The 108,081-nt window shown below is 34.0% G+C and overlaps 9 protein-coding genes across 17 annotated transcripts; 5 read left to right on the top strand and 4 right to left on the bottom strand.

Annotated features, from left to right (window-relative positions):
- The first annotated feature begins 4,653 nt into the window (after nucleotides 1-4,653).
- On the top strand, nucleotides 4,654-6,619 carry LOC131008828 (zinc finger protein ZAT1-like). The gene has a single exon (XM_057935888.1). It carries the CDS (start codon nucleotides 5,341-5,343, stop codon nucleotides 6,475-6,477), a length of 1,137 nt encoding a protein of 378 aa, XP_057791871.1. The 5' UTR covers nucleotides 4,654-5,340; the 3' UTR covers nucleotides 6,478-6,619.
- A 9,731-nt stretch (nucleotides 6,620-16,350) lies between these two features.
- LOC131008827 (SNAP25 homologous protein SNAP33-like) lies at nucleotides 16,351-19,639 on the top strand. Its single transcript, XM_057935887.1, has 6 exons — nucleotides 16,351-16,624; nucleotides 17,366-17,947; nucleotides 18,511-18,604; nucleotides 18,732-18,865; nucleotides 19,147-19,244; nucleotides 19,364-19,639. The coding sequence occupies exons 2-6, from the start codon at nucleotides 17,456-17,458 to the stop codon at nucleotides 19,461-19,463; spliced, it is 918 nt and encodes a 305-aa protein (XP_057791870.1). The 5' UTR covers nucleotides 16,351-16,624; nucleotides 17,366-17,455; the 3' UTR covers nucleotides 19,464-19,639.
- A 5,903-nt stretch (nucleotides 19,640-25,542) lies between these two features.
- Nucleotides 25,543-34,672, top strand: LOC131008824 (uncharacterized). Of its 2 annotated transcripts, XM_057935881.1 has the most exons (9): nucleotides 25,697-25,952; nucleotides 26,113-26,207; nucleotides 26,797-28,095; nucleotides 28,539-30,299; nucleotides 30,436-31,497; nucleotides 31,831-31,935; nucleotides 32,015-32,104; nucleotides 33,750-33,860; nucleotides 33,943-34,672. In XM_057935881.1, exons 2-9 carry the CDS (start codon nucleotides 26,151-26,153, stop codon nucleotides 34,465-34,467), a joined length of 5,010 nt encoding a protein of 1,669 aa, XP_057791864.1. In that variant the 5' UTR covers nucleotides 25,697-25,952; nucleotides 26,113-26,150; the 3' UTR covers nucleotides 34,468-34,672. The 2 variants fall into 2 exon arrangements, with proteins under 2 accessions (XP_057791865.1, XP_057791864.1); XM_057935882.1 differs by having other exon boundaries at nucleotides 25,543-26,207.
- A 562-nt stretch (nucleotides 34,673-35,234) lies between these two features.
- LOC131008825 (uncharacterized) lies at nucleotides 35,235-48,508 on the bottom strand. 4 transcript variants are annotated; one of them, XM_057935886.1, is made up of 23 exons: nucleotides 48,089-48,105; nucleotides 47,327-47,423; nucleotides 47,064-47,229; nucleotides 45,995-46,127; nucleotides 45,134-45,309; nucleotides 44,217-44,290; nucleotides 44,049-44,084; nucleotides 43,870-43,960; nucleotides 43,184-43,243; nucleotides 42,608-42,791; nucleotides 41,993-42,186; nucleotides 41,233-41,334; nucleotides 40,780-40,890; nucleotides 39,751-39,816; nucleotides 39,534-39,632; nucleotides 38,515-38,766; nucleotides 37,799-38,107; nucleotides 37,465-37,652; nucleotides 37,291-37,393; nucleotides 37,059-37,204; nucleotides 36,621-36,700; nucleotides 36,207-36,373; nucleotides 35,235-35,933 (listed from the first exon to the last, which is right to left on the bottom strand). In XM_057935886.1, exons 3-23 carry the CDS (start codon nucleotides 47,085-47,087, stop codon nucleotides 35,742-35,744), a joined length of 2,787 nt encoding a protein of 928 aa, XP_057791869.1. In that variant the 5' UTR covers nucleotides 47,088-47,229; nucleotides 47,327-47,423; nucleotides 48,089-48,105; the 3' UTR covers nucleotides 35,235-35,741. The 4 variants fall into 4 exon arrangements, with proteins under 4 accessions (XP_057791869.1, XP_057791866.1, XP_057791867.1 ...); XM_057935883.1 differs by having other exon boundaries at nucleotides 47,064-47,423; nucleotides 48,089-48,508; XM_057935884.1 differs by having other exon boundaries at nucleotides 43,184-43,231; nucleotides 47,064-47,423; nucleotides 48,089-48,508.
- Nucleotides 48,509-60,426: 11,918 nt separating this feature from the next.
- Nucleotides 60,427-65,428, top strand: LOC131008823 (transcription factor PIF7-like). 2 transcript variants are annotated; one of them, XM_057935880.1, is made up of 6 exons: nucleotides 60,427-60,720; nucleotides 60,838-61,375; nucleotides 62,244-62,345; nucleotides 63,489-63,554; nucleotides 63,665-64,057; nucleotides 65,093-65,428. In XM_057935880.1, exons 1-6 carry the CDS (start codon nucleotides 60,704-60,706, stop codon nucleotides 65,210-65,212), a joined length of 1,236 nt encoding a protein of 411 aa, XP_057791863.1. In that variant the 5' UTR covers nucleotides 60,427-60,703; the 3' UTR covers nucleotides 65,213-65,428. The 2 variants fall into 2 exon arrangements, with proteins under 2 accessions (XP_057791863.1, XP_057791862.1); XM_057935879.1 differs by having other exon boundaries at nucleotides 60,440-60,720; nucleotides 65,090-65,428.
- A 1,926-nt stretch (nucleotides 65,429-67,354) lies between these two features.
- Nucleotides 67,355-68,326, bottom strand: LOC131008822 (uncharacterized). Its single transcript, XM_057935878.1, has 3 exons — nucleotides 68,182-68,326; nucleotides 67,926-68,088; nucleotides 67,355-67,861 (listed from the first exon to the last, which is right to left on the bottom strand). Exons 1-3 carry the CDS (start codon nucleotides 68,263-68,265, stop codon nucleotides 67,443-67,445), a joined length of 666 nt encoding a protein of 221 aa, XP_057791861.1. The 5' UTR covers nucleotides 68,266-68,326; the 3' UTR covers nucleotides 67,355-67,442.
- A 3,677-nt stretch (nucleotides 68,327-72,003) lies between these two features.
- Nucleotides 72,004-76,459, bottom strand: LOC131008821 (DNAJ protein JJJ1 homolog). 2 transcript variants are annotated; one of them, XM_057935877.1, is made up of 4 exons: nucleotides 75,840-76,459; nucleotides 73,204-74,430; nucleotides 72,655-72,713; nucleotides 72,004-72,575 (listed from the first exon to the last, which is right to left on the bottom strand). In XM_057935877.1, the coding sequence occupies exons 1-4, from the start codon at nucleotides 76,323-76,325 to the stop codon at nucleotides 72,518-72,520; spliced, it is 1,830 nt and encodes a 609-aa protein (XP_057791860.1). In that variant the 5' UTR covers nucleotides 76,326-76,459; the 3' UTR covers nucleotides 72,004-72,517. The 2 variants fall into 2 exon arrangements, with proteins under 2 accessions (XP_057791860.1, XP_057791858.1); XM_057935875.1 differs by lacking the exons at nucleotides 72,004-72,575; nucleotides 72,655-72,713 and adding an exon at nucleotides 72,748-72,982.
- On the top strand, nucleotides 72,506-82,020 carry LOC131008820 (pentatricopeptide repeat-containing protein At2g03880, mitochondrial-like). Of its 2 annotated transcripts, XM_057935874.1 has the most exons (3): nucleotides 72,506-72,646; nucleotides 78,648-81,641; nucleotides 81,716-82,020. In XM_057935874.1, exon 2 carries the CDS (start codon nucleotides 78,648-78,650, stop codon nucleotides 81,552-81,554), a length of 2,907 nt encoding a protein of 968 aa, XP_057791857.1. In that variant the 5' UTR covers nucleotides 72,506-72,646; the 3' UTR covers nucleotides 81,555-81,641; nucleotides 81,716-82,020. The 2 variants fall into 2 exon arrangements, with proteins under 2 accessions (XP_057791857.1, XP_057791856.1); XM_057935873.1 differs by lacking the exon at nucleotides 72,506-72,646 and having other exon boundaries at nucleotides 78,502-81,641.
- A 523-nt stretch (nucleotides 82,021-82,543) lies between these two features.
- On the bottom strand, nucleotides 82,544-101,389 carry LOC131008817 (UDP-glucose:glycoprotein glucosyltransferase). 2 transcript variants are annotated; one of them, XM_057935872.1, is made up of 38 exons: nucleotides 100,996-101,389; nucleotides 100,196-100,624; nucleotides 99,912-100,065; nucleotides 99,105-99,276; nucleotides 98,489-98,562; nucleotides 97,751-97,847; nucleotides 97,554-97,666; nucleotides 97,290-97,405; nucleotides 96,605-96,662; nucleotides 95,399-95,551; nucleotides 95,210-95,308; nucleotides 94,960-95,115; nucleotides 93,637-93,705; nucleotides 92,217-92,299; nucleotides 91,899-92,061; nucleotides 91,132-91,266; nucleotides 90,878-90,986; nucleotides 90,705-90,799; nucleotides 89,474-89,586; nucleotides 89,171-89,378; nucleotides 88,395-88,463; nucleotides 87,802-87,947; nucleotides 87,468-87,569; nucleotides 87,174-87,321; nucleotides 86,455-86,511; nucleotides 86,241-86,371; nucleotides 86,030-86,118; nucleotides 85,613-85,962; nucleotides 85,403-85,498; nucleotides 85,235-85,299; nucleotides 84,889-84,991; nucleotides 84,619-84,777; nucleotides 84,368-84,508; nucleotides 84,145-84,188; nucleotides 83,951-84,065; nucleotides 83,149-83,301; nucleotides 82,844-83,066; nucleotides 82,544-82,776 (listed from the first exon to the last, which is right to left on the bottom strand). In XM_057935872.1, exons 1-37 carry the CDS (start codon nucleotides 101,157-101,159, stop codon nucleotides 82,890-82,892), a joined length of 4,905 nt encoding a protein of 1,634 aa, XP_057791855.1. In that variant the 5' UTR covers nucleotides 101,160-101,389; the 3' UTR covers nucleotides 82,544-82,776; nucleotides 82,844-82,889. The 2 variants fall into 2 exon arrangements, with proteins under 2 accessions (XP_057791855.1, XP_057791854.1); XM_057935871.1 differs by having other exon boundaries at nucleotides 82,544-83,066.
- Nucleotides 101,390-108,081: the final 6,692 nt, after the last annotated feature.

The raw sequence follows: 108,081 nt of genomic DNA, 5'->3' as shown, positions 1-108,081 counted from the left end.
CAATTACAAGGTCACTTTAGTTTCCTCCTCATTTATTGTTATTCAATGCGAGAATATATCAAGATGGTTCAACTTTCTAATGCTAGATTTTTAGTTGCATGTCAAAATGTATTTTTTCTGCAGTGTTCGATGTTTTTAAAAAATAAACGAAAATTCAAGTCATTTATGGAAAGGGCTTCAAAGTTTGAGTCATACATAAACTACACTTAACCTTTAACAAAATGTAATGCGAAATTAGCGAAATTGAAGTAGAATACATACTTAAGTATTACTCCATGTGACTAAATTAGATAGGCCATTAGTAATATGCAGAAATGAAATGTAGTAGTATATATAATTGTAGGTTTGTTGGTGTTAGGGGTTAGGTCTTGGATGGTGTTGAATAGTTAGAAGAAATTGACCAATAAATGCCAAAGAAAGGCATCTTATCTTTTCAACTTAATAATGTCACTCACAAGGCGTGGGAGAAGACAAAGTGAGTGAGTGGCCAACCTTTCTTGGCAATGTGGTATTCTTGTCAATTTCACCATCAAAATACCTATACTCTTTGCTCACACACTTTGCCCATACAAAGTTTTTTAAGATGCTAAAAGAAAAAATGAGTTTGGAAACGTTAACCTTGTTAGTAAGAACTCATCCTAACCAATACATTAGACTTAATTACTTCACCCACTCGTGCGATGCACGGCGAAATTGAAATTAAATCTCATTTTAAATAAATAAATATAAATATTAAACAAAATAAAAACATAAATAAATGCGAAATGTGCTTAAAAATAAAATATCAATTAATCAATAAAATTATCCCGAATTTAAAAACGTAATTTTCAACTATGTATAAAATGTAATGATGATTATAGTTATTAAATAATTTTAACTTATTTAATAATAAAAATTAATATACACATTATTATTATAGAGTATTCCACATAATAAAAAAATAAATAAATATTTCATAAACATACATACATAAAAAAAGTTGTAAAATTTTAACAAAGAGAGAGAAAATAAAATATTTTAAATTTTTAATTACCTATTCGTTTATCATTTTTATACCATATTAAAAATCTTGTTACGAACTTAAACTTAAGATGCATATTGAATATTTCTTCATAAATCAAATTTGATGATATTTTTAAAAAATTAAAGTTATAATAAAAGAGAGAGAAAATAATAAAAAAATTACGGAGAGAAGAGAGAAAAAATGGAGGGAAAAAAATGAAGGGAGAAAACTCATCTTTTATATATTATATAGATATAGATATAGACTTCTCTAACTATATAGTCCCATATAGTCTAATTAACAATCACAATAGTATCTAAAAACGCACATAAAATAATACTAAACACAAATGATTAACCTTTATATTGTTTATGCTCTCAAATCTTAATCATATATAGCGTGAAATATCATATTGGTGTGTGAAATCAAATATGTAAGGACCTTTTAAAATATTTGTTAGATGAATCGACCAAACAATGTACTACTATCTGATGATCATACACACAAATTTGCCATTTGTGTATAAAGTGTTTTATTATTGTGGTTTAAATGGGTCATTGAGAATTATCTTTCACTAATTAGCTAAGTATTAGGTGTATTAATTAATTGTATAATTGATAATGCATACATATCTGTCTAGTTGTGGGGGCTTATCTCTCAAGTTAATTAGTCGTTCAAATAATGCCTTGGATTAATACTTAGGTCCAAGCTTAGAGGAATAGCATATTTATGTTGAATAGATGTCTATTTTTGGCCATCTTGTTCATCTCAATAAAATGACAGTTTCACCCTTGATGTGTTTTCTTGCCTAATATTTCATTCATGTATTAATACATTTTCTAATGCAGCCTAATATGTGGTCCTTCAAAGTGGGTGAAAGGTGCAAATTAATTAATTAAAACACATCGTTTGCTAATAATTTCTAAAGGCCAAAACTTTAAGCACCTTTAGTCATCGCTTCACCACGAGGACTATGAATATGCAATAATAGGAAATGCACTTGCTACTACTTTCACACACCATATCACACAATAAGCAAAACAACACTTTATATTGTTTCGCGTAACTATCTCAACTATCCCACCATAGCATCAACCATAATTATACATTTAATCAAGCATATTTATGATAATGTGAGAATAATATTTTTTTTACGTGAAAATAAAACACACACGCACAAACCCCTTAAAATCTATGAACCCAGACAAATTAATGTAATACGTGAACAATCACATTAGTTGAATGTGATTGATCATCTTGAATTCATAAAATTTAATTTTGGTGTTTGCGCATGTGTAATTCTGACTAGATATCAACCTTAATCAAGCATATCAATACTACTCTTTTAATCCAAGAAACAGCATTCGAGACACTATGAAGGAAATTACCAAACATGCTCTTTCTTTTTTTTACCTAATCACTTTCATCCCACTAAATCAAGTATCACTTCACAAACAAATCTCGAATGAAGAATCTTGCACTAGTTCTTTCTTACATCTCAAGATTGTTTGGGCCATCAAAAGATCAAATTGTGTTCCATACAATATCACACAATGTGCACCCACATGGCAAATTTTCTTTTAATGAGAAAAATAATTTAAATTATCCAAACCACAATATCATATGAATTGCCCCCCTAATTAACGACGTGCTAACCCATCCCCTAATTAAACCTCACTTCCAACTCTTAATCACTACAAAAGAACAAGAAGATGGCAACATTTGATGGACTTTATGTACAGCTAAATCATACAATGAATGCCGGCTAATAATGAGAGAGAGAGAGAGGCCGGCTTGCGTGTGAGCAAAGGCCTGCAGTTTGATCACACTTGAATTTTAGTATTTGCAGCTAAAATTACTACAAAGCATATTTCAGCTCGTGACAAAGTTGTTGAACAATAAACGTTGTCAACATAAACTTGCTTCCGAGTCGCTTTTACAACTAAAATATGCTCTACTTTGTTTCTTTATCGATTGTCCCTAGTTTTACCTAATTCATTTTGGGAGAAGAACACTATTTTTCATCTTTTTTACATTTAACATTTTAGCCACTTTAGGATATAGATCGAGTTTTTACCCAATTAAACTTAGATAAGATATATCCAACATGTGAAAATTAATAAGGCTAACAGTAAAAAAGTACTCATATCAAGATTCAAATTCATATCCGATGACATATTTATAATTTTAGTAGCTTTTGGTAATAATGTTTTCAATCTTGATTCGTCCGATGGCGTGATACAAGACTATTCTTTCCCTTTTTCGAAAAAATAAGTATTTCACCATTCACCAACATGTGAAATGAAATTGAGAACAAAGTGTGTGCTTAGATTTATATAAAGAGCGTATGAAATATAAAACTATTGACATTAAGCATGGGGATCCGAAAAAATGTACTCCCTCCGTCCCACTTGAAATGTCTTGTTTTCCTTTTTGGGCTGTCCCACTTGAAATGTCTTGTTTCCTTTTATGGAAAAAGTTATTCTCAAAAAGTAGGAATTTTGGGGTTCACATCATCTTTTTAACTCTACACCACACTATTTAATAATCTAATTAACATATTCCTAAATAAACGTGCCGAAAAAAAACAAGACATTTCAAGTGGGATGAATGGATTATAAAATAGCAGCTACCCGGTTGCAGTTTCATTTTTGACATTATTATTTTAGTTAAACCAGCATTTTATAGTCGTGGAATGCACAAAAAATAAAATTTTCATATTATATATATATATATATAATTAATATCAATTTAATTATCATATTTATAAATATAGTAAAAAAATATAATTTTAATTGAATATATTTGAGTCAAATATAGGAAAAACTTAAAAAAATAAAGAAAGAATCATAATAATGAATATCGATATTATGAAAAAGCAAAAGAATATGAAATTAAAATAATTTAAAAGAAAAAAATGAAAATGAAAATAAAAAAATAAAAAATAGATTTATTCAAAAAAGATGAGATGGGGGAGAGAATTTTCTTAAGTTTTAATCTTTAAACAAATACAACTTTACATTTTAAATATACTAATATTTACATAAAAGATATATATATTTAAAGCTCTTGTGGTGATCTTTAATTTGATATGCATATCAAATATTTTATAATTAGCTGAATTTCACAATTTTAGAATAGAAATAAAATGGAATAATAAGAAGATAAAGAAAAAGAAAATAAAAAGAAAAAAATATACAATTACAAATAAATCTTTAATTTACAATTTTGAAATTGATTTAAAATGAAAGTTGTCTTTTTTATATATTATAGATTATTATAGATATATTAGTGGTTTTACATATTAATCCCAAATTCGTAATAAGTACAAAATGGTTTATTTGATTTGCAAACATCTACAAGAATTTTCAGCACCCTCTATGTATAAATCATAAAAACAAACACAATTTGTATACCCCATAAATGCAAAGTACAATAGTATTAATGAATATATACATATATGGACCATGTTAATTATAAAAAAATACGACATTAGTAGAGTTGCTGAAGCAAAGAGCAGTTGACAACTTAAAAGGAGGGGCCCACCCCCATATACTGTGGATCTTTGATTTGATCACATTTTAACAACATTAAATAAATAAATAAATAAATAAATAAAAGTAAATACATAATCTAAAATTGAAGAGATTGGAAGAAGCAGAAGAAGAAGAAGTCCAAAAGAATAACCGCCGAAAACAAAGAGTGGAAATCCCATGTTTTCACTCGGCATTGTGGGCTTCCTTAATATCAAGACAAAGAAAAGAATTGTTATTTTAGGCTGTTAAATTAATTACTTCTCTAAATCTCAATTTCCAAACCGTTGGATCATTCCCTCCCGAGAGATCTGGGCCGTCCGATTAGGGTGGTGTGGGATTCTCAGTTGGAGTACATGTGCTGCTATCTTTCCTTTGCTTTATTTTGATGACCTCTTTTTCATCTTTGCTTTCTTGCATGGATTTCTCCTCCCACACATAGTATGAGTCACATACAAGAGTTTATTTTTCTTTCAATTTTATTTATTTCTTTAAAGTTTAATTTTCTTCCTTAGTGTTAGCTTGTTCATGGCCATCATTTGCAACAAAGTTTCTTGATATTTGATTCTTTCTTCAAGTTTCAACTACCCTACAGCTGCTACTACTTCTAGTAAGTGCAACAAGAAAGATAGATAGTTAGAGAGAGAAAGAGAGAGTGCTAGCTAACTCATCATCTTTCTCTACTCATCACATCTCCAAACATCAAAATTCTAGAGCTCATCAAAAAGATATCCTTCAATTACAACACAAGCTCAAGAACATTGAAAAAAACTCAAGTTCGAATTCTGTTTTTCAAGTCTCTCTATGATGGAGAAAGAGCACATCTGCAAGCTGTGCAACAAGAGCTTCCCCTGTGGGAGATCATTGGGAGGCCACATGAGGTCTCACCTGATCAACACTCCGACACCGGGTCATCCCGGCAACGACGAAAGCCCCCCGAAGAAGAAGAAGAATGACAAACCAAACCCAACTCCAAACAAGGCCTGCAAGGAATGTGGGAAGGCCTTCCAATCATGGAAGGCCCTGTTTGGCCACATGAAATGCCACTCTGCAAATCAAGATTCCGGCAAGCCGATCATCATGGACAGCCAATCGGACAACGAGGCGACTCCCCCGCCCAAGAGGAAGAGATCCGATAGGATCATCACAAGGTACAACAGCGCATCCATCATCACAAACTCTTCCTCCTCTCTAACCATAGCGACAACAACTGATGATAATGATGATGAAGAAGATTATGATCACAACAAGGATCACGGTGATGATGATGATGAGCACCGCGAGCAAGAGGAGGTCGCCCTGAGCTTGATCATCCTCTCTAGGGACAAAGGCTCATGGGAGCCTACCTCAAAAAGTATCGGTGTTCAGTGCTTGCAGAAGCTCAAGAAACCGAGAGTCGAGGCCAAGACGAGGAAGCTCGAGTCACTGAACACAGAGGGTGAGGTTGGATGCGATGATGAGGTGGAAGTGAACTCGCCCAAGAACGTGAACAAGAAGAGTTTTAGGAAGGAGAGAGAGGGATCAAGAGAGAGAAACAGCAGGAAATTCAGATGCTCAATGTGCAAGAAGGCGTTCCAGTCATACCAAGCTCTGGGAGGGCACAGGGCGAGCCACAAGAAGTTCAAAGGCTGCTGCGCTCCCCAAGAAACAGAGGATTCACAGAGCCAGCTGGGTGAGAATCTGATGATGATGATGAAGAAGAGCAAAGAGCACGAGTGCCCGATTTGCTTCAAAGTTTTCCCATCGGGCCAAGCTCTGGGCGGCCACAAGAGATCCCACTTGATCGTCGTGGATCAAGCCAAGAGCAGCTCTCCGCCTCTCAGCAGAGGCTTTCTTGATCTCAACTTGCCTGCTCCTGCTGAGGAGGAGGAAGAAGGATGTGATGACTTCATCAAGCCGTGGTGGATTGGTGCCGGCATCGGCCTACTCTCCACTTCATGATCGTGGAAATTCACACACAAGTGTACAGATTCATTCATTCTTTACAGCAAATCTGAATGCTTTTTTCTTAAGAAAAATATATGTAATAAATGGTTCTTGATTAGGCTAAGGCCATTGAAGTAAAACAAGTTTTTTTTAAGGACATTTTTGTTAACATTTAGTATAGACTATATTGTGACATTTGCTCATTGCTGCAGTTTGTGTATGGACATTGATCATTTGATGTTCGAACTTTTTCTTTGTGTGGAATTTGATGGGGGGAAATGGAGATAATTGCGTCTCAACTATGGGGAAATTATCAATAACATGGTAGGATTTGTGGGAATTTTTCTAGCACTAAATTTGGGATAGAATAGATAGTTCGATCTAGAGATTTAAGAGTGTCGATTGGGGAAGTAGACAAGACTTGCATTTTTGTGTTGTATCTATGTGCCAATGTACTTCATATAAGTCATATTACACTTTTGAAATTTCTGTGGAATTTGATGGGGAAAACAAGAATGGAGATAATTGTGCCTCAACTATGAGAAAAATGTCAATAACATTGTTGGTTTTTTGTGTGTTTCACATGGAATTCAATAGTTCGATCGAGAAAGTCAAGACTGTTGGTTTCGAAAGTCGACAAGACTGCAATTGACTGTTTTCAATGAAATGTGTTTTTACGCTTCACACCAATATTAACCTCTTCTAGTAGTACTAGTTTTGTCGTGATTTCTAATTTGAACTCGAGTAAGAATTTGAAGAATTGATTTTTGGGCAGTTAGTGTAGCTTAGATATTAAGAGAAATGGAGTGGTAAAATGAGCAACTTAGTCATGACTCACGAGTAGTTGGAGGCATTTTGTAATATAAAATAAAGTAGGTTTTATTAATGGAAATAAGGTGGTTGCTTAGCCACCTACCTTGCATTATGGGCTGTACTAATGAGAAAACGGACCAAAGTCAGGCTCATACACGGGGACACGTGAGTCCGTTAAGTACAATTCTAAATGTAATAATTACTTGGCGACTAAATCAAACGGGAGTCCTTGAAGATTCGATCTTCAGAAATCGGAGTTGCTAGGGTTGAAATGGAAGTTCCAAATAAACCTTAATCCCTACTCATCACTCTATACATATGTTGCCTATATATTCAAACTTACTAACAATCACTCGCATCCACTCACATAAGATCTCTCACTCCTGCATCCACCATTCACATGTTCCGTCTCCACGCTTTCTACTCTCTTAGATTTCAATCACTTAATTAGCCTAAACGACCATCACGGTACCCCTCGTTTTACAACACTCGATAGTTCTCGTTCCAATCAATCAGAACACCTCAAATTTGTAATCCATCACTTTATCACGAATTATTTTGATTTGGTGTGTTGGCTTTGTTTCTATTTAACTTTGTATCTCTCTCATGAGTTGCATACCTTGTGTGTTACTAAAAAAAATTACTTACCAAAAAAAATATGGTTTGATGGTTGATGGTTGATGGATGATGGTTCCCTTTAGTTAAAAAAACTAGAGGGCTGCAAAGAACTAAATGAATTATAAATATAGGTAACTTATAAGTCTAAATTAAGTACGATTTTTTGGATAAGTTAGGCAGACTTAATCCACACATTTGACTGAAATTCAACAGGTGTTATGTTTGCACATCACACTTGATTGATCTTTCCAACCCACATTCAAAGCTCTTGACAAAACAATAAACATAGAATATGAAGAGGAATTAATTACTAGATCCACTAATATTTTATACAAGTTAAAGATAAATAAACCGATTCATCATCAAAACCGTTTCCATCGTTAATTTGGATTTTTTTAGTGCTAAATCCCATAACTTAGCTCAATTTTTTTTCAAATAGAGTGTACTCATAACTCATAAGTTGTTGTGAATAATTCATGTGTGGTTTTCTTTCAAAAAGGATCTCGTGACTAGTGAGACATATAGGTTTAGTTTTATTATACTTTTTAATTGTAAAATTGTATTCATTAGAATTTTAGAAAAACTAGCATTTGCACACCGTGCAATACATGAAAAATATTTTTATATTCTATATTTATATAATATTGATATCAATTCAATTATCATATTTATAAATATAATAAAAATTAATTTTAATTAAATATATTTGAGTTGAATATTGAAAAAATAAATAAATTAAGAAAAACTCGCGATAATAAAAATTGATATTATAAAAGGACAAAAAAGATATAAGTTTAAAAAAATGAAAATAAAAATAAAAATAGAAAATAAATGAAAAATAGATTTATTCAAAAAAAGATGAGAGATGATAGAGAATATTTTAAAATTTTAATATTTAAATAAATATAACTTTACATTTTAAATCAAATATTTACATAAAATATATAAAATTAAAGCTTTTATAATTGATATGCAATTTATAACTGATATTTACATCAAATAGTTATAATTGATATTTACATAAAAAAAGATAGAGAAAAAAGAAAAAAAAAATACAATTTATAAATAAATCTTCAATTTTATTATAACTATAAAATTGCCACTCGATTTTAAAATTGATTTTCAATTTTCAATTGCTTTTTTAATAGTATAAAATAAAATATAAATGTTCTTTTGTTCTCTAAGTGGGCCTATTTGGACTTTCGGCTTTGTTGGAGCCCAACTTGGATACCTTTATCCATAACTTTTTTAAAATGATATTTTTCGACCCAGTTATATTTGAGCTAAATTACGCGCTAGTTAGCACCGTATTTTGTCTACATGGAATATAAAGTATTTTTCAGCCCCAAATTAATTTATCAAAAAATTTTATAGTAACAACTATGAATATCATATTTTGCAACTTATCTGGTGATTAGGCTGTTTTCGTGTAGTATTTGCGTAATTGGTGGCTAGCACCTTTAGAGTTTTGGTTATTATTTGTAATGGTTTATTATTCATAATCATGTTTTAATCTTCAAGAATTATTCCAATGAACATACACTTGCTAAATTGTCAAATAAATTTGAATCCGATTTTTTTTTTGTCAGAACATTTATATTTTGTGATTCTTAAACTCAATCAAATTATTTATTATTTTCCTTTTTTTTATAATTATTTGTTATTTTTCTTTAATATGTATGTATTGTTTAATGTGCTCGAGTTTATTAGATCTTTGTGGATTTTAGAGAAATTGTTGATCCTTCCTGGTATAATGGAAGTCTAGATTCTAGAAGCCGGCCACCTTTGACTTCCCTTCTCCCCTAATTTATGTTCTAAAATATCAACATAACCGTGTCTAGAACTCTTACATCTTTTGGCAAGTTTAACTAGTGTAATCTAGTAGTATATTATTGTATGAATCATGGATGTTGTATTAGAGGTATCTAATATATATTTTGTGCATACAAGTATGTCAAGAAATTTTAAAACTCAACTAATTTAAGAATGAGAGAGTCTTGTGTCAGATTGTTTAATGTCAGAATTCATTAAATTTGTCAGGACAGTTTTCAAATACCACCAAACACCAATAATATTATAATTATGTATGTTATTGAATGTGAGTTCAAACTCATATATGAGCATCGCTTGATGAATTTTGAATTATTAGACACAAAATTTTATGTTGGAAAAATATATATTCCCTCCATTTTTCAAGTGTCTAAATACTATAAGAATTGGAATGAAACTAATTTTGTCTCTAAATAAGTTCTAATTTTTACACTTTCATGGAAAAATGATGCACAGCTTCTCATTTTCCCCTTCTATATTAATGACATATTATTTATTTTTTCAATTTTCCATATAATAATTAAGGATAAAAAGAGGAAAATTACTCATGAACAATTTGCTAAATAAGAATTAGTGGAATGAAAGCCCCCTTGAGAAAAAGTGTTTTATGTTTAAATTCGTTAATACATTTTAGGTTGAGCATGTCAAATTCGATTTTTGAAAAATGGTTTATCTTTTATATATGAATTACATCATATTGAATTTGCTCAAGATTTTACCCACTACACACCTTGAAAAGTGACTGAATTTTCATTGTCTGAAAAAATAATAAATAAATTTCTCAAAAAGAAAAAGAAAATAAAAAATAAAAATTAAGAGTTTGAAACTATGTTTGTGGAGCTTCAAACAACAATTAGAGATTAAATTTTTGACTCAATATTCCATTAATAATACAATGTTATTAAATGTTAATATTAGCATACAATTACAATTATTTATACATTAACCTTTGCAGAGATCGTGTTAGGTAGTTCACCATCAGCTTGCAGCACCTCATGTAATTTGTCGATCTTGCTATTTTTTGAAAATATAAAAAGATCTAGAGTTATTGTTTTTAATTGACACATGTTGAGGGGCATTTGTGTAATTAACGGTCATAGACTTGCTGACTTATTGCACCCACGCGCTTAATGTCACAATTTTTATTTATTTACTTTTGAATCCTTCAACTTGTAATTATAGAAGGGTTAATAGCCGCTAAATCCTATAACTATTTTGGTATTCGCGTTTTGCATTTTTTTTAAAAAATCGGCCTCAGTATATCACAACTAATGAAGGCGTCTCGATTTGCATCCGGCGATGTTTTCCGGTAAAATTGAAGATGACTTGGCAGCCGGACTTATCTACGTGTCATAGAATTCCGATAGGCAAAACGACGTCGTTTTGCCTTACGTTTTATTTAAGTTGATTCATATCTAAACGTCGTCGTTTTTCTTCTTCTTAGAATTTACAACACTAAATCATATCACTAGGGTTTATTTGTGGATTGAATCTTCAAATTGAAATTAGGTGAAATGGCGAATTCATCGTCCTCCTCGCAATCGTCCCAAAAGATTGTTCGTAAACCCGGAAACACTAATAATCCCGAAGGTGAGTTGAGGTGCGACCATAATCTCCCCGTAGAGTATTTCACATCGAAGACCGAGTTGAACCCTTTTCGAAGGTTTTACTGCTGCCGATTTCATCATCGATGGGATGATTGTGGTGTTTGGCAGTGGATAGATCCGGAGCTCACTTCGCACTACAAGGCTTGTTTTCACAATATGCTGGTTCAAAGGAACAAAGCTCGTGAGCTTGTTGACTTAAATGGCATGAAGGCACAAGTTGAATCTTTGATGTTGGAAGCTTCTACGTTGAAGGAAGAACTTGCCCTTCAAATTGAATCTTTTAGAGATCTCCAGAAGGCGAATACTACAATGGAGGGGGTGATGACCCATTTGCAGTGGAAGAATAGGATTTTGTTGATTTTCATGGTGGTGTTGAGTCTGTGGGTTTTTTTTTGAAGTTGATTCCTGCATTATTAGGATTTATAGATGATATTAAGCATTGGGCTTTTTGTATCTCAAGTACTATGTAATCAGTTTTCTATGTTGCAATGAACAAATTTTCCTAGAACAAGTTTGTTATGATATTAAGAGTTGAAATGACCATCAAAAACATATCTTCTTCATATATCATCACCAAAATGCAGGTTTCAAACATCCATAAAACATGTCATAAAGATCATAACTGCAAATACTGTTCCACACCAAAATAAAGGTCATCATGTACCTAACATTACAAAACAAAGTTATGATCTTGCAAAGCCTAACTCTAAGTGTTGGCTGATTCTTGAGTGTTGCCAATTTCTTGCACAACTTCACTTCTTGCTTCATGACTAGCAGCCGTCTTTCCTGCACGACCACCTCTTCTTGGTGCTTTAAATTTGGCATAAGTACCTCCTCCAGCTGTGTAGACTCCACTTCTCAGTTGAGATCTTCTTGCTTCAGACACAGTAGGTACAACACTACTTGAAGTCCCTGTTGCTTCTCCAGTTGTTTCAAGCCTTGCTTCTCCAGTTGTTTCAGGCCTTGCTTTCTTTGGCCGACCCCTTTTCTTCTGAAATACAAAGCTATAACAGTAAGCAATGGTTCATTGATGGTGCAATAAAGTAGAATGCAGAGACTCTAACCTTTTCTGTACCAGTGCTTTGGTCATTGGATGGCAATGTTAGGTTTTGGCAATTCCTGATATTGTGGCCTTCTTGCTTGCATTTCCTACAGTGCATACCTACACCATGCTTACTGAGCCTCCCATCTTCCCTCTCTTCAGGTGCCCGGACCCTCTTTTTCTTAGGTCTCCCAGCCCTCTTGGTGAAAGTAGGAGGTACCACCTTCTCAGCCTCCACCTCAGGCCACATATTTGACCCTCTTATGGGATGCAAACCTTCCTCATATGCCAATAAATACCTCTCAACGGTGTAGTATTCATGCACATAGGAATTGACATCAAGATTCATGAAATGAATGACAGCCAACGCATGAAAACAAGGAATGCCAGCCAAGTTCCAAACCCTACATGTACAGCTTCTATCACCTAAACTCACAACAAACTTATCAGCCAAGTAATGGACCTCAAATTTATCTCCTAATGCAGGATATACCATGCATTGGCTACTAGCTTCCTTTCTTCTTTCTATTATATTCCTAATTGCTGGACAAATTCTATCCTCACACTGCCTCATCTTTTCATATTTCCCATGCTGTCTAACCATTAAAATTGTTCTAATCTCTTCAAGCATATGTATAATATGCTTACCTCTGGCTGCAAGGATGTATCCATTGAATGTCTCGCTGATGTTGTTGTCAATGGAGTCACTGCAAACTTGTGTTGATATGAATGCTTTGCAAAATCGATGGAAATCTCTTGCCATGAAGTCATCATATGCTTGCTGGTTCTCTTTCTTCAAGTCTTGTACAACCCTCTTGAAGTTAGCCTCATTTGTGCACCTAGCTGCCCTCCAAAATAGATTCTTGAGTGTAATCCCTTTATGTTGCTTCTTCCAGTTCATATATACGTGCCTCGCACAATTTCTGTGCTCAGCCCTCGGTGCAATGGAATGCACTGCATTCTCAAGTCCCTACAATATACAAAAAACTTCAGATTAGTATGAGCTTATGTTAACAGAAAAAGGAGTTGAAAGGGAGGCATTACCTTCTGTTGATCAGATACGAAGCTCCACCCCTCACCATCTCCAATTTCAAGGTCTTCACAGAGCATCTTGAAGAACCATCTCCAGCATGATTCATTCTCTTGTTCCACTACAGCCCATGCCACAGGAAACATTTGATTGTTTCCATCCTTTCCTGTGGCACAAAGTAAGATGCCACCCAGATAGGTCTTGAGGAAACACCCATCTAACCCAATGATAGGTCTACAACTCTTCCTGAAACCATCTATCAAAGATGAAAACCCAACATACAATCCTTTGAAAACATTACCCTCTTTCAGAATTAATTCAAACCTACCACGAGGATCTACCCTTTCAAGTTCAGCAAGATACATAGGAATTGTTCCATAATGTACCTCTATAGAGCCCCTCACCATCTCTTGGGCCTTCTTCTTGGCTTTATACAGCCTATCTCTATACACATCTGAGATAAATTCTTCATCTGAGATATAATCTAAGTCATCTAGACTAACCTCAGAGTCCACATTACCCTCAGTTTCTTCAATGAAGTCAGTATCATCACTATCCTCCTCCTCATTACCCTCTGCCCCCTCCTCATTACCCTCTGCCCCTGCCCCTGCCTCATTAGCCCCTGCCTCATTATCCACATCCCCTGCCCCTGCCTCATTAGCCCTTGCCCCTGCCTCATTATCCACAGCACCACCATCATTAGCACCTGCCCCCGCATCATCTCCCCTACCCAAGACATCAGCTTCTGTAAGTTGATCTAATGTCAAAGCCCCTTCCACATAAATTGCTATGACCCTCATTTTGTGATGCAACATATCTAACATTGCCATCACTTCCCTATCTCCATTTATGTCCATATAAACATCAGTTTCTGGGATTCTATAAGTTAGTCTACTCCATTTATGTATCCCTAAACACTTAATTTCATGCTCTAAGTCGAAATAGCCAAACCTATCTGAATCTAATGGCATTCTAATATTGAAGGTCCCTCCACAATATAGATACCTTCCATTCCGTTTTGTCACAAACCTACCACCCCAACTAATGTTAATGGCGAATTTGGTACTGCCAAAAAATAAAAGAAAAATATATTAAGAACTGACAAACAATAAACTAATGCTCTAACACTACCCAACACTTCGGAAATGATAAAAACACCACAAACCTATAATATATTACACTATACATACACAAGACCCTATGGAATAACACATGCACTGACAACACATATTAAAGAACACAAGAAATATTCAAAAAAGCAAGAAGACCTACCACCGAGGCGCCATTAAAAGCACCAACCCCTGCGAATGCGACAACTCTTGGAAGAAATGGTAGGGCCAAGAACAGTAGAAGTCAATGGATTGAAAGAGGGGGGACCAGACGAAGAAGCGGTGAAAGTGAAAGACTTTTCACCTCTGTTTAACCCTAATTATGGGATTAATTTTACCGCCACATGAAACGACGTCGTTTTGTGCAATAGGAAACGACGTCGTTTCACTACACGTCATTTAAAAAAAATAATAATTGCCATGTAGATGTTAATCAGCCTTGTCAACAAATAAAATGCCACGTAGATTAATTTATGTTGCCGGAAAACATCGCCGGATGCAAATCGAGACGCCTTCATTAGTTGTGATATACTGAGGCCGATTTTTTTAAAAAAATGCAAAACGCGAATACCAAAATAGTTATAGGATTTAGCGGCTATTAACCCATTATAGAATATATTATCTCCAAATTCATTTCTTTTATCTTATTGAGTTCTTATCCTCTCGCGATCGCAAACAATTAAATCAATAAAATAAATTCATATTTTTCTTAAAGATTAATGGCATGTTCCACAAACTTTGAACATATTCTAGTTTTAATTTTTAACAACAACTCATGCATATTTAAATTTTTAATTGTTTATAATTTTAATTACGAAAATAGTTGCCATATACGTGGCATTTTAAACTTACGTGGCTAATAACTAGATTATGTGACTAATAATGTTAAATGACGTTGTTTCATTATTAAAAACCAGAATATGTCCAAAATTCATGATTTTAAATGCCACTAACCATTTCCTTAATACGGCGCAAGTTGGTGCTATTTCATCTTTATAACTTTTAGATACAATAATTATTTTCACACTTGAACAAATTGTGTATTAACAAATTGCTAACAGCAATTAAAGGATGCCAAGTAAGTCATTAAAATAAGTCGCTTAGTTTTGTTAATGGCTATTTGGGCAACCGTATCCAACGAACCTAGTCAATGATGTAGCTGTTAATTAGGTTATGGTTTGGTTTGAATTATGAAAATACAATACACCAATCAATTTAATAAATGAAAATACAAAATTATACCGATGCACTTGAAATTATATATCAATGTCCATATACGAATTAGAGGCTATACATGTTTATTTATATTTACAATAGTATTTATATTTATTAAAATTTAATTCTACTTGATCATGTATTTTATATATTATAGTAATAGTAATATTTTCTTTTACATTTGTAGGACATTTAAGAATTAATAATTTAATTAGATTAATTCCTAATTCCTACGAGGAGAAGTTACTATTTGATCCTTTTCTTGTACATATTTTTTATGAGCTCTTTTTGTACATATTATTATATCAGTCGTTTAAATTAATAATTATATAATATGTATGTACTTAATAATTAAGATAGTGTTTGACATACTAAAAAATAAATGTCCAATCGTTAATCATATTATTTGAAAATAATTTATTAATTATTATGTAGTGAAATTGATTAATATATTTTGTCCGATATGATGATGGGTTTAATTTATTAAATATATTTTCGTAATACACAAAGCATAATAAATTAGGTGGCAAAACTGCAATTTTGTTGTAGTCGGTATACCTTTCGTTGAAAAATGCCAAAATGAAAGGACGTTAAAATAAATAGTGGGCAAGACATTAAATTAATACTTTCGAAATTAAAAAAAGAGCCATAACGAGTTTTGAATATTTCCACGAGCTGCAATTTCTTGACAGTTTCTTCCTCCTCTTACCGATTCCATTGACAAAGATTTTTCATGAATTCCTCTTACATATACGTTTCAATCATGCTAACCAACTAAATCCACTTCACATTTGATTTCTCAATTTTTCCCTCTCTAGATTGGTTGCCTTTCTCAGTAACCAGAGCCATTTCATACGATCTAACGCAAGATTATCCCACAATTTTTTTGGAATTTCAGGTAATCCTGCTGTAATTATTTCCTAATTTGCACATTTCTTGAATTGAATTTCTGTTTTTAAGTTCCAGTTTTGCAATTTTGTTTGTTGAACTGATTCTTTGTGGGCTTTGGCCAGTCAAAGTGTTAGACTTTTAGGACAAGAAAAGAGTTTTTGTAGAGAATATTGTATGGACTTCTAGATTTCTATTGGAAAATATCGTATGAACTTTTGACTCTGTTATTTAACTTTATGGATCAATTGTTTCTTCAATGGATTGCTTTTGACGACGAGCCATACTTTTGTTGCCTTAGGAATTTTGAGGTATCCGTGTTTTAATTTTGGGGGATAATTTTGCCTATTTGTTACATTTCTACACCTTTCTTTTTTGGGGATATTTTGAAATCTTTTGGCATCATTATTGGTGGATTAATTGTAGATGGAATAAAATGAGGTAGTTATTTTTGATACGTGAATATCTGCAAAGATCAGATGCAAGAACATATGACAGAGATATATTGTGAGATGGTATTGAATTTCTGTATATAGAAAAACACTGAAGGGAGTATCCTTGATGGTTCTTCAATTTATCTTTTTGCTGTTTGATCTCTCTCTCATCCCTTTTATATTGTTTGATATCAAGCTCTGTCGTAAGCTTTTGGACTGTGTTGCTTTTGGTTAACTTTTTCTTGTAGCTGTTCTTATCAATAGCAGGCATGCTCATATGGTTCCATACCATTTGTTTTTATTTTTTGTGCTTTCAGGTCCTTCTTTAAACTCTGAGAGACTACCTCATTGATCAAAACTTAGCCTCATTCGATCCAACAGTCTGTTGTTAGGATAAAAATATCAAAATGTTCGGTCACAAGAAGTCTCCCTTGCATAGGTTTTCAAGGCACAAGTCAGCTGACCCTTCTGACTTCCCTAATCATCAAACTAATCCATTTGAATCAAACGATGAGTTGAAATCGGTTAAAGATTCTGGAAGAACTTCATCAGAACCTGCTCTGGTGACACCAGATTTCAATTCAAACCCCTTTGATGATGATGGCAATGATGTTCGAGGAACCTCATCATCTCAGAGCTTTTTCAATTCCTCGGCAAGAAACAAATACAAGAACGATTTTCGTGACTCTGGGGGATTAGAGAGCCAGACTGTAGAGGAACTGGAAAATTATGCCGTTTATAAGGCTGAAGACACGACTAAAACCGTCAACAGTTGCCTTAAGATTGCAGAGGACATGCGAGAAGAAGCCACCAATACTTTGGTTATGCTGCATCAACAGGGAGAGCAAATTACCAGAACTCACACGGTTGCTGCCGACATAGAGTACGACCTTAGTAGGGTATGTTCTCCGCATTTTCAGCTCATATTCTGTTAATGCATCAACATTTTCGATTATACTATCTATAATCAGCAGAGGCTTGAGTTTTTCTGTTTTATGTATATGAAGGGATTACTATTATATTGATAACTCACGCAACATTCGTTGCTTTTTTCGAGATTTTTAGTGTTCATGAGAGCATGGATATCTGATAGTGCCTCTAATCTTGAATTACTCTTTATGTTCTCTCATCTGCTGGCGTAGTTGCTGCTGCTGAATAGGCTTAAACCTTTAAAAATCTATTCCGTAATACCATGATCTGCTAAAGTTGATCTCAAAATATTTTCCTGCTCGATTTTGGTTGCAAGATTTCATTTCCTTTTCCTTTATACTGGAAATGAAGTGGTTTCACAAACTTATGCCTCAAATTAATTTTTCCTTTGACAGATAAAGTTGTAAAAAAAGTTCTTTCTGTTTTTTTTCCTTATTTGCAAATCATTATGTTGTTCAGTGCAGATGATGTGCTGCATCTAAATTTCTTCATATCTAATGTTTCAAATTATTATTTTATGATTAATATTCAGGGGGAGAAGCTTTTGGGAAGTCTTGGGGGCATGTTTTCTAAGACATGGAAGCCGAAGAAGAATCGTGCAATAAAAGGCCCTTCAACCACTAGAGGTACTTGGTCAATTTTCACCCTCCAAGGCTCACCTTTAGCTTTAAATAAGTCTCTGGCACATGACAGGCGTTTTACCCTTGCAATTTTTACCGGATTTAGGGCTTAATACTTCCATGGTTTCTCTAGGTGATCCAGTACAAAGAAAAGGTAACCACTTGGAACAGAGGGAAAGACTTGGTTTGTCTTCGGCCTCAAAGGAAAGATCATCAAATGCACGTAAACCACTATCCGATCCCACTGATGCCTTGCAGAAAGTTGAGGTATGCAATATTTTGAGTCTACTGTTGTATGTCTAGAAATAAAAAGGCTGAAACTGAAATATATATACAGTCATGCGCTTTAATGTTAAGGTTTACAACTTCATTTTCTTGCTTGTTGCTGCTAAGGTTACTATCGCTGAAATCAACACATGGTCTCGTCTCAATAGTTTAAGCCTACTTATCCATTATATAATTGAAACTTCTCCCTTAGTTTATCCATTCCGCTGCATGGTCGTGTTCATGTACGCACAACTTATTACAATTAAACGGAACTATGGCAGGTTGAAAAGGGGAAACAAGACGACGCCCTTGTAGATCTAAGTAACATCTTGGGGGAGCTAAAGAATATGGCTATTGACATGGGATCAGAGATTGAAGGGTCAGTCTCTTCCTCCTTATCTCAACAATCCCGCATTATTTCCCATATTTGTTCAACGCGACGAAGATGCTTTTGATCCACTGATCGATTACTTTGTTTCTTCTTTTTTGCAAATGCAGGCAGAACAAGGCTTTGGATCACGCCGAAGATGATATGGATGAGCTGGTTTACCGAGTGAAAGGTGCTAATCAGCGTACTCGTCGTTTGCTTGGGAAGTAGGGTGCATTGCTTGCACTACTTGTGACCCTCTATGATGTAAAATGTTCGACATTTTTCTTGCTCGTTTGCGGGTTTATACTACGTATATATAGCTTATGTGTACAATAAAAGAGAAAATCAGCATACTTCATGAGCTACTTGCAACACATCAGTGATCCTTTGGGAGTTTAGCTGTCTTTTCTGGTCTTTTTTCATATTTGAAGTGCTTTCTACAATAGTAAATAAGCCGTAGATTAACTACATACAAGTATAGTCTCGAAATCGAACTTAAACATGCAACTCCGACAAGTCTCTACAATAATGTCAAGTCTTCTCCGTTAATATTGAAAAGCATGTTCTACGTTTCAATTCATGTATTCCTACAAATAATCTCATTTTAAAAAGGAATGAAATATTTTAAATAGAATGAGATATTTTAAATGGAATGACCCAAAAATTGAAAGTGGGATGTTTCGAATGGAATAGAGGGAGTATTAGTTATCATCTCTCGGTCTCAAAATAACACATATAAATCATGAATCTATAATTAATAGAATTTTCTAATTTGATTTCGTGACTCAAAACAAATACTTCGTCCGTTTTATTATTAGTGGCTTATTTTACTTTTGACTGTCCTATTTTTTGTGGCTCATTCTATAAATGATAAAATTAATATTGAAAATGCGCGAACTTTATCCCTTTTAATTAATTCATACTTTCTTCTTAATTTTCTTGTCCAAAAATAATGAGACGAATGGAGTAATTTAAATATAGATTAGATACGTCTTTTAATGTCGAAAAACTTTGAAAGACACGACATGGACTGCAACTCATATGTATAACCTGCATAATGTAAAATCTTTTTGGCAAAGTAGTTAATGTTATCACCTATTAAGCACCTTTACTTTAATATGGGCTGCCCTCATATTTGCATGTCTATGGCAAAGCCTAAGTCTGCCATTGCCTACTCTCTCTCTCTCACTCTCTCTCTCTCTCTCTCTCTCTCTCTCTCTCTCTCTCTCTCTCTCTCTCTCTCTTTAAACAAAACCACCTTTTAAATTTTTACCCCCTCTTTTCTGCACCAAAATAAAAAGTCTCATTGATTGTAGTAGCATTTATGGTTCATGCATATTACTCCTTTCACTTCACTCCATTCCCCATTTTCATCTTCATCACTTTTTTCTCATCTCAAACCACTATTTTCCCTGCATGAAGAATTCACCACCTCCCACCGCCGCCGCCGCCTCAAGCTGCTCAATGGCCGTCTTCATCGTCGTCATTGTCCTCTTCTCTGCAACAAATACTGAATGCTTAACGCTGCAAGAAACACGCAGTAGCTTTCTCAACCATGTTGGCAATTATCATCGCCGCCCGCCTCCGCCGCCGCAGCGCCGCCGTGAGATTGATCCGAGATACGGCGTCGAGCAAAGACTAGTTCCTAGCGGGCCCAATCCTCTGCACAATTAATTGATCACAGTTTTTCAACAATATCAACCGGTAAATTTCTTCTACCATAATTATTGGATAAATATCGATATTCAAACTTTGAATTATTCTCGCACTATTAATTATATCTTGAACTATTGCAAATATTTTTTAAATCGTGTTTTTTTAAGGGGATCATTTTTATATCATAAATTATTGGTTTTGTGTCAATTAAACACTCCATCTATTTTTCGACTTCAAAAAAATGACGTGACTAGTTAAGATGCCACATTTATATTGAAAATGGAAGCTATTCTTATTTTTTTTTTAATTAGTTAAATCACAAAAGTTAAAAGAAAAGGAATAATTCTAAATATATCATGGCATCCGAATAAGCCATATCAATTTTTTATAAATGGAATATGCAATTGGTACAAAGTCGATAATTAATTAGTTCAAAAAATATTTTTAATAATTTAAGATATAATTTGTAGTGCCAAAATAGTTTAAAAATTAAACTAATATTCACCCAATTATTTATCTAGTTGCAAATTAATATTCCATATTAAAGGTTGTACGTCAATGATGTCGAAATAAAAATAGATTAATTATGAAAACTCAATTGTAATTGAAAGAGAGAATCTGGTGTGAATGAAGGGGCAGAAAAGCCTGTCAAGATTGTTGTTGTGTAGTTATTTTAGTTAACGTATGCATGCAGATTAAGGCAGTGATATTAAATTATTTTTTCTATGTGGAAAACAATTAATGTGATTCTATCTTTTAGTACAACAGAAGAGATTCTATCTTTTAGTACAACAGAAGAGCTTTGCAAATTGCAATAGCACACCAGAATCTACTCTCTCTTCCAGATCTATGCACTTTTACACCTCGTTGACATTAGTATATTAGTTAAGCAATCTCATTCACAGCTCACCATGAAATAAATAATCACAAAGTTGTTGTGTGCGTGTGTATTGGCCAAGTGATAAGGGGTTAATGCCTAGGTCAAATGTTTTGGGTTCGAGTCTCCTGTGGCGTGGCCATTTAATTTCTTTATCTAATATTGTAAATTTATCAAAAAAAATAATCACAAAGTTGTGTGCGTGTGTAAACCAAACGGTAAGAGGTTAATGTCCAAGATCAAAGGTCTTGGATTTGAGTCCCATGTGGGCGCGCCTTTAAATTTCTTTATTTAATACTGTTAATTTATAAAAAAAAATAAAATCACAAAGTCGATGTACTCCCTTCGCTCCATTGATCTTGTTTTTTTTTTTTTTTGATTCTATTGATCTTGTCCTATTTCTATATTTAGCAATGATTTTACACTGCAAATAATATGGCTAACACATCTTTACATATTTTTCATAATTAATTATACTCTTCTTAATAATCGTGTCCAAAAAAATAGGACAAACCTAATGGAACGGATGGAGTATTTTCAAAAAGCATTGGCATACTGCGATCGATATTGTACGTCTACGTATGTTGATTTTTTTTTTTTTAAATCAAGATAATTTGTTTGGCACGTATTCTGTTACGAGAAAATAATTTTTTTTTACTAGGTTGAATTTTTAACCAAATTAATAAGAAAAATAATAAGAATCCTAAAAACATGAAAAATAGTGTAATTTTTTTAGTTTCTTATTCCCTAATAAGAGGTGGTGTCGTGCACAGTTTGTACTTATACGGGCCAGAGCAGCATCATCACTTTTGTGAAATTTCAAATTGATTGGTTCAAGGAGGAAATGGAGGCACGACCCAATCAGAAAGCTAAATTGAAAAAAAAAAAAAAAAAACTAAAGAGGAAGAGCTCTAGATATCGGAAAAAGCTGAGGAATACTCTTTAGAGTATATGTATAGAGTTGCTCTTAGACGCAAATCGAAAAGTGCGGTAACATGTATAATAAAAGAGCCTCGTGTTTAGATCTCATCTATTTCTGAATTGAAGATCGTGAATTGGATAATAAACCGTTGACGTTATAGAGGATCAGTGGCTGTGGATGGAAATTGCAACCACCCAATCCTTACCACTACCCTCACTGTTGCCTTGAGGGAGTATGGTATCAACTGAGTATTGTATTGTTGAGGTGAATAAAGCTATTAGGATATATGTTTGTGATGCAAAGTGTGGGCTCATATTTTAGTGAAAATTTATTACTAAAAAATAAATATGCTAAGTTGGATGTGACGACATAAAATGAAAACTAGGCCAACAAATTCCGCACACTCATATGTCGCACCCATCATTGTCCATAATCTGTATCAAGAGTTCCTTCGACTTCTCCATGATAGGGAAGACATACTCGATAACCTCAGCTAGCGTCCACACCAACAATAGATCGAGGATTGGTACGCCGATTAGTGTGTAAAGTATATATGCTCATATTTTTTGTAGTGAAATTTTATTACTAAAAAAGAAAACAATGTAAGTCATATGGGATTGCCCAAAAAAAAAATTAGGCTAAGTGAAGTGGAACAGCAGTCGAGGGTCGAGGACATAGTCGTCGATCTTTGAGGGACAACGATGTCGACCTTCTCAAGGCACTTCCTTTGGCTTGTCTTGTACCTTGTTTTCTTTGAAATTTTTATTACATACATTAGTCAGTTATACTTAATTAATGAATACAAATTTAGAATCCTAATAATCTTTTTAGTATTTACAAACATAGGATAATGAATCTATAATGATTCATTATTTTTCTAACAAATAAATGGGCCATATGTGCTATTAATATTTGAAAATTGAATTCTAAATCTTTCTTTTAATATATATATATACATAAGGTTTTTTTACCGCTTATATATTTAAAAAAAAAAAAAGCTCAATGATTAACAACTACTATTTCTGTTCCATTTTTTAATAAATTAATAAATAAATTTAAAAACCGTTACACGATGAATTCGAGAAAAAAATTTAGTTTTAAATATTAGGGATTATGGCAAAAAAATACATGAGTAACGAGTATGTAAATTCATGTATTTTTTAGCTTAATTGAAAGTACAGGTGAAAATTGCAACTTTTTTTAATGTTCGTGTATTTTTTGGCCATAACCCTTAAATATTAACCACTCTATTTATTTATTAATTTATAATTTTAACGTGACAATTGTAATTTTTAAGATTGTTATACCCAAGGTTTTATCAGAACTAAGACACTCATTGCTTTTTTTTTTTTTTTTTTTAATAATTACAAGAGGTATATATTATATAATCAAATAAGTAATCCGCACGTAGGCATAATTTCTCCACCACAAAAAGGTGAGAAAATTACTCGCACGCAGATAAAACCACTATCTAAACAAGGACGAAAAAATTACCTACACATAAATCGAATTGAATCCAATATCTCTCATAAAAAAAGTTTTGGGGGACTCCCAGCTTGCCACATGAGCTTATTGGATTCTATTCCTATATTCTCCATCTATTCCTCAACCTCTGAACCTCGCACAAAATAAAAAATTATAAGAAGCGAAAAAAAGAAGAAAAATCAAAAGCCTAAATAAAACGATATGTGGTGTAATGAGATATGTACGTCATGCAAATGTATAAATGAGATCATAATTATAATAATTCAAATTGTCGAAATTGCAAATAAAACGATATGTGGTGTAATATTTACTCCCTCCATCCCAACTAATTTGATTCGTATTACTTTTTGAGCCGTCTCAACTAATTAAAAATTCTAATCACTTTTTCACTTTATTACTTACCACATTTTTTTCACACAATACAATTCTAATTATTTTTTCATTTTATTACCTACAACACTTGAAACATTAAACACTACTCCGTGCTCAAAAGTTGTGTCTCAAGTTAGTCGGGACGAATGGGGTAATAACTGGCATAATTATTAATTATATAAATAAAACATACATTGATCCCTAATAATAATAGTGTTAATAGGTAAAAATACTTATTTTTAAAAACACAAGCATTTTAGGTCCAAATTAGGTAAATGAACTTAAATATTTTTAAACGTTGATGATTTTACTTTTTTTTTTTTTTTGAGAAAAACTTGAAAATGTGTAATAAAAATATGAAAAATAGAATGATTTAAGAACTATCAATCAAAGAGATAGAAGATCTTTTGACCAATGACTATCAAATTGTTCTCTATTTTGTAAATTTTATAAAAAAAAATGTGCAAGGTGTTGTCTCTAAGTACAATAATAATTGAGACATTATATATAACTTAATTTATTTGAGCATAAAATAAAACTGAGACCCAGGGACGGATCTAAAGGCCAGGCACCCCAGGCCGTCGCCCGGTCAAAATTTTTTTTTGTTACCTATAAATGTATGATTTTAATTTTTTTTTATCTATATATGTTAATCTCGCCCGGTCATAATTGTGTCATTTCAAATAATTATTCAAGATTCAACTCGTTTTCTTTATTAAAACTTTATTAGAATCATCCGGTGAAATCTCGCCCGGTCATTATTAAATTTCTAGATCCGTCCCTGCTGAGACCTTTCTTTTTCTTTTTTAATGTAAGACCTTTATTCCGATCACTTACACTCAATCAATTTATTAATATTTGTGTTAATTTTAAATGAATACTCATATGGGGAAAGTATATATTTATAAAAATAGATATTTTTTTATATAAATTTAGTAGATATAGGTATCTTAAATTTTCGCTCCTAAGGTGGATGACTCGCACTCGATACCAACAACAGATCGGTCAGATATCGAAATCTTTCTTCCCAAAATCTCTCATTTTTTTTTATTATTATTCTCTTTTTATCCTTTTTCTTTTTATTTTTGTTCTACGTTGCATTTTTCATCGACTCTTAATTAAAAAGTATATACCTCAAAAAAAAAAAAAAAAGAAGTCCGACTCCCATGAATATGATCATTCTTTTCGCCCAAAATCTTTTCATTCCTCGTTGAGGAGAAAAGGAAAAAACAAATTGTGAATATGCTACACCAAACTCTCTACTGACAATCAACTCCACATTTTCTTGAAAATTTTCACCTTCAATCAGTTCAAAACTCTGCGCCCGGCTGCTTTTCTATTCAAACTTTAGCGGCCATTTCTGAGGCATTTTCGCCCGGGGCCCTCAATTTATCACTATTCAACGGTATCTACTTTCTATGTGTAGTTTGAAATCTTAAATACAGGGCCATCAAACTTATTTATTGGACAAATTGGTGCTGATGCGTTTGTTTCACAGTGTTTTACTCTCTACTTTTATGTTGAAAGGGAAAACTTTTGTGCGATTGACATTTTTTGATTTGTAGAGAAAAAAAGAAAAAGAAATTGGGTATTGAACTTTTTGATGGAGAATAGTGATGGTGGAGATGATCAGGCTTCTGGATGGATGCAAGTGAAAAAGGTTTGTTTTTGCGCGTTCCCTTTATTTTGGAGGTTGAATAATGTATTGTGTTTTCATATGATATAGATTTAAATTGAATTTAATTGCCTCTTTTGAATTATGTATGTGGTGGGCAGACATTTTCTTAGCGATTATGTTTCTTTGTGTGAAAAAGAATGGAATTTTCAGCGTAGTGCTTGTTTGATGATTCATTTCATAGAGTTGCTGAAGTGGTAGTGACTGAGGAGCATAATCTATTACCTGTTTGAGATAAATGGATTGCCTTTTCTCTTTGGTTATGTCGCTCGAACTTTGGACTATGCGCATCATCTGAGTACGTGGTTTTGGAGTGGTCATAACATTTGATTCTCAGAATGTCTTTGATGATTTCCCTTGTCCCGATCCGCTCGTATCATTGGTTGTGTTTTTGAATGTGCAGTGGTGGTTTTTTGCATTACTATGAGACCTTGACTTCCTCTAACTGTGTTGTTAAGCATTTAAGATCTTTTAAGATATTTTCGGGGTAATGACCACTAGTAGGAGTATTCCTCTGCGATTTGTTCTTTCTTCTTTTGATCCATTTGATCATTATTTTTTTATTTTTTATCAGAAACACAGAAGCAATTTGAAGTTCTCATTACACGGTTGGGTTGAAGGGCTGTCTGGAAAACAGAGGTTTAGCAAGCCAAACAATCAAATTTCATTAGGTAAAAAATTGGAGAGTAGCTCAAATGCAACAAGCCAAAGAGATACTACTGGTAAAGATTGTGCCGTGCGTGAGCGTGTCAGCAGCAAGGCTACAGAGTCCACTTCTATCTCTACTGGTAACGGGGCAGTTCAACGTTGCCTTGATGACGACAGTGCTAATGCTACCAAACCCACTTCTAATTTTGATGAGGATGGGGCAATTGATCATTACCTTGACAAACGTGTTGTCAGTCAAAGCAATGGAGATTTAGGTTCATCTCATTTGGTAGCTAAAAATCGGGTAGATCCTAGTCATAAAGTAGTTGTCAGTCAAGGAAGTACCCACAAAGATAATGTCCTGCCAAAAATCAAATGGGGTGATTTGGATGAGGGAACTCTCAAACATTATGGGAAAGCTTCCGGAGCTGAATTTGAGTTTGGGGGAGTTAAAAATAACAATTTGGTCTCCATGAAGGTTGATGATGCTGCTGAATGTCTTCCTGGCATCGTTCCAGAATCTCATTCTTCATCTCCAAGGTCTTTATCTGTTGAAGAAACCGATAACGAGGTGAATGAAGTGTCTTCGGAAGATGTTAAAGAGAAAATTACTAGTGAGAGAATAGTTAGTCAGAGTACTTCTATTTCAGGTTCTAATGTCGAGCACGGGCATCTCAAGCCAGATAATGAGGCGACCTACGACTCATCTGGAGAAAATATTGCGTGCAGAGACGACAAAAAGTTAGAAAGGATCAAATCAGCTAATGTTTCAGCTGTGCCTCTTATGGATTCAGCTACAAGCAGTCGGATAATTGATGAACCTAAAAGTGGGGAATCTATATTGGCAGCTCCAATTGAAGAACTGAGCAATCAAAAAAGTAAAGCAAATTGTGATGGTCTTCTAGATGCCCAGAATGCAGATGCTGTCGCTTCAGACGACGTGGGTGAAAGCAAAGAAAGATTCAGAGAACGTCTTTGGTGCTTTCTCTTTGAAAACCTCAATAGGGCTGTAGATGAACTCTATCTTCTCTGTGAACTTGAATGTGATCTTGAGCAAATGAAAGAAGCTAGTCTCGTTCTTGAAGAGGCTGCATTGGACTTTAGAGAACTAAATAGTAGAGTAGAAACGTTTGAGAAATCTAAAAGTTCCTTGTCTCATGGTTCTGATGGGGGTTCATTGGTAATGCAGTCTGATCATCGCAGACCACATGCCCTCTCATGGGAGGTCTGATTTCCTGCTTGTTTCAATTCAAATGTCCTGTCATTAGGTTTTTAATCTTTGTATATTTTTGCTTTCCCCGTCTTTATTTAATTGCATTTACTTGTAGTACTAGTAAAATGAGTAACCAACAACAAATACATTTGGTTGGAGAAATAGTTTATTAAATTCTCTTATCATGCAATGATGAGTATTAATACTCTTAACTTCATTTTATAGTGCTTGTGGAATATTTTTTCCTTTTGTGAGTGCTCATCATGAAATTTTGTAAGTGACCAAGATGCTTAAAAAAGCGTTTAAAAAATCAAGGATATGTTTATGCATTCCCGTAGGGTTTGTCTGAACTCCTCAATTTCATTTGCTTATGACATTAGACACAAATTGACATCAATTTCTGTTCTAAGTATGTATTTGTTTCCTGAGAGCTCAAGTGTTTTATCTGATGGCAGGTCCGTCGAATGACAACTTCACCACACAGGGCAGAAATTTTGTCCTCATCTCTTGAGGCTTTCCGGAAAATACAGCGCGAGAGAACAAGTGAACGTTCCCACGACTCTAACAATCTGGGGTCTGATTGTCAGAGTTGCCAATTTGGAACAAGGGATATTGTGGATCTGGAGAAGTATGTTAAAAATGATGATTTGGTGAGTGGCTTTAAAGAATCAATTTCGAAGGTGACTGACCAGACTGGTGTGTCAATTATAGCTCAGCACCCAAATAAAGAAAAGAAAAACCATGATTCAAAACCCGGTTCTGGGGCATCGAAATTACCTCAGAAAGAAGGTTCTATTCCCTTTGGTAATGGAAAGAACAACAGTGAAGTACATGGACCTTCTTCTGATGCAGAGAAGTTCCTTCATAGAAAAAGCAAAACCCCAATAGAGAACGCTGCTGAGAAAAATATGAAGTTGGCTGATCCAGTGAGAAGACCTGTTCCCGAAAGAGAAAGAGAGAAGAGAAATGGAATTTCGGCGAAGTCCATGGATGCTTGGAAAGAGAAGAGAAATTGGGAGGACATACTTGCAATCCCTCCTCGTGGGTCTTCCCGTTTCTCATATTCACCTGGCTTAAGCAGGAAAAGTGCTGAGCGAGTTCGTGTTCTGCATGATAAACTTATGTCGCCTGAGAAGAAGAAAAAATCTACTCTTGATCTTAAAAAAGATGCTGAAGAGAAACATGCTCGTGCCACCAGAATCAGAGCTCAACTTGAGCACGAGAGAGTTCAGAGGCTTCAACGGACATCAGAGAAAGTGAACCGTGTAAGTGAATGGCAAACTGTTCGCAGCAATAAGTTGCGAGAGTCGATGTATGCTCGCCATCAACGTAGTGAATCCAGGCATGAAGCTTATATAGCTCAGGTTGTGAGAAGAGCTGGTGATGAGACCAGTAAAGTTAACGAGGTACGGTTTATCACCTCATTGAATGAAGAGAACAAAAAGCACATATTGCGCAAGAAGCTTCATGATTCCGAGTTGAGGAGAGCAGAGAAACTTCAGGTAATAAAAACTAAACAGAAAGAGGACATGGCCAGGGAAGAGGCTGTTTTGGAACGTAAAAGGCTCATTGAAGCTGAGAAGTTGCAGCGGCTTGCAGAGACTCAGCGAAGAAAGGAAGAGGCTCAAGTTAGAAGGGAAGAAGAGAGAAAAGCATCAAGTGCGGCCCGTGAAGCCAAGGCTATAGAACACATGAGGAGGAAAGAGATCCGAGCCAAAGCGCGGCAGGAGGAAGCTGAACTCTTGGCTCAGAAATTAGCTGAAAGACTCAGTGAAAGCGAACAGCGGCGGAAATTTTATCTAGAACAAATTCGAGAAAGAGCATCTATGGATTTTAGGGATCAATCTTCGCCTTTATTGAGACGCTTTGCAGGTAAAGAAACCCAAGCTCAAGTTAGGTCAGCTCCTTACAGCAATGGCGATGATAATCGTACCAATGATAGTAGTTGCTCATCTGGTACTAGTATTTTAAACGGTGAGGCGTTGCAACACTCACTGAAGCGAAGGATTAAAAAAATACGACAAAAGCTTATGTCACTAAAACATGAATTTCCTGAGCCTTCAGCTGCACTCGAAAGTTGTAGCCTTGGCTATAGGACTGCTGTTGGAACTGCTAGGAGAAAAGTTGGAAGGTGGCTTCAGGATTTGCAAAAGCTTCGCCAAGCAAGAAAAGATGGTGCTGCTAATTTTGGACTGATAACTGCTGAAATTATCAAGGTATTAACTTTCGCTCGAAGTACTTGGTTGACTATTTTTCATGTTTTATCTATCATTTTTTCCTTTTTTCCTTGAGGTTATCAATTACACATGAGGTTTGACACACTTGTATTCCCTTTTTCTTCTTCAATTTTAGTATTTGGAGGGAAGGGATGCTGAGTTGCAGGCTTCTCGACAAGCCGGTCTGCTTGATTTTATTGCTTCTGCACTGCCTGCTTCTCACACATCCAAACCTGAAGCTTGCCAGGTTACTATATATCTTTTAAGGCTTTTGAAAGTAGTGTTGGCAACGCCAGCGAACAGATGCTATTTTCTTGTACAGAATCTTTTGCCCCCACTTATTCCAATGTTGGCGACGGCCCTTGAGAACTATATCAAGATGGCGGCATCATCAAATATTCCTGGTCCAACTAATATCGTCTCAAGTAAAGTGTCAACTGGAAATTTGGAGTCAATTTCAGAAATTGTAGATGGTTTCCTTTGGACTATTGCAGCAATTGTCGACCACATAAGCTGTAACGACTACCAACTTCAGATGCAGGATGGTTTGATAGAGCTCGTTATTGCATACCAAATTATTCACCGGCTAAGAGATCTTTTTGCTCTTTATGATAGACCACAGGTGGAAGGTTCTCCATTCCCTTCATCTATTCTCCTAGGTATTAATTTATTGACAGTTCTGACTTCCAAATTCCGAGAGTCATACTCAATAGACTGGGACTCTTTTCCGAATGATATTACGCAAGGAAATAAACTTGGAGAGGCAAAATTTTCTGGGACTGCTGATTTAAGACGTGAATCTAGTATAAAGAACGTGCCCTCTTTTCCAGCTGGCGAATTACCTACAGATTTGCTGAATGTGCTGGAGGGTAGAAAAGATGGACATTCAAATATTGAGGTGACAAGTAGTCAAATTCCCGTATGCGATACCTCTCTTGATGCTGAGAACGTTGCTTCTGAAGATGCCATGGGTGAGTCACCCGGAGATCTATTGGAAGATAAATATCAATGTTCTGCTGCCGAGGATAGCAATAAATGTGTAAGTAATAGCGCTGAACTGAAAAATAGAAACAGCTCTGAAGCAAAGCAGCCTGCAGCGTTTCTTCTTGCGGCAATGTCTGAGACGGGCTTAGTATGTCTTCCTTCCATGTTAACAGCTGTGCTACTGCAGGGCAATAACCGGTTGTCAGCTGAACAGGTCGGGTGGATGTAATTATTTCCATGCATATCATAGTTTGCATTGTTTGCAGAACCTTATTATGCACTGTATTTTATTCTTGTTTGCTGTCAGCTGTTAGTAATTTTATTTAAATATGTGTAATTGTGCTCAGCAATGATAAAATCCAGCTTTACTGGATTACCAATATTAACGAATTTGAACTTTGAATCTTAGGTTTTGCTCTTTATGCAGATAGTATTCAGATAGCATTTCTCATATGGCTTACTTATTGTGTGTGTGTACATGCGTGTGCTATAAACATGCTAAATCTCAAGACGTTTGACCCTAAATAGTTTTTTGAACCATTTTCAGAGCTCATACGTGCTTCCATCTAATTTTGAGGAAGTAGCGACGGGAGTTCTGAAGGTCTTGAACAATCTGGCTCTAATAGATATATCTTTCATCCAGAAAATGCTGGTAAGTCCCAACTCCAACCCACTCCCTTCAAACAGCTTTTCAGTTGAAAATTGATTTTCGTCTCCAAAATCGATTTCAGGCTCAACCAGATCTTAAAATGGAGTTCTTTCACTTGATGAGTTTTATCCTTTCTCATTGCACAAGTAACTGGGGAGTTACCAATGATAAGGTAATTGTACATTTCTTTTTTGTTTGCATGAATTGGAAACCTATGTCAAATATTATAGTCTCATGTTAGACTTAGATTTATGTTGTCACTTAAAAGTCTAATCCTGTTTTACTAATTTAAAAGATCTCCTCTCTTAAGTTTTTTTTTTAGATTGATATTCTAGAAAAGTTGTACTGTATATCTGAAGTCCCTGTCCTTGACATTAAAAAATTAAGAAATACTAATTTTTATTCACTGTATGACTGTTTTGTTAGTATATGCCATGTTATTATGTTTATATATGGTAACCGTGTATTTTTTTTATGTTTGTATAGTTATATCATTACCTACATTAGAAGAGCCTTATTTCTTACTCCCTCCGTCCCATTTGTATTGGCCCCCTTGCCATTTTGGGCTGTCCCAATTGTATTGGCCCATTTATTAAAATAGCAAAAATAAGGACTCCTAAGTGGGCAAAAGTAAAGCACTCCACCTACTTAACTCATAAATAAAGGCTTTCTTAATCTCCGTATCCAAAAGTAAGGGGCCGATACAAATGGGACGGAGGGAGTACAAATTTGGTTCAGCCTATTATATTCCTCTCAAATACTTAAGTATATCTTAATTTTAAATAATATTCATAATGATTATCTTAGTACTTAGTAGATATAAGGGAATATCTTACTTGATTCTTTTATGTTACTAGAGTCCAATCTAAATATTACAAATTTCATTACATGTTAATGTACTATCCCTCGTAGATACTTAGTTGAGGGGTAATAATATAACTTTGTATTAATCTATTACTTTCATTAGTGTGATATTGCTTACAATTTTTCATGAATTTAGCATACCCCTTAAAAGTAATTAACTGAAGGATAGTATTGTAATGATCATAATTTTATAATTTAATTATATAGTTACAATTCATAGTATCTATTTAATACTAATTTTTTAGGAGTAATGTCATATTTGGTACCTGGGCAATTACAATTTCATTTACATACATAAAAACTCCATGCCAAGTTTCTTCATCTTCTTGGTCTTTTCTTATGAGGTAGTATGAACCATAACTTATTGATTTATTCATCACGTCATTCTTCTTTTTTTATTCTCTTTTTCCAATGAGGAGTTATATATTCTAGTTATTTAATAAGCTTAGAACTTCATTTTTACCCATATATTGACTGATGTGAATTTTATTCCTTTTCGGTTATTTCAAATAATGTAGTGTATGTATGATTCAGGAGTCGGTTAATTAGCTTATATTAATGTTTATATATTCTTATTTTGATTGATGTTTTAAGGCTTGAATTTCAAAAAATTAAGATGTAAAAGAGATGACATGAATTTTCTATGATTTTATGTGTCTACAACTCATCAATTTTGCTCAACTGCCAATTTTCATTGGGATTCCATCAAATTTATTAGGTTTCAAATCTTTCTAGATATTGAGTTTTGTTAATTCTGTTGCATCAACATAGTATTAAATAGCAACTTTACTTTAGTTGTTTACTGCTTGAGCTGTTCTTTTACCTGTAATTTTGAAAAGTTGAAAGTACTTTATTTTGAATTATCAATTTTCCTTGGGGTGAAAGAAAATTAAAATTTAATCTCAACATCTATATCCATTTTCCTAAAGAAAACTCTTGTATATTATGAGCAGATTGGAACACTCTTGCTAGAATCTTTGGCACTTCTTGGTTATTTTGCATTATTCCATTCCGAAAATCAAGCAGTCCTACGCTGGGGAAAGAGCCCTACGATCCTTCACAAGGTGAGGAGTCGACTTGCTCGAAATCTCATATATTACCTCTGATTCAACGTCAGAGAATCTAACTATGCTTCAAAAACAACAGGTTTGCGATTTGCCCTTTGTCTTCTTCAGCAATCCAGAATTGATGCCTGCTTTAGCCGGCACATTGGTAGCTGCCTCATACGGATGTGAACAGAACAAGGCCGTTATTCAGCAGGAGCTCAGCATGGACATGCTCCTCCCGTCACTCAAATCGTGCAAAAGCATTCCAAACCAATATGGCCCGTTAGCTGAGGACGCTGGTGAATTGAGTCGGATTGTTGTTGAAAGAAAAGCTCAAGCTGACGCATCTCAGAAATCCAACCGGAACTATTCAAGGAGCGCTCGTCTCTTTCCTCAGAGAGGCAGTGGTGGTGTTCCAGCAGGTAACATGAGAAGTATCAAGTCTAGAAACCTTAGAGACAGCAAATTGGTGAAGGTTAGTGAAGAAATGCAGATGGGCGCTGCTCAGTCTGCTTCAGAAACTTCCACGTTGATGCTGCACTCGAGATTTCCGGTAAGCTTCATCGGAAAAGCAGAACAGTTTTTTACAGCAGAGGTTAATACAAGCAACACTGAATTAGTTTGAAGTGAACACTTTTTTTTCTGGTCCGAAATGACAAATTAATTATACATAATATATACTAATATACACAATTTTATTGTCTTTTAGGAAAGAAAGATTTTATATCCAAAAACAGAGAAATGAGAATTATTTTACACCTGGTTTTCATTAATGGATATTGTTGAATGACATTTACAGTGAAATTAGGAAGGGAAATTGTATTATTCAATAATGTTTCTTTATGAATTTCCTTTATTTTTTTATGATCTGTTTTGCACCCTTTCTTCTATTGACAATATTAATTATACAAATAATGCATTATTTCTATTAAAATTTGAGGTGCTTATATTTATTGTCCGTCAGTTTTATTGCAATAATTTATTAATGTCAATTGAAATTTCAACAAAATTCTAATATCCCAGTCTAGTGTATGTAGACAACGTACGTCAGATGAGAATCCTCAACTATTATTTATCCTAAATCTGTCTATTTTATGCCGTTATATTTTGCACTAAAATGTTAATTCTAGCTATAACTACCTCTAAATAATTTCTTCAAAAATATGGTTGGGTAAGTACGGTTAAAATATATTTTCCCAAATTTGAAACCAACATTAATTTGCACTATAATACAATTCCAAAATTCTCAACCAAACACCTTTAAAGATTCTTAGCAGTATGAGCAATCAGCAACGAATAGTGATTTAGGGATGTAATGAAGTATACAAATATAATCCAATCTTTATATCATCATGCTATGATAACTATTGATCCTTATTAATCAATGAAGAATGAGTGGTGAATGACTTAAAATTAAATCACCATGACTATAACTCAATTATTGAGCTAAACGAGAAATGAACATGACTCAATAGGACATAAATACAGAAATTGAGGTTAATGCCCAAGACCCAAGGTTCTGGGTTCGAATCCTCCGTCACAAGGTATTTGAATTTCTTTATTTACTTATGTAATTTATCAAAAAAAGAAATTGAGGACTTCCAACACCTGATGTCGAAACAACACAACCTTGACCAGCTGGTAGGGTGCTCCCTCGACGCCATCCTTTCTCATTTTCTGTGCACGGACGCTGGGGTAGGCCACAAAATCATGTTGAGAAGAAACAGGTTTATTTCCAAAATATGTTGTAGCATTTACAGTCTCAGGCCAGAACTCGAGCTCTCATCATTCTTCACCACGACACCACCGCTTTCAACCATCATGACTCCTGTTTTCTCACTGTTATTAGCAGATTGAACGGTGGGATCGCATGGACATTCCAGTTCTTGGCAAATTTTCTCACTTGATAACAACTCCTTTGTCATCACCACTGCCTGAGCACATATGTTCTGAAGAAGATTGACCGAGCATTTCTGGCTGTTGATTTTGCTCATTGGGTCTGCTGATGTTTGGTCCAGAATATGCACTCCCGGGGATGTCAATTAGTAGATCATCATCCAATATGTTACTTCGAGACTCTTGATCACATCTCTGAAGGCACAATGTGAACAAGCTCAACGTAAATCAGCAGGTTATTTACAAAATATCAAGGCAACATATATAGGAAATCAGAAATGAGATAGCATTTAGCAACACAATTCTGACGACAGAGATATAGCATGGTGCATTTCTTCAAATACCCGAACCTCAGTCTCAGTAATTGATCAAAACACAGCGATGCTAGCAAATGGATGTTTTAACTGACCAAATATAGTATTTATATGTATATGAATATGTATCCGTGTGTATCAAGAACTACAGCACCTTTAGTATGTCTGTCCGCTTTTCATTATTTATGAGGCCGCTCATTGTCTCTTTGAGCTGTTTCTTAGCCTTTTTCCTAGCAATACGCCGCTCAGCACATTGTGCAGTTGTAACATCAGCATGACAAGCAATACAGAGGGTCCTCATGTTCTCCAGCTTGCACTCGCCTGAGGAATTCAAAGTGAAAAATTCTTTAAATCAAAGCACTATACTTTCTCACAAGAAATTTAAATTCTTTCCATTATGGACACCAAGATGAATTGGTCATATGCAGTTGCTGATATGACTACTACAGACTTCCATTCTGAGGTGGGTGAAGAGAGAACAAGCAAAAGTAGAGAAGAGTTATCTATTTTCAAATTGCCCCCTGTGTGTGTGGGGGGGGGTGGGGGTGGGGGGACGAATCTCACACACCTCCTCCTTTATACACGGGTATGATGTGGTCTGCATGCCAAGCATTGCCTTCGATAGGGTCCTGAACAAGCTTGGCTAGCCTGCAACATGCCAAACAAACAGCATATATACATCAAAAGTTCGAGAGAAATTTCAGACTGCATTATGGCGGATTTACAAGTTCTTGCTATACAATCACTATGGAGATTCTGCTCTGAGAAGTTAGCCAGTGTTGAAGAATATGTGAAACTAATCACACAATTTTTAATCCATAAACAAAGTGTCCTGTAAGGTGATTAAATTATGTATAAGGCCACCACACATAAATGTGCGCTGTGAAGCAATCTACCATTTTCAAGTGAGTAGAAAAGATCATCCAAGTGAGAGTATAACCAACACTTTATGAAAGCCTTAAAATCTGAATACAACTTGATGCTGTAGAACATAGGGTGAACTTACATTTTTTTGTGTTTTGAAATATTTGGAGCCACATTTTTAATGTGGGCTTCCCGCTTCTCAACTGGTAGAACTCTCAAGTCCTTCACAAGTCGATGACAGTCAAGTTGGCAATTCGTGCAAATGCCATGTTCAATTTTAAAAAGGGCCTGCAAGTTAATCATAGTAAAATGAATCTACAAAACACCTGATATAGATTATATAGGTTAAATCTGTACGAGATCCAAGTCCAAACCTCACGAAGGAATTTATTGCTAGTTCGTGAGCGATATTCTTCAAAGCAATCCAAACTACAGAAAAGATCCTCAAAGAATTGGGGCAATTTGGCATCATTTCCCCTGTGCCATGAAAGACGCAATCAATAAGTTGCGATGTGTTTGACCAGGACAAGAGAATTTAATAGACCTACATGCAAGGAGTCTGGCATAGTTTGCAGAGTGGTTCATCCATGTCAGACCAAGCTTGAGTATAGGTTTTCGTTTTCTGACCATGACCACTACACAGACTGACTTTTCTCCAAGCAGCATTTGATGGTAATGAATTGCCTATCTCAGCTAAAGGTGTTTTACGCCTGCTGCTGCCACCTCTCAGTAGTCCCTAGGGATAAAAGCAGAATTGTGGTAAACAAATTTCTTGGAGGATTTGGATTGTTTAAGAAAAAAATGATTGAATGTCAAAAATGCATAAGACATAAATCAAAGGTTAAGATTGACTGATGATTAAGTATTATTTCAAATGCGTACCCCAGTTTCATGGTTAAGACTTTCATTCAAATAACATAATTCACAAGACAGTGGAAGCTGTAAGGGTTTATTGATCAATCTCTTCCTCTCAATAGGCCTCAGCTCCTTCCATTCATTGATGAAAGACATAAGAGCCTCCATGTATACTGAATTATCGTCAACTGATTCACCACTTGATTTCTCATGTTCATCTGCAAGAGAACGGCACTCAACCTCCTCTTGCCGAAAACTCTTAAAAAGTGGACTTGGTCTACAGTGTGTTCCTGAGGTACAAGAATACAAATGGATCCGGCCAGTTTGCTGGCTCACCTGAGAATAGAGAAGAACTTAAGGAATAAATTATATCTAACCAATATTTGCTGAATTACAGTGTTTTCACTATATTACCGATACATCCAGAAAAGAAGAGGAAGGAGAGAGAGAGAGGAAAGATGTAATTTTAGAATAAAAAACAAGAAACAACAGATTTTCTCCTACAAATATTTTTTACAAGAATCAAGAAAGTTTTATTCTAAGATGCATTGTTTGTTCCACTAACCTCACCCGTTTGTATCATTATACTTTATGATTGCTTCCACCAACTGGATTCATACTATTTGGGTTGCTGAATTTATATTATTGATATATAATAGATTCATAATTTGTTGCTTCTTTCACAAATAATTAGTTACCCACACCAACATGCGCATGCAGAAACATGGATCACATTGAAATACCTCAAAGCGAAGAGTGCTTAGCTGGATATCAGTTTTCACTCTACATTCAACTTTGTTGACACATCCATCTCCATTTAATGTTTTTTCACTTTCATGTTGTTCAACACAACCCTTATCCACCTCTACATGCATATCAGATGATGCCTTTGGAAGGTCTGGTTCTTGCTCTCCACAAGCATCTTGGAATTTCATGGATTGCTTACTCTTCTCACTTATACTTCTAGCGCTTTCTAGAGAAGAAACACCCTCAACCTAGCAGCATAAACACCCAATAGAAAAAACACAAGGTCATGTAATAACTAAACAGAATAATCTCAAGCTTGAAATAAACCGGCATTCGAGGCCAAAGAAGGAAGATAAATTTACAGTAAGGTACTTATGAATATTAAGAAGCCTACAAGGGTTCCAAGGAAAGGGAAAAGGAAAAAACAAAAACACTTATAAGTCGGCTCCGCCTGAAAATTAGAAGCTTATATCACACTGCATTATGGAAAACTCACATCATATAATGAGCGCAAATAGTTAGTGCACCCTAATTATCCAGCACCAAATAAGAGGGGTTTCTCTTGGCATTTGAGAGCAAGGAAGTCGTATTTGAACATCAAATGTTCTCTTTTAGGTATTTGAGTGTCTAATCACGTTGGAACTTTTCTTAGTCAACAGTAACAAAAACGTTTTGCAGAATCAGTTTGCAATCTTTTCTCCTTCAATGCAGTCAGTTCAACTGTTAGACCTTTTCAATTAAACGCAAACTGAAAATCATTAAATCAATCTTCACAAAATCAATTTGACATAAAACTTCTCTAACATGCTTGCGTAAATCTCACAGGATAAATTAAACAAAAATAATCATTTAGAATTAGGAAGGTACATGGGTAACTGCTGGTAGGTGGGTGCCAAATTTATATCATCAATTGGCACTGTCTGTGCATATTGCATAAATGTCAATAAACAACATGCTGACGCCTCTGGAGCTTCTAGAAGTACTGAAACAAAAAGATAACTACTTTAAGCTATACCTCTATTTCTGATATAGCGTAACGCTTCCCATTGACTGTAGAAGAAACACGAAGTAAACTCCTATTGAGTTGCTGCCACTGTGACTCATCTGAAGTATCCTGACAATTTACAGGAGAAGATGGGACAAGCAAACAATATAAATGCTACAGAAGAAAATTCTGGAGAAAATTTTTGAAGAAAATAGTCAGCTAATATATTGTATGCTGAAACAGCCACCTTTGCGCAGAAAATGTATACATTCACCGCTCTCTTCTGTCCATGCCGATGAGCTCGATCTTCAGCCTTCAAATGTTTAAAGAGTGCAAGAGCATCACTTAGTATGCAAACATTATTAGATGATAAACAACGCTGCAAGCATCATTAACAATAAACACCTTGCCATGTTCCAAAACAGGACGTGAGACAGCCATGCTAACACAGTCAGCAACTATTTGCAAGAACTCCATATAAATCAATTTAAAAAATTCAAAAGAGGCAAAGATATCAAACCCCTAAAAAGTGAAGACTATATAAGATTATGTTTTTAATATTAGATTATATATTTAATATTCCAACAGACCTAGACAAATCTGTTAATATACTTGCCTCAATATATTCAATCGAAAGGTCACAACCAGAACAAATTAACCAGCAATTTGTGACCAATCATAAATCGGATACTCCCAATTAAAGAATGCACCACCACCATCTAATGATGCTAATTGAAATTCTTTCTTACAATTAACATATCATCATCTTCTGTACACATTGTTAAAAATTAACATCAATCAGCAACATAATAGTACTTTTCTTTCCCGCCTAACACTGCCTAGCCCCATTGTGGTGCTAGGCCCCAGTCTGCAGCCTAATTTCTTATTTCTCAAACAACGAACAAGCTTGAATAAGTACTTGAGAAAAGACTGCAATACCTAATTGCTGTGTTTGGCTAATCTACTAAAAGAGTCAATTTTGCTATTTAAAACAAGGATCAAATACGATCCCCAAAAGGCACTTTATGTTTCATAAACAAATGAAAACATCAGAATAAAATTGACAACAAAAAGGAACATAGTATGATAGTCCAGTTGTTTTGAGATTCCTCTGTGAAGGAATCACAATGATAAAACAGAATCTCTATATCCATACTACCAAACATCAACAATATACCTCCAGTGGAATCCTTAAACCTTATGAAGGAAGTGGAGATTTATGACGATGTGGAGCTTCAAAATCAGAAACTTAAAAGAAGCAAAAATACAAAGGCACCTGTTGAATATCAGCAGGGTTCGTGGGTAACTCCAAGAACACAACAGTGTCTGCTGACGTTAAGTTAAGACCAGTGCTTCCAGCACGGATGCCAATCAAGGCAATTTTAACCTAATGAAATCCAAAGAGTCGTTATGCATAAGTAAGGGCCTTGAAAGAAATTGAACAACAGACTTCTGTTATTTTTTTTTTTTGCTCTGGTTAAATACATAATACAAAATCATTTGATAGAAGACTTAATGTAGAACAAAAATGTAGGAACAGTAGCATTACAATACACAAGCAGCTGAAAGACTATTATTAAAGTTCCTGGAGGAATAGATTTTAACAATTAGGCAGCATGATGAATAAAGCAGTCGGATCCCAAAAAAAGAAGATTCCAGGAAAATATATAAACACCACAAAAGAAACATAAATTTTCTACAGATGCTGAAGTGAATAACAGAAGCGAACCTCTTTTGATGATTGAAAAGACTGGATAGCTGACTGCCTGTCAACACCAGTTATAGTGCAATCAATACGAACAAACTGCATTCCTTTCTCACAGAGAAATGCCTGAGTAATAGCAAAAGAGGTAGAGATCACATGCATATACAGACATGTTTAATATCAGAAAACAGTAAAGCACCTGAATACATAATGCAGTGTTAATTGAAATACTAACACCTATATGAGATATGACCATAGTAATATCTATAGCTGCCCAATTACGCTAAGTTGCCCTCATTATTTGCACCATGGAAGGATGATATTATATAATCCACATAAGGTGCAGAACTGCATTGGGTCTGACGTATATAACATCTCAAAATATTAATAGATTGAGAGATTAACTTATAACATGAATTAGGCACACAATTAAAGGCTCATATGCTGAACCAGCAAACAGCACAATCAAATTATCAATTTCTTGGTCACGTTCCATTCAAGGATGAAATTTCCATTTATATATATATGGAGAGGGAGGACCATATGGAGAGAGGAAGGGAGGTTCAAATGATGGAACTGGAAGAAACAGATATTCTAAAAGTCAAACAACTGACACACAACTCCAATTTATACTTCTCAGAGGAAAAAGGACAAGAAAAGGACACTTCTTTAAAAATATATTGATGTTCATCTTTGACAATAAATGATGTCCAGATACATTTCTCCATAACTTAAGCGTAAAAGGGATTAAAAACAACTAGTCATTCTAAGAAGTTATTCTGACCTGTACTCCATCAAGCACCTTATGATGATAGGCAAATATTATCATTTTGTGCGAACTGGAACTTTCTTGTCTGGTTTCTTCTCCATCCACCTCCACCATAATAGGATGTATAGAGAGCCACTCAAAGAATCCAGGTAGTTTTGCTAAACCAAGTGCAGATAGCTTTTTTGACAATTTCTTATTCATATCACAATCTACATGGACAGAGAAACAAGAAGTTCATTCCTTATAAGCCACTGCCCCCCAAATAACTTAAAAGGTTTTAAACATACTTCAATATAATATATTCTTCATGAATATGTCTTCTGTATTACATTTCTATCTGAAATGATAAATATGAGCGTGGACAGGACTTTGGCATAGTAACCATCGAATATCCCCAAAGCCACAACTACACCAGGTAATGCCAAATCAACAAAGATTTCATCTCTTGTAAGGCAATGCAAATGCACCCTCATCCTATGTTTATCTCATCTAAAAGAGGTTAAAGAGAGATCATGGTGCTTTGAGGGTAGCATGACAGTGAAGATTTGTTAAAAACCAGTAAGTCTACTGCATGCCAACAGTAAGTCTTCTCAACTCCAGCATATTCATTTAAAAGATGTGAAATCATACCTAGATCTTCATCGGAAACGGGAACAGGTGCATTTTCAGCATCACTTTCAGCAGTAGCATCAACATCTTCAAGCCCTAGAGCTACCATAGCAGAATTAATATCTGATTTACTCAAAACCAATTTTATGATTTGCCGACGCTTCGGTGGTAGTTCGAGTAAAACGTGTTCCTTTAGGCGTCTAATCTGTAGTATCACAAATTATTCAAAATATGCAAGAAGAAATTTAAGTAAACAAGAGTACAAAAGAAAATTCAAAGTTTTAAGAGAACTAGATGTAACGGGCCCCATAGTCAGTGTGACTGAAAATGACTGACCAACTTACTTCAGCAACATTTATTATCATATTTCAGAAGACATACCTCATATCTGTTTAGTTGTAAATCAAACAAAAACCACTTCGAAACTGGTGTACTGTGTTGGAAGAGTCCAACTTCCAACTTTTAAGGATTTCTTTTACGACAATGTCCAGATTCATTAACAAAATAAATTGCAGTTCTTGAAGGCTTAAGATACATAATTTCAAATATAAATTATATAATTAAAGGGGGTAGGGAAGAGAGGTTCAAATGACTCACCATTATACTTTGCTTCAGTAGAACATTTAATTCCTCCAAGCGTGTCCCCTTAGAGAAATCCTACAAAGGAGAGATGGTGATATAATACATTTCAAAAGTAGAAATGTTTCAAAGATTCGAGGGCCGAGGGGTGGGGCGGGGGGTATTTAGGTAAAGAATATAACCACATATCATAAAAAGAAAAACAACTTGCTGGAGCTACATGAGATTAGAAGATAAACAAAGGGGTAATTGTGCCTTAATACACGAACTTTCACCGAATTCTGGTTTTCCTCATGAATTCTGCCTCCAAATACACGAACTTTCAATTATTCTGATTTTTCTCACAGTTGTCAATTGCCCCCAAATTAATGTCGAGGTGGACAACCTTAAATGTCTGCATGGCTTAAAAAGCCAATGTAATAAAGAAAGTAGTTGAATGTCTAGGCCATTTCAGCTAGCCATGATGGCATTAATTCGATAGAAATTCACAACTGTGTGAAAAATCAAAACAATTGAAAGTTCGTATATTTGGAGATAGAATTTTTAGATCATGTGCAAAACCAAAATTGGGTGAAAGTTCGTGTATTTATGCGCAATTACTCCATAAACAAATTAGTAAATGCAGGTGAAAGTTCGTGTATTTATGTATATTAAAATTATTTCAGTGCTAGGTAATAGCTAGAGAAGAGTCAAGCCAAAGGCACCTGGAAAACTTTTCCTTGACGACCCTTGATAAATTTGACAGAGCAATATGTTTTTGCAAACTCATACTTGGTCTGCCCAAGCAAACCTGGCCTGCATCAAATTGAGATGCATAACAATTAACAAATATAACTGGGAAGGCATACCAAAGCTCCTGCTAATACAATGTCGAACCACTTACCATAACATATTTACCTGATGAAAAATGTCAAAAGGCCTATTATCACCTAGGAAAAAATGCAACCATGTATTAGCATTTGCAGCTGACACAAAGAGACATATAAGTAGTAAGAGAAAGTATTTGTCAATATATTGCTAGTGATGCTGCCAAAAAGATGATGTTAACAACCTTGACAAAGAGGGAGTTCCTGAGAGAAGAATGAGATGCTTGACCTTCGTAGCCATATCAAGCACAGCTTGTAGCTGCAAAAAAAGAAGAATTTTTTAAAGAGTAGCTAAGGCAATAACTTCATATGATTGAAGAAAAGCTCACAACTTTGAAGGGCTTACTACATCCCAAAAGTTTTGGTCGAATTAAGCCAAAACTAAAAGAGAAATACAAATGTACTAGATCCAAGAGATATTATTTGGAAAAGGACAAGTAACAAGTGATGACATATACCCAAAAAGTGATAATATCCTTGCTAATGCTACAACTCCAATATCTGGCAACACTTGAAACAAAACAAAAAAATAAAAACAAGCCTTCAATGCTTTATGATTTAAGACCCAAAGAAAATCCTAAACACCTCCTTAAAGGATTCGTCTTGATACTCAAATCCTTTCTAGCCACAATGACCAAGAAAGGCACTGGAATGGTTTGATGTGTGTGCACACGATTTCATGAGTGTGCATGCATAGGTTTGATGCATTGCCTTTTTCAAGTTGAGCGATTATTTAAGAGTATAAATCGAACTGACGAATTTAATAAATTAAAGACATAAAACCCTTCTTGGCAAAGTGGAGAATAAAACAATTGATGAGTGTAATCGTCAACTTTACATGTTATTTAACCAGACAAATGACAATTTCTGATCCAGTATAATAAAAGCAAAACTTGTGAAAGACATGAAGAGAGACGGTAAAGCATTCCTGACCACATAGAAATACAGTGAGCTAGCACAAAGTAAAATTTTGAGTGGTGCCCAATGACCATGTCTATATGATTGCTAAATGCCGCATGCATGTATCCACAATTTAACAAAATGACAAGGATCGATGTGTCAATCTCCATTAGAAAGCATAATGTGAATGGCAAGTTTATACCTCATCACTTTCTGATGATTTTTTGTTGCAGTGCAAATGATGTGATTCGTCAACTATCAAGGTGACCCAATCTAGTCCCAGCATGCTACTTCGCAAACGACGAAGCATGGTGTATGATATGACAACAATTTTTGGAAGTTTAGCTAATCTTGCAGGGTTGTCTGGACCACCAAAAACTGAAAGGAGAAATGGAAGCAGCTTAAACAAATGCAGTATGCGACAGGAAAAATATAATACAATGATATATATATTTATATATGTATAGGGAGTGGTTTAAAAGAGAACCTTCTTATAGTGAGAACTATGAAAACTCTGCACTGAGCCTATAAGTTACTGCACTAAGATAAAAATTAATGTGCATCCTTATTAGAAGTCCAGACTTACACTCAGCAAAAATCGCAAAATCGCGATATACAATGCGAAGTTAATTTATTGCACAAGGCGTATAATTTACTGCACTGCACATATAAGTTACTACAATTCTCACAATAAGAAGGATTCTCATTTGAAGCCTTTATGAAAGATGAATCAAATATATCACTCCCTTGCTTCCAGAGGATGAAGAAAGAATCAGAAAATGCAAGGATACACCATTCTCAATGACGAGTCACGATAAGTTCAAACAAAGGGGCAATGAGTTGTGTAATTCAATACAGTTGACATACAGCATACATTACCAACCGGGCAAACATAAGTCATTACAACAAGTTGTATATGCAATGAAGGAAAAAGCGTGTTCGTCAAGGGTGTGGTCCCAGTGCAAAAAATTTACAAAAGAAATCTAATTGCACTTATCTCCGCCACACTCCAAGTTGTTGAAGGTTAAAAATGGTATGGCAATAAGTGAATATTGAAATATACCTAAGTGGATATCAGAAGGCAAACAAAAAGGAAACCAGCGCTCTAATTCTTCCGCCCATGAATACCTCAAAATAGCTGGGCAAACAACAAGTATGGAACCATCCTTCATGAAACAGGCTGCGATTGCAATAGCCTAATGCAAACAAGGGTCTGATTAGTTAGATAAATATTCCGAAAAAAAGAAACTAGCTAGCCGTAATGAACAAATAAACAGAAAATTCCATGTTAAATTTAATTAGAAAGTTAGAAACCACTGAAACTATTCAAGTACGTCCTGCTTTCAACAATTTCCTATTTCCTTAGAATTTCCCTAATTAAGTTTTAGGGAATTAATACAACCCAACTTCAGTGAAGCACAATTTCTAGAAACAAATGGGAAGTTGAACAAAGAAAAATGTATGAGACCTGTTTGAGATCCTCCTTGAGAAACTCTTGAGAACTAAGAAAGGCAACTTCTCTAGTTTCTCACTTTTTGTGAGCATGTTTTTTCAACTGTATTTGACAAGTGTATTCTTTTATACTATTGATAGATCATCCAAATGGCCAAGAGTAGAAGACTTGTAAGCTAGGAATATCCTAGGACCTAAGATAATGTATTCAAGCAGGTTCCATCACACACCCTCAAACAAAGTAGAAATGGAGGAGTATCAATCACACAAAAATTTGCAACTTCAGATTAGAGAAATTTTATTTCTGGCACAGTACATAACCATTATTCAAAAAATGTGATTTTCTTTCATATTTGCAGAGCCACATCATTTCCGATTCCAGTTATATTTTGGCACCTCTGGTGCAGCAACTTCAGTAAGTTCTACACAATTAGACTAAGATATACACCTGATCAAACGTAGAAGTCCTAATGCTATTTACATGGTAATGGAACTCTGTAACCAGATAAAAGTTGACTTAACTAGAGATCACAATATTATTTTCATCTGATTATTACTGGCAGCTGTTGACATTCCACAAACTGAAATGATAAGAACGTAATAAGAAGGAACAGTTCACAAACTGGGCATTCCACAGAGCTGATTCAAAGATTCTATTACATGCATAATTCCATTTGTACCTGGAGGGTCTTCCCAAGACCCATTTCATCTGCAATGAGGCACCTACCACCCCTCCTCAGTCCAAAACGAACACCATCAAGTTGAAAAGGTAGTAAAGCATTTAATAATGCTATTGGGAGCTCAGAAATCAACCCATCTACTTTCTCATCAGGGAGGTGCTCAGGCCTGCATGGAATCCATCTTCCGTAAATGAATGAATGCGAGAATTTCTCAACAACATTGAAGGTACCCCAAGGTATCTCTTCACATTCAATGTCCTTACGATTCTTTAAGGACTTCAGGACCAACTGATAATCATAAAGCCTGTAAACACAAGCCTTTCCACCACTGGTGTTCTGTGTGTAGTGTGATAAAGCCACCTGGTCACGGCGTAAATAGAGAATATTGATCCACCAGACGAATATATACACAGATTAGAATGCAAATTTGCCAATTCACACTATCAAGATGAATATATAAAGGGCCTCTATCTTCCCTTCCAGCCGAAGTAAAGGGATCCCAAGAATTGTTTCTTGAGAAGTAAATCATTAATCATGCAAAGCATAAACTTAAGAAAACAATTGAAATGTTTGCTTTTTTTTCCCAAAACAATTCCAGTTCCGCAGTAAGTAAACAAATCCAAGTCATGTTCCTAAAGATTAATCATATTCTCCACTGCACTCTCGCATAACATCTATCAAAACACTTCCCCTAAAACACACAGAACCAGATACGCACATTGTGAAGGGAAAGACGAAGTGATGAACCCATCCATTCCATAAGAAAACAAAACTGAGTTTTCAACCTATCTTCTTGGAGCATTTCTTTCATGTTATCATACTCTCAAGCACAACGGCACCAGCTCAATCATGCAAAATCTTGGAAGACTAAAAAAACCACTAAATAAATCCCTCAAAATTGAATAGCTTCTTCCATAACCACCGACCTAATCCGATCCAAATTTCCATATTCTACTCACGACAAAATAAATAATTAAAGTCACAATTTCTAAAATTAAATGTTTCAAAATGACTACTTAACATACATTTGAGAAACAATCTCTGAGCTTCTCAAAACAAGCATCCTCGCCGGGAAACGCGAAACCCTCAACAGCGAAGGGAGTGACGGAAAAAGAATCGGGCGAGCAAATTTCCAGGCGGACCCGGAGTTTCTCGGGCGGGCCGCTCGAGCCAGAGGTAAGGGGCTGTTTGGCAAGGGGGATATTAGCGTGTGGAGAGAGCTTGCGGTACTTGGAGAGGTTCCAGTCATGAGCGGGTTGTCCAGTGAGCGAGAGGATGGCCTTGCGCTTGGCTAGGGCCGCGGCCCGGTTCGCTTCGGCCCGCTTCCGCTGCTCTTCTGTGATTTGATCTTCTCCTCGATTTTCCATATCAGTGCCTTGTTTTGAAACGAGAGCAGCTGCTGTGGAGCGGGAACCAAGGATGTCACTCACTTACAATTACTACTGTCAAATAATACCTTGCCTGTTTTTATACTTTGAAATAAAAAATACTAATGGATAATTTATAAGAAAAAAATTAAACTATTCACTTTTCGGTAATTAATATTTTGATTATAATTATATAATTAATCTCTAAATTATCTTAATTTCCATTATTAAGAATAAGAATTACTATGGGGGCGTGCGTAATATTTGTCATAATTGTAAATTCAAATTTATCAAACTTTCGTCAACGGTCCTTGTGAAGTTGTGAGAATATGGAGTTCTTGCAATAATAAATCTATTTATTATATGAAAACGCGGTTGTTTGGCAAAAATTTTTGCCGCCAAATTTATGGCAAAATGGTAATTAAATAAGTAAATTTAGGGTATAAGTTATACGGCAGTTTTTATTTAACTACTCATGTTTGTAAATTAAACTACCCACTACATATTTATCTCTTTATTATATTAAATATTAATAACAAAACCTACCCATCATACGAGAATATAGTTTATAATATCATGACCCACAAATCATGCGGCTGATCATGTAACTAACTCATGCAACAATCTATATCTACATAGTATAATACTTCATAAAATAGGTGTTATTTATCTTTAAATTTTTTTCATTCTTCTCAATTTTCCCACTATTTTTTATTTTTATTTTTTTTCAAAAAAATCGTTAACTTTGATTCATAAAAAATATTCAATATGGATGTTAAATTAAAGATTATCAAAAGCTTTTTAATTCGATGTAAAAATTATAACCATAAATTTGAAATAAATAAGTTAATATCGTTAAAGTGTCAAAATTAATCTTTGGTATCCCTCATTTATTTATAATGTTGAACATCATACTTTTTTTTCATTTTGTTTTCGATTGTTGGAGAAAAAATAAGTAGGTGTCATTTATTTTTAATTCAAAAAAGAATTTACATGATTGTTTGATTATAATTATTTTAAAATTATACATTTTTCAATTATAGTATTTTTTAATGAAATAGAAAAAAGAAGATTTGTATTAATTTTAATATGAATTTATAAATAAAAGAATAGTTATATATCCTAAAATTAGAATCTATAATACTATATAGATTTATTTATTTGTGTGTACAAATTATTTATTTATATAAATATATTTGTTGTTATATTTTCTTTTTATATCATTCGTATTTTTTTTATTTTTTAATTAGTTTTGGGCTATTTAAATACAAACTTTTAATAATAATACAATTTGAACGTTTAAGAGCCCAAAATTGTTATATTAATTACAACTAATATTTTTGTTATTGGTTTAGTGTCATTTACTCAAAATGAGATTGACTTAAATTATTTTAACAATCTATAAATTTCATTATTATTATACGTATTTAATTATTTATTATTATACAATACTTATTAATAAGTTGATAATATTGTTATTATAAACTATTTTAAATCAAATACTAATATTTAATTTAACATTTTGTTATTAAGTAATCTAACTCAGTAATATTTTAATATTTTTTTAAATTTTTTTAAAAATTAATAAATATATGGTGGTCCGTGCATCGCGGGAGATTATACTAGTTCTCTTCTAAAACTAGCTTTTACATGAATTAGATATGTTCATAGAGCAGAAATAAGTTAATTGGATCACAAAAATAAATTAAATTAAATAATTAAAAAAAGAAGAAGAAGAATACTACTAACATCTTGTAGGAATTTGAAGATTTTCCGTCCCACAATTCAATAAATAAATAAACTCAGGCCTATTGGGCCGATCCGAGAATTAATAATCAATTTGATGGGCTTGTAATTACGCATTTAAATCGGCCCTTTTCTAATGGTCAATGAGGTTTTGGGTTTGCGAGTCGGTTATAATTAGGCCCAAGTTTGGCCACCCAACTGCAAACTTCACGAATTTTACAGAGAGAGAGAGAGTGCTGCTGTGTGAATAATACCAACATCTTATGTAAACAACCTATTTCGAAAAACTAGGATTTGAAGATTTTAAATTCTGCAGTTTATTAATTTACGCATTATTGTTTAGGAAATGTAAGTTAGGATATCATGTAAAAGAAGTTGTGGTTCCATCTGTTTGAAGGTATATATCAAACTTTATTAAATAAAAAAATAGATGGTTTCTTACGAATTTGTTGTTTGCTAAAAATTTAATCAAAATTAATTATTATGCACATAAATTTGTATGGATGGGGGTGAAGTGCTTTCCTACATCCAAATCTTTACCTTATCGATATATGGATTCACTTGTTTTCTTGAATCCCAATAAAATATTTGAGGATTCTTTGTTGCAATGACTCTTGCTTTTGGGCAAAGGATGCAACTTTCTTTTTTGAGAAAAAGTTAGAATAATGGAGTATCAGTACCAGCTGACATACACAATAAAAAAATGAAGCAATTAAGCCCTTTCCTTATCTGCAACTTCTGTTTACAAATTATATATATATATATATGTGTGTGCCTGGTCCCACTTTGCATCATTTGTCTTCTCTATATTTTTTTTTTGAAAGCTTGTCTTCTCTATATTATGTGACTTATGTCTCACTATTAAATTTACTACTATTTGCAAGAGGATAGTCTTCATCCCATAATTTGCTCCCCCAAATAAATCCAAACTATAGTGCATATAGAATTAAGCAGTGACAAAGTATAGTTTATGGTCTCATACCTGCAAAGTTTGAGGTTTTAAAAATACAAACGAAAACTCTAGTTCTTTTTTTTTATATAATGACTATAGTCATAAACTATACTTGACCTAATTGTTGGTTCTTTTTGCCCAATTTTGAAGGCAAAAATGAAAATAAAACCCAAGGTTTATTTATTTATCTCATATGTATTGAGTATTAAGCACCGTAGAAATAAAATAAATGATGGAATATACGATGGTCCAATGAAGATATGTTATCTTTGATTATTCATATGCCATGGTCCCTACCTTCCCCTAAGAACCAATCATTTGCAACTTGCAATTGGTTGAGGACCCATACAATAAACACTCTGAATAATTTAATATAATATCGTCTATGGTTGAATTTCTTTTTTTTGAGAGAGAATCTATGGTTGAATTTCATCTATGTATATGCTTTCTTTTTCCCCATCACTATCTATATAAAGATAGATTTAAACGCCTTAGATTTTGTGGTTGGAGTATATTTCATTTGCTAATTAACTCCTGTTACAGAGGATCGGTTAATTTAGGATAGCTTTTTTTTTTTCCCAATAAGTACTGCCAATCATACGTGAAAATAAATTACAGTTGAAAAATTAATATATTTAAAAAATACTGGTGACAAAATAAACGCATAGCCTATGGCCCTATATAGTATCCTGCCCCAAAGAAACACGGGCGATTAATAAGAGCATCCACAATGCTTGCACCCATAGTGGGTGCAATAGAATGGGTCTCACTTCTATTGCACCCACTCCCACAATGGTATTGCACTCACTTGGGTGCACTAGATTTTATTTTATTTTTGAATTAATTTTATTCTAGTTTCCATTTTACAATAATTAAGAAATTAAAATTTCATTGAATTAAAATTCAAATCCTACATTGTTAGAAATAAAAGAAATACAAGAAATTAAAATCCTAAATTACTTAAATTAAAACAAACATAAAATAAAAAATCCTAAAAATCTACGGGATGAAAAGAATGGATGAATGAGGAGAATGGATGAATGATAGAGGATGAAGAAGAGAATGAGGTTGTATATGTATATATAGAGGGGGTATAGAAATTAAAAAAAAAAAAAAATCGGCAACGGGAAAAAAAAAACGGTCAAAAACGGCTATTTCTAATTTTCTTTTTTTTTTTGGCCGAAAAGGGGCGCGTGTTTTACACGCCCCCTCCTTCGCTCCCACTATTCACGAGTGCGAAGCAACGCCCCCCTCCTTCACACCCGGGTGCGGCAACGGTGGTGGGTACGATAGGCCGGGTTCGATCCGGCCATCGCACCCACCGCTGCGGATGCTCTAAGTGCGCAGAAAAAAAAATATTAATTTAGAAACAAAAACAACTAATTTGAAAATTATGAATATTTTTTGTATAAACAATTTGTTGGAAGATTATACAATAGATACCTCTTATAACTAAAAAAAATCCAATTGTAAAGCATATGAACTTTAGAAATATTATTATATATATGCACATATGAAACTTGTAATTATGCACATTATGATTGATCGAAGAATATTCATTTTCCCGAAATTAATATCAAGATGTATATAATTAAGAGATATTTAGAAATTTCGAGTTCGATGTGAAACGAAACGATCAACTATATTATGCATGTATTGTATTATATTCATGAAATAATGTTTTCATATAAATTGTTATATATTCATGTAAGAATGATACATTTTTTTTGATCAATCAAAAGTTTATTCAAGAAAAGAAACCTGGTACCAGAAGTACCAAACAACATCAAACCAGAGGTGAATACTCATTAGAGCACCACATGGAAAAAGGTACATTTGACTCCACAATGTGATACAACTTATTCCAGCTCCACATTCTTCCTTTGATATCATTAACAAGAGAGAGCACTCCCCAATTCTTGTTCTCTCATCTACTATCGTTCCTATATTTCCACAACAACCAAATAGTTCCAATCCAAAGAGCTTGAAGAAACTTTCTGTTTTTCTTACCTTGACCCCCTCCGGTGAACGACTTGAAGTGATCAACGATACATTTTGGCTTTGCCGTCTCGGTTTTGATCCATTGTTGAATCTGATCCCAAACAAGATCGGTCTTCGGACAATGGAGAAAAATATGATCAGTAGTTTCCTCCCTCGTCAAACACGCATTACATCCTTTCTCTTCCTCTCCGATCGGGACTCTTCTTTTGATTAAGTTATGACAAGTTGGTAATCTATTGCAGACAACTCTCCATGCCGTCACTCTTGCCTTATGAGGTGCCAAAGCCGTCCAGATTTGAGCAATCTCCTCTTTGCTCTCCACCGATTGTACACCTTTAGCTTTAGCACATTCCCCATAAGTTGCTTTCATTAAGAATGATACATTACTGGCCCTTTGTATTTGTAAACATTGCTCACGTTTAATCTAAGTTAGTATCATTATTTTTTATTTTGTAGCTAATACTATAGAAAATTATTATTGACATTATTAACTATAAATTAATTACATAGAAATCAAAACTCAAATTATTATCTTCCTTCAACTTAAGATAAATTATATATTAAAAAACAAATCGAACTTCATCGACCATTTATAATTTTTGTGATATCAAGATATTGCAATCAAAATAAATTTATAAAATAAAATAATTATATTAATATAATTTAAATGTGAGCAGTGATCATAAAGAGTAACTAACATGTTAGGATATATATTGCACAGATGTCATAGATCTATTGTCTTTGGACTTTGCAATATGACATCAATATCATCTCATTAATTAATTTGATAGCAATATGAATGAAAGCTGATATATTTTATATGCTGCAACTGCTGAAAATTCAACTTGGATTTAACGTGTTAGATAAATTTATTATTCATGCATATATTTGAATTGATATTTGAAGATAAAATTTATGAATTTTCTCATTTTAATTTGTTGATTAATTCATATAATCTGCTCAAGTCCCTATTTAAAATAATATATATATACATATATATATATATATATATATATATATAGGGGAGGGCTAGAATAAAAACACTCTTAAGTGTATAAAATATAAATGATTTTCAGCCCTTAGATCATCAAGATCTACGGTTGATTCGTAACCCTGTTGGATGAATTTGTGGTCCTGAGTTCGAATCCCAAAGGTAACAAAAATTTATTTTTCGCAATTCGTAATCATGTTGGATGAATTCGTAACCCTGTTGGATAAAATTCGTACATTAAAAAACGTTTATATTTTATACACTTAAGAGTGTTTTTATTCTAGCCCACCCCTATATATATATATATATATATATATATATATATATATATATATAAGGCTCTAATAAAAACCTCTGTTAAAATGAGAACTATGAACCTAATCTTGACCTTTTAAATATTAGATCTAATGGTTAGGATTTAGTCAACAAAAGAAACTGTGCATCTATTATATTTTACTGTGCACTTAAAAAATATGCAATTTATGCAATTGAAACCGTGCATCTATGCAATCGAAATTGTGCATCTGTAGTTTAATCTCAGCCCTCTATTTTATTTAAATCAATGGCTTTAAATTGGTTCCTAGTTTTCATCTTAAGAGGGGTTTTTATATTAACCCTACCCTATATATAAGCATAAATAGATATTTTTATCTCATAAAAGTAGTGGAAGTGCATGCATCTAAACATGAAAAATGCACCTGATATATTTATATATTTGTTTTATAAGAAGAAAAACAATAATATATTACTATATATATATATATATATATTTGTTTCTTAAGAATAAGAAAGAATAATATATTTATTTTTTAATTAATTTCCATAAATTATGCTTTGTAATGTGTGCATTAATTGAATATACAATTTAAATGTTACAAATAAAAAATAATTATTGTAAATGAGGAGATTTAAAGAAAATGGAAATGAATAAATTTTAATGTATCACATAGGACAAAGTCTATTTCTGACTGTATATAAGATCTCCTTTTATACATATCAAACACTCAAGTTTTGTCCTAATTAGTCCGCCGTATGATGCATTGGCAACGATATATTTTATTATTTTTAAAATTTTAAATTATCTAAAAATGTCAAATGTCATTATTTATGAATTGGATTAATTAATTAGTAATTAACAAGAAAATCTGTTAATTTAAATATTAGTATTTGATTTAAAATAGTGTATAATAATAATATTATTAACTTAATTAGTATAATATTAAATTTAATGAGTATTTCATAATAATAATAATAATTAAATATATATAATAATAATAATTAAATTTATAGCTTGTAAAGCAAATAATTTAAGTCAATCTCATTTTGAGCAAATATCACTAAATCATCAATATAACAAAATTAATAGCCGTCATTTAATATAACAATTTTGGGCTCTTAAAAATTCAAACTATATTATTATTAAAAGTTTATATTTAAATATCCCAAAACTAATTAAAAATCAGGAAAAATATGAATAATATATAAAAAGGAAAATATAACAACAAGTATGTGTATATAAATAATTAAATAATTAAATAAATAATTCCTGCACATAATTAAATAAATATATACTGTTAATTTATTTAAATAATGTCAAATAGAATTATTATATTTTTCTGTAATAATATATTCTTCTCAATATTTTAAACTGATGTTTCGTATCTTTTTTAAAAAAATAAAAATAAAGCCTTTCCCGGCCTAATATTCACTATTCATTTCTTCAATCTTTATCTAGCTACATACATGATCAAATTATGTTCTTTTAATACACAGCACAATCACATTCAATTTTTTTTTTTTTTTGTGCATCCATCACACGAGAAAAATACTAGTCAACATTATGTTCATCTTGAAAAATGGATCTCATCTTATCATTATTATACTACTATTTCAATAATATTCTAACTAAATCAAACGTGGCATTAATAGTCAAAATGGTCATAAGCTGTTCACTGATTGAAATGTACCAATAACATGTCGCACGTTTGATAGGGACAATGTCGAGCGGCCTCTACATCTAATTTTAAATCATTAAATTACAATGTCTACTTAAAAGTCCACAAAAAAACGTTCTGCCGACTTCTTATTTGTTAAATCTCTAATAGAATACTTCCTCCGTCCCACGAATCTTACGAATTTTAACACATTTTCAAATAAGGTCTATCTCATACTTTATCACCTTTATTACATTATCTCTCCTACTTTATCGTTTTTATTACATTCTCTCTCCTATTTTATTACTTTTATACTTTATTAACTACACACTTAAAACACTAATCTACAACTCCTTAATTCTCGTGCCGAAACCAAACGTATCAAGATTCGTGAGATAGAGATAGTATCTTTTAATCAAGATTATGATTTATGAATCATGTGCAAATGTCATGTCAATTATAGACTGATGTTGATATAATACAACCATCACTGATGTATGATTAATTTATTGTTGTTTCCGATTTTAAGATTATTTAATATGATTAATTTATTTGCTTTTTATCCTTCTAAATGAAAGGATAACAAAAATTTATGCCTTAAATGTTTGCTTTCTTAATTATCTTACATTTTACACAAACATCATTTTTCTTTCTTTATTTTCACTTCAAGGAGGGATAATATTATCCCTCCATTTTAGTAAATGTGGGATAAGAAAGCAAACATTTAAAGACATAAATTTTTGTTATCCCTCCATTTAGAGGGATAAAAAGCAAACACACCCTAAAGTTAATGGTGAGATATATGTGATATATTTATTGTAGTTAGAGATAAAAATGCTTATAAGCTCCTATGCCATTGCAATAATTTTGGATTAAAAAAAATAAAAAAGATTAATTTGTACTTTTTAATAATTTGAATATTAGTGAAGAAGACACATTATTAATTTGGATTGACAAATCGACATCAATTGCCCCAAATATATTTGTACTTTAGTACATTTGAGTAAACGATATATTTTTTCGATTGCAGTAAATTTGTACAACGAATGCAACATATCTTTAAACATTAAGTGTAATATTTTCATATTTTCAGATAAAATGTAGTTCTCACAATAACTAATAACTAATATATATAAAAGAGTTCAAATGAGAACCATTAATTATATTGTGAGAACATATAACCATTTTCATCCCGATCATAAAAAAATTATGATGAATGCATTAGCTTTATTGGATGGATGAATCACTTGCATTTGAATTCCACAAGGGGCAAAAAATTCATTTTTCAAGTGCAAATAGTGACTTTATATACGTTCAGTGAATCACAAAAAATGCAATTCTCATAATAACCAACCCTTATATACGGAGATGTACAAAATGAGTCCAATTATGAAAATAAGAATTAATTTCAATCATTATAGATTTATGATGGATTCATAATTTTGCTAAATGAATTATACTGTCGGAAAAATGAGTGTGTAAATAATGTGAGTTTTTTTAGCATTAATTAGATTAGAGGGCGTTTGACCGAGCTTATACATTATTTTAAAATGTGTAACAAAATAAACTTTTGAAAAAATAAGTTTTTCTATCTAATTTATTTTTTTATAATCTTATACATATATGTAACATTTTTTTATAAATATATTTCAATACATTTTCTGGCAATAGCTAAATAAGTATATGAAATGAGAAGGTGGAGTCTTCATCGATAGGGGATAAATATAATGTCCACATCGTTGGAATAATGATTGTTGAAATAGTTTATGTATATAAAATGCGTATATTTTTGCAAATTGTGATTAATTTTATGGCAAAGTGGGGACGAAAATCAAATTGTTTATCGCGGAGCCTAATATAGGGAACCAACTTACCAACGTGTCGTCAATAGCTAGGGATTTATTAATTGCTTTCCCATTCTCATGTACTTGCCTAGAATTTAAATTGAGGCCGAGATTATTCAGTGGATGAAATAAAAAGTTAAAGACCGATGGATGTCCACAAAAAAAAACTCCCGTCGTTCCATAATAAGTATCCTATTTTCGTTTTTAAGTTGTTCTGTAGTAAGTAGTATTTTTTTTATTTGTAAGGATTAAGTAGCAAATACATCCCTAAGTTTATTAAGAAAAAGCAAATTGATCCTTAACGTTATGTTTTGTGTAACTAAATCCCTTACGTTCATAAATTGGGCAAATAAATCCTCAAATCTAACTCTGTTAAATTGCCGTTACTCCATGGCTTCAAAGACTCTACCTTCTTCTGGCAAACAAAATTGTGTGGAATTAAAGTTGTAGCAGCAATTCCACAGTAAACAAACAACTTTGTGATGATAAATGTTGCCCTCGCCTTATAACCAGCGCGCTGAACCTTAAAAAACCAATGTCTCTGCGCAATGCACTCAAACAATATCGACATAGCACCGAATTCGATTGCCGCCTCTTTTGGCGGCAGGTGGGACGATACTGCCTTGGGAGTGGATTCTGGAGAGGTGAATTTTAAGAGAAAGTGGGTATTCGGAGGATTCTTAAAGCTTCAGCCATGGCGATGGCTCTGTTTTTGCTGCTGCAACTCTAATTCCACGTAATTTTGTTTGCGGAGGAAGGTAGAGTATTTGAAGCCATGGAGTAACGACAATTTAACATAAGTTAGTCTGGAGGATCTATTTGCTTCAATTTATGAACGTTATGGATTTAGTTACACAAAACATAACGTTAAGGACTTATTTGATTTTTGCTATAAACGTTAAGGGTGTATTTGCTACTTAAATATTTTTAAATAAAAAAATGAGTTCCATCACTTTTTACCTTTTTACTTTTTAATCACATTTACTTTAATTTTATTTATCTCACATAATAAAAGTAGACTCCACTACTTTTTAACTTTTTATTCTTTAATTATACCCATCTAAATTATCATGCCGAAACAAACTAAGATTGGGACGAGGGGGACTCTTTTGGTTTGAGTTATATTGACTATTTCTTTTTAGAATGTCTCAAATAAATAGGTCTATTTTTATAAAAATAATACTACTTTACTCATTTACTATTATATCTCTATTTAATTTTTTGATTGAATCCAACTTTAATTCATCATTAAAGAATAATAAGGGATATTGAGAAGCTTACTTGTACATTTTCATTTTCAATTATTTTTCTTAATCCTTAGGTAAATTTCAATAAGCATATATAAATAGAACAAATTGAGTAATAAATAAGTACCTCCTCCGTCCCATAATTAATGGCCTATTTTTTTTAGGTACGGGGATTAAGGAGTGCTGATTAAGGAGATAAAGGTGGGTTACCCACATGCTTAAACATTACTCACTCTGTCCCAGCCCAATAGGCTCATTTCTTTTCGGTACGAAGATTAAGAAACTTACTTTTTAGGAGTAAAGTGGTGTGGTCCACACCAATTAAGTACATTTTCTTTACTCAAAATGGAAAACGAGTCTATTAGAGTGGGACGTCTCGAAAATGAAAACGAGTCTATTAGAGTGAGACGGAGGGAGTAAATTATTAAAAGTAACTGTGAGTTAATGAAAAGGTGGTGGCCCACATTTTAGTAAATGAACTTGAATTTGCTGATTTTTAAATCCAAAATCCGTCAACCAATCTCCGAACACCACATCGTCCCAAGATTCCTCACATAGTAAAGAGCACGAATTTAAGTTAGAGACAACAGATACAGAAGATCTACCAGATGAGAGATGATACTCCTCACATGGATTTGGGAGGGGCTACGATAGCCACGAGTGAAGCCCGAGCCAAGGGTAAAGCCGGAGCTCTACTATCTTTTGTGAGAACTGTGAGAACCTTGCATAAATTCATAAAATCAATGCATAAATAAGTGATCGGAGTAAACAACAGGATATAATACATGAATAACATTAGTTGAATTTTCAATCTTGCTTGTGTTGTATTTAGTTGTTCACGATCACGATTTTATATGTTTGTGCATAGTTTTCACTTGTCATTGAAAAATGTGATCATTGCTTCACTTGATTTGAATTTCGGAATGAGCAATTTTCTTTCTTAATTTGATACATTAAGTTTAACAGTGTTTCATTAATTTTATAAGAAATTAAATTACATTATTCTCAACTCATTTTCTTAAATCCTTGTTCCTAAAACTTCATATGCACATATATATATATAAAACTTCAAACAACATACATGTATATATATAAATTAAAGATTTAGTGAGAGGTAGTGACTGACACTTCCAAAAACTTATCCTGATCCCTCTTCAGCTTTCCTTGCTACCACATGTCTTGTTTTTTCAATTCTCTATCATTTTGAGGTTGACATATCTATAGGGACCAATCAACACAAAACATATTATACTAATATTTATATATATCTATGTGTGAGTGTGTGAAATAGATAAATTTTCAAACTCCAACTCATTTGGAGAGAGAGAGAGACAGAGAGGCAAAAGGAAGAATCAAAAGCATCCAAGTGAAGAAAAGCAAATATTAGAGGTAGAAGGAGAAGAGAGGAACAGATCCTCTCACGTGCTACCTAAATCTTACTTGTATATTTGATATGCTCTCTTATCCTAATTCTCAATATTCCCCCTTCTCTCTCTCTCTACCAATATTTATACAAACTACCTGCACCCTATCTGCCACTGTTTCTTGACAAAAATCCATGAGTTCCATTTCCAGGTTTATTAATTTCCTGTATTTTTTTCGTACATTATTTTAATTAATTTTATGTAATTCCATGAATGCAACCATATATGTACTCAAATGTCCCCTCAAATTTTCAAAATTAAAAATCAGGTGTAACAGAAACGTGATGGAACTAACATGGGAAAACGGGCAGCTCGGCTTGCATGGACTCGTATTAAATCCCACAAAATCATGGGGCGACCATACCCTAGAATCCATCGTCCACCAAGCTACAACCAATTTAAACACATATCCACAACAACAACAACAACAACAACAACAACAACAACAACAACAACAACAACAACAACAACAACGTCAGTATCAGCATCAGCAGCAGCAGCAGCAGCAACAACAACAACAACAACAACAACAACAACAACAACATTATCCGATAGAGAAATGGGATCATGATGGGAAGTCGAGCTCGAGCCGCCCCATGCAGGCGGAGGCGGCTTTGCGAATGCAGAGCGGGAAAAGAGCGAGATCCGATTTTCCGGTGGAGGAGAGCGCGTGCGCCAGCGCCAGCGCCACCTTCTGCCGGGAGATGGACACGACCATGATGACGTGGAACTCCTTCGAATCTACAAGGAGTTTGAAGACTCCAAGGGTTCATCAAGATGATGATTCTCTCTATCAAGATTCCTCGGTAAATTTCATTCCTTAATAATTTGCTAATCTTTAATTAATGTCGGCAATCGATGATGTGGTAGTGTCACACCAACGTGGAGCTCGGCTGTCCACGTGATGCCATAAAATGATCCACTGTTTTTAGGTTTAGGTGATAAATTAGGGTTTTGGGTTTTCTTGGCATCACATTTTAAATTTTTAAATTTAATGGGTTTGCTTTTGAAATTGCAAAGAAATTATAAAAAGTCATTTGATTAAATTAATCTATGTATATATGTATGTGGGTGTGTTTATGTTTTATTTTATGAAGTTGGATGCATGAATTAATGTTCTTCATAAAACATTCCTTTTGTTAATTGTGGAATAAGTAATAGCATGATGAAAAAGTTAAATCTTTTTAAGTTGAGGCAGGAGTTTAGTAGGCACAATAATATAAACAAATCAAAACGTTTTTTAATTTTGTTGTAAAATTAATTATTTAGTTTTTAGTTATTTTCGCCGATGATTGACAATGAGATCTGTATTGAAGCGCAATGATATGATAGTGATGACAGGAAAGAGTGTCAGAATAATACAGACATATGCAATTAATTCTCACCAACATTTAAACTTGGCATGAATGTGTATGTGCGAATAAATACAAACTCTTGAAAATATCTCAACTTTAATTTATTTTTAATTACTTCACAAGAAATATGAATGAACCTCAACATATATTGTTCTAAGTTTTTTTTTTTTTTTGGGAGATATTGTTCTAAGTTCTTTATTTTTAAACTTAAATACAACAACATCTCGAGGAATCTAGGTAGAATGATAAAAATTTATCCTTCATGAATTAGTAGGGAAATTAAATATGAAATATTAGTAATAATATGAAAAAACAACAGGAAAATCAAGAGGGAGAAGGCGTCGCAAAAGGGGAAAGATGCCGCTCTCAATCATCGGCACGGCGAAGTCGTGCTGCAGCCATACATAATCTCTCCGAACGGGTAATATATATATATATATATATATATATATATATATATATATATATATACAAATAAATTTATTACATTCTGCTGCATTTTATATTAATATTAATTACATGTCGTCATGTGAAACATATGAAACAATTTCTTGTGTATAAAACATTGGTTAATGCATGTGCCTAATTATAATGTACTACGTGGCAAATATTGTTTAATTAACGATATATGACATACAATTTTTTGTGCTTAAAAAATCTATCGATTCATATTTAATTTTATGAGTTATCTTGAGACATTATACAGGAGTATTACTTAATTCTACTAACTCAAGAAGATAAGGCCATGCAACTTTAAAATCTCCACTAATAAGAATTTTGTAACTAGTTAATTACATGATCAAATTTGAAAGGTGTTCATGAATTTTTTTCCCCCTTTTTTGATTGGCAAAATAAAAATCTTATTTGAAAAGTGACTTATGCTCTCCTTAATTTTACAACAACGGTAAGGATCTTATAAAATATTTCAAGAGCTTATAAGTTGATAAAATATTTGGATAATTCAACTTATAAGCTCCTAAACACCCTCTTAAGACCATCTCCAGCGGAGATGTTAAAAGAGTTATTAATCTGAAGCGTTAAAGCTCAACGTTGCGCTAAATATGACGCAACACTATAGCTTTCGCTCTATTAATTACGAATGAATTAATTAAAAAAGTATCTTTTGGAATATTCAATTTTTGTTGTATAATTAATAGAGCAGGTCATATTGGAGATGAAAATGAAAATTGATTTATTTTAGTGTCAAAGCTGTTATATAAGAGTAATTAATAATGCTGAGCGCTGGAGATGCCCTTAATACAAATTAAGGAAGTTCAATTCTCGTTAATTTCAATCCAACTTAACAATATATTCTGAAAGTTTACAAGATTAATTAATTTGAAGTTATCAAAATTGATCGATGATCAGGAACTATGGGAATCTATACGATCGATGGAGAATTTCAAGTGTGATTTGCTTCTTTCTTGATGTGCTTATAATATATAAGATGTAACTATTTCAAGTTGAGCAAAGAATATTCACATTTCCTTTTCTTGTTTCTCTTTTTTATAGCTATAGTATTAATTAATATATATGTATGTTCATGTAACATTTCTTGTTCCAGAGACGTAGAGACAGAATCAACGAGAAGATGAAGGCTCTCCAAAAGTTGGTGCCCAATGCGAGCAAGGTGCATATTAATTTATTGCCAAAAAATTTAAATATTTCTACATAATATGACACTAAAAATTAAGATATATACAGACTTAAAATTTGAAAATAAAATAAAATTGCATATAGACCGATAAAGCATCGATGCTGGATGAGGTGATCGAATACTTAAAGCAACTTCAAGCACAAGTTCACATGATGAGCAAGGCAAGAAATATGCCTCAAGTGATGATGCCTCTAGGCATGCAACAACAACTTCAGATGTCGTTGCTAGCACGCATGGGATTGGGAATGAACGTAGGAATGATGGGAATGGGAATGCTCGACGCCAATAATTTGACTCGAAGTTCGTTCCCTCCCCTCATGCATGCTGCGGCCGCGCCTCAATTTGTGTCGGCCCCGCCCTTTGCCATGCCCTCGGCGGTTCCTCCTCCAACGCCGTTAAAAGCCAACGTTGATGTGGCCGCAGCTAGTGCCTCCATGCCTAATTTCAACGATGCCTACAACACATTTCTTGCTCAAGTACGTATTTATGATTTTTTATTTATGTTGTATTAATATATTTAAACTTCTCTAGATAAACGATGCATCCATCCTAATTAATTTTATTTGTAATATGGAATTAATAAACCCTAATTGAAAATTGATGAACCCAAACTAAATTACTTAGGACGGATGCACACAAGTTTATGCATACATATATATAGTGTAATGCCATCGATCGACCATCGTTAATTCACTTAATATATTCAAATTAAATTGTTGTTATTTAATGGCAAAGGCTAGGTTAAGTGAAATTTATTTGAATGTCATATACGCATGATTTGTATTAATAATACTAGATTAATCGGAGACGAAATACTATTAATTTCATTACTTTCTTTTGACGAAGACTATGGTTAATTGAAACAATTGTTCAACAACAATATTTAAATTAGCGTCCTCAAATAAAAATAAATTAAAACCTTAAAATTCATTTCTAATATATAATTTAATGACTTGTTGAATGAGATATGATGAATATATATATATATATATATATATATATATATATATATATATATATAAAAGGAGAGGTTCAAATAAGAACCACTAAATAAAATAAGAACGGAGAACCATTTTAAGTCATTCGATCATCAAGATCTACGGTTGATTCATCACCTTATTGGATGAATTCATGGTCCCGAATTCGAATCCAATTGGTAACAAAAAAAATTATTTTTCGTAATTCATACATTTACACAGCGAAATCATACATGTTCTACACATAATTCATACATTAGTTCGTATTTTATATGTTAAGAAGTGTTTATACCGTAGCCCTGATCACCTATATATATATATGTGTGTGTGTGCGTATATAGCTCTATAAATTCAATGGTTGAGTAGTGTAGAACCATCTATATATATACTACTATATTTCCTTTAGTATTTCATTGACTGATCATGTGGCATTTAATAGTACTGTTGAATATCTCCAATTTAATTATATATATCAATAATTCCAACCACCCATTTAAGTTTTGAAATTAAATTCTGGTGTTGTGTTTGCAGCAGTCTATGAACATGGAATTCTTGAACAAAATGTACAGACAGCAACAGCAACAGAGCAGCCAGCAGCCATCAAAGAAACCTGCAGTCAGCTTGTCTCTTCCAAACGATGCTCAAGGAGGATGAGATGAATTCTCTAATCATCTTTACCACTTCGAAAATCGACAAAATTTCATATTCTATTTTTATTAAATATATTGTTGAAAAAGAATAAATGTCTGCACATGGTGTAGATTGACTAGCCAGCCTTTTCTACTGTACGAATTGTACTATACATATATATGTATATGCACGGCTTCTTGGTTAATTTACAATAATTGGTAGCTAGCATTATTTATTTCATTTAATGTATCATTATATATATTCATCTTAGCTACACGCATGCATCTATCTCTTAATCTTTTGGATGACTAGAATTATGGAAAGTAGGTATTATACAAACCTGATTTACTAATTGTATAAAATAAGTATTGTACTATATATATATATATATATATATATATATATATATATATATGAAACATTATGAATTTGTTGCGAAAATTAGTTTGAACCATTTTCTATACACATATATATATATGAAACATTATGAATTTGTTGTGAAAAATAGTTTGAACCATTTTATATATGTATATGTATGTAAGAGTAGGCTAAAATAAAAACACCTCTTAAAATAAAAAAAATATGAACATTTTTCAGTCCTTAGATCATCAAAATCAGTTGATTCATCTCTTTATTAGATGAATTCATATAGTCCTGAGTTTGAATCTCATAACTAGGTAGTGAAAATTTTAATTTTTGAAAATCAGACATTTACGTACACAACAAATTCATACGTATTCTACCTTAAATTCATACATTTTAGACTTTTAGCTGGTTCGCATTTTTTAATTTTAAGAATTGTTTTCTGCATATGTATATGCAAGACTTGTTCATTTACAATAATTAGCATTTATTTCATCGCAATGTTTTATGCAAGACTTGCTCATTTACAATAATGAGCATTTATTTCATTGCAATGTACTTAACTACATGCATGCATCTATAGCTCAAAATCTTTTGGAATTTTGGTAGCCCCTCCTAGTTTTGGCCTCTTTTAATTTATGGAGACTGATGAGTGTGTGTGGAGAATATTTGTGAGTAGCTACAATCCAAATTGTGTTTGCTTTTTAATTTAAATAATTGAAGCACTATATATAACTTTTTATAACATATATAGTGAGATATATGTATGAAGTACATGATGTACTGGTTGGCTTTGTCAAATGATTTCATGTTACCCTTATCATTAATTAGTGTCCTTATTTTCAAAAAAAGATGACAATTATTCATCTCTATTGTTTTCTGTTTGTCGCTACATTATATTGTCCGATTCAGCCATCTCCATGTTTTTCATCTGCACATATATATATAATGCATACAATTAATCTCTCTCTCCCGATTCGTCGTCGTCTCTCTTTATCCTGAACGCGCGCTCTCACCATATCTATTCCCTCATCATTAATTAGAATATTAATCAATTTTATTCGTCTTTTTTTACTGTCAATTTCATTATTTTCTTACTACTAAGTACATGTATTGGAGTGTTCCCAAAGGCACACCAAGCGGTGCGATCTCCTGTGTGTGAACAGTGAGGTTCCGGGTTCAAACCTCACTGCTCCCCTCCCCAACTTCCCAAAAAAAAAAAGTACGTGTATTGGATAGAGGGGGAATTTAAATTGTCTAAATATGATAATCTACGCACATTGATAATATGTCTTATAAAATTACCCGTGGATAGAGCGTGAAAATACCGCGCGGTTTCTGCAGGCAGCTAGGGTTTATCGGCGACTTTTTAGTCCTGTTGCCTTCTGAATTTTTTTTATGTTCACAATATACATAAATATGATTTTTTTTTTTTTTTTGCCTTTGTATTGATATTTTAAATTTTTTTCAAACCTATAGTACATGAAAGTGACGTGAGTAAGCTTTTATTGCCATTTTCTCAGATTTTGAACAATTTTTAACTATCTTTTTTACACATTTTCTTACACAATTGTACTTGTGTAAGTAAAGTGTAAGAACTTTTGCAAAATTCAATGCCCACCTATCAACATCAATTGTGTTTTGGGTAGTTTTGTAAGACATATTATATGAGTGAGTACAGGGACGGACCCAGGATTTTTTTTGGGGGGGGGCTGAACTTCAACGGGGGTTCGGGGGCGGTAGCCCCCGGAAAAATTTTTTGGGGACATTCAGTACATTTTAGACATTTTTATAATAATAATATTAATAAAAAACAATATTTTCATAGATAATATAGTTCTAATACATTTGAAATAACATAGCTATAAAAGTTCAATACATTACAAATAACCTAAGAATAAATACTTGGTGAACTAGTTGTTTCTGTTTGAGAAAGTGATGACAATTGATTGCGACGTGTACGCATCGACTGAAAATGTTGCAATATCTTCTCATTATCAATTGTTGAGAAAATATCCTTTTCAATGTACACGATCAAACTGTCATTCATCCACTCGTCTTGCATACGATTTCGCAAATCACTTTTGACGAGCTTCATTGCAGAAAATGCTCTCTCAACAGAAGCAGTAGCTACAGGTAAAACCAATGTCAACTCAATCATACGATAAACACATTGAAAAATTAAATGATTGCCACTTTTAACCATTTCTTGAGCAAAACTTCCCAAATCAGTGATCGTAGAAAAGCGAGGATGATGCCGCACAAGTACTATGAAATTACGGAGTTGTTGTGGAAGACATAAACAATCACCTGTTAAATATTTCACATTAATAAAGATATTATGAAATTATTGTAAAAAATAATAAATAATCACCTGCGGAGAAGTCTTCAGGATACCAAGTAGTAAAATGCATGAGTTGATTAATATCGAATTGGGAGAAAGAATCTCTTGGATCAAGACATGCCATGCATCTTAGTAGATCGGTGCTAGCTTCAGAAAAACGATTATTCATCTCTTGTATGATTAAATCAACAACCTAACATTGCAATAATAAATAATAACTTATTGTTAAGACATGAAAAATTAAAATAAATAAAATGAATTAAATATTTGAAATTAAAAGAAATACCTCTGTAAAAATCTCCACACGGTAATAATGATCATTGGTGATGCTCTGTCTTCTATAACCAGGTCGTGTTATCGTGTCTTCCATATCAATCAAAGAAATAGCATTCACCTCACAAAATCTATTGACTTCATCACAAATTATTTCCCACCCAGTGTGTTCAGCCTGGCGGGCCTGGCGGCGCAAGGTGGGTTCAGCACTCAGCAGGCTGCCCTATTTTTTCGTTTGAGTTGCTGCCCTGTTTTTTCGTTTTATATATATATATACATAAAAAAAAAAAAAAAAAAAAAAAAAAATTAAAATTTGGGGGGGGGCTCTAGCCCCCCCTAGCCCCCCCCCTGGGTCCGTCCCTGAGTGAGTAGTTTTATAAGACATATTATCAATGTGGGTAGATTCTCATATTTAGGCTATTGAATATATATGGTTAAATAAGGTTTTACCATTGTCTATTTTAAGTTATTTGGAGTGTATTTTGTAGCAACAACTTGAGTATACTAAATTAATCTTATTTGGAGGGTGTGTTTAGTTGAGCTTATAAGCTATTAAAAACAACTTATAAGTATGTATAAGTTTTTTAACTTCAACTTATTTTTTCATATATAATAATATATTGTACAAAAATAATTATAATATGCTTATAAAGTATAATTCCAAATTTATACCACTTCAATTTTCTCTCTAGCTTACAAGCTCAATAACCCAAATATATTAACAAATTTTAAGCTATTAAAACATTACATCTTAATGATAAACTCTTCAAATATTTTATAATTTTTTAGATAAATTTAAATATTTTATAATTAAGTAGCAAATAGTGCTTATAAGCTCTCTGAAACTTGGATCATTAAAACAGAGTTTCATTGACCTTTCTTATTTTCTTCACCATGCATATATCGATGTACAAAAAGCTAATTATGATTGAGGAACAAAAATTGGTGTGAAGTGAAAGTGAACCCTATATAGCTATATAATACCCTAAACCCTAAACTCTTATATATACAGATGCATTAAAGTGGCACATATATATAGGTATAATTAGGTTAAATTAATTAAGTGATGCATGCAAAATAAAGATAAGAAGGTGGTAGAGGGGTTAGTCGCTTTCATGGGTGAAGAAGATAAGGTATCTTGTTTGAAATTAATTAATTGTGTGTGAACAAATATTGAGATGGTCCTATACAACCAGCCACTTTTATGACGTTATGGTCACATTTTTCATCTTTCGAGGACCACTATATGGAATTCATACACCTTTAAATATATATTCCTTGAGCTACATCTATATCCAATCATATTACTTTCTATTTTCACATTACATAATCATGTTTCAAAATATATATTCACTTTTTTTTCTTCCACCAACGTCTAGAGTAAATATCTGTACGTAGTGGATCATATATTCAAGATTCTCGTGGTCTCAAGGGTCACGAATAAGATGCAATTTAGAATTATCGAAGCAGTACTTTTTTTGGGGAGTATTTTTTTTAGTTGTAAATTTATTATGAGAAATTAAGAATATAGAAAAGATAGTAGTATAATTAAATTATACTATAGTTATATTTTTTTTTCAACTATAATTTTGTATGGTTTGAATAATTTAATTTACACACAATTGTTATTGTTTATTGAGGAATTAATAAAAGAAAGTATTCATTTGAAAAGTGTTTTAATTTTTAGCAATAACAATTTTAGCTTATTGACATTTATTAAAAGTTTTATACCTTAACCGAAAAAATAAAAATAAATGAGCTTCTCAATTAATTCAAATTAAATGAAATTATTAGTCTTTAATTTTATACTTTTTATTATTGTATACCTAAAAAGGATTTTAAAAATAGTAAAAATGAATTGTAATAAAATGACATATATATAGGTGTAAAAATTTTATATATAATATGAAAAGTATTGATATAAAAGTAGTTAACATGAATGATAGTGAAATAAAGTATACCTTTTACATTTAATAATTCAAATATAATACTGTATTTCTTACAAAATATCGAACTCCCTCCGTCCACCAATTCGTGTCATACTCAGTTTTAGTAAATCACTTTTTCTTAAAAGGCGTGCCCCCGTCTCCACTCAACAAATAAACAATACACTTTTTTCTAATAAATTTTTATGATTCCAATAAATTTTATGACTTTTTGATTAATGAATTGAAGTATAATTAATTATAATGGATTGCCCATCTTTATATCTATTGCTCTTATTTTTTTATATATATATTTATTATAAGCAAAAAAAAATGTTTACTTATTATTTAAAATATACATAAAAATTAATTTTGTGTGTGCGAATTTCTAAATTAATTTTGTGTGTGCGAATTTCTATATCAATCAAAAGTCAAAAGCTGCTCGCACCAAAAAAAGAGCTAACGACCTTATTATCAAAGAATATTTATGTGAATTTAGGTTTAACAAAAAACACTTCTACATATATTTTGGCAAATTTAAGGTTACAAATTATAGTTATTTTGTACATCACTCGAAAATTAATGGTCGGCAATTTCATAATGATATGATTGAGACTTGAGAGTGTCACTTTCTTTGCCAGAAATATATGTAGCTGTTCACTTTATTTTATTTTGTGAGACATATTTACACACACACACACACACACACACATATATATATATATATATATATATATATATATATATATATATGGCTGTTCTTACTACGTATTGATTGCGAACAAATAATTAGAATGCGACGCTGTCAAAGAATCCAATTTGTGCACTAGAAGTCGTGGTCCAACACATACTACATGGACCAATAAATCTTGTTTAAAAGATTTGATTCACCCAATAACTTCCGAGCATCTCCAGCGCTATGCTGGAGAGCCGCATCGAGACGAGAAGAGGGCGTGCCACGCGCGCTGGAGAGCCGTGGCGGCACAACCCAAGTTTTCTGGGGAGAGTCGCGATGATTCAATCGTGACATTCCCCATCCCCCTTCTCTCCCAACTCCAAAAACAAAATCTGTTACAAATCCCATTCGATTACATGTGTCCCCCCCAGCATCTATATTTGTCAAATAAAAATTGTAATCTTTGGTCCCTTCGATTGCACATTTATCTTAGATAGCAACGATAATAATTCATAAATAACCCCAATGGGTTGGAAGTTTTGAGCTGTTATAGTAATAGAAAAGTTGGGATCGAAGACACTTGCAAATCATTCTTGATCTTATCATCTCATTTCTATTTTCATCATCATGGTACACAAGAATCAGAAACAGCAAAAGGCCCACACCATTAGATATGTTTCCCCAGACGCAAATCGAGCAAATGAATCAGAAATTTCGAGCCACAAACAGGAAATCTGAGGGCAAAGCCACAACCACCACTACATATCATTGGCCTCAACCATTGCTATATGCAGGTCACATATATTGTGACCCTACATGTGTGCTGCCAACATTCCTACATAAAAACTGGAATACAAACGTACCATTTCAGTCGACGTGTCACCGTTCTTGAAAAAACTGCATGGGCCGTAGCCATCCACCTGGCCAGCACTCTTGTACTCGTCTCTATGAGAACTAGAGCAACAAAAAGTTCTTGCCAGATTCAATAACTCCTCCAGAAACTGTATCAAGCTTGAATGGCATACTTGATTTTGACAAGCTGCATAACATAAATATGATCTCTCGGGCTCTTCAGCACATAAGCACTCGAACTCGTCAAAAATAAAAATAATCCTGAAGAAACTAAAGAGGGGAAAACTGGAACGACAGAAACCCTGGAAACATGAGAAATGATAACCCTCTATTTCCTTTGTGGGTTATCAGCAAAACCTCTCCAGCAACAATGATCAATTACTAACTTGCAACAAGAATGGAATTTATAGCATTAACAAGTTGTTGATCCAGTAAACAAAAGCTCCCACATTCCAGGCTTAATGAATTGATCATGTAATATAATTTATTTCCTATTGACTACTGCAACATTCTCCAGTATTCTTAAACTACTAACAAGTTGTTGATCCAGTCATGGAATTCTCCCGCAGCTGCAAAATTCAGAAACTGAAGCTCCTAACTTCAAAGTTACCTTCAAAGCTCCAGTTTGCATAGCACAAGTTGAAATGAGTAGTACCTTCTACTTGGCTTGTCTCATGTGCGCGTGCACAAAGGAATATAAAATATTGCTGCCATGCCTCGGAGCAGACAATGTTCTGAAGCTTCATTCTAGCGATGGAAAATGACAGAGTGGTCCTCATAACAAGGGTCAATCTCTACCAGTGGAGGACCGGCGATAATAAAACAATAGAGCTCAATACAATGGACCCAAGGGAAAAAATCAACACCCACATGTGTTACTTCTTGATAATCATACATTACTGATGTCTTAGTGAGGCATGACCCGTTTCTCCCAAATGTTTGTGAAGTTTAGTCCTGTAACAGGAGTGAGAGGATTAATAGAGGCACTAAGAGAAGCAAAAGGCGAGGAGTTTTGAAAGAAAGAGGTTAGTACTTGGATTGAAATTGTTCTCCACACTTCTCACATGTGTTGTCAGGACCTTTGGTTGCAACCTGAATATCAAGAAACTCAGATATGAAAAATTGTTGAGAAAGGCCAGGACAAATGTTGTAGAGTGAATATCTCTATATCATTTATTACAATAATAGAAAGTCCCTTTATTGAAGAGGGTGAGGGATGGGGCACACTTGCTAATAGTGGAATTCAAATTTTCATTCATTTTCTTCTGGTTTTTCCTTTGGGTTCTTGTGGGTGGTGTCGTGGAGTGGGCCAACAGGGGAGCCAATACAAACAATGGAATCGGGGAGTGAATAGGATTAGCCTGGAAACATGCCCATATTTTAGGTTGAATTAATATTTACGCTCAGTTCCGTGACTTCATACACAAGATCACTGAAAACAGTGATTACACAACAAACAAACAATACACATCCAGTAGAGCAGTTACACAACATAGCATACCAATATCTTAGCATATATATCACAGAAGATATTAAAATGTGTCTTTACATATTTTAGAGCAATACAAGTTAGACAGAGTACCTTATGTTTCCGTCCTTTGGATGCAGATTTCAATTTGGAAGCATTTTCTTTCTTTGCTGTAACTTTCTTGTTTACAGCTTGCTCCGCATGCTTATGATCCTTTTCTGTTACATCATCTGCTGTCATGTTAGTCTCAGGTTTTGGTAAAGGTTTGGAAATTGGCTCCGCAGCATCATCATGAGACACTTCATGTTCCTCAGCCTCATCATTTCTCTCTGCAGTACTAGTTCTCACTGGTTCTGCTTCTTCTTGTCTTCTACCTCTTCGCCTCCTGCCTCCCCTGTTCCTTCGTGAACCCTTCGTGTCATTATACTCCATAAATTCCAATTCATCACCATCAGATTCCATCAGACTTTTGGTAGCTGGAGCCTTAGGCTGATTCCTTGCTTTGTTTCTATTCCTACGCCCCGACAGCATAGCTTCGAGGATACTTGCCTCATCATCTTCATCATCATCATCATTGTTGTTGTTTTGCCGAATGCCTTCGGACACTCCATTCATTCCACTGATATCATTAGGATCTTCAGATTCCACTGCTTCACTGGATGGATTCTGTCCATCATCGCTATCATCTTCTGGAATACCAAGTCTCCCTTCAAATTCATCCTGTAATTTACTTACTCCATCATCTGCTGACAAGTAATCAATGTCGATTCCATCAGACTCTTCCATTTTGTCTCCTTCTGCTTCTTCATATTCTATATCCTCTTCACGAAATGCTTCCCGCAGTTCTACCACCTTCTCTTTGTGCTTTTTAGACTGTTCGTGATTCTTCCATTGTTTATCACTCCTGAATTTCTTGCTACATGCTACACAATAGAATTCATTTTTCTTTTCCTCCAAGGAATCTTCGGCCTCATCCTCCTCCTCCTCCTCAATCTCCTCTACTCTAGCCCACTCGGGTTCCTCATAATTCCTAGCCTTCTCTGCTTTCTGTCTCTCCAGCTCTTTCTTCCTTTGTTTTTCCTCCTCTTTCCTTCTCTCCATCTCCTCATTCCTCTTAATTTGCATATCAATTACTCTTTTATCCCTCTTCTTCACAAACTCAGCCAGTCCCCTAACTGTTTCGTTATACTCTCTTCTCGCTTTTTTCCTCAACTTCTTGTTTTCCTCTTCCATTAACCTCCTTGACTTCCTGTTTGGGCCAGCCATAGCATCATATTGATCTGCCCAAAAGAAGTCCAGCACTGTTGTAAACCCTAACCAGTAACTATAGAATGCTGTGACCTGCATAAGAAGTTATAGTTAAAGTCAAAACCGGACAACCGGTCCAATCCAATCCAAACATAAAAATCAATTTCATATAAGAACCAGAGGTAACGTTGCAGTCTCTTTTTTGTTATTTCTTAAACAAATTGAAAAGGGAATGTCTGTAAGCAATTCTGCAAAAGAGCAAATGAAATAATCACTTCATATAGATCAAGTTCAAATATGCCCTTTTGTGAATTTAAGAAGCTTAGAGTGGGGGTTTCAGGTTCCAAGTTGGGTGTGCTCTTGAACTAAAATTAATGAAATTTTGAATTAGTATGTCATTACCACCAATGAAGATATCCTTACAAATAAGCTACTAATAAAATTATAGCAGGAAATACAATTATACTTAGTTCCGAATGACAAAGAAACTGCCAGAAAGAGGTACTCTGGGTGTATGATACATTTTTTGATTTACAGAAGCAATCATTTAACCTAGCAAAATTACAAGGTCCATTGTATTCATTAATTCATGCATCATATGTCCTAATAGCCTAAGCCTTTTAACAAACTTTGGATCAATAACCTACAATCTGAAAACTCTACGGTCTATGCTATTTCTTTAGAGCAATATTAACGCTCAAGATAGTTTCCTTCCCAATGGTATCCTTAGAAGTGCCTTACTAACTCCTCCACTTGAAATCCACATCCAAGCTATAAAGTATTCAGAAGCCATGATACACACCAAAGTCAGAAAAAGCAAGGATTTCTACGATCAACCACCACATAATGCACTAGGAAAACTTAGATTGGATGAGTCTTCTACGCAAATATACAAATTACATTACCTGTTGAAAATCTTGAAATACGTTTAAAGCGGTGCCAGATCTGGTTAGATCCTTGTGGAATTCATCAATTAAAATTGTAAAATGTAAGAGATATCATGGTATTACGACAAGGACCAATATTATACATTCAAATGAATGAAGCTTCAATGTCTACAGTAATTGGTTTGACATTTGCTAATCTTAAACTTTGATGTGTCATGGATGACTGAGCTTCTACTTCTTTATCTAAATTCTTAATTAACACATTACTATCTCATTTGAGCAAGGATAATGAGCACTACAACACCTTTTCACTGTTCCTTCACTCTTTCCCCTCACGTTCCATACTCAGTTGCTCCGCACTTAATCACTAACAGTCTACCACTTCAAAGTAACTAAATCCATGTGATCACCAGCTATCTATGTCAAGCGTCGAAAATTCATTTCTTTCGATCATGTAATACTGGAAACCCAGGCAGGTTTTAATTTACGTTGAGATTGAAACATAAACGAAATTGACAAAACTTAATATGAGAATCTGAAATGCCAAACAGAATACGTACAAGATAATACACGCATAAAACAAGACACAAAATTAACAATGACAGAAAGGCTTGCCTGAGCATAGGGACTCTCCAAATTGCCCATGACCGGAGCTTCCTTGGGCAGCGGCAGCCCCAATTTCTTCGCGAAATTCAACTCATTCGCGTAAATCTTTTCGAACAGGTCCCCATAAACCTTGTAAAACCCCCTCCCCGAGTCCGAGTACCCGGAGTAGACCGAATTCGAGAAGAAGGAGAACAAATCGGGCACGAAGGCCGAGGAGCCACCCGTGGTGGCGGCGGCCGTGGAGGAGGAGAAGAGGATTTGGTTACGGTGCGAGTCGTACCAGGCGCGCTCGCGCGCGTCGGAGAGGACCTCGTAGGCGTTGACGAGCTCCTGGAAGGCGGCGGTGGCGTCGGCCTCAGGGACGCCGCTCCTGACGAGCTTGTCCGGGTGGCGCTGGAGGGCGAGGCGCCTGTAGGCCGACCGGATTTCGTCGGCGGAGCAGTCGCGGCTGAGGCCGAGGACTTCGTATAAGCAGCGCTTCTCCGAGGACGCCATTTGGTGAAAGTGTGTGGTTGTCTTCAGGGGAGCTCCAGCACCCCCAGCCGGAAAATTGCCACAATTTTGTGAGCTGCGCTGAATAAGAACAGAATTGCAGAAGTGTGAAAAGGGGGTGGTGTGTGGGGAAGAAGAAAAAGGGAAAACAGTCAAGCAACTAAATTGCTACATAAGCTTTAACGATTTTGTTTTCCTTTTCCAAAATACTCATTTGTTAATTTATTTTTGTTTGATTTCCTTTTTGCATTGCTTTCTCTAAAGTTTGGCAGTTTACTTTATTAAATTTTATTTGAGATAAGTAAAAAATATTTATGTAAATATTATTCAAAGATCCAAATTATATGTTTAATTTGAAAAATATTCTCAAATATTTATAATATCAATTAAAAGCTTAAACTATTATAATTGTAATTAAAATGTCCTACGCTATTCATAATATCGATTAAAGGCCTAAACTATTGATGTTGTATCAAAAATGTTCCCAATTGTTTCTCTCAAAAAAAAAAAATGTTCCCAATTTTCATTTTCATCAATGAAACGATGATGTGTATCTTTAATATTTTATTTTGCATTAAAATTTGAGAGAGTAATAAATAACGACTTCACAAAATGATGTTATTTTGCATTAAAATTTTAAAAAGTGATGCAATTCCACAATTTTGCAAGCCTTGTTGCTAGATTTACGAGGATTTTATCATTTTCATTCTTTTTTTTAAAATTACAAGAGGTATTTGAATACAATCAATTATGCAATTCGTACACAGGTGGAACCCCATCACCATCCAAATGGTGGAAAAAGATCACCGCACACAGACGAGAAATGGCTTTCTCGGCTTGTGTGTGGGATCTCAATACCAAACAATACAACACCACACCACACGTAGGCGGAAATATAACACCACTTAAAATAAGAAAACATCACTGCACGCAGGCGGGATTGAACCCAATACCTCTCTACCAATTCCTCTATTACAATTATTATTTAGGGTTAATTGCCCATAAAATACTGAACTTTCGTTCAATTCTGGTTTCGCACACAAACTTTGAACTGTAGCGTGAAAATTACTAAACTTCAGATTTCATCTGATTTTGCTACTACTCCAAATTCCGGTCAAATATCAGGCTAATATGACGTGCCAATATTTGACGTGACGTATTTATTGTTAATTTCTTATTAATAAAAAAAAGAACACAAAGCAAATAATCCAAATTGTCAATAAATTAATATATCAAATCAAATAATAGTATTTTTTTAATTCTCAAGTTTAAATCAATTTTTTTCTAGTTTAGTATTTCACAACTGATTACTTCAATATATAAAGTAGAAGTCGTTCAAATAATGTAAATATATATAGTTTATAAAAAAAATAATCTTTAAATAATGAAAATTTAATAAACTTTATTACTTAGCTAAATAATTTTTTTGTAGAATTCCCTTACTATTATGGAATTTATTCAAATAATTAATTCAATTAAAAAAATACTATTATTTGATTTGATATATTAAATTATTGACAATTTGAGTTATTTAATTTGTGTTCATTTTTTATTGATAAGAAATTAAATAAAAAATATTATTTTGCCAATTAATTGTCACACAAGAATAAATACGCACGTCAAAATTGGCACATCATATTATATATTAGCTTGGTATTTGGTCGGAATTTGGATTAGTAGCAAAATCAGATAAAATCAAAAGTTTAGTAATTATCACGCTGCAATTCAAAGTTTGTGTGCAAAACCAGAATTGGATGAAAGTTCAGTATTTTATGGGCAATTAACCCTATTATTTATTTATTTATTATCAATTCCTTTATTACAATTATAGGTCTCTACCAATTCCTCTTTTCGATTTTTATAAAATTTTCATTTGTTTAATATACGATGTTAGTGTTATGTTCTAAGAAATCATTATTTGTGAAATTTTGTTATAATCTAAATATTAAGAATAATTTGGGAAAAGAGGAATTTGGTTGCAGACAGCGAGAGAGGAAGGGGATGTTGGAAATTGGAATGGGGAGAGTGGGTGAGAAAATAAGTATTGGGCCTTGCTGAATTCAAAGATGAGATTGGGCCTTGCTGAATTCAAAGATGAGATTGGGCCTTTCTGAATTCAAAAGATGAGCCCGAATAAAATAACTATTGGGCCTCAATAAATAACTACAAAAAAACATAGGCAAATTGAAGTTCCTCCCGCGACAGCAGCAACGCCACAGCCAGCGGCGAAAGCTTTCGTCAAGTCGTCAACAACCAATAAATATCTCATGATTTTCAAGTTTTCTCGTAATTAATTTAATGGGATGCGATTTCTGCTGTACACAGATGCGCAATCCACCACAAACCGCAATCAGAGGCATTCTTTCCACTCTCCACGGAGTTCCCGCCAGGCGTTCGACGTTTTGCCCGGCCAAGAACCATCTCCCGAACTCGCTCAGCTCCCGCTCTTCTATTTCTACTTCCGCCGCAAGAATTTCGGAAAAGGCAAATTGGGAGTTCAGTCGTGGAAGAAAACCGGAAAAGATACGATCTTTGCTTGAGCTAAAAACATCAGAGACTTCTTGTTTGGAGGAAGGAGTCGAGAAAAGTAGGCTTAAATGGTATTCGGAAAAGCTGAGAGATTGTGCAGCTGGAATGTGTCGTAGAGAAGGCAGAGTGATTCATGGCTGTATTATTCGAAGAGGGACCGAGCCTGATGTGCACCTGTGGGTTTCTTTGATAAACTTTTATGCAAAATGTGGGGCATTGGAGTTTTCGCGCGGCGTGTTTGAGCAAATGCCGGTTAAAGACGTAGTGTCGTGGACTGCTCTGATATCGGGTTATGTAGCTCAAGGGAATGGCAGAGAGAGTGTTGAGTTGTTCTATGAAATGAGGAGTGATGACGTGAGGCCGAACGAGTTCACTCTGGCCACCGTGTTGAAGGGCTGCTCGCTGTCGTCGGATTTGGGCTTTGGGAAGCAAGTGCACGCGGAGGTGGTTAAGATTGGCGTTCTCTCGGATGCTTACATCGGTTCATCTCTGATTGACCTTTACTCGAAATGTGGGGAGATGGAGTATGCGGACGACATTTTCTGTATGATGCCGGAGAAAAATGCTTTTTTGTGGAGCGCTTTGCTTAATGGTTATGCACAGATGGGAAATGGTGAGGCGGTCTTACGATTATTTTTGAGAATGACTGAGCCAGAGTTGAGGTTTAGTAACTTCACGTTGTCGATTGTGTTGAAAGGAATAGCTAGCTCCGGTGCTCTTAGAGCTGGTCAGGCGATCCATTCAATGGTGATCAAGATTGGTGGTGAACTTGATGATTTTGTTACATGTAGCCTAGTTAATTTGTACTCAAAATGTGGAGTGGCGGATGACGCCCTAAAAGTGTTTAGGAAGATAAATAATCCGGATATAGTTGCGTGGAGCTCGATTATCAGCGTGCTGGATCACCAAGGTTTGAAGGAAGAAGCAGCCAAGTTGTTTCAACTGATGAGGGAATCTGGTGTGAGGCCAAATCAGTTCACTCTCTCAAGTCTTGCTAGTGCTGCCACCGATATAGGTGACCTGAGCTATGGCCGAAGCATTCATGGCTGTGCTTACAAGTATGGGCTCGAATCTGATGATTTGTTGAGTAATGCGTTGATTTCCATGTACATGAAGCTTGGATCAATATTGGAGGGGTACCGTATCTTTGATAGAATGACTAATCGGGATGTCATTTCTTGGAACGCCCTCTTATCCGGATTCCATGATGATGGAACTTCTGATGAAGGAACCAGGATTTTCAGACAGATGCTTGCTGATGGTTTTAGGCCCAATATGTATACTTATGTTAGCACTTTAAGGTCATGTTCGAGCCTCTTGAATGTTGAAGTTGGGAGACAAGTTCATGCCCACATAATAAAAGACAAATTCGACACAGATGATTATGTTGGGACTGCTCTGATCGACATGTATGCCAAGTGCGGGCGCATGGAGCACGTGGAAGCCATATTTAACACGTTAGACGAGAAAGATGTCTTCACTTGGACTGTTATGATCTCAGGCTTCTCACAGACGAATCAAGGAGAAAAGGCGGTTCATTGCTTCAATGAGATGCGGAGAGAAGGTGTTGTTCCTAACGAGTTCACCGTTGCTAGCTGTTTGAGGGGTTGCTCCGGGCTTGCCAGCCTTGAGGGTGGACGACAGTTGCACTCGTTGGCAGTTAAAGCTGGGCTGTCTACTGACATTTTTGTATCCAGCGCACTGGTTGACATGTACGGGAAGTGTGGATACATCGATGATGCTGAAATCCTGTTTGGTGGAATGAAACTGCGTGACACTGTCATGTGGAACACAATGATATGCGGATATTCTCAACACGGAGAGGGCGATAAGGCTCTTCAAGCGTTTAGTAAAATGATGAACGACAGACTGCTGCCCGATGGAATCACCTTTCTAGGTATCCTCTCTGCCTGCAGCCACATGGGATTGGTTGAAGAAGGGAAGAAGTATTTTCACTCAATGAGTGAATCCTATGGAATTTCTCCCAGTATCGAGCACTATGCTTGCTTGATCGATGTGCTTGGTCGAGCAGGCAGATTCGATGAGGTTGAATGCCTTATTGAAGATATGGAGCTAACTCCAAATGCTTTGATATGGGAGAATGTACTTGGTGCTTGCAGACTCCATGGAAATGTGGAATTGGGTGAAAAAGCTGCTGAGAAACTCTTTCAAATGGATCCTGAAACAGATTCAAACTACGTTTTGCTATCTAATCTATATGCTGCAAAAGGGAGGTGGGACGATGCCTCCAAGATTCGAGCATCCATGTCAAGTAAAGGCGTAAAGAAGGAACCTGGATGCAGCTGGGTTGAGGTTGATGCTCAAGTTCATGTCTTCTTATCTCAGGATGCATCACACCCGAGGCTATCGGATATCCATCAGAAGCTGGGGGAGTTGGGAAACGCGGTCACTGAAGCAGGGTATGCACCCGATGCAGAGCATTCACTTCATAATGTTTCGGGCAAGGAAAGGGTGGATAATCTCTTACATCACAGTGAGAGGTTAGCTTTAGGGTTTGCTCTCATAAACAGGAGCAATGCTGCTGGGAAGATCAGGATTTTCAAGAATCTTCGTATCTGTGGAGACTGTCATGAATTTATGAAGTTTGTGTCGGGCACCATGGATCGAGAGATCATAGTTCGTGATAGAAACCGCTTCCACCACTTCCACCACGGCGTGTGCTCGTGTAAAGATTATTGGTGATGATGTTGTTATCATCGGGTGCTGATTCGAGCTGTAGCAACTGCCATCGGATGTAAAGAATACACGAATCAAGATCATCCTCTTTAGGCAATCTTCTCGATTGATTTTTCTCTGCATTGTTCTTGCATTTCAGCTTACTTAGATCTTGAATTGTGTCATAGTGAATCCTGAGGTGAGTGAAGTTGGCCTTGTGTTTCGAGTCTTGGCTCGGAAAATCGCTCATCGCGGCTGTGGCTTTGTGGTGGAAGACATGAAAGGAGCAGATTGTGAAGTGATTTTGCAGTTTGAAGGTATCATATGCAAAGCATTTTTAACTGTGGTAAATCTGAGAGCAGCAGCAGTGATTTCATTCAAGCATGTACAAATAGATTTTAAGGGATGAGAATTGAAACAAAATCACGTTGATTGTGGACATATAGGCAGCACATTTTTGACTTGATCAAACACAAATTTTTTTACTTGTCTATTTATTTCGTGGCAATTAGGTTACCAATACAAAATCATGTATACAATTATCTTTATAATCTTAGAAAGAGAAAGAAAGTGAAAAACTGTTTACATTTTATGTAAGGGAAGAAAATAAAATGAGTTGTACTTATTTATTTCAAAAACCTTATAATGTCTACAATACTATAGATTCATATTTCTTTTTGAATTAGTCAATTTATTCTTTACCTTCTGTAATATATATTTTTTTTAATCTAGGCTAGTCTCTTTTTAGTGCTAATTACCTTGTAAGCTTCATACATATTAGTAAACTAAAAATATATTCGACTCGACTCAGCTACACCCCCCTCGTCTGAATTATTCGAATCACAAGGACTGCATTTTTCTTGTGGAACAATACAAGTAATCATCACACCTCATTTCTCAATATGAAGTTAATTACCAACTCTTCTTAACATAATAAAATCCAATTTTCGAAGATCTAAAGAATAAATTTCCCTAGATTTCCTCAAACAAATTGAGCACAATTGAGAAGGAATGAATAATACACAAGCAAATGCCATCCATCTGCATATGCTATCATCATAAATCAGAACAAAAAAACATACAAAATTGTAATATAACTATGAAGTTATGTAATAATACAGGTTCGTAACTAAAATCTCATATATATTGCAGACAAAATTCAGCCTCCCATATCATGAGAACAATCTCAATGTTGCACATTTTGTGTAAACGTCGTTTTACAGTGTTAGACCAATGTTGCAAGCATCTCCTGTGAAAAATGGATCTCTCTGTTAGGTTTATTCTTGATTTTCCTCAGGGGTTTCGCAAAACTTTACCTTGTCGACGTTGCTGAAGAATCTGTGGACCTTCTGGGGCCGTCAATCACAATTCTGCTTTTGATTCTGCGTCCTCTGCTGAATAATCAATTGGTTTCTGGATTTCAGGGGGAGGTGGTGCTTGTTGCTCTTGGGGTTCAATATCCTCGCCCAGAAATTTGGCTGTGAAGCGCCTAGCTTCTAGATCGAGATCCGGCCACTCTGCAACTATTCTTCTGGCTCCCTACAAGAAAGAAAGCAGAGGGCGGAAGATGAGAGTTGAGATGTGAGGGGACGAGTAAAGAGTTGTGGAGTAGGGGAAAAACCTGAAGCTTGGGCTCCTTAGTCATGGGATTGTTGCAGAGATCTATGGTTTTTGCCTTGGTTTTCGTGGCGTTACCGCACCACGACTCACACCATAGCCATTCTTGTGGCAGGGAAAAGATGGGCACCATGTGCTGAGCATAGTTTGGAAGATCCTGAAACATGCATCAATCTTATCAGCAACATGTCACTTTCAGACAGATTTCGAATCTCTCTCTCTCATGAATGTAGACTGAATTAAAGCAGAGGCAATTAATATTATTGCATCTCTCTCTCTCTCTCTCTCTCTCTCTCTCTCTCTCTCTCTCTCTCTCATTAATGTAGACTGATTACGAGAAGAAGCAGATAACACTACTGAACCCAGTAACATTGAAGCTGCTTCATGCTTGGAAGTGTTTAATCATATACTAAGATAGTAAACAATAATCGCAAAGGTACTTAGTTCCGGTTTCTAGATGTACCTCAAACTTTTGTCAATCATCATTACTCATTTAACACAGTAACTTTATACTCAAAGTTCTCAGAACTTCATTCTCATGAGTTACGAGTGCAAGCTATTGCTCTATGGGGACTTTGGAAACCATGTATCTTTCAAAATTCAACCAGCAATTATAATTCCATAGTTTCCTTGGTTGGTTTTCATGGTGGGAAAAGAAGTACATCTCATTCATTACGATACTTAAGCACTTCAAAACATGACTAAATCCAAAATCGACACAATGAAGAGCAGGCATGGTATTCTCAGTTATTCAAGAAAATTGAGAGAAGCAAGAGCTAAAGCAACCAAAGAAACTCATCACTTACCTGGTCGAGATTAGAAAGACTGTTGGGGTCTTTGCTTAGGGTTTCATAAAACACTCTTAATTGATCTCCCGCTGCTGTCTCCCGAAATTTGACCAAATCAACAACATATAAAGCACTACAGAAGCAACCCATGTTAGGCTTGTTTTTAAGAATGAATAGATATCAAATTCCAAAAGAAATGAAAAGCCGCATACCTAATATGATACGGTCTTCCACGCAAATGATCTTTCCAAAATCCCTGTTTAAAAATTCAAAAAGCCAATCAGCTATAATGTTAACTTTTCCCCCTGTTGTTTTGGGATAAGAAATGTATTTTTTTAAATCTAATTATTGATTATAAGTTACAATCAGTAGACTATCTTATCCAACTTCTACAAGGGGAAAAAAGGAATGATAAACAATTGAAGGGAGATTTACTTGTTTCCAAAACCGATAGCCATCCATGTCTTTGTTATTGTCACAGAAAGGAGTATACGCAAGGGGCCGTCCTTTTAAATCCATATCATAAAGTTCTCCCATGTCTGCCCTCACGATCTGATCGGCATCAACGAATATAACCTGCAAGTATAATATTATGAGTAAAAACATATTTACAAATATAGCTGCAGTACATCGAAACAAATCATCATTTAAGCAACATAAACTATCATATTACAAAACCAGAATACCTTTTCTAGGGCAAGTGGAAAAATGACATCAAGAAAAAGGATTTTGTATGCCCATATTATTCGTTGTTTCTCCTTTTGTTTGTGAAGCCATGTAGGCCACTTATAGGTGATCAATTCATACTCGAAGCCATATTCATGTGCCATATGAGGGATCACATCCTGCCAAAAATCATACGTAATGCTTAGGCAAAGGGGAAAAATAGGTTTAAATAAATAAAGTCCAGATGAGCAAATAGAAACAATAAAAATTAACGAAAGTGAAGGGCAAACCTTGAATTGAGGAGAAAGATAATTCTTTATAAACCAAAACTTGACGGGTCGATCTGTATTTTTCAGGACACTTAGAATCATAATTTTGAGAAAACGTTCATACCTGCATAAAAGTAGTTTGTCACACGTTAAATGTAAATGCAGAGAGTTAAAATCTGCCACAGCGATTTGCCGATTCCAATTCACATACCCAGTGCCAAGGAAAGAAACACTAGATCCTCACCTTTAAAGCCGTTTCTTTTGTTTTTCCTTATTTATATATTTTTGTTTAACCAAATTTCCACCTACGTATATTTCCGACCACGGGGTTAAAGAAACTAACGAAGTGGAGATATAGGGAACTTACAGGTGCCCAGATGCGACTGAGAATATATTAATTTTGTCCCCGTGACGACCACCATTTCCTTGCTTCTGCAACAAATTGTGAAATTACTTATAGAGATACATAATCTTGTCATAAAAACAATACAAGCATAAGCATATAGGAATGTCCATTAATGAGTATTAATATTACCAAGGAACTGCTCTCATCCTTCTTAGATTGTTCTTTCCCTCCAATAAGTCCAGAAGCCCATTTGAGGATATTTGAGTTCCAGCTGTTGTGAGATCCCTGAACATTTATTCGACAAAATCCCAGCGATTATAAGATTCGGAAGCTAATAAAAGAAAATTTTATAGGCATTATATACAGTAAAACATATCGGGGAAATTCTTAGTTTCTTACCTTTTCCATATTAGAACGACTGTCATCATCAGCTGGCAACAAGAGTTTCTCTCTCTCCATGCCCTTCTTCTTGATCACTTCCATATGAACCAATTTACCCCGTAGATCATCTATCGTGATTCGTTTCAACAAAGTCGTCTCCCCTGCTCCTTCACTATCTTCCTTCATGACATATAACTCGGAACTTCTACCTGGTGCCATCTGCAAGTACCATACCCCAGGGAGGACCTTCATTTGCCAGTAACCCAAATTTGCCATCACAAGAGTATCGACCAAGTGGGGAGCATGTTTAGTCCCGAGAATCAACTGCAGGCCCCGAGGGGGTTCGTGATCCTTTTCAGAGCAATGACCTGGTTGCGTATTACTTTATTAGCATCTTTGACTGATTATCAAACTCCATATTATAGCAAAATATACCTGTAAGGACAAGAGCTTCAAGTTCAAACACTGCTTGCAAGGTCCTGGTGTCACCAAGATTCTCTAGCAATATGTTGTCCAGGTCGTGGCTGCAAAATAGCACTCTTATTAACATTGAACGTTAAAGGAAACATAAAAACTCATGGTTTAATATTTGAAGAGCAGCAATGAATTTTTCACATGCCACTGCTTGTAAAGATTTTTTACTTACACAGCAACTACAGGCTGAACTAGCCATGGTTCAGGAACATCTAGATTCATGGTGAGAGTCTTAGATAGTGGCATGTTCGCAAAAAATGCTCTAGGACCACGTACCACATGATCCGTAGCACTGAAGTCATCCTGAAAAGTCAATGACAAAGTGAGGATAGGAAGCAAGGGAATCTTAAATAAATGGGTGATGGGCTAAGAGTGTTAAGGTTTACCATAGTAGGCACTACATATCTGTAGTAATTCTTCAACGGAAGATCCACTAGAGAACTCTGCCAGGAACATAATAACAATTTTAGACACTATATTTTAAGGCATAGTGATGTACTTAGCCACATATCCACAAAGATTGTTCTATAACACTTGGGCACATAAATAACAACATAAAGCACATAATAAAAGATAGACCAGGTCTCCACTACACGTAAAAGACTACCGCCAGAGTAAATAACAGTCGTTCGCCTAAGTTTCAAGCCTGAATTTGATGCCTTTGAGAAGTGATTTCAATGGTATCTGGCAAAATAAATTAAATAATACAACATCGATCTTTGCCTTGTTACTTGGCCTTTGATGATGGCGAAAAAGAAATTTCAGATGCTACGATCTAGTTTACTATCGTCGCAAACTTGAGGTAAAACGTAAAGTTTCTTTTCCTTTAGGCCTTCAACAGGGGCCAAATGCAGGATAGCCTTTTCCAGCGTAAACTCCAATATTAGCTTCAGAGACAAATAAGACTTACATTACAAAATAAGGTTCTGGATTGATGCATAGGTCAGTTAGTTCTTAAGTCTCGCTATTATGCTTAATAGCACATTTTGCTTCATGATTGCACATTAACATCAGATTAGAAATCACATGTTAGTCTCTTTATATCATGTAAATTTTCAGTAAGGTACTTCAGACTCTGAGGCAGCTTTTGATTCGACATTCTTACCATTGGATTGAGCACAAGTCGCATGCTTGGTTGTACATACTTCGACAGAATTCGAAGAAGAGCTGCAAGCTTTTGGCCAGAAGGACTCAAGGGATCAATCACGGCATCTATATGGATGCTTGAATTTTCGTTTTGCAAAATAACAGCGCTGTAGAAAGTTTTATAACAGAAGGAATTTAGTCAATGAATCCTTGCAGCCAACTGCTTTCTAGTAACAGAATCAAAGAAAGTTTTTATCATATCCCTTTCCTCACCTCCAGAATAAAATAATTCTTGCAAACAAGTAGGCAGTACCTGTAATCTGCATTCAGAATTTCAAAACGGGCACTTTCAGAGCTTCGATCCCTTGTAGAAGTTGAGGATGAGATGGCCATGACAATGTCACTGATGAATTTGCTGCAAAGAGGACAAAATAAAATATTTATTAGCAGATTAATCAATGTGAATGAAAAAATATGCTGAATTGAAGCTAGCAAAGAGAATCAAAAGCTGGTAGGGTAAAGAATATGCAACATTTGGGATATTCTTCACTTGATACGATTGCAAAGTTAGAACTAATTATAGGAATGTAGCTACACTATGGATTTAACAGCATTAAAGAAATGAGCCTAGAACTCCATTGATGTACCTTGTCAACATGTCGGGATCAATACCCTCCCATTTTATCTCTTCAATTATTTCAGCAATGTGTTTTATACGTTGCTTGAACTCTAATGATTCAAGAAGATGCAAATCATGGCTCAAGAATGTACTACCATCAAAAAGTCGGACCACCTGTGGAACACAGTGGAATATACAAGATATTTAAGAATTAATTGCCAAAAAGAACAACTCAAAAGCCAATGCATTATGAGTTTATGAATCTCGATATATTAACCAATATTATTTACAATAAAAAAACAATATTCTATCAATAAAACTAAAGAGTAAAGAGGCACAATGAGATGAGGGATCCTAAAGCAAAATCAAAATAAAATCGTACTACAGCATGATGCTCCAACTTCTAACAACATTAGATTTGTGATCGTTATAAGTTGAAACCCGACAAACCTAATCCGGTGCCACCTGCCTAATAATTCCTTGCATCTTTAAAGAGTCTCCTATTACCTTCTAACAGAACACACTATTGCTATTACATGCAAACTTATTCGAAATATTATTATGAGTACAGGCACATCCAAAGTCTGCAATATAAATCAAGAAGGGTGAAAAGATACTCACTCTGCCATTGGTAATAACTGCGTTGACCCCAAATTCAAGACCAATAGTCCTATACAAGAACTGGGTCACCTGCACATGAATTGAACAAAATGTCAAGAGTGTATGTAGGACAATCTATAAATAATTTAGCAATCAATAAATGTATTTAGGGCACATAATAGAATATAACAGTATCCTTTCCTGGCCTCGCCCACTAAACAAGAGACCAGAGTATGTAGGGCTAATGTCTTTATTAGTGCAATTGATGCTTTTGCATTTCCCTCGTGAAAAATGTTATTCGAAAGTGCTAGACTATAATCTGTTGGCTTGATTGTCCTGTCGTATCTCACTATTTCATTCACATGTATGTGGATTGTATGATGGAATCATCATCAAGTAATTCTACCAGGAACAACCTTTGAAGAAAACTAATGTTTACCAGTGAGAAACAAAAACAAGACCAAATGGGAAATCAGTCTTTCTAGGATTCCTTATCCCACCACACATGGAGATTTTTCCATTGATAGATAAGAGGCCTTTGGACCATGCAAGAATTTTTCGTCTGATTGAATCTTGACCAAGTATATGTAGACAATAAAGCATATAGAATAATTGAAAATATGAAGGCAAAAACTGACCCTGGTATGATTCCACTAAGTTGTTCCACAAATCAAAATAGAGTTGATTCAATAGGTCGACTTATATCTATGTGAAACGTAGAAATTTGACTAAAGAGAAAACCCATGACTTAGTTGTTCATGAACAGAAACACCAGAAGAAGAAGAAGAATCGCGAACCTTTTTTAAGTAACCCCTAAAATTATCAGCAGAAAATCCTGAGCAGGTGGATTTATAGCCCTTTGATGGCAACCCATTTGCATCCGCTAACTGTAAAACCTTATCAGTAAGTGCCAGATAGCTTTCAGTAACCCCAGAAGATAACATATATTCCTTTTCGTAGAATGAACAGAGTTGATCGATAAACTGCAGTACTCCTTTTTTATGGCTGCAAGGTAAATAAGAGAGATTATAAGAAGACATAGCATTTGCGGCGGGGGGGGGGGGGGGGGGGGGGCTACAAATATAAGAAACTCAACCAACCTGTATGAGGATACAGTAAACTTGAAGACTTCCATGAAAAGGAGACTTGGTAAAGTTGCATCATCATTAACGTTAAACAACACGCCAATCCGAGCATATTTGGTGCCACCAATCTGAAACATAATTCAAGCATTATTACAAACAAGGAACAGAATAGGAAAACTTCTCAGAACAAGTAAACCATTCAACCAATTAGTGTGGGAATTAAGAAACATAAAGATGCTTCTGACTATATCTCTTCAAAATATTTTAAAGCAAACATATTAGAAAAACTAATCATTGTTCGTAGAAGCCAAAATCAGAAAAGATAAAAGAGCTTGATTGCATACTAGGTCAAATGTCTGAGCTTATAAGCTCCTTAAAACAACTTATAAGTTGTTTAGGAGCTTATAATCTCTTGAGAAGTGTTTGGAAAAATAAGTTCTTATAAGCTGTATAATAAGCTCCCCAAGAAATAAGTTCCTCAACCCGAACTTAATTACTTTTTCATACTCTTATAAGCACCAATCATTTTATTAAAATAACCCTATTATGGTTTGTTATTTGGGTACATGTCACTATAAAGTTATAAACCCAAACTATTTTCGCACAATCAATTATATCTTCAACTATCCAAACTATTTTTTTAATCATGATTATCGATTGTATCCTCAATCCATTTTTTTGACTCCGGAAAGTTGGTGTGGTTCACCGGATGCCATAGTGTATTTAGAATTATTCTTTTCTAAACTTACATGGCACAAAACGACAAGCCATGCCAACTTTCCGAAGCCGAAAATTGAATTAGAGGGTACAATTAATTGATACAAAATCGATAATTCATAAATTAAAAAAGCATCTTCAATAATTTAAGATATAATTGAGAATGCGAGTTTGGACTTTAAAGTGATATTTACCCATGTTATTTCCATTGTATATCCTTTCAAGTTTATTTCTAACATAATTCAAGGACATATATGGGGACGCAACACATTTGATTTGGGAAGTGGAGTACATGATAGGGCATAAAGTGGGATTTCCTAAACAAAGCACCTATCAATTATCACGGTGGAGAAAATAAAAAGAGGCATTTGCAAAAATGCCCTTTTCTTATAAACACTTGTAAAAATGCCCTTTTTCACTTATGAAAAAGGGCATTTTTACAAGTGTTTATAAGAAAAGGGCATTTTTGCCTATTAACACAAATAAAAATACTAGTATTAAATTAAACAAACTTCAGCATAAATATCACCAGATAGCGAATTCCTTCATGCAGCAACTTCATCCCTTTCTTTGAAGTGACATCAACAACAAGAATATGAGTGACTGGCTTCAAATCATCAAACGCTGAAATCAAATGCCCAAGATCAGATATTTCAAATAAGATGAAGATTAACATTCTTGATTTCCTCACCAAGAACTTACTTTCATATGAATGCAGGTAGTAAAGGTCATTCAATACTGATTCTTTCATGAGAATTGATTCACACAAAGAGACAAACTTTGGTTTGGCGGCCTTCCCATCTGCAATTATCTACAGGATCAAAGGTTCAACAAGCTTTAGCCAGAGAACCATACCAAGAGAAGAACACAAAATGATAAACATATACAAAACTACAATTTTTTTTTGAAGCTATACAAAACTACATTTAAATATGAAAGATGTGATCAAAATTTACCTTTGGGTTATAACGCTGGACACCACTTTCAGAAAGAAATTTGTCCAGAACATCAGTATGAGAATTTATTTGTCCATAGTAAACTTGCTCTTGTATTCTGGGAAGCTCTTCATTCATTGCATTTATAAGAGCCTCCTGGTAATGGAAGAACCAACAAAAAAATCATGTCAACATGTACTAAAAATAAAGATTTTGAAGCTTGATTCTGTGATTTTAGAATATCAGTTCACAAGGAAACAATGCCAACCATTTAAAAGGATTGGAGAAAACACACTTAGTATGATACATGAATTTGATGAAAACCAAGAAGAAACTACACCTTACAGCAGTTATTCTCAAAGAACTCTTCATATTTTCGACATTCAACATGAAGGTAATAATCAATTGCTGAAGCCAATAAATGTTAAATGACTTTTCTCCCAAATGCAGTCATTCAACATGGGATTCCAAGAAAACAGGATATTTCATTCTTCAAAAAACAAAGACACTCAAAGTGCGAAGGATTCCAAGTTCTTGACTGCATATGGGTCAAACAATTATATGGTTGTATCCATTGGCCTAAATATTTTTTATGACACTATAATAACAAATGATACGAATACTTAGGAATTACCAAAATATACATACATGTAACACAACCATGGCTTGTACGAATTCAATAGTAAACATTGTAAGAATACACAATGTAGTAGCTCAGCCCAAAACAAATTCAATGATAATAAAACAAAATATTTTAATAGATTATGAAAGAAAAGTTCAAAGTGTACCTCATTAGGTTCATAGACAAGTCCATTCATCAAGAGAGAACACTCGAGCTTAGCAAAACCCAGTTTAAAGGCAAACAGGGAGCTCTCCCCAGACAGTTCGTTCAATGTTTGGTCCTTCTCCAATTTCAGTAAAGTTTCTTGAGGGGGTGTTTTCACCCTAGGCCTAAAAGGGTAAATTATGATTAGATCTCTGAGAAATTGGTAATAATTTAAACCAACAAGCACAAGTATTCAATTGGACAATCAACGAGCCTTGCAGATGCGAGGAAAAATCACAACATTATCACAGTTACAAGAAGATAATTTTAAAAGTCTTACAGCACTGTTTCCACAAAAGCCCCTTCAACATGATGCACTTCAGGACTATCATCTGCACCCGACTCCATTCTCAATTTGTTCACCTGTAATTGTGAAATACAGATGAAAATATGTGTACATTAGAACACAATCTCTTAGCCATGACACTCAACTGATCACCAAGAATAGATCAATAATTGTATGTTTCAGTAAGTGAAACACCGTCCAACTTCACAGGATCACACAAAAGGGAATGGATATCCAAACCCATGCAAATTGAAACCCAATACCAAATTTCCAAAAGGGAATTAGCGTCCCAAAGCTCAAACAAAACAATAATGCCCAATATTTCAACCCAACTAAGAATGCTTGTATTGGTATTCGATAAAAATGTCTTTCATCCTACTAGCGTCCAATATTACATGCTAGAGATGCATTTTTATCCTTCCATATTTGTGTACTAATGATCGTAAGATAACTTGTGTTGCATAATTGCTAAATATATATTGTGAGAACTGTGAGTAACTAAATAATAGGAGTTTGGTGTAGTTACTTTATAGGTTCAGTTAAGAAGTTCTTATTTGACCACACCCTATATATATAGGGGTTGGTTCTCGTGAGAACTGCATTTTTAGTGAGAACGTAAGAACATTGCATTGAACATATGAAGTTACTGCATTCACCATGAAATTATATATATGAGATCTAGTGAGAATCATATCTTTTGGTGATAACTGATAACTATCACAAACACATAAAACGTACAAACAAGAGATGACCAGATCGTGAACAACTAAATATAACACATGTTCATGATTGAAAATCAACTAATGTAGTTGTTCGTGTATTATATCCAATTGTTCACTCTGATCATTTCTTGTTCATGGACTTTCTGGATTTGTGCAGTGTTCTCACAATTCTCACGAAAGATATCATATTTACATGAGAACTGTGGAAACACCGCACAAACCCATAAAATCCATGAACAATTAGATAAAACAATCACATTAGTGGATTTTCATGTGTTCCATTGATTTGTTCATAGATTTTATTGATTTGTTTGGGTTCTCATGAAAGATATTCATTCTCACTGAATCCATTCTCTCTTTCTATATATATATACACACATAATATTAATAATTAGTATAGTAGTCATGCATCTTAATCTATGTTTTTGCGAGTGTATTCGGTCAAAATATTGTGTTGTTCTCAGTATGTATGATATGTGCACACTATTCATGCCGAGTATTCGTGGCAAGTAGCATATGAGGGTTATAACAATGAAACATAATGTTATTCATACATTTTTGGCAAGTAGCATATGAGGGTTATAACAATGAAACAGAATGTTATTCATACAGACTATTTCATAGATTGAACCGAACAAAAGAGTTTGAAAGGGCAATTCCAAGTGTTTAATAACAAGAGATCAGGTTCTTACGTTGCTCAAGAACTGGAAAGCCGTCAGAGCTCCATGATTTTCTTTGATGTAATTGAAAAGTCGTATGATCTGCCAAATTGAAACGACACATCATCATGAGAGTAAAGAGTGATTCTTTGAGCTCAAGCCAACATAGATATATATATTTTACTATCCTTGCTTCGAGTCTTGTTACAGTGTTTTCTCTATGTTTTTCAGTCTTTACCAAGAAAATTTCTTTCAGTTTCTTATAGCATATAATTGGTCCCTAGTCTAAAAAATATACATACATATATATATATATATATATATGTATGTATATAAAATAAAAAATAAAAATAGGAATTATTTATATTAAAATAACATCCAAGTGCAGCTCATAAAAAAATACATAAGTGCTAATTAATTCTTCATGATATTACCACAATGAACTTTAGTAGTGATTACTTGTAAGCACAATATCCTAGACCTCAATGCTACACCACACAAGTTTTTTCCTTCTTCACCACACAAAACCAAAAATTGACATGGAGGGTCATAAATTCTTATGAAGCCACCTTTTTCATACTCCCTCCGTCCCAAACGAAATGTCCTATTTCTTTTCGGCACGGAGATTAAGAAATGTGTATAAAGTAGATAAAGTGGGTTGGTGGAAATTATTTAAATATTAAGTATAGAGAGAGAGTGTATTGCCAAAAAAGGAAACAGGACATTTCGTTTGGGACAGAGGGAGTACAATATAATGAATAGTTATTATTTGCTCAGCTTAAGATCATGTACTCTGTACCATCAGGAGAGGTCTTCAAAGAAAGATGTTTTAAGTTACACTTCGTAGGATAGAAATTATCTTTGCTGATTTCAAATTAGAACTTATCTCCAAGGAAATATAAAAGAGCCATCTTTGCTGATTATAGCAAGAATAAAAGCAAGGGTTCCAAGAAAATTAAGCAGAGTGCCTGAACCTAAGAAAAGAAGGTGTCAAGACTTCAAGACATTGTTTGATTCTGTTTAGACTAATTAGACAAGTATTTCACATAAATATGTCCTCAGCCCTCAGGAGATAGGAATGAGATATGTGTTTATTGTTGTTACTAAACATTTCTGGTAAGAGAAGATTGCTTAGGAAGAATTTGATAGAGAATGTGAGTAATGTTCAGTTCATTTTTTGGAGGATGAAAATTGAACCAAAGACTGCAAAAGATGACAAGTCACCCTTAATTAAGATACTGCAGTCAATAAGGTTGGAATCTGAATTCGTGAAGAAACATTCACATTTTACTGGAGACATATAAGAGAATATAAGAAAACACTGAGATGTTTGGACTTCGTAAGCTAAAGAATTACCAAGCCGGAAATGTCTTCAAAATCATCCTTTAAATGAGCAATTGGAAGTTCACCGTCATTTGCTTCAATCGTGTCAACTAACTTTGCCGAGTACAATATTACACCAAACCTCATAGGAAGATTGTTCTCAAACAAGGCAATGATCGTGTCAATTGTCTGCAATATTACAATTGATTACCAACGGAATCAGAGATTATATATATGAAGCACATGTAGAAACTCAAAGCGACATGCAGTACATAAAACTTGCCTCGAGCCCACAAGGAGATGCAGGATCTAAAACAAAAACTGCATGGAACAGGTTTTTGCGAATGTAACGCAATTGCCCGGGGAAGACTGGCATCAAAATCTACAATTCCGTCATGGAAACACATGTAATCAACTTAATTTGCAAATGATCAAGTTCCGAAAGGCGAGAACAAAAAACAAAGAGTTATACCTCATTTATATTGCTTCTCCAACGCTTGTACATGGCATCTACTTCCAAGTTATTAATGTAATGAACATGGGGCGAACGAAAATCAACACGAAATGCATGTGTTTCTGAAGGTGGCAGAACCGATAGGAATTTCCTTACGGTGCTTGGAGGGATCTAGGATTTTATCAACACTCATTATTAGCCTTTAAATTCAGAATATATTCGATGAGATCAAGCACAGTGCAGGGAGGAGATTGCAAGCTAAAAAGATTGGCACTGAACCAAAAGAACATCAGAGGTGGGGAACTTTCTGAAATTTCCTCAACATATATCATTTGGGACTAATGAATGCCGCCAGTATACCAACGAGAATTGATGCTAAACAGAAGTAGCAACATTACCAAAACTATCTCGAAATCAACTAGACATTACAAAAAAATTTGAGGAAACTGCATCCAGATCTATATAATTATTAATTATAGTTCCAGAATCCATGTCAAGGGTTTTGATGTTAATTTACTGGAGGCCCAACCCCCAGTATAGTAATTGGCAAGACAACAACCAGATAAGGAACTTTCGATTGAAATTTTGAAGTACTCCAAGTGCTAAGAAAGCATACATCAGTAATGTACTGCACAAGTTAATATGATCTAGTACTTCAACCGATTCCCTTGAGCAGATATGGAACAAAACTCCTAATAAACCTAGACAATGTAAATAGAAGAGGTTATCCTCGAGCTTTAAGTCATAATAATAAATCACTACAGTAACTTCTTTACGGTTGGCTATATCAACTTCCTAGTATATCTTTTTACTGACATCCTTTTTTTATCTTTTTCTCTTTTAATCAGGAATTTCTATGTATAGAAAATAAGCAGGGGTATAACATGGGGACAGGACATCCACCCAATCTTTCATTGTACAGAACTCATCAGATAAACATTACAATCCAGTTCACCCAAGGTCTCATTCTCACACCTATATAGGTCATAATTTTTTTAGTTGACCAGATCACAAGTTCTTATCTCAATTAAGGTTGTATCTCGGTTTCTGAAAGTCCAAACTAAACTTCAGAGTTCAGAGTCTTATAAGTACTAAAAAACCTAAAGTGGCCATGACCAACTAAGGCCATACTCAACCTCAAAATCTACAAATTCAAAAGATTATAGGAGTTCTATTACTTCTTATAGTCAGTTATAAATGTGTCGCGTGGTGGAATTTCAATACCTTCAGTTTTCTGTACTGATCGGCCAATGTCAACTCCTGATGTGCCATGTCAACCAGCCTGCATAACACAACATTAAAAGCATTATGAATCGGGAACAAATTTTTTTGGCCAAAAATTGCACAAACATCTGAGGACCTCTCTCTCTCTCTCTCTCTGCATTAATACACTGACTAAGTTGAGTTATGCCCAGATTAATTAGAGCTTTATAGCTAATTATACGGCTTCAAAGCCTACCTAACTCTGAGTCTCTGTCTCTGACATACAAAAGAAAATAAAAAAGAGCCCTAAATTCCTAATGATTTGAGACCTACAAAGAAACTCTGAACTTAATCCTATACCACACATCTTCTGAGGAATCTTCCTCATCCTCAAATTTATTTTCTACTTCTCTCTAACCAAAGTGACCAACACTGCACATAGTCAGTACAACAACCCTCCATAACATTTGACATTTTTGCATGTGAAGCACCCAGACCGCTCTTAACTTGATTTTGGCAGAATTCAATTCAAGCCAAACTCCCTCAAAACTTTTGTCACGAGCTGAGGGTATAAGGGCAATGCAACCCCACCCCCAACAAAGATTAGAGAGATTCCTATTTTTCCTAACAAGGAGGGAATTAGATTTCACCAGGAAAGAAGGAATTAGAGAACGTTGAGAAGAGTTGTATAGGAAAGAAGCATTACAGATGAAGGTCAATATCTTCAACATTCAGCAAGGCACCATTCAGAGCCATTAAGGACTTGCCAGGGGGAATCATTCGCTGGTTGGCTATAATTTCATCTTTTATGGAATCATTTAGCTGCAAAAGATTAATATAAAAAACATCAGCTGACGGAAGGACACCATGTCTTTGAAGAGTGGTGTTTCAGCCACATCCAGATTGCACGACTTATAAATTATAATTTCTAATATCAGACGTCTGCATCATCTGCAAAAACTTACAATACCTTCATACGAGATAATGAAGACACGACACTAGGAAAATTTTGATTGATTTCCTGCATTGACTGCAAAGGATCAGAGGCATGCACTATCCTTTGTGCTGTTTGATGTCCTAAATCTGTGCAGTTACAGGACAAAGATTTGTAAATAATTAAGCTTGATACCTTATCATGTGTTGTTTAAGCTACTATGACAGAACTACCTTTTAGTTCCCAAACATCCAGCGTATCAGAAATAGTAGATGACAGTAGATAATCCCTAAAAGCCATTACTTCAGATGTTAGCTCTGACTTGCGTTCCTGCATAAGCGCAAAGATTTTTCAACACGACATTTACTGGTCTATAGGGTTTACACCACATTCTTCAATATCACTTTTTAAAGCAATAATTCCTTGATCTTGATTAACATGTTTCTTTATCATACCGTATGACATTCTTTGTGATGCACACAAGTTAACTGATGATTCATAGCTTTGAGTTTAAACAATATGGACTTTCTTTCTCATTTTGAATGTTCTCTATTATAGACTTCACAACCAAAACTACTTATAGTAAGCATCTCACCTAGGTTCTTGATGAGATAAGCTACTGATACTTACAGCATAGGCAAACTAAATGCATATCGCATTATTGAGAATAACAGTGAAATGCATGGGTAACTGAGTATATAACAAATATCTTCTTTAGATATCTACTTCCACAAGTGATTCTATGCACAGAGTCTATGATAGTAACTACCCTAATTTGTAGGAGAATAAGACTTCGGCATTGTGATCTCTTCTCATCCTTTTCATATGTAAAACAGATAATTAAAAGTGATGAGATTCTGAACATCAAAACGAGTACGATACAACTGTTCATGTTTTTTGTTGTTGCCTTCTCTTCATTAATTAAAATTAATCTATAAATTCTTTGTAAAGGAGTGAGAGAATGAACAAACCAAAATGCGGGAGAAAATGAATCCTCTGACTTCTTGGCTAAGATCTTCAGTATGGGGATCTTCAAGAGTCACACCTGTCATGGTTATGAAAAAAACCATTAGAATCATGGTGTTTGACCATTAGTAAAATATGTTACTATGTGCAAAGCTATTCAGACAAGCATATCTTTTTTTTGATAAATTATATAAGTAAATAAAGAAATTCAAAGACCGCGCGACGGAGGACTCGAACCCAGAACCTCATGTCTTGGGCATTAACCTCCTAGCGCTAGGCCAACACAAGCACACCAGACAAGCATATCTGCATATGCATATAAGCAAGCAAGGAGCAATATATGGATCCACAACCATCTTTTTATAAGGATGACACAAAGCTCCGTCTCTACAAATGAATTGTAGATTATCTGGGAGGCTAATCATGTTCGCAAGTAAATGCAACTAAGATAGCAAACGATCTCAAAATCTAATGAAATTAGACTATTTGAAAAAAATTATGATTGGACAATGTAAGAGTTCCACGACAGATAGTTTTATGACAAATAAAATGCATCATGACCATCTCACTTATTCATGCCATCATAGAACTATCAATCTAGCAAGAACATGGAATTTTTACCTTTCTTTATTGCACTATCATCCATAGCCTTGTATTCCATATTCTTGAGTGCAAGCTCAACACCATAGCCACCCAAGTTTACAGAATCACCTGTGCCAATGGCTCCACAAGGAGAAGTTTTTTGTTCGCATCCAGTAGGCAATACTGATCTGACAACGTACTTGATTTTTCCCTAAAGGGTTGATAAAAATGATCAGAAAATGACAGACAAATCAGAAACAGAAGAGTCCTTCCAGTTATATCACCCAACTAAAAAGGATGGATGGCATTACAAATATAAAAAGTGGAATATCTCTAGGTCTTCACAATCATTGGCAGGAACATAAGGATGCCTGACCAAAATGACTGAGCACTTTAAATGCCTCATGTAGTTCAAGACTGGAAGACCAAACTAGTTAGCTAAATAAACAAGATTATAGTGCGCTATGAGGATAACGACAGTAAGGATACAAAGGTATGAGAAATCCTCAATGGTGAAGTCAATCTAACCACAAATACAACTCCAATCTCTTGCAATACCTAACGCAAAAAGGCCTTAAAATCTTTGCAATTTGAGGCCCACAACCAACTTAAAACTTAACTCCATACCACACCTCCTCTGAATATTCTTCTTCATCCTTGAATTCTCCTACGGTACCCTACTTTGTATTACCTACTTTTAAAATTTTCTAACAAATTTGTTTCTTATTAAGAAGGAAATTCTCCTATCGCACCCTAAGAAGAATCACATTCCAAAAACACTATGAAGGCACTCAGCTTAGCATAGTTAAAAAAGAGAGAGAAAAATTAGTTTCTAAGCATTTGCACCATTTTAGCAGCTTCTGATAAGGCCATATGAAATTCCTTAAAGCACGCAGTCCCGAGAGCTCCATAGAGAATGGCAGTGGGACTTCCAGCAGTTGAGCCCGGATGGACATGATCGAATTCAAAAATCTCTGGATACTGAAATGCATTATCCTTTCTGGGGACACAAAAAGTATAATTTAAAAAGATGCTGGAAATTTACAGTATCAGGAAGTATAAAACATAAAGGCTATAAATCTCTCATTTCCTAGAATAAGCATACAAGACTATCATAGAACTGGACTTACGTGTCAATAGGATCTAGCAGCCACTTGTGCAATTCTTTGACTTCAAAGAATAATGAACCACCGGTATCAACCCAACAACATTTATTTCCAGGACTCCTGAGGTTCTTGCCCAAAAGAAAGGCTTCGGAGTTATCGGGCTTCACGGTTTCACTTGGTTCAGATGTCCCTCCATCATCAGCTGGAGGAAAAGAAGAAAGAGATTCCTCTGCTAACTGGCGATACAACACTAGTCTAGGTGAAGCTGACCTAAGAGTTAGAGAGAATTCAAACACTGATGCTAATGGTTCAGCTAATAGAGACTTCCCATGCTCAGCTATCTTCTTCAAACAATCTTTTGCAGTTCTCAAATCGGAATCGGAATCCACGGAGTGGATCCATGATTCAACGAAATCCCAGAACAAATCTTTCCATTCTTTAGATAATAATTCCCTGCCAAATTCAAAAATTTGGAGTCAGATGAACCAAAGAAGGCAGCTCAGCTCATGAAGGGAAACCAGCTAAATATGGTACTGTTCATCAAAGACTCCCCTAGAATCATGACAAGGTTGCAAATGCAAACTATGATCCAATGCTTCCATGTCATACTATATAGCCATTGTGTTGAAATTTATTCTTCAGTTCCGCACAATTTCCCCCAAAACTCATGAACCACATTCAACATGCATCCATCAAATACAAAAAAAGAAATACCCAAAACTCAGAAAAAAAATCACAAGGCATACATATTCCAAAGAAGAAAACTACTATATATGACACTTAATATAGTTATTACAGAGTGTGTGTAAGGAGAGAGATAGTACCCAGCCTCTAGAAGAAGTGGAGTGCCAGACCACTTAGCTCTAAGGGCGACCTGCACATTCTTGGGACTGCGGCTCTGAGCAAAAACGGGCGAAAACAACCCAGATAAAACTAATAAGACGACAACAGACGAAAACCATCTAGATCTAACATGCTTCTCCCCCATTTCCTTCAATCTTTGATGATCGATTTGCGCAGATTCGTTTAAATTCCCATTTTGAACGCGGCGCAAAGAAATTCAAAGATGCAATTTTTATTTATATATTTTGTCTGGTTAGAGAGTGTTGGGTTTTGTATACAGAGTGTGTGTGTTGACGAAGGTCTCCACTTGATTTTAGATAGTCAGCGCTTCCCATCGGAAGGGAGACGGCAATCCAAATACCATTACCAACTGCGACGACTGCAGACACAAACCCAATAGCCCAATTTCAACAAATCTCAAAAGCCCATTACTTCTATGCCTTTGCCGCTTTGCTACATGTCTAGATATGGTTACTATTTTTAGGTTAATTGCTTCAACACGAACTTTAATCATTTTTTCATTATGCACGCGAATTTTAAAACTTACATTTTTAATCATGAACTTTGTATATATTTCAATTTTTTCATAAAATTGAAGTCCGACTACTGAAAAGTTGAGGTGTCTTTAAACATTGCCACGCCTATGTAACATGTGTTATTGTAGCTGACGTGGCAATACAAAACGACGTCGTTTTGAAAGTGATTATCTAAAAAGGCCCTAATTTCATCTCCCCTCGCATCTCACCCTCCAAAACCCTACCACCTCATTCTGCATCCGTGCTCCACCACCACCACCACAGTTAGTTAAGTTAATTACCTGCAGTCATTTCTTTTAATTTTTTCTGAGACACTTAAATTTTTCACTACTTTTTCAAGATTAGTGTGTAGCGACAGAGTTTTCGGCGGATTTCTGGGTTTAATTTTTTTTTTTGCTCTTCTCTTTTTTGGAGGTTTACGAGTTTAAGGAATGAAATCTTAATTTTGCTACCATTGCATCTTCGAGATATTCACCATTGTCTGTTTCTGGTGGTTTTTGGTGTTTTTCTATAAACTTGTAATAACATCAACCAACAACTAAAATTGAGCTTTTCGCCCGACGGTCAATTTGCTCGATTAAGGTCATGCGGCGAGCCCAGGCTTCAACGTAGCTGCAAAACTGTACATTTTCGAGCATGTGCTCCAAGAAGAATAAGCTAATTTCGGAAGAACAAAAAGAAGAAGAAGCTAATTTCGGAAAAAGGAGGGATGAGATTGTGGCTTTTGAAATTTAAACCTAATTTCAACAATTTAGACAAAATGACGTCGTTTACCCCTAAAAAAGAGACGTCGTTTCATATGTCGGACAGTGAAATAAGTGGCATACTTTCGATTGTCACATAGGATCTACATCAGCATGAAATTGGGGGAAATTCAATTTGATGGAAAAATTAAAACATATGCAAAATTCATGATTAAAAATATAAGTTTCAAAGTTCGTGTGCGGAATGAAAAAGTGACTAAAGTTCGTATATTTTAATGCAATCAACCCCTATTTTTAATAATAATGCTTGGGAAACATTACTTATTTACACCCACCGTTTGGATTAATTATCATATCTAGACATATTTTCGATTTTAACATTGTAGTATTCAATTAAATAATTATTACTAGTATTTGCACGGGTGCAAATACACGATAAATATTTGTATATTTCTTTATATATGTAAAATTGATATTAATTCAATTATCATATTTATAAAGGGTTAATTTCCAGTAAATAACTTTATTCAAATTCTAATTTTGTGTACAAACTTTAAAAGGTGGCGTTGTAATTATTGAACTTTTATCAAGTTTTTGTTTTGCATTCAAACTTTAAAATATAGTTTGATAATTACCGAACTATTAGTTTAATTTGATTTTGCTACCAATCGAAATTTCGATCAAATTTAACGCTAATATAGCTAGTTGAATAATTAACGTGGCATAATCGATGAGGGAATAAAACGACATATGTGATGGTATGTTGCAACCATTATTTGAAATTATGACAATTCAAATTATTCGGCTTGTCATGTCACTAGTAAATTTGGTCGAAATATCAATTGATAGCAAATTCAAATTAAAATCTATAATTCAATAATCATCGCGCTATTTTTTAAAGTTTTTATGCAAAATCACCACATTAACTTATAAACATTTTACTCTACTTTAAAAAATTGCATGCAAAATTATACTCTCTGTCCAAAAAAAATAGTCCTAAAGGTGGACGACACTGATTTTAATGAAAATAATTAAGTTTATTGTGTATAGAGAAAGGGTCCCACATAAAATGTAGTATTAATAATGATAATTAATTGTATTGTGAGTGGAGTTTAGAGCCCCCATGTGATATAAACTTTCCAAAACTAGAAAGGAACTAATTTTATAAACGTCCCAAAATGGCCAAAGTTTACTATTTTTTGTGGACGGAGGGATTAATAAAGGTTCGACAATTATCACGCTACCTTTTAAAGCTTATATGCAAACCTACAATTTGATGAAAATTTTCAGTATTTTATAGGTAATTAGCCCTATTTATAAATATAAAAAAAATACTTTAACTGAATATATTTGAGTTGAATATATAAAAAAAATGATACCATGAAAAAGTTAAAAAATAAATAAGAAAATAAAATAAGTTAAAATAAAACAAATGAAAAAAAATAGCTTATTTTTAAAAAGATGCAAGAGTAGAGAGATTTTTCTTAAATTTTAATCTTTAAATAAATATAATATTTACATTTTAAATTCAATATTTATATAAAATATAACAAATCAAAGCTTTTGTCATGATTTTATCTTGATATGCATATCAAATATTTTATAATTAGTCTAATTTCACAATTCTATAAAATAAACAATAATAAGATAATAGAAAAGAAAAAAAAAATAATAATACTCCCTCTGTCCCTCAAATATCTTCCTCTATTTCTATTTTGGGTTGTCCCCAAAACATTTTCATAACCTACTTTTGAAAATAATTGCATTCATTATTATTTTAACAATCTTCACTTTTTGTGGAATTCATTGTCCACTGATCAAATACACAATTAACTTTTATTAAAACCCGTGTCACCTTGTTTTGGGGACATAGAGATTAGAGAGTATAGTTTAACAAATAACTCTTCAATATTATTATAATTATAAAACTGCCACCAATTTTAAAAATAATTTAAAATTAATTTCAAATTGAAATCTTGAATTTTTAATATAACATTGATTTTTATTATTGTGAATTCTCTTTTATTTTTATCTTTTTCCAGCTTAAATATATTTAAGTAAAATTAATTTTTATTATATTTATAAATATGATAATTGAGTTGGTATCAATTTTATATAAACTAGCATTTGTATCAGCACTAAAAATATTTACATATATATATATATATATATATATATATACTTAATACAAATTCAATTATTATATAAAAATTATAAATATAATAAAAAATATTACTCTTCACGAAAAATGGGAAACATTTTTTGGGTACATGTTTTAATAAAATGGGTAGTATTTTTTATATAGTTGATGAGGATAGCATTTGGGCTTTTGATCTTAAGGATAAAAATAGAGTAAAGGAATATTTGAGAAAAGGTAGAGAGCAAAGTCCATCGGAAGGAGAAGTTTAGCATCAGAGGAGGAGTCCCTTTGGTCAAAGAAGGAGGAGTTCCTCTGGTCAGAGGAGGAGGAGTTATGATCTTCGACAGAGAATCGTCACGAGCAGTAGAGAAAGGAGAAGTTGATTCCTAAAGGACCCTAAATCCGAAGATAAATACAAAAAGTACTTTCGTGACTGTAAAAGGGTGCACCTAGGAGGTGGTAGTTGTAATTGAATTGCAGGTGCTCCCTTCAACTTTTGGCAGGAGCCGCCACTCGAAATAATCAACTTGTCACCTGACGTGGAAAATGCTCAAAGGGCGAGAAGATGCTCTTACCATTTAGCAGAAGGAAGAATGAACAGGAAATGACGAAAATACCCTCCCATATTCGGAGCTGAAATTACTAAGATACCCTTCATTTGTAATCGCCTATAGATAGTATGAAGGTCTGGGTTGTAAGGCAGGTTGATTCAAATATAGTTCCACTTCAATGTTTCATAGTTTTTCCCTTGAAAACTTTTGAATATTTGAAAATATCACCGTTACAACACCACTCATGTAAGAAACGATAGAAAAAATCACCAAGAAAAGGAAAATAAGAGGTTCGAATTCATCCAGTGGCCGTTGGAGCAAGATTGACGGATTGTAGTAGCTGATATAAAATATTCTGTGTTGGTCATAACCGCGTTCACCAATAGTAGAGAAAGAGTTTCACCATTGTATGAAATATCAAAATGAGTGGTTGAGATTAAAGTATGGGTAATTTTTTTTGGTAAATAAAAGATATTTATAAAGATAAAAAAAAATGTGGACTATGTACTAAAAGGAAAAATGCCTTAGGTTTTGTGGATGCCCATATTTTTCATGGACGAATGAAGTATAATTATAATAATATATTTGAGTTTAATAAAAAAAGCAATAAAGAAGAATTCACAATAACAAAATTTAATATTGTGTATATATATATGTATATGTGTGTGTGTGTGTAAGTTAAGAGGAAAAAAATAGATTTATTCAAAAAATGGAGAGAGGATCGAGAATTTCTTAAATTTTAATCTTTAAATAAATATAAATTTATATTTACATAACATATATTAAATTAAAAATTTTGCCTTGATATTTAATTTGATATACTTATCAAATATTGTATAATTAGTTGAATTTTACAAATTTTGAAAAAGAAAATAAGAATCTTTATCTTTATATATATAAAAAGCAAAGTAAATGTCAATAAATTTAATTTGAAGGGTAATTTTGGAATTAGATGAAAAAATATAATTCATGCCACTACAAGTCTACAACTGCCGAAAATTTTCAATTCAAAAAAGAAAAAAAAAACTGCCAATTGGAAAAAACTGTCAACTTAGTATTGTTGTGAATTTTATTTCAATTTTTAATTCTTTTCCCTTTTTTCTTATTTTAATGATAAAGCATATTTTTATTATTTTCGTAAAACTATATTTCGAATAAAATATGTACTATGTATATTGAACCAAAGGTCATGAAATTACATTTAATTTGATACGATATAATATGTAAAAAAAAACTTTAAAATGAGAAAGTTGCGATAATCTTCGATTTTAACATATTAAAAATCTATATTTTATGAAGTGATTTTTTCCATAAAATGAGGAATCATATTTCAACTTTTTTTCTTAATTCTAATATTTTAAATTTTCAAATTTTATTTTACATTAAAAATAAATTATTAAATTATATTATGTAATTATTATAAAATAATTTATTACAATTTATAGAAACGCTAACTCAATATTCTTATCCAACTAACTGAAAATTAAGTTCTTTTAAAAATTATAAATTACAATCCATGCACACATACTTCAAAATTCTCATCCAATTAATTGATTATAGTATTTCTTAAAAATGTATACAAAAATATGTGTACACGTACCTTCTCAATACTCTTATCTAAGTAACTGATTATTAAATCATACTCTACATAAAAACTGAAAAGTGTTTTTTTTTTTTAAATATGGACGATATAGTAAAATATATACTAATATATATTATTTTAAAAAGATATTGTCAATTATTATGTAATATGGGTGGACGTATTTCTAAAAACGAGTGTGTAATAATTTTATATTTATTTTATTTATTTCTGACACAGAACACAATTTAATTGTTTTTGTGTGGTTTCATCTTGGATAATATATGCATCTTAAATGAAAGATCATTGAAATATATTTACGAGTGTGTTATATTTTTATATTGATTTTATTTATTTCTGACACATAACACAATTTAATTGTTTTTGTGTGGTTTCATCTTGGATAATATATGCATCTTAAATTAAAGATCATTGAAAGCTATTTAATTCGATATATAATGAACTTGAAATGAATAAATAAACAACAATTATTTCAATCAATTAAAATATAATAATCATTCGCAAAAGATATTATATTATATTAGATGTCGTGATAATCCTTGTGCGATTTTTATAAGAGTGAATAATAATCATTCGCAAAAGATATTTTTTGTAAAAATAAATAAAACATTACAAATGACACTTTTAATAATAAAATATTTTATCTGATTGATGGGGTGGAAAGAAATTGGTGGGGGTGGGGGTGGGGGTGGGGGGGAGCCCAATGCGGGCATATATTATTTGATCCAACCGTTCTTCGTAATTGAAAAATTTGCAAATACCGTAAAGTTTCAAAACCTTATATACACAATACAATTTGAAAGTTTTTCACATTTTATTATTTCTTAATAAAAGTAAATAAATTTTAAAACTTATATTTATTAATATATTATAAAATTTATAGTACATATAATAATTCCCGTGCATCGCACGGGTGATACACTAGTATATATAAGTAACAAATAAACAGTAAATAGACAATTTTCAATTTCAAAATTATGTGACAAATTTGTGATTGTAATAAAATTAAAAATTTGTCTGAATTGAAGAAACAAATAAGATTAATTTTATGATATTTTATTCGATTAGGTGGATATATGGTTCAATATACAATCTCGGCCACTAAAAATAGTCTTGAATTATGAAATTTGACTTTTTTTTTTTGAAGCAAGAAACATATCAGTAGTATTACGATAAAATTAATATCGTGTCAATTTTTTTTTTCGACTTGGGAGAGGGGGAGCAATGAGATTTGAACTTGGGACCACAGTATTTACATATAGGAGATCGCACCATTTAGTGTCCCTTTAGAGACAATATTGTGTCAACTTAGACGATGAAATCTATATTTATATAAAAGTAAAATAAACTCTATCCTACGCGGTGTGGTATAATCACTCAATTCTAATTTTTCTCAATTCTCATTCATTCTTATTTTTTCTAAATTTTAAATCAACAAATTTCGATATCTAATCAATCCAAAACTCCAACTCAACCATCTTTAGTTAGCATACGCGGGTTTCCGGTTAGATAAGTCAAGCATATACCTAATTAATT

This window comes from Salvia miltiorrhiza, chromosome 2 (assembly GCF_028751815.1).
Source record: "Salvia miltiorrhiza cultivar Shanhuang (shh) chromosome 2, IMPLAD_Smil_shh, whole genome shotgun sequence".
Lineage (NCBI taxonomy): Eukaryota > Viridiplantae > Streptophyta > Magnoliopsida > Lamiales > Lamiaceae > Salvia > Salvia miltiorrhiza.
Note: the sequence above shows the minus strand (reverse complement) of the source record. Positions and strands in the feature narration are given on the sequence as shown.

What these genes read in the sequence shown, in the direction of transcription:
- LOC131008820 (XM_057935873.1), top strand. Translation starts at nt 78,621, where the DNA reads ATGGGATGCGATTTCTGCTGTACACAGATGCGCAATCCACCACAAACC.
- LOC131008821 (XM_057935875.1), bottom strand. Translation starts at nt 76,325, where the DNA reads ATGGCGTCCTCGGAGAAGCGCTGCTTATACGAAGTCCTCGGCCTCAGC. An exon ending in TGGAGAGTCCCTATGCTCAG is followed by an intron (nt 74,431 to 75,839) that starts GCAAGCCTTTCT and finishes CTTCTTATGCAG; the next exon opens with GTCACAGCATTCTATAGTTA. An exon ending in CCAAAGGACGGAAACATAAG is followed by an intron (nt 72,983 to 73,203) that starts GTACTCTGTCTA and finishes GCATGTTTCCAG; the next exon opens with GCTAATCCTATTCACTCCCC.
- LOC131008828 (XM_057935888.1), top strand. Translation starts at nt 5,341, where the DNA reads ATGATGGAGAAAGAGCACATCTGCAAGCTGTGCAACAAGAGCTTCCCC.
- LOC131008827 (XM_057935887.1), top strand. Translation starts at nt 17,456, where the DNA reads ATGTTCGGTCACAAGAAGTCTCCCTTGCATAGGTTTTCAAGGCACAAG. An exon ending in TAGAGTACGACCTTAGTAGG is followed by an intron (nt 17,948 to 18,510) that starts GTATGTTCTCCG and finishes ATTAATATTCAG; the next exon opens with GGGGAGAAGCTTTTGGGAAG. An exon ending in ATGCCTTGCAGAAAGTTGAG is followed by an intron (nt 18,866 to 19,146) that starts GTATGCAATATT and finishes GAACTATGGCAG; the next exon opens with GTTGAAAAGGGGAAACAAGA.
- LOC131008823 (XM_057935879.1), top strand. An exon ending in CTCTCTATCAAGATTCCTCG is followed by an intron (nt 61,376 to 62,243) that starts GTAAATTTCATT and finishes AAAAAACAACAG; the next exon opens with GAAAATCAAGAGGGAGAAGG. An exon ending in TACATAATCTCTCCGAACGG is followed by an intron (nt 62,346 to 63,488) that starts GTAATATATATA and finishes TTCTTGTTCCAG; the next exon opens with AGACGTAGAGACAGAATCAA.
- LOC131008825 (XM_057935883.1), bottom strand. Translation starts at nt 48,430, where the DNA reads ATGGAAAATCGAGGAGAAGATCAAATCACAGAAGAGCAGCGGAAGCGG. An exon ending in AATCATCAGAAAGTGATGAG is followed by an intron (nt 44,291 to 45,133) that starts GTATAAACTTGC and finishes CTTTTTTTGCAG; the next exon opens with CTACAAGCTGTGCTTGATAT. An exon ending in GGAACTCCCTCTTTGTCAAG is followed by an intron (nt 44,085 to 44,216) that starts GTTGTTAACATC and finishes AGGTGATAATAG; the next exon opens with GCCTTTTGACATTTTTCATC.
- LOC131008824 (XM_057935882.1), top strand. Translation starts at nt 26,151, where the DNA reads ATGGAGAATAGTGATGGTGGAGATGATCAGGCTTCTGGATGGATGCAA. An exon ending in GATGGATGCAAGTGAAAAAG is followed by an intron (nt 26,208 to 26,796) that starts GTTTGTTTTTGC and finishes ATTTTTTATCAG; the next exon opens with AAACACAGAAGCAATTTGAA. An exon ending in GGGGAGTTACCAATGATAAG is followed by an intron (nt 32,105 to 33,749) that starts GTAATTGTACAT and finishes TATTATGAGCAG; the next exon opens with ATTGGAACACTCTTGCTAGA.
- LOC131008817 (XM_057935871.1), bottom strand. Translation starts at nt 101,159, where the DNA reads ATGGGGGAGAAGCATGTTAGATCTAGATGGTTTTCGTCTGTTGTCGTC. An exon ending in CTACCTGCATTCATATGAAA is followed by an intron (nt 90,800 to 90,877) that starts GTAAGTTCTTGG and finishes ATTTGATTTCAG; the next exon opens with CGTTTGATGATTTGAAGCCA. An exon ending in ATCTTTCTCCTCAATTCAAG is followed by an intron (nt 84,778 to 84,888) that starts GTTTGCCCTTCA and finishes GATTTTTGGCAG; the next exon opens with GATGTGATCCCTCATATGGC.
- LOC131008822 (XM_057935878.1), bottom strand. Translation starts at nt 68,265, where the DNA reads ATGGAAGACACGATAACACGACCTGGTTATAGAAGACAGAGCATCACC. An exon ending in GTGTGGAGATTTTTACAGAG is followed by an intron (nt 68,089 to 68,181) that starts GTATTTCTTTTA and finishes TTGCAATGTTAG; the next exon opens with GTTGTTGATTTAATCATACA. An exon ending in TCCTGAAGACTTCTCCGCAG is followed by an intron (nt 67,862 to 67,925) that starts GTGATTATTTAT and finishes AATATTTAACAG; the next exon opens with GTGATTGTTTATGTCTTCCA.